Raw genomic sequence first — 144,179 nt, forward strand, 5'->3', positions numbered from 1 at the left:
TTCAGATAATCAGATTTTACGTATGTGTTACATGCTCAGAAACTCCAGGTGGAGCAGACAGAGGCAGAGGAACAGTGACAGACAGCAGTGGTTATTATTACTCGTTATATCTCAATTATTATTGCTGCATCACAGCTCTCACACACTGTTATCTTTGCTCTTTATTATTGTGCTCTTTATTATTGTGTGATTGCTGAAAGCTGAAGCAGAAATTTGCAGCTACAGTAGCAATAACATCAGTGGCAGCAGCCGGCAGTAGCAGTGGCTGCGTCTGGCAGTTTGCAGCTCTCACATGCAATTTCTGAAAAGTTAAATAGAATTATTTCTGGACTTTTATGTGTAAATGAATCAGTAAGTCCTGAACTGAACCTGATGATTTTCTTCTACATTTTCCAAAATTTTCAAAATAATTTTTCAACCCAGTGTGCAGCATGGAATGTTACCTACATGAAATATATTTTAACTTTTTAACTAATCTATTTTAGCTGACACATGAACTGACTTATTACGGTGATAAATGTTCAACAATAGCATTACTGTGACAGGAATTAAATGATCATTTCTGACAAATTAAATTATTTTAAATTCTTATCTGTCACACAGCCAGCTGGCAACCAGAAAAGGCTGGATTTTCTAAAGAAAATGAGAGTATGCTCACTAGTGTAAACATGTTAGTATGTCCTAAAATGTTCATTCTTTGCTGAAACATAACTGCTTCGGCCGCTTAAACTAACATTTCATCTGCTTTCAACTGTTACTTTCCAACTGACAGATCGAATACTAGCCTACTAGTTTATCAGCTATCAGCTGAAACTTAACATGCAATTATCACTTACAAATTTCAGCTGTTTTCAGTGCTTACATTTCAACTGACAGTATCAAGGCTTTTAGTAGTTTCAAATCAACTGACACTTCAATTCACTTTAACTCTTCAACTTACATTTCAACTGCTTTCAAAGTTTCCACCATCAGCTGAAATTTTACATGCTTTCATCACTTACAATTTTACTAAACGCATTCATCTATTACATGCCAACTGACATGTGACAGCTGAAAAACTGACAACTTCAACCACTGTATGTTCTTCAAAATGACTTTTAGCCATTTCACAACGGAGTGTTTTTGTATTTTTGCATGTTTCTGTAGTTGTTTGTGTTTTCTCTTGTCACATTGACAAAGTTGTTTTTTTCATTTGCTTGTGTTTTGTCATTTTGAATGTGTTTTCTTAAAGGACAGGTTCACAGATTCTCCAGTGTGTCTTCAAACAACAGTTAGGTGTCCATATGAACAGTGAAAGATGTTTTCCTCACTGTAATCATTCCTCCTGTTCATACTGGCTATTAAAAGATCCCTTTCAAATGTGCTTTCAATGTAAGTGATGGAGGCCAAAATCCACAGTGTGTCCACACAGTCATTTAAAAGTTGATGTGAAGCTTATATGAGGCTTCAGCAGTCTGAGTTAGTCAAATCAAGTGGATATCTGCCACATCTACAGTCTTTTTAGCATCAAATTCCCTCTTTGTGTTTCCTCAGACAGTTTTTCCTTATTGAGCTACAGTGGAAGTATAGTAACAAAAAGAGGGACTTTGGCACTAAAAAGACTGTAAAGTTGAAAGATATCTACTTGATGACTGAAGCTTCATTTTAGCTTCAGATAGACTTTTAAATACATTTTTGCACAGAGGGAGGACAGTGGATTTTGTCCCCCATCACGTACATTGTAAGTGCATTATGAAGGGATCTTCTAATGGTCAGTATGAAGAGAAGGAATGATTCCAGCAAGAAAAACATGCTTCACTGTTCATGTGGGCTCCTGACTGTTGTTTTCAGACACTTGAAAAATTGTGAACCCATCCAGTTGTAGTGTGTTAAGCTTGTTGTTTGCCAACTAAAAAAAGGGTGAAGAAGAGATTTAGGTTTAATGTTGTTCATGTGTTTCACTGTGCACAGACGTCTTGACTGAAACCATCAAGAAACACTAGTGTGGACGCAAATTGTTTTCACATGAAAACAAAATTAGCCTATGTAGTGAAGATGTAGTTTGAGTTTTATTGTTCAACTAAGAGTTCAACTAATTTCAGCTCACTTTCCCATCAGCTGACATTTCAACTGCTGGCAATGCACATACTGTCTCCAGTGCTTCCACTTCAATGAACTGAAAGTAGTTGGACTTTCAGTTGGAAAGAGAAAGGAAGAGTAGGAGGGGGCACAGACAGACTTCTGGTTAAAGAACATCTGATGACTCAGCAGAACCTGAGCCAAGCTGAGGGAGTAATGATACATGCAGCAGTTAGTGAACGGGCAAACCTCAATGGCAATGAATGAGTTCTGTCCAAAATCCAAATGAAAAGCTGAGTGGATTGTTTTGTCTTTTTTGGAATACACTTGAGTCAGAAGTTATTCCTGAACTGAACCTGATGTCTGCTGTGCAGCAGTCAAGATCCAAGATTCGTTTATTGTCATTTTCTTGTGTATTTGCATACACAAAAAAACGAAACGCTGTTCCTCCCAGCCCACAGCAGTGCAACAACAACAGAAAGGATAAAGATATACTGTACATCTAAAAATTCTCTAACAAAACAAAAAAAGAACAAACCCACAGTGCATTTCAGTGCATTTAGAGAGAAAAGTACATGTCTCAGTTGGATGTAGACAGCTCTTGCATGTCAATGAGTGACCAGCACTGAAGGGGGAGTTATATAATCCATTTTGCTGTCCAGAGAACGAACATTAGGCAGCATGATTGTTGGAACTGGTTTGTATGGGTTAACAGTTAGCCTAGCTTGCACTCCTCTGCACTTGCCCTGCTTCCATGTCCTGTTGCACTGCTTTTGATGTTTCCTCTCCGGTGCAGCTCCAGGCAAGGCCGTTGTCTCCTTTGGGTCCAGTAGGCATAGCAGACCAAGCACGCTCAGTTGATTTAACTCCCAGCCAGTATTTCTTGTAGCAAAAGTCTTTGTTACAAATGTCCAAAAGAGACTGACGATCATATTTCCCTTGTGCTCTATCACACAGTCGTAGACATAGACATGGACAAAGACACTGCATAGTTGGAACTAGGAGAGGCTGCTGCAAACATCGGTCACACGATGTTCGATCTCATCTCTCCTCTCTTGTGTTTTCATATCCAGTGCAACAGATAGTATACCTAAATTTCCCACATATACTGTATGCCTTCTCATCATCAGAGTAATCATTATACAGGTAGATAATATTGATATTTCATATATTTGAATTTGTGAATTTATTGTTTCTTGTCAGGATAGATAATCCACACCATTAGAATCACTGAGCACTCAAAGTCAATCAATCAATCAATCAATCAATTTTTATTTATATAGCGCCATATCACAACAGAAGTCATCTCAAGGCACTTTTCACATAGAGCAGGTCAAGACCGTACTCTTTAATTTACAAAGACCCAACAATTCCCCCATGAGCAAGCACTTGGCGACAGCGGTAAGGAAAAACTCCCCTTTAACGGGTAGAAACCTCAAGCAGACCCCGGCTCTTGGTGGGCGGCCATCTGCTTTGACCGGTTGGGTTGAGAGAGAGAAAGACAGAGGGAAAGGGGGAGGGGGGACAGAAGAAAAACAATCACAACAACAACAACAAGCACAAGCACAAGCAGCAATAGCCAGGGAAGGATGCCATCAGGACTGTGAAGGACCGCGAAGGTTCGGCCCGGGACTCAGGTTTTCCTGTGAGATGAGAAAGCACAAAAAACTCTGAGGAAGAAGCAAAGTTAGTGACATGCATTGATGTTACATGAATGCATACAGATGGAGAGGAGGAGGAGGAGAGAGGAGCTCAGTGCATCATGGGAAGTCCCCCAGCAGTCTAGGCCTATAGCAGCATAACTAAGGGCTGATCCAAGGCGAGCCTGGTCAGCCCTAACTATAAGCTTTATCAAAAAGGAAACTTTTAAGCCTACTCTTAAACATAGAGAGGGTGTCTGCACCCCGGACTGAATCCAGTAGATGGTTCCATAGAAGAGGAGCCTGATAGCTGAAGGCTCTGCCTCCCATTCTACTTTTAAAGACTGTAGGGACCACCAGTAAGCCTGCATACTGGGAGCGCAGTGTTCTAGTGGGATAATACGGTATTATGAGCTCTTCAAGATATGATGGTGCATGACCATTAAGGGCTTTGTAAGTTAGGAGAAGGATTTTAAATTCTATTCTAGATTTTACAGGAAGCCAATGTATTGAAGCTAAAATGGGAGAAATGTGGTCTCTTTTTCTAGTTTGAGTCAGAACACGTGCAGCTGCATTCTGGACCAGCTGGAGAGTCTTTAGAGACTTGTTAGGGCAGCCTGATAATAAGGAATTGCAATAATCCAGCCTAGAAGTAACAAATGCGTGAACTAGTTTTTCTGCATCTTTTAGGGACAGGATGTGCCTGATTTTTGTGATATTACGTAAGTGAAAAAAGGCAGTCCTTGAAATTTGATTTATGTGGGAGTTAAAGGACATATCCTGATCAAAGATAACTCCCAGATTCCTTACGGTGGTGCTGGAGGCCAGCATAATGCCATCCAGAGTAGCTATATCATTAGATAATGTGTTTCTAAGGTGTTTAGGGTCAAGCACAATAACTTCAGTTTTATCTGAATTTAGTAGTAGAAAATTGCAGGTCATCCAGGTCTTTATGTCCTTAAGGCATGTTTGGAGTTTGTTTAACTGATTGGGTTCATCTGGCTTCACTGATAAATATAATTGGGTGTCATCTGCGTAACAATGAAAATTTATGGAGTGTTTCCTAATAATATTACCTAACGGAAGCATATATAAGGTGAATAGAATTGGTCCAAGTACAGAACCTTGTGGAACTCCGTGTCTAACTTTTGCCTTCACGGAGGATTCATCATTAACATGTACAAACTGAAATCGGTCTGATAAATAGGACTTAAACCAGCTTAATGCAGTTCCTTTAATGCCAATTAAATTAAAGTCCAGGATGTAATCCTGAAAGATAGTAAGAGTATAAAGAAGTGCCTCGCAAATTGAAATTTTCAAAACCCTATTACTTTGTTGTCACAGCAGCATGATATTAACTTGTGTGCCTTTTCAAAACCCTGCCTGTACCCTACCAAAGTCTGTGCAGTAACCACAATGTAAAATCAACGTCATGTAAAGTTCAGGTGCAGTTTGAAGTTGCCTTCTTAGCAGTGGTATTCAGACTTTGCCAATGTGCTGACAGCAACATGTTCCTCCTGCCTGTTAAGAAGCCAGCAGGCAAGGCTTTTATAAGATCTTCACCTTGTCAGTGAAAGATCAGGCACTTACAAAATGCAAAGACATAATATTCCCAAGAAGAAGAAAAAGAGGATCCAGTGTCAGAAGTCTGAGACACACCCTGACTGGGTCCTCTAGACTGGCCTAGGCTTATTGCGACAAGTTTACAGCAATAAATATTGCATTCATATTTGAGAAACTGGTTAGTTGTAAAACAGATCACACAACTTTTGGTCAGTCTGAACAGTCTTTTATGACTGTAATCTGTGAACACATCACACTGAAATATGTTGTTAAACTGTGTTTTCTCCTTTTTGTGTAGTTTAGTTAAGTTTTTGATTAATTTCTGTGTGTGACCTTTCCTCTGGCATCACCACAAAGGTCAAATTTCCTCATACACATAAAACATCTACTGCTAAGAGACAGACTGTCAGAGTGGAAAGACTTGTGAACCAAAATGTGGACCACAGGACATTTAAAGTCTCCACTGGCACAAATCATAGCAACTCAACGAATGCCATAAATCTGTAGGCGTGTTTATATTAATGTATTAAATCTTTACTCAAGTTTTGTGTTCAGAATGTTGCAGTGAACAACAACAAATAAATGTGCAATCAGGGTTACTGTGTGACTATAACGGATCAGAAGGGGGAGGATGGAGGACAGAGTGGGGGAGGCTGTGTGGTTGGTTGGGTTATGAAATTAACAACACCCCCTCAGAGCAGGACAATGCCTCTGTTGTTCTGGTTCAATGTCTCAAGGAGATTTGGCTCACTCAGAAGAAAAGCCTCTGCACAATACTGATCACTGCCACATCTCAGTGTGTGTGTGTGTGTGTGTGTGTGTGTGTGTGTGTGTGTGCATGTGTGGTTTGCTTTTCATCACAATGATGAAACTCATGTCATTAGTCATTTCTCAGCAATTACAAAGTCTGAGAGAGAATAGAATAGTCTGTCTCAATCTAAAAAAAAACAATCCTTATTTTCTTGAAAAAACTGACAAAATCTGCCAGCACAGTAAAAATCAACTTTCATTTTTTTGTTTTTGTTAGTGCCTTACTCTGTATAATACTCTGTGTTTGGGAACTGGTTGAAACATTTCCAGCGCCCTGTCAGATGTTATACAAAAACTGGGGTTTCAGAACTCTATTATGAACAGAACTGACTTGAGACCTATTAGATGGTGTCTAGTTTACACGGATGTGTTTTGTTAAACAGTGTAAGTATTGTAGCCTAGTGTGAAACCAGTGTGTGCTGATCCATCCCAGTGTTGTGTAAGTCATTTGAGCCACTTGCTGCTCAGGTAGACCCGCTTTGCATGATCTGCTCCTAACGTTTCCAGGCAGATTCATGATGTATATGATGAAACATCAGTCATCATCAAAGACTGTATAAGATGAACATAGTGAGGTGTGATGTCACATCTTTGTTTGCATTGGAGCTAGCTTGAAGCCCATAGTTGCAGGTTATGACCAGCACCATATTTTCTATTTGGAGCCTGGACCTTCAAATAAGGAGTGCAGAGTGTTGCCTTTTACACTCTGGAAACATTAGCTATTTTAGCTAAATTGCGCTAACAAGGCAGGTATCATAATCAAGTAACATTAAACTTAGTGAAATATTGTGAAAATAGTCTGACTCAGTGTGAATCCAGGAGATGGGGAGAGCAGCAGGTGAGCCAACTGTCAATCACAGCTGTCAATCAACACCTACACAGCAGACATCAGAGCTATTATAAGTCTTCAAATTTTATTAACGGAGCAATAATTTCCAAAATGACCACCAGCTCACTTATTAGAGGGCCTGAATGTAGAAATTGAGACCATAATGATTCATTGGAAAAAAAGCTTAGTACTTCTAACTTAGTATTTCTAGAGAGAAGTTGGGGTTTTTGAATGGGAGTCTATTTGCGACACTTTTTGGAGCCAGAATCCAGCAACTGACAGTGGCATTACACTTTAAGGTAGCTACTTCCACATTGGCTTCAGTCTCAAGCTGTGGTAGCTAGCGCTTGGTCATCATAGATGTTTAATATGCACATTTTCAGCACATGCTCCTGTTCTGCTCTCTTGCTTCTGTGTGGTGAGAAAAGTATTAGATGCTTTACTTAACAGTTATCATCACTTTGCAAAAATATTCAATTTCTTGTAAAAGTCCTGCATTCATAATTTTATTTAATGCGGAATTCCACCAATTTTACACATGATCATTTTACTCCTCAGTGTTAGTACTACTCAATCTGTTGTAAAACAGTTCTTTATATGTTGTTTCTGGCTCTAGAGGAGCTTTGTCAAGTCTGAGAAAATAATCATGAAGACGAAAATAACAAATTTCCCTAAAAATGTATAAAGTAGAAAAGAATGAAAATACTCAAGTTAAGTACAAGTACCTCAAAATTGTACTTGAGTACAATACTTGAGTACTTGTTGCTTGTATGTGGTGTCATCCTCCAGATGCTGTCAGAATGAGTCCTGCCCCTCCTGCTGAGATCAGGCTGTTCCTCTGACTGCTTTGTGCCAGGCCCATGTGGCTTCCAAAAGAGAGAAGCAGGTTAGAGCCAGCACCATGGGGCTGAAACCAGGATTGGGCAATATTAATTTGCAGCATAGGTGATCAGGTCTACATTCCTGTACCCAGGGGAGGATGTGGTGGGCATGTTTCAACAGATTGGCTCAAGATTAAGGAAAACCTCCTCAGTCATCAATACACTCAAACGCACCCAGATCCTGGCAGGAAGCGCAAAATTGTTTTCAGCTCAGTTTGTCCACAGGGAAAGGCCGCATTACACCTAATGAAAACGTTGTGTGGCTGGACAGCCCAGCACAGGAACACTGGACTGCTCCATCTCCTCATTGCTCCAGTCATAGTCCAGTACCAGATTAATATACATTAGATTTTTATTTTATTTAACTAAAGATTATATTGGGCTGTGTAACAGAAGTGGCCTTTAGGCAGAGTGTGTGACAGATGTGGAGTGTTTGGCTGATTATGAATTCATTTCACACAGGGAAAATATCAGATGCAGATCAGCTTTCAGCCAGTGATGGCCAAAGTCTTTTTAGAGACTTTCTTTCTTTTATTTCTTGAGAATTAGTTCAGGCAGAGTACTGCTGCTTGGCTACCAGCTGACCAGTAAAAATCCAATCATATTCATGCGAGAGTGCAGCACTGCCATTGTAACCTGAAACTATATAATAATTTGCTAAAAATTGTCAATTTGTTAAAGTTAATGTCTCTGAATGAAAGATAATTTCAGTTTCTTATGTCATTAACTTCAAATAGGCTGATTGGCATGTTTTATCCATTTTTAAGCACCAGTATACTCCATCAGAACTGCTTGCGGTCAACCAGCTTTGGAAACCCCCTGCCCGCACACCTTCTTGTGTCAGACAATTTCTGTGACTTTCTGAAAAACCAACAATCTGACATTCACACCTACTTCACACCATGATTGGCCTGCTGAGTGGCTCACTGGTTCTTTTTTCCATAATTTCACAACTATTTCTGTCACTTTTCATGTGAATAGCTGAGTGTAACACTATGAATGTCTTCCAGGGGAGACTGCCTGAAAATATGCGCCATTATCCCCATGAACAATATCATGTCACCCCCCTCTCTATGGCCGCCACCTTCAAGTGCAGCTGTTCGGCACAACTATGAACACATTAGACAACACGTTCTTTTCACTTATAACCCACCCTGTACAGTCAGGAGTCAGCTAACAACCAATCTACACCCCATCATGGACTGCAAACCCAACTTTGATATCCATAATCTCCCCGTTTGTTATTATAACTCACTCACTGGGAACCAGTCACCCACAGAGACTGGCTTATGCCAACAGTGAACTCTATTTTTTGAGACTCAAATAACAAACAAAAGAAATGAAGTAGGTCACCAGGAAAACCAGCATAAAAGCAGCACATAGCTTGCAAATTAGTACCAACAATCTATGTTAGTATGCGTGTCACAAAAGTTGCCTCAATTTTGCCCATTCTGTCTCTGTCCTTACTTTCAGCCACACTATCACTTCCTCAGGTCCCTGCATTTCCATGGAACTTTCCTTTCCTTTCCCTGCCATTCATCACCTGACCACCAGATGCCCTTAGACTTTCCTACCTTTCCCAGTCACCTGATTTCCACATCCAACTGCTCAACTGTGACTCATTCTCTATCTGCCAGCACACCTACCCCTCATTTCCCCAATCACTCAGTTGTGTACCTGCCCACCTATCATTGTCCTCTGCCAGATCATCAATGTTGCTGTGTGCCTTTGCGTTCCAGCCACCCTATTATCTGCTCCTGCCTGTTTCCCAAAATCAGATCCAGTTTTTTCGGTGGAGGTGGAGGAACAAAATGAAGTGTCTTCAAATCTATGCCTAAATGCCTCAGTATAGAGCAGAAGTACAAAGATCTGTCACTCTCCTTATTCTGGCAGAGATTGTGGCCACTTCAGCAGCATATCCTGTCTCTTCTGAGCATGTAATTGCAGCGTCCCCTGCATCTTCCAATTCTTGCTCACTGATTTTCAGTGCTTCCTAGCACCTCCCTGGACCCTGCCACCAAGCCTGTTTCTCCTGTGGCTAGCCTCCAGCTTGGATGTCTCAGGCCTGTTAGTCTTCAGCCTTCTTCCCAGTTGGCTAGCCTCAGGCCTGTGAGTCTCCGTCCTGCACTTGTGCTAGCCAGCTTCCTGCCTGTTTCCTGCTCATAGTTAGGTATCTCTTGAACTCATTGAGTCTTCAGTGGACCAATTGAGGAGCCACCCTGACGTCTGGCAGTCCCCAGTCCTCAGAAGAAAGCATGTTCTCTATGGCTCCCAAGGCCATCAGTTTTCTTTGCTGCCCAGCTCATCAGAGCCTCTGCACTGTAGTGCCACAGAGCCTTTGTTGCCCAATGCTGCAACTTACCGCTGGCCAGATCCCCCTGTCATTGAGTCATCAGCTGTCCCTGCCAATGCTCAGCCAGATCATCAGTCCTCAGCAGTCCCTGGCAACACCTCTGCTGTTCAGTCGTCTGCCTACCCTGTGCCACAGCCATTGACCACCACCAAAGACGCTTCAGGTCTCTAGCCAGATGCAATTGAAGACACCCCTGCACTCCAGCCATTGACCATCTTCACCTGCCCAGCCTCCACTCACCCAAGCAGCCTCTTCTTCCTCTCTGGTTCAGAGGCTGTCCCCCAAAAATAATCTATTTAAATAACAAAAAGAATCATAACTCATCTGTTTGACATCTCATGTTGGCCAGCAAGAAGGGCAATTCCCTATTCTCATACATGACGCTTAGGAAAAGTTCAATCAGGAAGACTATCTTCATACTACTCCATTTTCCTCTCTCTCTTTGCTCCCACTTTCAACTTAATCAGCTGACTGAGTTAAACCAATCCACTTTAATTGAGTCTCTCCTGATTGACATAGTCTTATCGAAGGTATTTAGTTGGACAAATAATTCCATATTATGTGTACTGCCCTTGCAGCACGTACTCTTGTGCCAAGCTAGACAGCCAGTTAACATACAGAATTCCTCCAATAAACACACAAGGCTTGACGTTTCTTGTATTTTACTGAAGTCACAAAGTCAATCAACAAAAAGTTTCTAACATGACGTTCCTTAAAAATGCAAGTGTTAGATAATTATTTACACATATTACAGACAAATAGTCTCCAAGGCAGAAGCGTACTAGAAATACATTCAGCACCAACATGTATCCAACACTGTCTGTCTTGCCTGTCTGTGCTCAACTGAAGAAAAGCCTAAGCTAGTGGAGGAGACAGAGTAGAGCAGCACAGTCGGACAGAGCACTCACTCTGACACTGTTTTTGAGAATCCACAGAGCGCTCCCCTTTTTCAAACTTATTTAACTAACTTATTTAAAGAGGACCTATTATGCTGATTTCAGCTCTAAATTTTTATTTTTGGACTCCTCTAGGGTAGCTCAGCATGATTCACAGTTCAAAAAACTCCTTATTTATCTTATACTGGCCCTTTATGCAGCCCCTCAATATGCACAGATTCTTTTACACTCTGTTTTCGCTCCTGTCTCTTTAAGGCCCCTCTCCCGATGAGCCTACTCTGTTCTGATTGGTCAGCGTTGTGTAACTTTAACGTCAATGCAAACCATACATTTCCTGCTTTACTGCTTCAAATTAAAAGCTTTTCAATGACTACAACTGGAGACTTTTATTGTGAAGAATTTACAGGAAGTAAAAACGTGTTCCTCACTGAATTAGCAGAACTTACTTAGTGGCTCTAAAAACATGTCGAAACAACAACATATGGAGCTATTTGGAGCTATTTGTTCGGCGGACCAGTTGAAAATAACGCAGGGAGGAAGATTACAAGCAGAAACAGCCACAGTGAGATGTTTTATGAAGAGCTGCATACAACCAGCACACCTTCAACAGGTAAACTACTGCTGTGCTGTGTAATGGCATCGTGGCTTGGCGTAACTACTCCCGGAGTGGAGCAGCAAACTCACGCGCTGTGCACGTAGCAGATGTCCATATAAAGAAATCCGTCACGAACTGACATCAGCTCGGGCCGAAAGTACGAAAAAACCAAGTGTTCAGAGCATTCTGAAGCTGCTGCCTTTACTACTACATACGCTTACCTCATTATTTGACACGTCAGCCACTTTTAACATGAACATCCGACATTGTGACATTATATATATGTCTGAAAATAAGGAAAAGCATAATATGTCCCCTTTAACTAATTTATTTAAATGATTAACTTTACTTTAAAGGCAGCACACTCCCCACTTGACATAATAACATTATATCACTACAGATACAACCAAATTTAAAGGGGAATGTCCTCTGGCAATGACATACTTATAGTCTTTTCACTAAGTCTCTGAAAGAAGGACTACAATCTCTGACACTGGCCTTAAAAACACCTTGGCTGTCCTGTCCTTCACAACCTGCACCTCTACCTTGCGGACTCTCATGTCACTGCTTGGCAAAGCCCATTGGCCATTCATTTCTGTGAGCCTGGCTGTCTTTCAATAAGACATCTCCGTCTTTGACATTTGGCTTGTCTTTTGTCCACTTCCTGCAGCTCTGTAACATTGACAGATATTCTCCTTTCCATCTCTTCCAAAAAGTGTCAGCAAGACATTGGACTTGCTTCCACTGCTTTCCATACAACTGAGCCATGACAAAGTTTAGGTGGAGACTAAAATAGCGCTCATCTTCTGAGTAAGGAGCATCACTGAGGTTAGTACTGCAGGCATATCTGGGTCAGATACAGACACAAGGGGTCTTGAATTCATGATCACCACCCCCTCCGACATGAAGGTATTTCCTGACTGTTGGTCATCTGTGTTTATGTCCAACTGCTTACAAGCTCCCACAAAGTTAGTCCCTCTGTCGGACCGCAAAAGTTTTGCTGGACCACGAATCGAGAAAAACCTCCATAGAGCATTGATAAAACTGTCTGTTGACATGGTTTCAATCAGTTCAATATGTACTGCTCTGGTCGACATGCATGTAAAAAGCACAACCCAGTGTTTGCTGTCTGCACCTCCTCCTCTTGTCATGATAGACCATGGTCCAAAGACATCAAGGCCAACAGTGGTAAAAGGGAGTTCAGAAGTGAGTCTGTCCACAGGCAAATCTGCCATCTTCTGGTTCTCCATCCTCCCTTGCAGTTTGCAGCAGGTAACACACTTGTGGATGACAGAAGACACAAGACGCTTACTCCCAGTTATCCAGTATCCAGCTGCTTGGATAGCTCCTTCCATAATGTGTCGCCTTTGGTGAGCTACATGTTCATGAAAGTGCCTCACGAGTAGTGTGGCAATGTGATGGGTGTGTGGAAGGATCAGTGGGTGCTTTTCTTCTATTGACAGAGCAGACCATCTTTATCTACAACCGGACTGAGCTTATTGTGAGCCTAACTGGGACTCTGATGCCTTGGTTGCCAGAGTAGTAACCTCAGGACAAATCTCGTCATCAGCTTCAGGCTCATTGAGGGTGAAGAGATTGGATTCAGGTGTCTCTGCTGCTTTGTCACGGTACAGGGAGGCTGGAGCTGAGAACCAGTTTCTGTGTTGGAGTTGGGCTGCTAGTATAGACCTGGTTGCATGGTCTGCAGGGTTCATGTCTGTCGGCACATAGTACCACTGGTCAGGGTGTGTGGATCTTCTAATCCGAGTTACCCAGTTTGAAACATACATATAAAATCTTCTTGTGGGGTTGTGTATATAACCAAACACAATCTTACTGTCAGTAAAGAAGTTCACAGCGTCCAATGTAACGGGACAGAGTGCACAGTAAACTCGGCAGCCACACATTTCTCTGTTCTGTATTTCTCTGTTTTGTGTCTTCCAATTATGCTAACCCATTGTTGCTAACTTTGGAGCTAACCCCCTTTACTTTTCCAGCATTTGGGGAAACAACAGACGTGACTTTTTAGCATTTATTAACTGACACACTGTAGTCTGTACTGTACAGACTACTGAACCTTTTCCTCTGCCCCGCTCATATCCACCGTCACTTCTCTGCCCCTCACTCTTTCCCACTCGCTACGCAAACATACTCCTTCACGGAGCCACGCTACCAATAGTTTCCCAGGCAACGACAGAGGTTGACTCACGTACCGGAACAGCGCTGCACAGACTCCCAAACGCTATCGATTTCCGTCTCCATTAGGTTGGGCGAGTTCAAAGTTGTGAAAAGAACGGGGGCGTTTTGAATACATCCCCGTTTTCACAGGTAATTTGTTAGTCTGTCCCTCCCGCCACAGGACATAATGGATTACTCCTGGAAAGCTGTTGATGTAGCACTTTTCTCCTTATGAAAATAACATGGAGATTATTTGACCAGTGAGAATTTAGTCGGACGAGAGCATATCACCCAACTAATCGGCCAGTCGACCAGCAAACTACAGCCCTACAGATAAGTAAAGCTGTCTGTTTTTAAGTTCCAGGAGAGCCCCAGGTTCCTTCTCAAGGGGGGGGGGGGATCCACTCCAAGGTCCAGATCCTTCAGATCCCTGACACGGTCCTCTGCTGGGAAGGCTTCCATTACCTGGCTACTGTTTGATGCCACTTAGTGCATGTGCAGGTTGGATTCTGCTAACATCTCTCTGGTTCATGTGAGGAGATGTATTGCCTCTTCAGATGTGGCAACTAAGGTGAGACCACTGTCAACATAAAATGCCTCTCAACAAACTGTCTTGCATCAGAACCATGTTCTTTTTCACCTTTTTGAGCTGCTTGTCTCATGTAGTAGATAGCGACAGCAGGTGAAGGGCTGTTTCCAAATACATGGACCTTCATCCTGTACTCAACCACATTCTTGCTGATGTCATTATCCTCATACCAGAGATACCAGGGATAATCTCTGTGGTCTTCTTGGATGACAAAGCAATAAAATATTTGCTGTACATCTTCTGTAAGGGCTCTGGGTTCTTTTTGGAACCACAAAAAGAACTGTTTTTCAAGAATTGTTCAAGTCTGGTCCACTGAAGAGCACATCATTTAGAGATGTTCCATCAAATTCAGTGCTTGAATCAAACACAACCCATGTCTGGTCTGGCTTTTGCAGGTGGTACACACCGAATGTTGGCAGTGTTCCAGTGTTCTTTACCTTTGTCTCAAGGTGGAGCAGGCTCAGCTTGATCATTGTCTAGCATCGTCTGTATGAACTTGATATAGCAATCTTTCATTTCTGGCCCTTTCTCAAGAGTTCTCTGTAGTGAGTAGAGACATTTCAAAGCTTGCTCCCTGTTGCTTGGAACGCATTGCCTAGGAGAGTGGAATGGTAAAGGTGCCACCCAGCTGTTACTTTTATCTTGGCAGACCTCTGCATCCGTGATGGCCAGGAAAGCTTTGTTGTCTATGGATAGTGGTAGTTTGTTGTCATCCATGGACCTGTCAAACACCAAAGACCCTAGGTTTTCTGCACTAACGGTGGAAATTGTGTTCTCCTCATATGCAGGGAAGGTTGGACAGTGATGCTGTGTCATGCCACTGTCGTCTTCCTTCATGTGGATACTGTTTGGACATAGTCTGAGAAAGGATGTGTGACTATTGTGCAGTACATTTGTTTTGTAGACATTGACCTCTGATGGTTTGTGAACTGTTCCCAAGCACACTTCTCCAACAATGACCCAGCCTAGGTCCAGCCGCTGTGCATAAGGTGCATTGTGGGGCTCATTGATTTGTTTGCGTACCTTGTGCACCCTAAGGAAGTCTCTCCCTAAGAGTAGGAGAATTGGAACATCTTGGTCAACAGGTTGAATCTTGTTAGCGACTGGATGTGGGTTGGGGGTGATGGTGTGCAATAGGATTTCTGTCCTATCATCCAGCACCATTTCACACTCTATTAAGGGGAGTAAGGGAAGCTGTAGTTTCCCATCCATGGACTCAATCATGAAATTAGCAGCTCTCCTACCTGAAGTTTCCAATTCCCTGGAACAGGTTTTCAGGGTGTATGGGGTGGAGCTGGCTTTAACTTCGAAGAGGTTAAAGAACTGTCTTAGCAAGGGACTTATTACTTTGTTTGTCTAGCACTGCATGCATCTTAATGGCCCTCTCCTTCTTTCCTGCAGGATATGCCTTCACCAAGCAGACTGTGGAGCATGAGCATGAACTGTCTGCATTTCCACAAATCTCTGTTCTTTTGAAAGTGACTGAGGAAGATGAGTTTTCACTTTGCTCCCCGCTGTTATCTTGGTCAGCCATAGCACTCTGTATGGTTGAGGGAGGAGGACCTGGATGCAGTGCCGCAATGTGTTTGTCACTGTTACAGTCAAAGTACTTGACAGTCGTCTTGCAGTATTTTGCCACGTGTTGCATAGACCCACAACATCTATAGCAGATGCGATTCTCTCTGAGGTATGCTTTGTGCTCTTCTAGGGTTTGTCTCTAAAGAACTTGCAATTTTTCAATGGGTGGGGCTTCTTATGCATTGGACACTGACGATCTGGTTCATCGAATTTCTTTAGAGCAGTACTGTTTTAATATCTGGCAGCTCTGCAGGGATGTCTGTTTTGTGTACAGTCACAGCGGCTTTATTACTGTATTTCACAGGCTTCACAGATCATTTTTTATCTTTGCCTGTTGTTGAACAAACTTAGAGAAGACAGAGAGGGGAGGAAAAGCCACTCTGTAATCCTCCTTGTACTTGCTTCCAAGGCTTGTCCATTTTTCTTGGAGGCTATAGGGGAGCTTTTCCACTATGTGTTTTACCCCACGGGCCATATCCAAATACGCAAGCCCTGGTAGAGCACTGTCTTCCTTAGCACACTCCAGTTTAAGGAGAATGTCACTTAACTCTCTCAGCTTTACATTATCCCTATTGGTCAGCTTCGGAGAGTGTTCAATCTTTATGAGCAGTGTGTCTTCGATGACCTCTGGTGTCCCATAACACACTTCGAGACATTGCCAAACCATGCTGACACCTGCTGCGCGAGTGAGGACGTGCACTGCACGAATTCTCTTTGCCTGTTCTGACAATTCAGCTCCAAGCTACTTTGTCATCAGGTCCAGTTCTTCCCTGGCTTAGAGATCTAAGTCCTTGGTAGCACTTAAAAAAGAGGCTTTCCATGACCAATAATTTTGAGGTTTGTCATCAAATTGCAGATGGCCAGCACTCACCATTTCTCTCCAGATGAGATATCTTGCCTTGTGCACTTTTAGGCTCAGGTAAGTATTCTTTTTCAGGATTGGCTGTGTGCTTTAGTGTGCTGTGAGGGTAAGTATTACTCGGACACGTATTCATTGTTGGCTCCTTTTTCATTGCAGCCAGTTCATTTGGAAACTGGCTGTGCGTTGATTTGGATACCACTGATAAGTTGCTGGTTTAGCGTCAGGTATTTTCAATTCATTTATTTTTCTCTCATGTGACTCCACTGCTATGTGTTGCGAAGGCAGTTCTGGAAAGAACAACTCAGACTGCCATTGAGCATACTCACTCGTGCATTGGACTGTACTCACCTTCAGCTGCAGCAGCAACTCTTTGGCACTGGAGAAGATGGAGACTAGCATCGTACTTAGCCATTGGCTTTAGCATGCGTGCTTCCAGGTCTGCTCTCTGCTTCATCATGTCAGCTTCTCTTTTGGCATAAGTTAATTGAGCTTAGGCAGCTTTTGCCTTAGCATAGACTGTTGTGGCTGAAGAGGCTGTTGATGATGATTGCTGAGAGGGTCTAGTAGATGCTCTAGATGACTCTAGATGATTTAGCATCAAATGCTCGATGAAGCTCCTGCCTCTTGGTTGCTTGATCTACAACTTCTGCTTGTTGTTCTCCACTAGCTTCATTTTGCTGCAGAGTAGTGTCTTCCTTTATGTAGTTTCTTCCTGAGTGTAGACTCATGTTTCCTGAGTATTGTTTTCTAGTGCTTGAGCCCACTGTGCTCTTGTCTTTTTACTGTATTGCCCTTGCAGTGCATACTCTTAGCCAGAGCACTCACTCTGACGCTAGAAAGCAGCAAACATTGAAAAGCAGGCTTAGTCATGGTACACCACCTCAAGCATATATGTAGTTGCAATTTTCAAGGAAGTTGTGTTTTAGTGTCTTTAAAGGAACAATAACAATCCTCTAAATCCTCTTACTTATATGAAAAGATCAGTATTGATTTAATACTTAAGACTGAAAGCAGGAAAACACTGCAGATTTCCTCAAACATCAGTGTGTTCCTTTAAATTGATCTAAATGGAAAGATGCCCTAGCTATCCATGGATAATGGAAATAACTGTACAGTAGCTCTCTCTGCTCATCACTGATACTGGTTGGCAGTGATGTGGTAGCAAAGCAGGAAGCTTTGATGGAGGTCCTCTGTGATCTCATCTGGCTCCTGTCAGTTTGATCAGAGATGCAGATAAGGTAGAGTTTCTGCTTTCACTTCCAGATCCTGCTGTGTTCTCTTCATGCTCTGTTCTGCCTGCTTAAGAGTGTCACTGATAAAAGACAAACATCTCCTGTTTGGAACCTCTGTTCTTCAGTGATGAAACAAATATCTCTATACTGAAAGGCTTCACACTCCGGGATAGATGCATATTTTTACTCCTCAAAGTACAAAAGGCTTGGAAATGGGTACTTCTTTGATTTTGTCATAATTTCCTGCAGCCCTCAGCAGATCACTGTAGTTGATCAGTAACAGTCAGGTGTCAGTGATGTGTTTCATTGATTCCATAGTTATTCTAGAAGATGCAGAATAGAATTGATGAGTTAAGCACCACTTGAAAAGCAGGTACTATTTACCATTTGATTAAAGATATAAAGACTAAAATGTGCAGTATATATCTCTGAACAACTTGTTTCAGCATCATCAGGGCAGTACTCAAGTTTGAAGCATATATAGTAGCTACATGACTGGCTTGATCTTTCCAGGGGTGGCAAGTGCCACCACCACCCCCACTCCCACCACAATCACTTGCACACTACAGGTGGAACTGTCACTGCCAACACACTTGATATCTATGGTGTGTACCCCTGACATGCAGAGCAGAGAGGGGACTAAACCAGGGATCATTAGCTTGTATCATTATTGGAGGGATGTCAGGTTGTATTAGATACGCCTATAGAACCAATTTGCATCATGAATTGGTCACAGAAATTAGCAGCTAGTTGATAACTAACTGAATAGATTGAAAAAAACATCACAAATATAAATAACTTAATACAGCTAATTTTATAGATGGTCAAAGAGACAATGAATGAGACTCTGTCATGATGTCAACTTTGTTCACTCTGAATCACATTAGATTACGACATGAAAGATTGAGCATGAAAGTTCATTTCAGCTTTTTGGGAATGGTATGCGTGACAATATTGATGAAAATACAACACATGGTCCATTTAGTGGCTTTTGGAACTTTCAACTGAATTTCAGTCTATGGGAACTGCAACTTGTTCATTTGCTAATGAGGACCATGAGAAAGATCCAAAAAGCAAGTGGACCTTTGAGTTGAGATTATTTTTGTCACACAAATACTGGCGCCCAGTAGTGAAAGTCTCATGCTGGCTTCACACACAGCATGTATCACAAAGGAGGTGAAATGTAACAAGAGCCCGCTGTCTCCACGTGTGTATCTTTAAAAACTACGCCAAGGTATGTTCATAAAACAACCCTATTGTGTGCGTGTGTGTGTGTGTGTGTGAGCCAGACAGATGACAGACAACATCTCCCTGAAGTGACTGTATTCAGCAGAATGAGAACATTGTTATTGGTGATCTAAATTCAGAATCACACAGTGTGCTGGTTGTGACTGCATGTTTTTTTTTTACAGAGCTTATCATTACATCACTGGTTGTTGTGTGCAGATAGTCTCTGCTTTTTCACTGTACTGTCCTTGCTGAAGTGTTGTAACTTCAACAAGACAGTACAGTGAAAAAGCAGAGACTATTTAGACTACTAAGGTGACAGCGCTTCAGTGTCCAGCATGGGGAGTAACCGCACAACATCCTCATCCGCCAGTGCGGCAGCAAGAACCTGTGCCAAGGCTGAAGCAGCTAAAGCACTGCTGCATTTGCAGAGAAGGAGGCAAAAAATGGAACAGGCTAAAAAGGAAGCAGAGTTACACTCAAGAAAAGCTAAGTTGGAGGCAGAACTGGGAACACTAGCCTTTCAATGAGAGGCAGCTGCACAAGCTGTAGCAAGTTGAGGCTCTAGAGGCAGCTGAAGAAGCGGAGAAAGTGACAACATTGGACAATATCAGGAAGCCAGTGTTGGAAAGGGATGTTGCAGAGTGCACAAGTGAAAACGTGGAAGAACCGAGTAAACTCCACTCATCACATACTGGCTCACCTTTTCCTTCTACCTCCCCACTTCTACATGCTCCCGGTGAAAGCCTCATCACATGGGGAAGTCCTGTGGAATATTATCCACACCCATGACATAGCAGGAACAGTAGACCACCTGTTGCTCATGATTCATCTGTTAACACCTTTGTATCACTCCCCAGGAGGATTGCTACCCTTCCAAGGGAGAGTGAGCGCCAGAGGGATTCCAGGTCAGCTCACCCCTCCATAATCCTTACAGCCCAGTCCTGTGTTCCCCAGCATGCTGCATCTTCCACTGGCCCTGCACCTGTAACAGAAGACTTTGCATGTTACCTAGCTCTTTGTGACTTGGTGAGCACAAGTCTCTTCCGTTTTGATGATAGGCCTGAAAGCTACAGTGCATGGCAGTCATCATTCAACAATGCAATAAGAGGTCTCGGTCTCAGCTAGTGAGGAATTAGATCTGCTGTCAAAGTGGCTTGGCAAGGAATCATCTGAGCATGTCAAAAGTATGCGCTCTGTGCATATCAGGGACCCTGAGGCAGTGCTAAGGAAGGCGTGGGGACGGCTTCAGGACTGCTATGCTTCACCGGAAATTAAAGAGAAATTATAGAGAATGCTCTATTCAAAAAAAAAGACAATTTCCCTAGAATTTACATCAAGATTACATCAAGTTAAGGGAGCTGGGAGACCTTCTTATGGAGCTTCAGCATGTCAAGGAGGAAGGCTACCTGCTGGGTTTGATGTACCTGGATACAGCCCGTGGCATCAGCCTCATCGTTGAGAAACTTCCTTATGGCCTCCAAGAGAAGTGGATCTCCCATGGCTCACAGTATAAAGAAGAGAATGGGGGCTGTTTCCCTCCATTTGGCTTCTTTGCTAAGTTCATTTGTGATGAGGCATGTGTGAGAAATGACCCCAGTTTCTTTCTTCCAAGTAGAAGCAGCGGTACCCTTGGGAAACCAGACAGACCCCCACTAAAGAACTCATGCACAAGGCACCCAATATCTGTCCACAAGACAGATATCTCAAAGGTTGAGGACCCTGACAGAGACACCCACTGAGAAAATGTAGAGGCTTCAGAGCAAAGACTCTTGATGAAAGGAAGGCCTTCCTCAAGAAAAACGGGATATGGCAAGGAGGAAGGAGAACACTCTTCTAACATACCAGCAGTAAATTCCCAGTGCACTGAAGTTTGCGGTGTAGGCCAAGCAGCTAGGTCCTGCTCAAAGATTTGTCTAGTCAGAGTGTATCCTCAGGGTCAGTACGACAAGGCCATCAATATGTATGTCATACTGGACATCCAAAGTAATCGTTCATTGGCTAGGTCAAACTTCTTTGAGCTGTTCAACATTCAGAGCCACCCATCCTCATACTACTTAAGAACCTGTGCTGGTACTGCCGACATGTCTGGAAGAAGAGCAGAGGGTTTTCAAATTGAATCGCTTGACGGAAAGGTCAGTCTTGCTCTCCCGGCACTTATTGAGTGTAATGAAATACTCAATAATCACTCTGAAATACCAACACCGGATGCGGCTCTCCACCATCCACATTTGAGAAGTGTGGCAGCCAACATTCCAGAGCTTGACTCTGTTGCTGAGATTCTCCTGCTGTTTGGAAGAGACATTGTCAGAATGCATAAAGTCAGGCAGCAGATCAATGGGCCACACAACGAACCTTTCGCTCAAAAACTGGATCTGGGCTGGGTGCTGGTGGGCGATGTGTGTTTGGAGAATGCGCATAAGCCAACTGTGAGCACACTTAAAACTAATGTGTTGGAGAATGGCCGCCCTACTATCCTAACTCCCTGCAAAAGCTTCCTGCAGCTTAAGGAGAAAGTCTGTGATGACGTGGAGTCACAAGATAATCCCTTCAAGCTAAGGAAAGTCACAGAGCAAACACTGTTCAACAGGACAAAATTGGACAATAAGCTTGCCCCGTCCATTGAAGACATAAACTTCCTAAACATTACAGACAAAGAAGTTTATAGAGACGAGACACACCGTTGGGTTGCTCCCCTCCCATTTAGAGTGCCAAAGCAGCACTTACCCAACAATTGTCAGCAAGCACTCAATCGACTCGCCTCACTGCAACGCACACTGGGTAGGAAACCCGAAATGAGAGAGTAGTTCATCACTTTCATGGGAAAGATTTTTGAGAACAGCCATGCTGAGCTCCACCGCTGAGGGACAATGAAAAATGCTGGTACCTGCCAACTTTCGGCGTCTATCATCCGCAAAAGCCAGGTCAAATCAGAGTGGTGTTTGACTCTAGTGCCAAGTGTTCTGGTGTCTTTCTGAATGATGTGCTCCTCACTGGCCTGGACCTTAACAACTCTCTTCTGGGAGTTTCTTCAGAAAGGAACAGGATGCAATCCTTGTGTACATCCAACAAATGCTCCATTGTTTTCTCGTCAAGACCATAGGAATTACCTAAAATTCTTTTGGTACAGAGACAATGACATGGCCAAGGATATCATCGACTATAGGATGAGGGTCCATGTTTTTGGCAACAGCCCTTCTCCAGCTGTTGCCGTCTATGGGCTAAGAAAGGCTGTCCGGGAGGGTGAATGAGAATATGGAGCAGACACTGTGCAGTTTGTGGAGTGCCATTTCTATGTGGATGATGGGCTTCTGTCCCTACCTACTGAAGCTGAGGCCATCGACCTCCTACAGAGGACTCAGGCATCCCTCAGTGACTCAAACCTGCGGCTACACAAGTTTATTTCAAACCATCAAGCTGTAATGGGTGCATTCCCACCTCAAGACTGCGTGGCAGGTATTGAGAACCTGGACCTCGGTGGAGAAATCACAACCATGCAGCGCAGTTTGGGACTCTGTTGGGAGTTAGTATCAGACACTTTCACCTTTGCAGTGTCAACTAGTGACAAGCTATTTACTCGGCATGGAGTCTTGTCCACAGTAAACAGTCTTTTCGACCCCCTTGGTCTTGTGGCTCCAGTCACTATCCAGGGAAGAGCTCTGCTGAGGGACCTCATGGCAGACATGAGTGATTGGGATATGCCACTCCCAGAGGAGAAACTCCATAAGTGGGAAACGTGGAGAAACTCATTACAAGATTTGAAACAGCTGTCTGTCCCACACACATACACATCAATCTCTCCTTGTAAGGCAACATATACAGAACTGTGTGTGTTTTCGTATTCTTCCATGAGGGCAATTGGTGCAGTGGCATATCTAAGGGCCAAATATGAAGATGGACGGATGAATGTGGGCTTTGTTTTGGGAAAGGCAAGGCTCACCCCTCTTTCTGAGCCTACTATTCCCAGGCTTGAGTTGTGTGTCACAGTGTTAGCCGTTGAGATGGCAGAGCTTATTCAAGAGGAGTTGGATCTCAAACTGGATGCTACCAGGTTCTACTGTGACAGTAAAGTAGTGCTTGGGTACATCTACAATGAGACCAGGTTCTCGTATGTGTATGTGCACAATAGGGTCCAGCGCATCCACCAGTCTACAAAGCCTGAACAGTGGTCCTATATTTACACAGAGGAAAATCCTGCTGACTATGTGTCCAGATCAGTCCTGGCATCATGTTTGGCGCATACAACATGGTTTACCGGACCCACTTTTCTGCACAGACTCCCTAAAGATGATCCAGCAACGGAAGAGACCTTTGAGCTAGTTAGCCCAGAGAAAGACAGAGATTCGGCCTTAAGTGAGCAGTTCAATTACAAAGATTCAGGAGAGAAATCTTACTCTCAAACGTTTCCAGTGTTTCTCCAACTGGAAGTCACCATCAGAGCCACAGCATTCCTCATCCACATCACCAGATCTCACAAACACTCCAAACAGCCTAACAGATGTAAGGGGTGGCATTGTTGTAACCTTCCTCGTACTCCAGATGAGTTGTCTCAAGCCAAAGATGTCATCATTAGGGCAGCTCAGAGAGAAGCCTCCCCCAAAGACTTCATGTTGGGAACTGTAGCCAAAGACAGCACTCTTTTAAAGCTCAGCCCTAGTCTTGAGAACAATCTCATCTCTGTTGGAGGCCGGCTGAAACATGCATACTTGGACACAGGAGAAAAGAATCCACTTATCCTCTCTAAACACAGTCACATTTCTGTGCAGCTGATACCGCACTACCATGACCAGGTGAAACATCTGTCGTCACCTGACAGAAGGAGCCATCAGAGCAGCAGGGTTGTGGACCATAGGGGGTAAGAGGCTCATCAGCTCCATCCTACACAAATGTGTGACATGATGAAGACTCGGTGGCAAATTTGAGGAGCAACATATGACAGATCTACCCCCTGAGCGTCTTCACACATGTCCACCTTTCACATATGTAGGGTTGGATGTGTTTGGACCCTAGTCAGTCATGGCCAGATACACAAGAGGAGGCCAAGCACAAAGCAAGCGATGGGCACTGTTGTTCAGCTGCATGAGTTCAGGAGCAGTCCATATTGAAGTACTGGAATCCATGGACACTTCAAGCTGCATAAATACACTCAGGCGTTTTTTCACCATCTGTGGGCCTGCAAAACAGCTCAGATCTGACTGCGGCTTTTGTGGGCGCCTGTAAGGAACTTGGACTACAAGATGGACAGCAGAGGGCTGCAGAACTACCTGAGCCAACAAGGCTGCACATGGGAGTTTAATCCCCCTCATGCTTCTCATGTGGGAGGATCATGGGAGCACATGATTTGGGTTACTTGAAAAATCCTTGACTCAATGTTGCTTCAGGAGAACACGCACCTTTCTCATGAAGTCTTGTGCACTCTTATGGCGGAAGTTACAGCAATAAAGAATGCAAGACTGCTAGTCCCAGTCTCCATAGACCCCGACTCACCATTCATCCTTACACCTGCAATGATACTCATGCAGAAGGTCAGGGTCCCACCTACTCTTGGGGACTTCATAGACAAGGATCTTCTCCGCAATCAGTGGAGACAAGTTCAAGCTCTTGCCAACAAGTTTTGGACTCACTGGTGCCATGAGTGTCTTCCAACTCTGCAAAGTCGACAAAAGTGGACCGAAGCTTGCAGAAACCTACGTCTAGGTGATATTGGGCTGTTGAGAGACAATCAAACTGCCCGTAATGAGTGGCCTATGGTTATGGTCTGGTCTGTTTTCCCTGAAAGAGATGGAAGAGTCCGCAAAGTGGAAGTCAAAACCACAAATCAGGGCTCTGTAAGGACTTACCTGAGACCAGTGTCAGAGGTCGCTTTGCTTCTCCCCAAAGACGACTCTTGTTAATGATGTTATGTAATTTCTTGGTAGTGACCTTACAAAGGTCAGGTGGGGAGTGTTTTGCCTTTCAGGCAATTTGTTTTCTAAATATTTTTTGTGTGTTTCATGTAGTTTAGTGCTTTCTACTGTTCAGTCAGACTGCATCACTTCCTGTGTCGACCGGAAATAGGAAGTTGGTGAACAACGGTCTAGTTGAAGGAGAAGAAATAATTTGTAGCTGGGGTTCAGTTGTCAATCTGGTGTCATCTGGTTGTTCCTCCCAGCAGAAGCATTACCCCCCCCCCCGTGATAATACATTGAGTGACCGCTTGTAATTTAATATATTACGGCAGTCCTGTAATATATTAATGTAATATTGTCTTTGTAAAACCTCTTATCAATTTATTATTTATTTAATTTTTGTTGACACTTTGTCAGATAGGTTTTTTTAATATTTCTGCTCCTCCACACACTTGTAATCTTATGTGCTTTTGTGTGTGATGTTATCACAACTGTGAGTATATGCAGTCATCTGCACTTAATGAAAGAACTCAATCAAACATTACCTTTAAAGTCTGGGTCAGTAGAAACACAGGACTTAGACAGTGCTGACCTACCTCCTCCTCCCTCACTACCCCCTGCCCTGCCTGTCTTTACAGCCCTGCAGCAGACACAAACGCATGGTACTGACTTATCCCAGCATTTGCTTTGGAGGCCCTGTTTTATTGTCCCTGCAGGGGCTTCCTGACTGTCTAAACTCCAGTGGTCCAACTACAAGATCTGGCCTCCCTCCGCACACTCTCCCTAAGCACTGCTAACGGAGGCAGAAGTGTGTTTTGTGTCAGGAGTGCTTCACTCTGCTACCTTTTGTCTTTTAAGGACAGGGGGTTACACACAGTACGACCAACGAGCTTCAACTCAGCTGCATCACACTTTACTTTAGGATTGATGAGATTCATTGTTGTTATAAATAATTGCATAATTATTAATATTTGTACGATTAGAATCATAACCAGTAAAACTTTACTTTCAATTGCAAGGTGATGGTAATTTGTCTTTGAAGTGGCTCAATTATGGGGATGTCTGTTGTGAAATGATTCTTTTCTGGACTGGTTATGACAGCTGGCACAGGAATGTTCCCAAGGCTGGATTACTAACAAGGCAAAGTGAAGAACTGCCCCACACCCTCAGGGGTCCTGAAGATCCTTGGTTAGTTGTATTTGTGGATCAACTGCGTTATGTCTGGCAATATGCAGCACTAAAGCACAATTAAAGGCTGAAATGATAAGGACCCTAATAATGTGACTCAGAAAAACAACACAAAAGATTTGGATACTTTTCCCCCATTTTATTTATTTTCAAATAGAAAACATTTCCCACTGGACAGAATTGAAAGAACAAAAATTACAAAAAGTCCAAGAAAATGAAAAAACAAAACAAAAAACACTATGACAGATGACAGCAGTCATTCATCATGTCACATCAGTCTTAAAAATCAGCTGTTCATGTTGTAATGCTGAAAAAGGAACATTAACCTAATGGAGTGCTACAACATACAGTACCTGCCTATAGGCAACACAGGCAGGAGCAGGAAAGTGATTCAGGGTGACCATGAGGAAATCTTCTGCCCTCAAACCTGTAATGCAGGACTAGACCAGGCCAGATCAGAATGTGGGTTTTCAATCACAGTTCAATGAAATCAGCATTGAAGCCACACCTATTTAGACTGGGACCAGCCACAACACTTTATTTCAGCATGAAAGAAAGTAATTTATAAAAAGAGACAGTGATGTGTGAATTGAGCTGGTCGACCAGAGCGCTGCTCCCATTTCAGCCCACTAGAATAAAAGCCAGACTGGTTCCCACTTCACCCATCAGAAAGGCCTGGGATATGTAGAGCTTTGGTGTTTACTCTCCATTATACTGCCAGTTTCATGTTTGTGCCTGCAAACCACCCACCCACACACACACACACACACACACACACACACACACACACACACACACACACACACACACACACACACACACACACACACACACACACACACACACACAAACAGAGGCAACATGATACCTAGAGCAGACTGTGCAAAACTCTTTGGTGATAATGAGTTTAAGAAAAAGTACATGAAAACAAAAAACACTGTCCCACAACTGACATGGTTATACAATCTTTCCAATATACATATTTCAACAGTCAGAGAGTAGAAAATGGAGTCTGCAAATTCAATAAATTAGACAGCAAAAGATGATTTGCAGATATCAAATCCAGCAGTTGGGTTCACAGAAATTAATAATAGAAAAATACAAAAACATCCTGGAGAGACAGTAACAGTGTTATGTCGTATTACCAAAACCATAACAGCAAACAGAAAAGAAAAACATTGTAAATTAAAGAAATCAAATTAAATGGCCCTTAGTAATCATTAAGATAGCTGTGATTTGAGTTTTCATTGATGAAATGTTGTTTAGAATCAGTCTTTTGTAAACATTCGCAATCGGGAGTTTATTTCGAGCACTGCTGGTCAGAGAGTACATGGACACCAGTCTGTTTTCTGCACACAAGACAAATGGAATATTAAAGGACCATGATCGTGTACTTCACTGAGGTACACATCGATTACCCCTGCCTCCCCTCCTCCCACTGTCCTTACAGATAACATTTAACAGTCTAGAGGAACCTCGAGCCCCAACTGTAATCAGGCTCACTGAAGAATATTGCTCAATATTCTTTCTATCATTAATTGAAACATGTACTTCCATATTAGAGCCAACACTGTCTCTATGAATTGTTCATTATGGGGTTTCTGTATATTTTCTTAAAAAAAAAAAAGAAGACATATTTTCAAAATATATCCATGTTGCTGTGTCTTTCATTCAGTAAAAAATAAATTAGGTAGTGAAAACACCACTAAGAGGAGGAGTGAGGCCAGACCAGGTTCAGGTTTATGATAGTCTGCGGCCTGGCCTTTCTCATGCTGTCCTAACTGAGCCATTATTGCTGGCCAGTCTCCTGAAGCCGTGGTCGTTCTTCTCCAGCCAGAGCTCGGCCAGCTGCTGGGTGGAGCCGTGCGACGAGGCTTTGGAGCCCAGGCACATCTTATATTGCTTTGCCTCCAGGTTCGGGTCACAAATGACCGGGTGGTGGACATGCACTATCCCTGTGTCTGTGCTTCTGAACAACTTAATCCCTGACTGGACAAATTTATTAAAGAGGTCCACATCCTCCAATCCCCACCCCTGTATGGAGGTGTCAAAGCCTCCAGCTCGGATCAAGTCCCCTTTGTAGACGCAGACGATCCCAAAGCCGTAGTTCCTCCACAGGCCTGTCTTGGAGGTGAAGACGTAGTGGTTGTTGCTGGGGACCTTCCCTGCGTATACCACCTTGGGGTCATACTGGCTGAAGATGATGGGGAAGTAGGTCTGCACCCCCAGGGCAGTATTGGCCCGGCAACGCTTGAGGAAATCGCTGGTGAAAAGCAGGTCCACATCACAGTAGAAGAGCAGTGAATCGTTAGTGAAGTGCGACGAGCCCACTTCTAAAGCCAGAGCCCTGGAGAAGGAGCCGGCGACCGGCTTTATCTCCATCTCAGCCCGGGGATATTTCATGTGATACTCCCTCATCAGCTCCACCTGCTTAACCCGCTCAGTGTTGTTGTCTGTGCTGAAGAGCAGGATCAGCAATTTGACATTTTGGTTGGGCATCAGACAAACTCTTTCAAAGTTGGCCATGAAGCGCACAAAGATGTCATAGCGTCCTGACAGAGGTACCAAGATGTTGACTTTCTTCTCTTTTGGTTCCCTCTGTTCCTGGCCTGATGTAGCAAGTTTGAACGGCACCAGCATCTTTAGGGAGTTGGACAAGAATGAAAGGGAGTCTGACTCCTTGTTGATATGGCTGGCCAGGGCTCTTGCATCCATCTCCTCCTCCTCTCTGAACTGGATCTGGCTGAAAGTCTGCTGCAGGTAGGCATGCCTCCTCACAGGAACTGTCATGGTCTTTCCTTTGTGCTTCTTGTAGAGCAACAACAGATCTAGCACGTACTCGGCCCCATATAAAGGATTGACCCTCCGGTAGCCGTACTGGATTTCTTTGAAATCGATGACCCGCCCCCGTGTCTTGGCATTGGCGTTGATCATCTCCATTACCTGCATGATGATGTCATCCAGGGCTTGCCTCTGGGAGGAATCCATCCCCCGGCGGGGTGGTTGCCCGTCAGACGATGAGAACAGGTACTTGCCCGTAAGGAACTCCCACTCCAGGACCTCCTCTCTCTGCCGTGGGTGGAAGCGCATAAATGAGGGTGGCATGCCAAGCTGGAGGTCCTCTCGGCTGGGCTCAGCTGCTCCATAGCGCCCCATCTGGACGATCTCCCGGTGAAGCTGAATGGTGCGATGGCGCAGGTCTGCAATCTTGCGGCTGAGCATGTAGCTGTGTAGGCGATACTGGTAGGGAGGGTTCTTGTTGGGGTGGAGGGTGATGGCTCGATGGATCTTGCTGTTGTGGAGATCTCGTATGTAGCCTTTCTTATTTGGTTCATAGTTCTCGTAGAAGAGCTGCTGCATCTGTGGGGACAATAGACAGACCTGTGTTAGTGGCACTGAGGCCATGTTAAGTTGGAACACTAGATGTTCATTACTTCATATGCATATTCCAATGCAAAATATAACTTTTGCCATGTCTGCCACAAGTACACAGTTAATAGTGACATGATAAATGAAGGTACAGGGATGACCTGCAATTTTTGTTCCCAGCTGCTCCAGACCAAGACCATGATAAGCACTTTGCTTTAAGTACCAGTCTGCTGAGCTCCTGGTCTTCCATAAAGCAGTGTTTCTCATGTACATGATTAAGGCGGCCCACCCAAACAGTTTTAACTTAAAAGTATTTCTTTAGACTTTGGCTTTTCTTAGTCATCATTTCAACATTTTAAATGTCTGCTTGGAAAAACAGAGGAGGAGACAGAGGAGGACGGCCTCCTGCTGTCCTCCTTAGGGCAGGATCTCTTACATCAATTATCATCTATGATTGGCCAAGACACGTAAAATGACGCTCCAGGGGAGGACATCCTCCCTAACCAATCAACAACCAGGATGAAATATTGACATCGCATTGGTCCAATGACAGTTTCCACATTTCATCTTCAATTCTCTACCACTGTAACATACGTGAGTGTGATGAAATGGTAAGAGAAGAAGAGCAGTAAGATATAGATTGATTGTTAGAGTAGCATATTAGAAAATAAATTATGACATGTAAATTGTGAACTATATTTTTAAACACATCAGTAAAAGATGACATCTTATTTAGACCCTTTCAACAACCAAATTTCCATTTTTCAGGTTTAGATGTTATGTTTCACTTCTTTTATGGAGCAGTAAATAGCTGCTTCTGTTAGCCAATGCAACAGTTGGCTTGTTGCAGCAACCCTGAAGGACTGTCAAAGACTGTTGTTAAGCTAACTAGAGAACGGATTTGGACTGGGCAGTGCAGCAGCGGCAGGATGTGCTGGGGAGCGGCTGGAGAGAGAACCAACTGGAGAAACAACCAGGAGAGTTAGCTTGTTTGTCATTGTTGCTAATGATATCAGACTGGTTAACTAGCAGCCACAAAGTTCTGTTAACTAACAAACTAGATGACCAACAGCCACAAATGGATGTTATGACATGAATACTTCATCTACATGAAAGAAAGAAGAAGACATCAGATAACGTCAGATACAGCTTCTTTCTTTCTGTCTCTTTGGTCGCTAGTTTCATCTCTGATGGTTAAATGTCTCTGTGTGGTTGTTGTGTGAATTTATCTCCTTAACAAGAATGCAGCAGAGATCATATAATGTGTTGTAGGTAGTTTGATTTCTGATGTGAACCTACAGAAAGAAAATACACAGGAAACACATGTAAATCATGTGATATGTTGTCTGTTTTTGATGAGAACATAAATCTGTTGTCACAATATAACATTACTATAAATTTGAATTTCACTTTGTTGGTAAAATGACACATTTTATCCACTCCATGGCTAAAATGAGCACTTCTTTGTTTAGAAACAATACGTATATGCTAAATGTCTTTAAATAACCAGCCTATTCACCACTCAGGGGTTTTTGTTTTTGAAATAAAAATTGTTTTATTGGCATATAAAATTGCCAATGGGACAATGATATAGTTTGATGCGCTTTGTTGTAAGATTCCATGTTGGTTTTCCTCTTGCCCTCCCCAATTTTTTGAGTCACCAGCCGCCACTGCTGTAAACCAATGGAAATACTCTTTCCCCTCTATTCTGCCGATGTAAACTCAAAATTAAGGGCCCAAAAGAGTGTGCTGTAAAGCACCCACTGTACAGCACACTGCTGACAACTAGTAGGTGAGTGAGTGTTTACTGGAGACCCGCTGAAGCTTTACAAATCTACTGTTGCTCAAATTGCAGAAAGCTAAAAATGTAAACATTGGGACAGCTGCTTCAGAGCCGCTGGCAGGAACTCAACCGTGGTCAAGAAGGCAGGGTTTGTGTCATTGCCTCCCAATGAAGGGAGCATCAGAACGGCCGCACCCCAAAGAAAGTCTGATTTGAGAGAACAACTCTGGAATGTAGCCACAAGCCTGCTCCCCATAGAAAAGCCATACAGGGGATAAGACAGGACAGCCCTGAGAGCTATGGAAAGTGATACCTGAAGCTGAATACGATCACAGGAACTGACTGAGTAAGTCTTTGCTTTTCTATGGTTTTAACCTGCATTCCACTGCACCTAAGAGAAGGCAGCCTGCCAATCAAAACACACTGTAACCTTGTCATTAATGGAAGGTTTGAGCCAAGCTGCGCATGCAGATGTGAAGGATCAGCCTTCACATTTGAAACCAGGCCACTGCATTTGCAAAGGCTAACAGAAATTCATGTGTAGTATTCTTTCAAACAGAAAACATTTATTGCAGTTTTTTCTGTCAACAAGTAGGCATCATTCTTACACTTCTGCAAATAAATAGCTTCCACTTACTTCCACATCTCTTTGCCTGTATTTGTTTTATCTATATGACAAAGGTTGAAGTCATACAACGAACCGAGTAGTTTCCCTCCCTTCCCCACAGTAATCGTCCTGGCTAGTCCAGTTGCTAGTGATGCTGGGGGAGAGCTCTGTGCCAGCTCAGACTGTTTCCAGCAGGGTAACACCAGTGGTCATCAGCTGACTGCTCAGGATGTTTATGTCTCTCTCCTGTGGTTTCATCATCATTATAACCCTTCGTAATTATATGACCTCCACTTTTGTGGGCACCGTTGTAACTTATGACTCATTAGTGCAATTTCTTCACAGTCATTAACCTCATAACACCCCTGCCTGCTAATCAACTGGAATGGTTCTCTAACACAAGCAAGACAAAGATAAGTCACATGTTATTACTGTGATCTAACACCGTGTTATGGAGACAGTTCTGGGACCTGATGATAAGCAGAATGGAGGATATAAGATCTCAAATCTTTTTAAAAAAAAAGCACTGTTAACACTATATAAGATACAGCCATGGACATAGTCAAGAAAGACTTGTTCTTGCTTTACACTGAATCCTCAGACACTGAAGAGCCATGTCTTCTGTTTGGTAACAACATACTCTACTGCCATACGTCTCCATTAATCAATCAGTATCAATACAAACACAATAATCGATGTAAAGCAAGAGAAACAACATTATCAAACCAACAAAACAGTCAATGACAAAGGATAAAGTTATCTGAAGTGAAGGGAGACGCCAAAGCAATGAGCACAGCCTGAGTCCATGAGAAGGGACTGTGCTGTGATTTCATTAGTGAAATGATAACATTATCCTGCAAAGGTTCAGAGCCTAAATAAGCACACTGCTAGAGTCAACCAGATTGCAAATGCCCCTGAAACTGATTCTGTACAGAGAATCCCTCTCCAGCCTGGCAACCCTCAAGACTCACTCAGAACATCCTACTGGAGGAACTTAAACCAACTACTGTACACGACTAAAAAGAAACACCAGATACCAACTCAGTTTACTATTTAAGATCTATTAACACACAAGAAAGATGATCTGTGACTGGTATTGGTTCCCTAAAAGTATGTTCCTCCACTGTAAATTGCAATTTCAATGTTTTCTTTTAATGATCTCCAAAATGCTCCTCAAGATAGGACCACAGGAGCCATATCATAGGTTTATGTTCTGACCATCAAGTTGAATTATTTCATTATGAGTGCTTCCTTGTTGCATCTGGGAATAAAACATGTTGTCATAGTCGCTGAATTCATCCCAAACTGACCCCACTCTTAATTTGCCTGATGTTTTAGCGCGACACATTGGCCGTGTTGCAGCATGTCATGTCCTTTGCTGTCTGTAGCACCAAATGTGTTATATGTGGGATTTGATGATCTGTGTAGCAAATCTGATTGCTGTTTTTTTGAGGTTGACATAAATCGCTGGTGGGACAGTATCCTGATCAGCTGATGAATGTCAAGCCTCATTGACATGCAGCAAAACATCGCTGGTGTGTGGGCTTTCATAGAAAACAATGGGTGTGGGTTATGTGACTCTTTTTTTTTTTTTTTTTTTTTTCTAAATCAGGTGTCTACAAAGTCAGCTTGCCTTTAGCCACAGACATAACAGAATTTTGAGTTTGCTGAGTGTTATGAGGATGTTTCTTACTGAAGTTAGTTGAAGTTAAATTCTCTCCTTTAGTTTTATGTCTACAAGCTTTTTTGCTGGACTTTTTAATCAAAGAACCAGATATTTTGCCAAATCCATCTCAATGGTAAATGGTGAATGGACTGCACTTTTATAGCGCCTTTCTAGTCTTCCAACCACTCAAAGCGCTTTTGCACTACAAGCCACATTCACCCATTCACACACATTCATACGCTGATGGCAGGGGCTGCCATGCAAGGTGCCAACCTGCTCATCAGTAGGAACTAACCATTTACACACATTCACACACTGATGGCACAGCCATCAGGAGCAATTTGGGGTTCAGTATCTTGTCCAAGGACACATCGACATGTGGACTGGAGGAGCTGGGAATTGTACTGCCGATCTTCCCATCTTCCCTGCCACAACCTTGAAGTGCTACAACTATCAGTCGCCAAACATTGTCTATGATAAAATAAAAAACATTTTTACTTCTGGGACCCTGAAGGTTTGAGAACTTACTCCTCAAACTTCACAAAACAATTCAGCTGCCATTCAGATGCCTCCAGTGCTCATACATTTGTCATTATGTGACAGAATCACATCCCAGATTTTAAGACTTTCACTTTGAACAGACAGATGTCCACGTGCCATATCAACTCTGACGGACATTAACCCTATTGTTAATGTTTATATACTTGAATGACATTATGGACTTTCCAAATATGTCTGCAAAAAGAAACCTAATGTCAAGAGCAAGAGTGTTTAGCTAGCTCTTTAAAGAGGTGTAATGTTAAATGATGCTCCAGTAACACAGATACATGCTAGCAGTCAACTATCAGCACTAAAACCCTGTTTACACTTAGCACTAAATGTGATCTGTAACTGGATACATTATCTGGATAAAGGAAAACACATTTTTAATGCAGGTGTAAATGCAAAACTGAAAGCGATCAGATTGACCAGACTCCATTTGGAGGTGGTCAGGCTCGCATTGTGATCTGATCTCAGCAGGTGTAAATGCAATCTCTACACTGTGACCATATTCATAGGAAAAAAAAAAAACAGTCCAGTAAGTTGAAAGGTCACCCTGCTCCACCTCCTCCTGTCAGCTAAAGCAAGCCCTGCAAAAACGACAAGTAGTAACAACAGCTAAAAGTCTTCAGTTGCAAAAAAGTTAGTGAGTTAGAAATTAACTAAGTCCATTTGTTTCTTTGATCTGGAACGTGCCATGTTTGTTAACAAGTCCACCAGCCCCACCTAGCTAATGCGCACACTGAGGTCCAATCTCAATGCAGGCACAGCTAAGAAAATGAGAGGGCATTATGATACCAGGTGTAAATGCAAAGACCCATTGATCTGATATCATTATCCAGATAAAGATCACATTTTAATACCAGGTGTAAATGAGGCCTGCGTGAGTGTTGCATGTATAAAGGCTTGTGTGTGTGATGCTAGGCTTTGGTGCAGCAGAGGAAGTGAAGCCTGTGACTCAGTCAGAGCAGTAGGTGAGGGATGGCAGAGCAGCATGGCTGCAGCTCTGGCTGGGTTTAATCTGCAGGACAATGGGCAGCGCCTGCCTCCAAGCAGGCCATGCAAATCTAATTGGAGACGGCATTATTCTGCTGTAATTGGCTCTTTTGTAAACAAGGGTGGTCTGTCCAAACTAATTTCTCCACTCAGGGAAAAGCTTGTGACACTGAACACAGCTCCACAAAACGTCTGGTATTCATGTGTGTGATGGGAGGCAGTCATAACATTAGGCAGTATCAACTGCATCATGACACCAGATGACTTCATTAATATTAGCTTTCTAGCTTGTTGACTGCCGGTGAGGGAGACCATGCAGTCCACAGATCAGACAGCTCAAGCAGAGAACTACACTGAGCTGACCACATTCCATTAGATCAGAGGTAAGCTGATTTACACCTGACTGCCCCCCATCAACGGCTAAAATCCTCCAGATTCTTTGCTGGAACTTTGGTAAGCGTTCATTATAAGCAGAACTCCAGTAAGATAGATCTTCTGAAAAATTACTGAAAAAATTCTGAGCAACCATTTTTTTTTTTTCATAGTGATAGTTAGGGAGCACTGCTTTAGCCTCTGTTCACATATACAGATTGGAGAAGTGACAGGATGCCAGTCATTGCACGTTGATTGTTGAAACCTATTTTAAGAGTGAAAAGGCACCCAGCGGTGCGATGTGGGGAAGCTGAAAAAACGTTCAACTTTATGGAAATGTCCTCTGACATGCAGAAGCTTGTCATGCTTGTTTTGATTCCCTTGTGAAATGGAGGCACAGAGTTGTTTTCTACTTCACTCATGTACATGAAAGAACTTCAAACAAAATGGAGCTAAAGATGAATCTAAGTGTAGGACAGTCAATCGTGTGAATTGACTTAAAAAGTGAATTTTTAAGTGAAATCTTTATACTGAAGGCATATTTGAGATTTCCACTGTAGTGCAATATCTGCAATAAATGACTAAGAATGAAAAGTCATGACTTATATTTTCCTGTTTTTTCTCTGCAATGCCTCATCTAAAAACTGTGTGACTCCAGCACAAACCAATTACAGACTTTATTTATTCTAGAACTTCTCTAGCTCTTATTTCATGCCTTGTTTGTGTTTAAACTATAAAATGTATTTATAATTCAATCTGAATCATGTCCAGTAACATTCTGTGACACCAGTAATACTATACTGGTAACAGTATTGTAGGTCTAGGCTTAAACCAGTTACTGTGAATTGTGTAGAAATTCCTTCAGTTATCCTAAAAAAAAAAAAACAACTGACAGCACGGCCGATGTACAGTACATAAAGTTTGGACGCGCTTTCTCATTCATGAGAATGGGAAAGCGCGTCCAAACTTTTGACTCATACCGTAGTTCAACTCACTATGAAACGAGAAGGGTCAGAAAAAATATAACACCCATGAAATCATAAAACTGTGGCAAGAGGGTGATTCAGAAGAAACAACTGATTGAGTCAGCAGAGAAACTGGAGAATAAGTGAAAGTTGTGGCCTCAAATCATTTGATGAAGCAGCAAACAAAGACAAGGTGCAGTTTGAACAGGGCCAGGTCAGGATATTACAAAGGCAGCAGGCAGGATATGAAAACAGAACTACAGACTCAGTCCTGCCAAACAGAGAAAGGAAAGCAGAATCACTTTGTTCTAGGCTCATACTTATACTTAAGTACCTCATAGTAGGAAATTCATCCTAACTGGCCCAAAACTGACAAATATGTCTTATACATTTAGGCAGAGGACAATTTTTTTTTTTTAACTTATGAAAGTCTGCTCCAGGATAGAAGAGCTGCAGAAATGTTCTGGCCTGTGAGGAGTTCCCAGCAGGTAGAAAATGGAAATACAGAATGTAAACCTTAAATTTAAAATAACTAAAAAATGTAGTCAGCTTTTTCTTATTACTGATGAAAATGATTCGGGTCCCAGACAGCTGTGATTGTGTCTGCAGTATCAGACATAGGCTTCGTTCACACACTGTAAGCTTTAGTGCTCCATTCAGATTTATTGCTCTGATCTGATTTTTTTTAGTTTTTGTTTGGCTGTTCATATTATTTTGAAAATGTGGCCAATATCAGATTCCAGCATGAACTGATCACGATTCTGAATTGACCTGCATGCACAAAAGAACAATCACAAAGATGTCACACACAGTATGCTGTAATACGGAAAAGAAACATGGAGGCCGCTGAAGTCAGTGTTTCGGTTTCATTTAAAAGTTGATGTGCAGTGGAAGCCTGCAAATTTGTGAGCAGAAGTGTCACTCCAAATACTTATGAGGTCTAATCGTCGGCTGTGATTGGCCACCGCAGTTTTCAGCTGCAGTGACGTCAGGTTGCCAGTTGACTCTGGCTCAATTTTCCAGTCGCAGTCTGGTGCGGTGCCGCAGCGGCCAAAACACCCTCAGCCGAAATGCACTACCTCCATTCAAATGAATGGGAGGACTGGCGTTTTCTCTGCACTGCCTGATTTGGTCTGAATACGGCCTAACACCTCACTGTCTCTCCACTGACTACCTCCACTGCAGCTGTCTTCCATGTCTGTATCCACTCAGTGACTCTTGCCAGAGCTAAATTGTGACGAATGTCAATCTAGAATGACCTAAAAGTCGCATGAATTCAGATATGACTGTGCATTGCAAAACCAAATCAGAACTGTATCTGATTTAGCACCACATATGAAAGTGGTCCAAATCAGGATTAAAAAGATCAGATTCCATGTGATTTGTGCCGTTAACACTGTTACAAAAAAACAGATCTGAGTCACGTATGAGCAAAAACCAAAGATTTGGTTCACTTTTTCCTGCAGTCTGAATGTAACCATACAGAATCATTTCCTCATCAACAAACACTACTGAAATGTTTCAAAGCAAATTGATGGTTTCCTTGCAATTGTGAATGCCATAAGCATCTCCAAACATAAACACTTTAAAGTTACTACAAGCAACATTCATTTTGTGTTGATTTCAGCAGCCCCTGTGGACAAAAGCAGAAGTGTTTTCCTGGAATGAAGACTGCATTTCCCATGAGCACCACTGCCTTGTGTCATAAAGTTCTTGGATAGTGTGTCTATTTGTTTTGGAAGCAAGTGAAAGAAAGACACTACTTATTTTTAATACATTTTTTTTTCTTTTTTATACACAGCTGTTTGCAGGATGCATGGTGATGAGGTACTGTACCTGTGGCTATGTACGATTAATAATTGTGATATGACAATGGTGAAACAAAGTCAACTTTGTTTAGTATCCTTCATACAGATAGGTTACATGTAAGGCTGCATTCACACGAATGGAACCACTATGAAACAATCAGAAAATGTTTTATATCTCAGATTCCTTTGCCACACCACTGATCGCTCTCTTCATTCAGTCTCTCGCTCGCTTGACCTCTGCTGCTCTCTCTCTCTCTCTCTCGTGCTCTCAGCTCACTTGTTCTCTATCTCTCTTTTTCTCTCGTCTTTTTAAAAATGACTCGGGAAGCTGACAAGTCTAACTTTACTTTTAATGTCATCAAACAAGAGAAGAGAATATACTCCCCTTGTCCAAGTAACGTCTTTGTCCTCACTTATGCTACAATGCTACATGTAATGTAAACACAGGCTCTTTCCGTCTGCGTGCCGTAAATTGTTTCGTCTGATTTTGCAGGGAATCTGATGGTCTCATTTGCTTATGTAGGTCATATAGAGGCATCATGAGACTAATTCATAACCAGTTAAAAACTCCTTGTATTAACTTTAAATAACATACTATCAACATACATAATCTTCCTACATGTTACATTATTTTCTAGATGAATACAATGGACACTGGTTGAAAATTCAATCTTTTCCTTTCTTGTGGTTCTTAGAATAACATCACCAAAGCTACTGGGCTACAAACTGCTCAAACAGAGACATTCCAGTTGCAACATTACAACTCGGATGGAAACTGATCAAATTAAAAAAACAAACATGCTGACAAATGTTTATCTTTTCCAAACCGTTTTTCCAGAACATAGCAGCAGTCTGTGTGAGTAAGCAGGCTGTGTTGTTTTTCTAGAAAAATGACCGCAGGGATACGACTCAAACGCTGACATGTTCCTGCAGCACAGCCAGAAGTATCTGACTTATTCAAATCACAATCACTTTATCTAACATTATGCAAGCTTGGTGCACTACACTGTATTGAATTTACTATTGAATTCTTCTACTACAGTCATGTTTCCACTTAGGTCACTGCTAGTCTTGATGATTCAACATATTGGCAGTGCTTCCCAGTCCACATACCAACTGGAGAAATCTAGACAAGGAAACTGACAGAGCAGCACTATCCCCTCCTCCAGCAACTAAACTCCACTGTTTCCATGACAAAAAACCTCTGGGCCTGTATTTTTCTTTTTTATACTTTATTACAGGAGTTACTAAAAATCTAAATTTACTTACATATGATGTTGTTCATATTTACATCATTCCTCCAATATTTATGTATTTTATAGTGAAAAAATAATATTAGTAGTAAAAGTATAAAAAAACTGATTAATAATAATAATAATAATAATAATAATAATAATAGCAATAAAGAAAAAGGAAAAGGAAAAAGAATGAGAAAAAATGGAATTAAGTAGGCTTGTATAATATACAGTATATATATATATTTAAAGTATTTTTAGTTCCACTTAAATCTGAGGTTTCCTATAGAATCATCTGTCAGTCGTGTACCTATACATAGAGACTAACTTTCATTAATTTTATCTTCTGAATGATTACTATATCATTTTATTGTTTTCATTAGTTCTGGAAATGAGAGTTTGGGAGAGGTAAGACATAGAATGACATTGTCTGCATAAGTGCTAATTTATGGCGTTCCTGGCCTATAGTTAGTTCCTTTATTTTATCTTGCTGTCTGATCTCTTCAGCAAGTGGTTCCATACACAGGGTGAAGATCAGTGCAGACATTGAATCCCCTTGTCTGGTCTTCTTTTGTATATAAAAGCGTCTTGATAGAGTACCATTGAGTCTCACTTGAGTGACCAGGTTTTTATACATTAATTGTAACCATGAAACAAATGTAGGGTGAAAACCAAATGCTTTTACTGTTGTAAAACTAAATGACTCTATCAAAAGCTTTTTCTGTGTCAAGTGTCAACAAAAGTAGATCTTTCCCATTTTTTTTTGTGAAGAGTCAATTATATTTAGACTGTATCTTATATAAAAATCTATGATAAAAATCTATTGGAAATAAAACCAGGGCCTGTATTTATCAAACTGCTAAAAGTGACATTTTGGACTTCAAATGAAGGGGCATGCATTTGACCTTAAGCTTCCACTTCCACACTCAAAACCTCAATAAGTCATGTCAATTACACTGTAGTCTTAAGAGGCCAGCATTAAGACATTTAGATCATAACATAGTGCATACTGTATCACTTAATGTGATTCAGAGGGCTCTATTTCCATGGAGGTGCAACAGCCAGCACAAGCAGCGCTTGTTTGGTATTTTTCCTGACCATGAAACTAATTTTGCCTGTCTGTGTGGTATTTTGGTGACCAGCGCAGAGCCACACACACACACACACATCAGGCTGGTTAGTTATAACTTGCCTGTTTATGTGGGAATCATCTGGTTACCAGGGCTCATAATAGCCTCTTTTCCAACTTTCTTTTTAGCAAAAGTAGCGTCTCATGTATCACTCTTGAAATGTGTTGTGGTATGTGAAATAGCTTAAATTTGATGTGATCATATAAATGGCTTCATCAAATTTAGTTATTTATTTCTATCGTCATTGTACAAATCAACATTTAAAAAAACCCACTCTGCCATTGGCTGCAGATTTGTGGTGCTGTGTGTTCACGTCCCGATGCTCTACATTTCCAGACAACAATAATATAACTTCCTGAGGAAGCATATTTCCATTTGATGAACTATTACTGTCATGCTTCACTGTGATTTGCTCAGTGGTTTCAGAGTTATGAGAACAGTGAAGTGACTGGCAGAGAGTATATCTATTAATCACCACACCCTCTGATCTTTATTCACCTTCATCCAGACCTTTCACATTTCGTGCTGCTGCACATACATGAACCAAAAAAGCAGATGCTCACACAGTTGATGCGTCCAAGACCTACCACTTAGCATGTGTCGTTGTGCTTGCGCGGTTAAAATAGGACCCAAAATGTTAAAGTATAATGCTGGTGATATTCTATATTTTACTGAAAAAACCAACAATGAATTGATCTACTAACAAGTATTGTGTATCAAAGCCTGATTTATCTTATTCCTCTGTGCCATAGACCTCCATTGTTGTCCAAAAACTATTCATAACACGTCAATGAGCCACATCGTTGCACGGGGTGACATGTTCCTTCATCAAGTTTATTTTGACTCAATCTCACACACACCGTCCTGCTGCCAGAAATACTCACTGGAACACCAAATGTGGATTAATGCGCCACTGGAAGTAGTGCCCAACAAATGCGCTACTTCCTCCTGTTCGAGATACGTTTGCTAAAAATTTCAGTGGCCAGCTGTTTTAGGAAATTACTTTTGAAAATGAATGTATAATTTGTGAGGTGTTCTTAAAGATTTACATCTTGAGTAAGAAGCAGTGGGTTTTGGGCTTAGTCATAGAAATGGATAGAAATGGAACACGTTGGTTTGGGTTTTTTCATGCAATTTGTTGACAATAAGAAACACATAGCACATATAATACCAGTCTTATCCTTTAAACTGTCAGTACATTATTGGAGAAAGGTGAATGTCTGAAAGGGGTTTACCTTTATTTTCTGTGACGTTTAATCAGGTCATTTCAGTCAATCATAAATCAGTGTGATCAATCTTCTGATCAAGCTTCATGTATTGTACATCGCAATAAGGAGACAATCACAACCCGATAAGTGTCATTATCTCTTAGTGCTGCCACTGGATATGAGCTCTTATTACCCCGGCATGCTGAGAGCACTAATAAAGGAGGAATGTGAACAGGCACTTTGGTTTGTGTGTCCACTGAGGATTGGACAGGACTGGGTGACAGGGAACAGAAAAGGCCCTTTGTTCCCTCCAGCCAGTTCCTCTATCCAGATGTCTTCTGTAACTCAGGCTCCCAGGGAGAGATGGGAGATATGCACTGTTACATGGATTAAATTACGGAAGAGAATTAAGGCCATGTGAAAAAAATGTTTTCTCAGATTTCTTGCAGTTCTCAGAAAAAAACAAAACAAAACAACAAATTCTGAGAATAAAGTCTGAAGCGATATCAAAACTGAGAGATGAAGTCACAGTTTTGATGTCCTGGTTACCACCTTCATAACCCATTCAGACCAACCCAGTGACACAAGTTAGACCCACTGCGGGGGTCTATCTGTATGGTGGGTCAGAGGCTACCTGGCTTTGATGACCTTGTTTTGCTACCAAGAATGGAAATAAATTCAATGATACCAGTGTTTAAATGTCATTTGACTGACTCACCGAAAAAATTGAGAGAAATAGAAAGCATGTACATTGTAAAACAGTTCCTGATGACATCTGTTGACAGCGAGGGTTTCCGTTTACATAAAGACCTTTTATCTGATTTTTAAAAAATGTTATATGAACCAACAGGCACAGATCAAAAAGTTGAAACACCTGTGGCATACAAAAACACTGTAACGTAATAGATAGTGTATATATTCATCCCAACTCTTCATTTTCCCATCCTGTCCTGATTATCGTGACACAGCATAATCCAAACATCCTCCCAACCAGAGGACTCACAGACATACCATCAGATGTCAGCCTCTGGTGGAGGACATGGCTTCAGCCTGAGGTCTCTGCCAAACAGTCCTTAACATAGCAGCCTCTGCAACCATGTCGCTGGACAGATGTGAGTGGAGGCCTGAGGGACAGCTGATATTATACCCAAACACATTGGGAGTGGTTCAAATAAGCATACAGTGTTTGAGTAAAGCTCATTGAAAACTTATCAGTTAATGATGGAGTAACAGCTCTCCTTGTGATAAGTAACATCATCTGTGCAAGTAAACTGTAGAATACCAATCTAGTGTATGTTTTCATGGTATAGTCTGAAAATGCTGCATAAAAAGAGCTTTTGTCCCAATGTCAGTATCTCTAAAGTATCTCCCCTATTTGTTCTCACTATAGGAGTGCTGAAAATGAGCCCTCTAAAAGCTCAGAGGTGAATTTCTACCTTTGGCAAAGAATCCACAGACAAAGCTCAGTCAAGTGTAACACAACAGAACAGAAGAGCCTTAAACTAAAAGGACATTTATACTCAATTCAGACTGACCCAGTGACGTACATTAAACCCATGTTGGACATCTGTCTGTATGAGTCAACCCTCGACTAGGGTTGGATGCCCTCAAAGCTACCCAGCTTTGGTGACCTTGAGCTTCTGCCAGGAATGGAAATAATTCAGTGATACTGTCACTTAAAGCTATAATATGCAACCATTCCGCATTAAAATGTCTAAAAACGACTAGACCTATGTTATATATTTTGTTGACTTGCGTACTTACATCATCCCAAATGTTTCCAACAATTTTCAAACCCAGAGAAATCTGTAATTTTAATCAAGGTAACTGTCCGTTTCATTTGGTCACCTGTCAATGGTGTCACACCCCCTCTACCAAAGAGTATACAAACACAAGATGTATGCGTCAGCGTTGTAGTAGTCCGCCACAATAGCGTCTACCAAAGAGTATATGCCTACAAGATAATATGTCAGTGGTATGGCTGTCATAAGTTTGGATCTCAAGTTATCAGAGAAACAGGCTGAGCAAACATTAGCAGCAGCTCAGCTAACAGCCCCTCTCGGATGTCCTGTGCCTGCCAAATAGCGTTGGAGAAACACTGATTTTTTTATGTGAAAAAGCTGGATTTTTTTTGCTAATTTCCATAAACTGAAAAACAGTAAAATAAATAGAACTTGTTACATTTTGACTCTACCAACACCAATTTTGGTATACAGCCTTGCAGGACTGAAATACAAATTTCTATCATAAATGAGCAAGATCAGTTGAAAAACATGGCTGGCATCAACCAAAATATCTTAGTAAAGGGAGGAGCTTGGAGATTATTGGCCATAACTCATTAACTGTTTGTCGAATCTTTATAAATCATACACTTCAGTCCATCACTGGGTACAGGTCTACCAAAGGATTTTGAGCGCGACCCGTAAGGGGCTCCACAAATGCCACAAACGTGTATCTGAAAACCCGGTGGACAGAATTTCACCAAAATTAGTGTGCATGCTCTGCGGTTGAGTATTAACCAAAATCTAAAGCGCCATGTTGATTGGTACAAATTGGCATAGCCTATCGCATGTGATGAACCAAGTGTGTTATTAGTGCCACTCCTTCTATGAACAGTATTAAAGTAGCCGAAATGAGTTTGCTAAACTTAGTCAAGGGTGAGACCCACTCTTTGCTACTCACAGCTTTAATGGCCGATTGACTGGCTTCCTGCTGTTGAACACAAAAAGTTGTGAACCTGTGTAGTGCTGTTTGCGGCTATATTTATTGGATGTAATTCTATGGTTTCTCAGTGAAGTGTATGAACTACACAGTAGACTGCAGTCTCTGCTAACAGAAACAGGGTGACAATAACATACACAGATGGAATTCCATCTCTTTCCTTGGTCTCAGTCATATAATTGACTTCGTAAAGATGAACATCCTTCCAAGATTTATTTCAAGCACTCTCCATAGAAATTTCCCAATACCAAATTCCCTTTCAATTTGCCGGGTGGAAAGATATTGAACTCTCTACTATGAATTATCCCCCAATTCCCATGGTATTGGCTGACAAAAATTTGGAAAGATGTAGAGATAAATTGCAAAATACATGGATCAATGCCCAATTACAAATCTGGAATATGATAATAGAAGAATATAAACTGGACCATAAATTACAAATAATTCAATGGTGTGCCTATGATCTTGAGTTCAAGCCTAATAAAATAGATCATAGATTTCAGTCCTGGATCTTAAAAGAAATAACTACATTCTTTTCTCTTACTGAAAAGGAATACTTAAAGGACTTTGAAAATTTGAGGAAAGAATAGCTACTATCTTGAAAAATTTGATATTTGTAGATACCTACAGATATGTAATCATTTTGAACATGACATTCAAAATAAAACAGACTTTAATGATCCCATATTGAGGATTTTTATTGGTGCCTACAAGAAAGATTCAAATAAGGCTATTATCTCTAAATTTTATAAAGGCCTTATGACAAAAAACCCCACTCTACAGAATACATGAAAGAAAATGGGAATAAGAAAGTTATTTTTCAATATTAATATTGGCTTGATGTATGTAAATTTCAGTGGAAATGCACAAACTTTTAAATGTAGCGGGAGTTCAGGTGGAAGTGTCTTTCTCAATTTTTTTTATTACACCAAAACAGAAAATATCAAATGTTGGAGACAGTGTGGACTTCAAAAAGCCAATCACTTGCATATATTCTGAGAGTACCCAGTGATAAGACCCTTCTGTGCAGAGTTTCACAAAGCATTGAAAAGCATACTGATTTGCCCTTGCAGTTTTCCACGCTATTCTTAGGAAATGCTGAATTGCAGGCAAGACGGCCTGGTGAATATTTATTTGGTATTTTGACATCCACTGGTAAAAAAGTGCTCACGTTGGTTACTTCTTGAAGCCCCCACAATACATGAGTGGATAGATATAGTAAATGACATTTATGTTATGGAACAGATTATATTTTTTCCTCATCTTCAGAAAAATGTGTTCATTAAATTCTGGACCAAGTGGGTCAAATATGTAAGGCCCTATGGCCAGATTTTGTGGAGGTGTTGAATAATGTTGTTCTACTTTTTTGAATGACTCTGAAAGAATGGCACTGTAATGTTGTTTGATTTTTTTTATAACTTTATTTTCTCTGAAGTCCCTCCCTGATATACTTTTCATTGCTCTTACGTACATACTTTATACACAGTCAGAGAGCTCACACACCCTCTCTTTCTACCCTCACACACCTTTTCCCTACCACGCATAGGGAACCTTCACACTCTCTACCTTTGCCACACACTGAGAGACCCCTCACACTCACTCTATCATAGACCGAGAACCCTCACATCACCTCTTCCCCGCATAGACTCTTATGTACATGTTACCTCTCCCAAATTGTATAAAGTTTGCTTATTTTTGTATTGCTTATTATTTATTTACTCTTCCTTATAAGTGTAAAAAATCTGGATGGCAGAGGAAAAATGAAACTTCAGTGTAAGCTTTGTAATATATACTGCTGTGCTAAAATAAGGAGAGAGAAACAGAGTGACAGCTGTCTCATGAATGGGTCTAACACAGGTCCAACACATGTTGATGAGATATGCATCATATGGGTATCTGCTGTTGAAAGTGGTGAACTGTGCCTCATCACTTAAGTCAACAGACGAGGGGAAGCATACAGCCAAACATGTGGCAGAAGCTCCATGATGGTGTCTCACACCAGAAGCACCCATTAATACAACCCTTCCTTCTTGTAGGCCGGTACCAACAACCTGACTGCCAAGTCATCAGACTGATCTCTGAAAATATCTCTTAGAACTAAAATGTCCTGTTTTCCACAGTGAGAACAGGACTTTGTTTTATCTATAGTATGGCAGCTTGCTAGAAGTGCTGAGTCACCAACACAGACATGTGCTAATTGTGTACATGCTGTACACATGATGCACATTATCAGCTCTATGTACAGAATATGTGCAGAACAGTATATGTTAAGTTGCTTGGTAAAAACTAATTTACACCCAACCCTACATATAGGGAAACAGAGAGAAATGACACACAACCACAATGACCTTACACAAGGCAAAAGCAGAACTAGAGACTTGCTTCACTTCCATCTAGATAAGGCTGCACTAACAGATATGCTAAGTGTTCAGTCAGCTAACAGAGGAGCCAGAATTAACTGAATATTCACCAGCAATAACACCTGTCTGCAGGGAAACCTAGTGCACACTGCACACATTGCATTGCAACTCAACAGAAAATTCAAGACTGTAACAGTTACTGCTACTTCTGATACTGTTGACACTACTACTAAATACTGCTAAATTTCAACAATAACTAAATAAGAACTTTGATATCTGTCAGAAAATTATATAGCTTTACAGTGTACTATTAACCCAATCCCACCTTACTGTTTCTAACCAGTCATATGGCAGTCCTTAAGGTACGGATGGCCTGCTTCCCAAAATAGCAAGGTTAGTTGAGTTGGCTAAATATATGCTACTGGTGTGGTATCACAAGTCTGATAGTTAGATGGGAGAGCAAAGTTCAGGAAACAAGATAGAAAAATAAAGGATCACAGTGCTGAAACAGTATGATGTCATCTGCATAAAGAGAAATGTGATGTTCATGACCATGGTAGTTATACCTGAAATGACCTCATGTGCTCTTATAGCCAAAGCTGAAGGTTCAATAGCTAAAATGTGATAAAGGACATGTTTGTCTTATCAAATGTTGGAGATTAAATGGTTTAGAGACATTATTATTGGTAAATAACTCAGCAGTTGGATTTGTGTATAAAGTTGAATCCGCTTAAAAAAAACCTATACCAATCACAAATCATGGAAGCACATTGAAAAGCTACACCCATTCTATTCTATCAAAGACTTATCAAACACAGCTGTATCCTTAAACCATGTTTTTCATACAATATATTAAGCATTTAATACTCTAATATTATGAAATCCATGCTTATTTTGGACAAAGCCGCTTTGTGGGAGTCGGAGATATGACTCTAGTCTTCTGGCCATGGCCTTACAAAGTGTTTGAGTATCACATCCCATCAAACTAATTGGTTTGAAAGAACACTCAGTTGAAAGTTTGCCTGCCAGTTATCATTGCACGTCTCAAGGATGATGGAAGTGTCTGTGTCCTCACCCCCCACCCTCTTCTCTCTCTCTCTCAATCCAACCGGTCAAAGCAGATGGCCACCCACCTAGAGCTGGGTTCTGCTTGAGGTTTCTTCCCGTTAAAGGGGAGTTTTTCCTTACCGCTGTCGCTGAGTGCTTGCTCATGGGGGAATTGTTGGGTCTCTCTCTCTGTAAATTAAAGAGTATGGTCTAGACCTGCTCTGTGTGAAAAGTGCCCTGAGATGACTTTTTGTTGTGATTTGGCGCTATATAAATTGAATTGAATTGAATTGAATTGAACTGAATTGTTCCCTTCGCATAGGATTCCTCATACAGAGCTACAGGTGGAGCCAGAGGATTTTCCCTGAACTTCTTATAAAAATCAATAGGAAAGCCATCTGGTCCTGGTGCTTTTCCATCTGTATGCTGAATGGCTTCTAATAATTAATCTGTTGTTAAACTACGGTCCAATTCTTGCTTTCCACTTTCTGACAAGGTCTGCAATTGCAACTGATTTTAGAACAAATTTAGACTTTTTAAGTTGCTTGGGCATTCTGATGTGTGCAGGGACACAAAAAAATTCCTGAAAGATTTATCATCTCTGATGGGACCAGCGTCCTGTCACCTGTAGATATCATTATGTTGTTGATTGACCTGTAAGACAATTTTTTTGTCGGTCATGGTTAGACTGTTTAAACCTGCAGTACAGAACTTTTTCGTATAAATAAATGCCCGTTACATCCAAGCCCTAAACAAGTTCACGCAATGCTGATTAAGCCTATCACTGCCAGATAAATCTCTCTATATTTCACAGTATACAGAGTTTTTACATCTCATGTTGGGTGCTGGCTGTTTGGCTGTTAATTGTGTGGCTCTTCTAGACTTTCCAAATGTTACAGGACCAAATGGATCAAATTCCGATTCATTTTGTGGGGGTCAGGTGATGCTCAAAACAATTTATCCACCATTTTACAGCTGCAACAATAGGTTACGGCCAGTGTTGTATGGGCATACTGGGTCAAACTTCGGTGGGTCAGTGGACCGTCAAAACATCTGTTTTTACCAGCGCTCTATGTGTCTGTCATTTGGGGTGCGCATGAGAGTGTGCTGCAGCCAAGCACCCCCCTTTACTCTCAATGCCAGAATGGGGAGACAAAAGTCCCACACTCCTGCTTTAAGCCACATAAAACTTTTAGCAACTTTATTTGGCTCTCATAATTTGTAAGTCCTTTATTTTGGACACATTATAATCTTTATACAAGTCTCGCTCCAGCAGCTTTATTTGATTTTCTTAAGTTTCCATATGATGTTGTTTAACCTTGAAATTTGTATAACTGATAATTTCCCTTCTCATGTATACCTTGAATGCCTCCCATCTTAAACAAACATAGTTAGTTAGTCACTAATCGCATATCATAAAAACATTCTTTAATATTGGTCAATAATAGTCAGCGGTGTAGTAGTATTGGTGAAAATTTCACACTCTTTCTCCGCATTACATGTTGACATAGTTAACACTTACTGGGAAACTTTGATGATTTTGAACTGCAATATTTGGAATTAAATAAACTTAGCACAAAAAGTAAGGAAATTTGTGTTTAGTAGATTATTTCTTTGTTGTAACAATGCTTCTTGGCAATAAATGTTTTACTGTTGGAAAGCCTGTTTAATTCCCTTTTAAATGGGTGCCACATTTGTTAGCATTTGTTGCAAGTCAGCCAACTTGGTTGTGTTGGTCAAACTGGCACCAACAGCATGCCCAAGCTGATCCCACAAGTGTTCAATTGGGTTGAGGTCAGGACTGCTGGCAGGCCATTCCATCCTCTCCACTCCAAAATTCTGGAGGTAGTCTCTGATAAACCCTGCTCTGTGGGAGCAGCCTTGTCATCTTGGAGGATAGAGTTCCATCCCAGACTGTGGAGATATGGGTTTGCCACTGGTTGCAGAATCTCATCTAGATATCTCTCTGCATTGAGATTGCAGATGACAAGCCTAGTTTTTCTAGTGAGGGAGATGCCGCCCCACACCATCACAATGCGTCCACCAAAAGATGTTACTCTATCAGTGCAGCAATCAGCATAGCATTCTCCACGTTTTCTCCACACTTTGACCCTACGATCCTATTGCCATAGGCAGAATCTGGACTCATCGCTAAACTTAACGTTCCTCCACATGTTCAGGTTCCAGTGCATGTGTTGCCGACACCAGCGCAAACGGGCCTGATGGTAAAGGGCAGTCATAGCAGGCCTCCTGGCAGCCCTATGAGACCGGAGATTGGCGGCGTGCAGCCTGTTCTGGATTCTGGGAAGAGAGCCGTCGGCCATATCGTCCTGCAAACCTTGACTGCAAATCTGTAGAAGACAGCCTATGGTACATAAGTGCTGACAGGGTGAGGAAACTGTCTTCTTGGGGTGTCGTCTTCTTGGGATGCCCACCTCCTGGCCTGTCTCTGACGTCCCCCGTTATATGGAACTTGGCCTTCACTTTGGAGATGGTACTAGGGCTCACTCCAAATAATGTTGCAACTTGGTTTTGCGGAACATCAGCTTGAAGTTGCCTATCGCACAGGCCCTATCCAGATCATGGCATGTCAGTTCTTGGAGCAGACACCTACTGACCACTGTAGCAGGGCCCATGCTCACAGGTGCTGCCAGAAGCTCAAAACAAGAGTCAATAGCAACAGCAAAATAAGCTGTTTGACATTGGCAGAGAAGATTTGGCAAATTTTTCATGGGCGCAACCCACATACTCAGCTCTGCTGCTCATTCCACAAATGCATGTTCATTACAAATGTGGCACCATTTAAAGGGAAATAAACAGGCTTTCAAAGATTTATTGCCAAGAGGCATTGTTATAACAAAGACATAATCTACCAAACACAAATTTCCTTACTTTCTGTGCTAAGTTTAGTTCTTGTGCACAGCTAATTACAGTCTCTCAGTGATGTTGCCATCTCGGTCTGGGTCACATGATCATTTGCCACTGTTGCTCTTTAAATAAGGTGAAAACACAAGAGAGAACCTCATATCAAGCCTCATAAGGCTGTTAAAAGTTGAGGTTGAGAGAATCCCTAGGTTATGGGTTGTTAAGTTCCTGTAGTGACAGGGCTAACAGGTCCACATTATGCTAGCCAGACATGAAGGCCTCCCCAAGTGATCTAATGTAAATATGACATCAGTGTAGGTGATAGATCAGGTGTGATCTGGACAAGACCCTTCTGTCACCTCAGGCCTACAGCATGTCACTTGACATTCTACGAAGAAGACAACAGCTGCCAGCTGCTTCATTACTGTCTGACTGCCTCCAGAGCCACCCATGGGCGGATCCACGGCATGAACTGCTCTCTGACATCAAGGCAAAAGCCTAAATTAAGACCTTCCATAAAAATGAAGGGAAAAACTACCCAATAGTGGTCAAAATTTTCTTTTTTTTATTGTTGAAGGTAATTATAGCTGTGTGGTGGGCAGCAGCATACTTGTGGAGTCCTGGTGGTCCATGGAGCTAGCATTTAGTGAGCACCGCCCAAGGAAGCTGGAGGAAGAACAGGAACTGGGATGTGGGTGTAGGAAAGCTCGGAGACAAGTGTTTCTACACACACATCGCCGACTGAAAGTGAATATGTTTATGCAAGCCTATAATCTGCACCTCAGTCCCTGCCCTAAACAATCCCTCCATTCCAAAAGCAAATCTCCCTTTGAAGTCCAATTTCTCACTCTGCCATGTTTAATGCTCTTATCACAGAGTGTGTAAACGAGGTGAAGAAGTGCATGAAACAGCACTTAGTAAATAAGCAGTGGCCTCTGTGTGGCAGGCACAACCTCTCCAGAATCATCCTGTCTGAAGCTCAGATTTGATTTGGTCTTGGTGACTAGACTACTTCACTGTGAACAGTTCCCCCACTGCCCTGCATGTTGCACTGTGAGACAACAAGGCCATAGCATGAAATGAATCAAAATGCCATAAGAAGGCTGGAAGTTTTACATACAGCCCATACAATTAGTATTTGGACATTTACATGTTTTGTTCTTCAAGTTTTGTTCTTTAGCATATTAATATGAACTGAAGTAATGGATAATACATTAGAGTGCCACGTCTCAGCTTTAATTTGAGTAGGTTTACATCAATATAGAAAGAGCACTGTGGGAGATATAGCCCTTTCAACACATAGTGCACAAATTACAAGGGTTTAAAAGAAATTGGGCGCTACTTAATGTTTGTTGGGCAGCTGTGTGTGTTTCAAGATTAGTTCAGCACAAAAGAGCTCACAAATGGCTCAGAGTTGAGAGTTGCCATTTAGATTGATGTGGAGTTGTCTGTCAGTATGAGGAGTAAAGAGGCGACCATGCAAGTGAAGAAGATAATAATGAGGCTGGGAAAAAAACAAAAAATCTATCAGAAAGATATTAAAGGTAGTTGGTTTGCCAAACTCAACAGTTGGGTTCATTCTAAAAAAGCAGGTGTACACAGGAAACGAGCTGGTAGACCAAGGAGCACAAATCTTGTGGATGAACAGAAAATCATTTGCATGGTGAAGAAAAAGCCTTTTACGACTGTACAGCAAGTCAAGAATGCTCTCCAGGATGTAGGCAGGTTGCAGTTTTTCAACAACATAGATAACAAAGTTCTGTTGACTGATGAATCAAAAATCAACCTCTATCAAAATGATGGAAATGTCCAAAACTCCATCACACACAATGAAAGTAGTGAGTTTGACATTTCCACTGTGTTTGGAGTAAACAGAGGAAAACTAGTTTGTTTGTGCGTGAGTATGATAGACATACTGAATAGACAGAAAACAGTGCTGTCAAAGGAAAAAGATGCCACACTACTAATAACACTGTGGTGCAAAAACACCACAAAATCTGTTTCAACATCTAACAAATTAATCACAGATTAATTAAAGCAAAGAATCTTGCAGATTAAATCTGTAAATCAACCTGACTTTTAACCAACTGTTTATAATACTTCCTTCTGTAAATGACGGTTCCAAAGATATGAATTTCACTCAGATTTGATGTAAAATATTTATCCTACTGCTCCTTATGATGTTCCATCAATACTATGGCTACTTACACATGTAACCCACTCACAACTGAGGTTGAGTGACATGCGTTTCTTCGCCCAAAGGTATAACTGCCTCAAGGTCCAAACAGCATGTCCATGTTTCTCCTGAGTCCACCCTATGGATGTGTACGAAGCAGTAGGAGTGTTTGGGGAATTCAGCTGTGGAGCTGAAACATGCATACAGTGATCAATCCCTCCCCAGAACCCTGTGGCTTGCCCAGGAGGGGATGGTGGGAGTGGGGTACTAATTACAACCCTGTCACTGTTTGATCCCACCGACAGCATGGCCGTCCGACCCCTAGGTAAAGGGCCAACAGCTGTATACTGATGGTTATGGTTCATGGTCCAGATGTCACCACTGACACATGCAGCATGCCTGGGAAACTATCTAGGATCACCTCAGATTCTCCCCAGCATCCATCTTACAACCAATGCCTGCTGTCAGTGAGGGAAACCTTTTTCCCTTTCGCCTCTTTCACAACCCCTGGCAGTGTGTTAGTTGTTACCTTTGAACTAAACCAAGGCAGTCAGATAAACCAAGAACACAGAGTTAAAACAATCTGTATGGTGAAAGAGCTGTTGCTTTGGGGACTTTTTGATCTAAATATCTTGATTCAAATCAGGGGAGGAGTATTTTCTTTGGGCATTTTAAAGCTTGTAATTGTCCTTTGTTCTAAATTAGGAGACATATAGTCTTTTTGTTGCAACACACAGTTTCAGTTTCATGTCACATGTAAAATTGATTGCATCACCTGGCAGCAAGGATCACTGTCAGTTGATCATATTATATTGTACATTGATAAACTGTATCAACATTTATTGAGAGGCAACACACTTACATCCTCATCATGCTCAAAAATCCTGGGGAAAACCCAGAGGTTTCTACAGTGTCATGTACTTTACAGTATGTCTTAGAAGTTCTTGACCCCGAAGCTGACAAAACACAGATCTGCTAAGAATTTACAACATTATTTTCCCTAGATGTGATATGAGAAACTCAAAGCCGATCAGGCCAGAACCACTTTGGTTCCTGCAGAAAAGTAAAGTCTTGGCCTGTGAACTAAAAAGACAAGAAGCTCTCTCTGTAATAAATACTGATGTTAAAGCCTCACAAGCTGGCACCCGCTCCCAAACACGTGCATTCAGGACATGAGTGTGACCACTTCTCAAAGAAGCTGGCCTGTGGTAGGTATCACTGCAATTCTAGTAAGTGAATGATCCTCCTGCCAAAACAGAGATGTTCTGACAGTAATGGTGCAGAGAGACACAGAGCCAGCCCAGGCAAACACTGTTACTTCAGAGCCCAGCTGAAGGGCAGGAGGTTGCCTGGCAGCACTGATGGGTGGCTGTGGGGGGAAGGTGCTGCCACTAACTGGATTTAAGGAGCTTTGTACTATCTTGATAGTGCCATCTAGGAAAAGAGCCTTTCCCATTCAAACATACACACACAAACACACACACACACACACACACACACACACACACACACACACACGGCAGGTGTAATGGTGCAGGACATTTGGTTTGGTTCATGATTGCTTATGGTCTGGTATGTCCAAATGAGTTGGTTTGTCAGTTTGTTAACCTTATTAGATCAATGTTTTGTGCCAGACATAAAGTCAAAAGTGGCAGTTCCATTCAGAAAGCCTCAGCAGAGTGTTGTCTGTTAGCTAAACCCAGCTAGTCAGATGAACTCATCTCATATATTTAATATATCATATGCTCTGCTTATCTATAGACATATTCTATATGGAGAACATGAATGAAGAGCATCTCATTTAGGAGCATAATGGCTCTCCAGTAAATTCCTGTCACATCTTTATGTCAAACACAAAGCTAAACTATTTGCACCAGAATCATCCAGGTGTGTCTCTTAGAGCTGCAATGCAATGTCATGTCATCCAGGAACACACTGCACTGGCCAGTCGAATATGTGCAATACACAATCATAAAGTTGCAATCATGCAATTATCATGTAATTATTGTGCTATCAGCTGCACAATACTAATACATCTTCTGAGTATCACAAACACTATTATCAGTTAGGGCTGTGCGATATGATGATATACAGTGGAAACCACTTATGGTGATCACGGTTACAGTAATCAACTGCTTATATGGATCAAAAAGCTCAGGACAGAATCATTCCTAAACAAATGCTGTGTAAATAATTTGCTTATAGAAATCAAGTAGTCCACTTACAGTGTTCATTTTGGGTATTTTCATACATGAAAACATATGGAAAAATTCTGTTTTACTCCCATGACACATGGATGATATGCAATTAGAGGCTATGGCACTGTTATCAGGCGTTGCAGCGCACCTCCGCAGGGTTGTGTGGAGGTGTGGGGTGTGGTTGTAGGCACGTTTATTTGTAACCGCCGTGAAACAATCAGAAATAATGTTTTATTTTATTCTTTTTTAAAATGAGTTGGGAAGACAACAGCAAAGCTTAACTTTACTTTGAATGTTATCAAATGAAGAGGAATGTTCCCCCTAGTAATGTTTTGTCCTCCCTCATGACAGGGTTACAGCTGTAATCAGTCTAATTGCCGGCTGTGATTGGCCACTGCAGCGTTACAGGTTGAGTTTCTCCAAAAGTTGATTCTGGTTCAACTTTCTTGCTGCGGGCCGCTGCAGCCCTCACCCCCGCAGCCTAAATGTGCAACCTGTCTGCTTCCAGCTGGTTATCTGAGGCTGGTGCTGCGTGCACATTGAAATCATGATGGGAAAAAGACAGTCTCTCAATGAAAAATGTAGTCTCCTTGAAACTTATGACATGTTATAAATGTCATGTAATAAATATAAAAATGTCAATTTGACGGTAATCTGCAAATAAAGAAATAAAGAAAAAGAAAAAAATTGGTTATAATAATCATCTGCTTATATTGATCAGTTTGACCCAGACAGATGTGATCACTATAAGCAGTTTCCACTGTATATCGTGTGACGATAGAAAAACATCTATTGTTTTACATTATACTCTACCATTTATTTAGTTGTGTCGCAAATCACGCTCTTTACGGCAATATTTTTTATCATTTGGAGTCTGGCCATCTTTTGCATGGATTACTTAAATAAATTACTCTTCTTGGCTTTTGACAGACCAGAAACTATTTATTCATTGAATTTACAGAAAATATGCTATACTGCACAGCCCTACAATCAGTTACGTCAAAGTAAGAATGAGCCACAATTAAATGTTTCAAAATAAATCACAGCACATTTTTTCCTTTTTTTGTTCTGTGCTGAAAATGTACTTGGTGTCAATACCAAGGTACAAACTAGACCAGGATCATTTCTGTCACAAAATCCATAAAGGCCACCAAGGCCACCTATCAAACAATGGGGATGTGATTGTTGAAGCCATGAGCACAGAATGCAAAAAAGCAATTAACTGAGTTAGTATAATGGTCCTGACATAGCTGCCCCCCCACGCCTGGACTCCCCATCACAGGAGGCTAATTGTCGATTTAATTCAACCTAATGTTGGCTTGTACTGTGAGGTTATTAAGGAAACAGAGAAGGAAAAGACAACATAATCACAGCTTGGCAGCATATCTACAAGTGTGTGTGTGTGTGTGTGTGTGTGTGCCAGTGAAGACAGTGAAGAGTATCTGTGTCAACAACAGCAAAGCTACTTTTCTCTATTGTCTTCTGTTTGGCCTGATTCCCTAAGTATGTTTCTGGTCACTTATTTTTATGCACATAGTCAACTGTACATAGTGGTAGACTAGATAATAAACAAGTCAATCTCACATTGTATGTTTGGACACAGATAGAGATACCATTTTAGGCGGGAAGCACCAATGAAATGCCACAATTTAATTAGTTTCAGAATACCGTTTAAGTGTGAGAGAGCAACATACAATCATTAGCAGCTCGTAAGTTCTACCTTTTAGCCAATAAAATCCTTATTTTGATTCCGATCTCATCTTACAAAATAAACATACAACCAAAGCTTGGGGCAGACCCAACGACCTGCTGAAAACCTACAAAGACTGGACAAACCATTAAGCCATAAACCATAAACATAAAGATTTTGCACAGATTCTTTAAGTCTTTGACAGTCAGGTTAACAGTAAGTTGTCAGTCTGGCAGTAAATGTACAGTACAGACTCCAGTGTGTCAGTTAATAAATGCTACAGCTTGTCAAGACCAAGAAGAGTCACCTCTGTTATTTCCCCAACTGCCAGAAAAGCAAAGGGGGTTAGCTCCAAAGTTAGCAACAATGGGTTAGCCTAACCTGATGTCGCTTGACAAAGAAATAGAGAACGGAGAAATGTGTGGCTGCTGAGTCTCCCTACTTTTGCTGAGTTGCAGACATTCAGACACATTCATTGGTAGAAACAGCTGCATTTTAAAATCCAGTGTGAGGAAATCACTCAAGATACATTTGTAAGACATTTAGATGCCAGGAGTGAAATGCAGTCTGTCTCAACTAGATCACTAAACAAACCGGATATATCTGGAGCCTAAACAGTTCCTATGAAACCATGTGCGGTGATCACTGGTACTTCTGCCTAATTAGCTTCATCCACATCCTCATTCAACCTGGCCAAAGAATGTTAAGAGTGACAGCCACCAAAGAGCAAAACAAACAGTCAGTTCACAGACTGTAATCAGATCTCCAACTAATGAAATATTGTTGTTGGAAGAAGCTTGTGCTGTGCCAGAGAGTGCATTAGCTGGGGCTCAAGAGGAAGAAACCTTTTATTGTTCTCAGAGGAAACATCCAGCAGCCACAGTTAATACATGACAGCATCTACTGTACGTGGTTTTATTAGTACCAGCTGACTAGTATGTCTAACACTAAGGAGCAGTAGTGGTAGACATACAGAGCCAAATACCACAGGATAACAAAATGAAATGATGAAAAGTGAGAAGTCACTCAGTGGTGTGACATGCAGTGTGTTTACATGCTCTTAATATGTGTGTATGATGCAGTTCATACATTTCACTGATAAGTCTGTATGTCCATATGCATATCCCTCTCTTGATTGCCCACGTGCACACTTGCTATTTCTTTCTCTCTTTCTCTTGTTTTAGGAGAGTCAGTTAAACAATGTTAAAATCTTGGCATCATTCATTGTGTTTACATGTATTCAAGTAACCAAGTTACAGGCTTTCTTAAAGCTGATTTCTTAAAGGTTCAACATGTAAGTATTATGAAGGGATTTACATGTATTAATATTTTATTGCTGATGAGTGAACAGGTTGTAACGTAACTTAAAAACTGAGAGATCTTTGTTCTGTTAATGTGATGTTTTTATCTTGTGGACATGTTTGTGTTTTTATTTTCCTGAGTGAGACCAAGAACAATGTTCCTGCCTCAGTTGGACAATTAAGTTTATTCTAATCTATTCTATTATAAAATCCTGAACAGGCATGCTTGATTTTACCTGTCTGATATCCTTAAACCTTATACTCCATCTGGAGCTATCCCCTGTCAGAATGTAGGGCTCCTGTGTGTCCCAAGAGTTAAAAAGAAGACAGCAGGGCCTTTTCCTATCAGGCCCTGTTCTTATGGAATAACCTCCCTGCTGATGTCAGACAATCCCAGTCTGTTGAATCCTTTAAATCTAAACATAAACCTCCTCTTTTTGCCTTAACCTACAATTAGTTGCCTTTAATTGGGTCCTTCATGACCTTGTACTGCACGGTGGGTTTGTTTCTGTCTCAATGAATTTACTAAGTGCTGTCCTGCTGATGAGATTATTGATTATTGCAAATGTTCTGCTAACCATTGCATCTCTCTAAGCTTCTGTTTGTTTGTTCCATGAGCAGGTGAGCGTTCGAGCTGTGAGCCCCTCGCTCTTCTCTCCCTCTCTCTCCCTATCTTCTCCTCCTGTCCTCTCTTGTCTCTCGGGCAGCTCTTGCTGGACCAGTACCCATCCTGGAACCGCTCTACTTCCCTGGCTGTCGCTGCCACTTCCCGAGGTTTTGGATCTGGTTCCTCATCATCTTGCAGGAGTTCAGCCTCATCTCATGTCTGTCTTTCTCTGAATGATATATTTATCCTTCTCTCTCTCCTCAGTGAATAATGTCTTTTCTTGTCTCTTGTCCCGTGTATGTGAATGGTGTGATGTGAGTCTCCCGTGTGTGCATGTGTAGTCTGTCCTCCTGCCAGGTCTCCAAGGTGGTGGAGGTTGTGTGGCGTCAGGTCCTCTTCTGTTCTGGTGGCACCTGCTCTTCATCACATTCTTCATATATATATATATATTACAAATCCATTATAAAAAACAAATCCATTGTTCTATGCTGTATTCCTGTTCTATTCAGTACACACAACATCTATTGCATGTCTGTCCGTCCTGGAAGAAGGATCCCTCCTCTGTTGCTCTTCCTGAGGTTTCTTCCTTTTTTTCACCGTTAGTTTTTTTTTTTTTTTTTTTTACAGTTAATGTGTGTTGACTGTATGTAAACTAGCTTGTATACAGAAAATTAGGGCTGTAGCGAACCAAAGAAAATCTTGGTCGACTAAAATCGTACATAATCTTCAACTAATTGATTAGTCGCGCGGGGGTTGGTTGTGTGTGTGGTTGTGTGTGTGTGTCTGTTCTATATTTCTCTGTTTTGTGTCTTCAGGTTAGGCTAACCCATTGTTGCTAACTTTGGAGCTAACCCCCTTCACTTCTCCAGCATTTGGGGAAACAACAGACGTGACTTTTTAGCATTTATTAACTGACACACTATAGTCTGTACTGTACATTTACTGTCAGACTGACAACTTACTACTAACCTTTTCCTCTGCTCCGCCCGCATCCACCGTCACTTCTCTGCTCCTCGCTCTTTCCCACTCGCTACGCAAACACACTCCTTAACAGAGCCACGCTACCAGTGGTTTCCCAGGCAACGACAGAGGTTGATTCGCGTACCAGAACAACGCTGCACAGAGACTCCCAAACGCTGTCGAATATTAACAAATATCATTTTTTTTGGCCTGGCGGGGGTTCTCGTTGTGTCATTATGGAGAAACACAGATTCAGTAAACGTTCAGTACGTTCAGTAAACGTTGAGTAAACGTTGAGTACAGTCAGACCCTGCGTCTCCATCAGGTTGGGCGAGTTCAAAGTTGTGAAAACAAGGGGGGTGTTTTGAATACACCCCCGTTGTTTTCACAGGTAATTTGTTAGTCTGTCCCTCCCGCCGCAGGACATAATGGATTAATCCTGGAAAGCTGTTGATGTCGCACTTTTCTCCTTATGAAAATAACACAGAGATTATTCAACCAATGAGAATTTAGTCGGACGAGAGCATATCGACCAACTAATCGACCAGTCGACCAGCAGACTACAGCCCTACAGAAAATAAATACATTACAAAGCACAGATGAAGCAAAAGATGACAAAATATTTTACACGCTTAGAATTTATCAAGCTAAGTACATTACGGAAATACACTTTAAATGTTTGCAGATTACTGTATTTTATATGATACATATTGGTGGGAGGAAAGTGGTCATACTTTATAAATCTGCTCCGCTCATGAGTGACAGTATACATTTCTATCTGGTTGATTTCATTTGATTTCTTTAGAAAAGCCCTTTTCAGAAATACCGTGTCAGTCAAAAAAGAGTTCTTAAGATGACTTTTACTATGATCTAAGCTTTAAGATGCTTTTTAGGAAATGGGACCCACATGAACCCCTGTGATTATCCTCCCACTGGATAAATGATGTCTGCTGTTAGAACTCAAGCATAATTATTAGATGGAAGTGTTTTCTCATGGACTTCCTTCCATATTTGGTATGCTGCACACAACTGGTTTGTTAGGGGTTTATAGAACAGTGCTAACTCTGTGCTAAGCCTGCATCACATGACTTTCTGCTCGGTTTTAACAACTAGCATGATTAATGGTGGCAATGCATCAGTATGAAAGGGCTCTCAGGAGGAGACACGCAAGATGAGTGAAGGTGTGGCATGCGAGGCTAGATATCAGCAGCTGCGTGTGTGTGTGTGTGTGTGTGTGTGTGTGTGTGTGTGTGTGTGTGTTGGCGTAGTTAAAGTGTTCAAAGAATTACAGCAATTAGTCTCAAAAGACAAATAATTTGACATTAGGCATGCATTCCATCAAGCTTCTGCTACACACACACACACACACACACACACACACAAGGCAGAGAGAAGGAAAAGGAGATGTCATGATTCTTGTCTGTTTTGCACTTGTGATTTCAGAGACAAATAATGCAATAAAGAAAACGGTCTCACTGCAGGAGGAATGAGGGAACTGGTGATTCAGCCATGGTACCTCATTCTAACACATCCTTCCAAATGGAATAATAGTTGTGTAGGGGTCTCATTCTGAGACACCAGCACTTCTCCCTGCTCTGAGAAAAAAAAAAGACTTTAAAATGGCTGCGATGAGTTAAAGGTTTCCATTCAGTCAGTTGATTTTGTTGCTACTATCTAAAAAAAAAGAGGCCACTTCTCCCATGGCGATAATATTCATCTCCCAGTCTAATTAAAAGTGTCTCTGTATGCTGCACACTAGTGGGAGAATATCTTGCCTTGCCTGAGGACAGACCGACTTTCATGTCGCTTCTCAAAACCCCGCACAAAAAAAAGTGATGCTTCATAATCAAAAACACTGAATTCGCATTCAATCCCTGCTCTAATTAGAACATTCTCATCTACCGGCCACAATAACTGGCACTGCAACATTTACCACAGAGGAGGGGGACCAGATTCTGTCAGAATGGTGTTGGATACAAATTCCACGGAACGCTAAAGCGCAGCAGAGCACATACCATCTTTCATCACTTGAATCACTGCTGGATGAGGGTTAGGGTTAGGGTTAGGGTCATTTGCTTACCCTAACCCCTAACCCCTAACCCTAACCCCTAACCCTAACCCTAACCCTAACCCTCTAACCCCCTAACCCTAACCCCCTAACCCTAACCCTAACCCCTAACGCTGACCCTAACCCCCTAACCCTAACCCTAACCCCCTAACCCTAACCCCTAACCCTAATCCTAACCCTAACCCTAACCCCCTAACCCTAACCCCTAACCCTAACCCCAGGTGTATGACTTGCGTAAGAGTTCCTCAACAGACAAGACTTGTGACTTGACTTGGACGTGCCCCAAGGGCTTTAGACTAAGGACAAAAATCAGACTTGTCTTGATTGACTTGAGTCTCGACTTGGACTTGTCTCGACCAACCTGAGACGTAACTCAGATTTGTCTCAACTGATTTGATACCTGACTTGGACTTCTCTTTTTGGACATGAGACTTGACTCAGGCATGTCTCGACGCATAATTATCACACATAATTATGTAGGCTATAAACTACACGCTAAATGATAAAGGGTTACTACACACTTAGTTTTTGAGCAGCCTAAATAGCACGGCTTAAATGTAACAGAAACACACCATAATCCTCATGTTCACTACATATGGAATGAAGAACAGCTGTCTAAAAATAAATGTCACTGCCTCTCTCTCTCTCTCTGGCTGTGGTGATCATGATATTAAACAAAGAACATCATAGTTTATTTTTGTCCTCATTTCAAGGCAATTCTCCAATAATAAACCACAGTCTAATAATTACTTAGTAGTGAAATGAATAAATTTAAAGTTGGGTGTCAGGCCACTAACACTTGTACTCTGAAACCGCTGCTACTGTTACATCAGATACAACACTACAATTGTTCAGTAAGTGCTTCAGTAGTAATAATATGGCTGTATTTCAGGGCTCAGTGTAACAGCAGTGACATCCAAAGAATTCTTCATAGTATAGATACTAACAGAAACACAAAAGGCAAGAAATGGAAAGCCAGGATGCCTTGGATTTTGAAACAAGCTCAAGTATTGGGTTTGAGGATTTGCCTCGTCATCACCTGAGGATTTGGTGAGACGACTATTTCCACTGAGGAAAGTAGAGCAGAGAGAGAGAGAGTGAGAAGATGGAAAAAATGAGTGCACTTCTACATAGTCTGCACAGGTTGGAGAGAAAAAGAGAGGAGGGAGCTGAGTGAGGAAGTGGTGGATGGCTTCATTTGGGGGAGTGAGAAAACATGTCATGATAGATGTGTTGAGGCAAAAAAACAAAAAAAACCATATTGCTGCTCCAGGCAAGATGTTTAGCCGGGGTGCCTCCTTTCCTCACTCTCTCTCTCTCTCTCTCTCTCTCTCTCTGTAGAGCATATGCAGGCAGTCTGCCAGAGGGAGCTGCAGTCCTTGTGGCTGGAGTTACAAGCTAATAAGTGCTGTGATAAAAACAATTGCATTATTAAATAGCAGCAATACTGAGATATCAGTAATTGATGTGGATATGCACCAGCTGTTGAAGGAGCAGCTTAATGTCACACTACCACAAAAGACTGTAAGGACATACAGCTGCACCCTGTTAAAGATCCATAGCGTCAGAGAAATGACTACGCTCCAAGCAGGACCGCAAATCCCTGCAAGGAGTCATCAAAGCTGCTCACAGTGAATCACCAGGTCTGAACTGCCACCCATGCAGGACCTCTACATCCAGAGGAGCATGAGGGAAGCTGGAAAAATCATCAAGGACCCCAACTACCCCAGCTACAGACTCCAGCAGGCTCAGAGACAGCTTTTCTCCATCAGGCTGTTGAACTTTGGGACTTCTTCGTGAACACACATGCACACACACACACACACACACATCTCTTCTAGGCAATATTTCTATTTATCAATACAGCACATGTTTACCCAGTGTGCAATATATTGTATATCTGTATTTTTTATTTTGTCTCTTTCTTATCTTTCTCTTCTTTCTCTCTCCTTTTTTTTATAATTATAAATATTTAGTTTGTACTCTATTTGGAAGAGCTTGAAACAGACACATTTTACTGCCTTCAATGTTTCCACCTGCTGTGTTGCTGTGCATGTGACAATAGAAGCTCTCGAATGTTGACCACTGCAAATGGCCATGTGCTGGCATTACACTCTCCCACATAAGAATCCTAGAAGCAACAGCGTGGTATCCTCTGCCTGCTATAGCCAGGCATAGCCTGCATCCCAGTCAGCACAGATGGCTGCGTAATGATGGATCACCTATTCAGGCCCAGCCAGACTGAAATGACAACATGAGGGACAGAATCCAGTCAGCACATAGTCAGTCAGTCCCACACACACACATCCATCACTGTTTGGCACAGTACAGCAACCTAACAGGACACTCAAAGGCTGCACCTCATCATTCACTCAGCTGAGAGGATCATCAGCTGCAAACTCCCCCGCATTGATCAGCCGCACTCCACCAGGGCCAGGCCCGACCCCCCCCCTAGCTCCACCAGCAGACACAGGAACAGAAGCTGTTGCCCTACTAAACAGCTGAACTGTGCTGTTATCACACTGGACTTTACATCTCACATCCCTCTTTTAATTCCTACACCTGCACCTAACATTGTACATTCCATTCAACCTCCACCGTTACATAATTGAATTATTTATTACACGTCACAGGTAAGTCTTGCACTTGTCACTATTTCTTGGTCTGTCGCACAGTCCATATTTCCTTTCTATAGTCAATATTTCATTTAAACTTTTATATCCCATATTCAAAACTATTATTATTCCATTCTGTAAATACATTTAAAATGTATTTCTATACTACTTTGTTTATTTCATAATTATTATTACCTTACTCTTGTTATATTTTTATTCATCTATGTTGTGTTTGTGTATATTTATATAGATATATAAATTGTATAATTATATCCCATTTTGTATTGTAAGGAAATCTCTGTGCTGTAGAACAATCCAAACTCCAGGTTTCCTGACAAGAGGCAGCTACATATTTTGATCATGGTTTCATCTAAGTAATTACATACAGTATGACATCTAAAGATGAATGCGATACTGATTGATTGATGTGCAAATACTGCACATAGCCCTCTGACACATGCCTGAAGACAATCGTCTCTTCTGTCTCCGGGCCCTGATCCCTTCCTCTCTCTGTGGCATCCTCACCTCTCCCGTCCAGTCATTCCTACAGCAGTTACCTGAGCCCTGCTCAGCTCCGACCTGCCGCAGCTCACAGACAAAGGCAGCTTTCTAATCCCACAGTCGCACATAGCGCTCTGCACAAGGAGCAAGAAATTCCTTTTCCTTTAAGTGCATGCATAAACACACACACACACCGACACTCTCAACTCCTATATCTAACTTCTTTCCAGTCCTGTATGCTAAGGGCTGCATTTAGAACAAAATCAGCCCTGCATTACAACAATGCAAGGGGCTGCGTTGTTTAAGGTACTGGTGAGAATGAAATACAATCCAGGAAGTTGAGTTGGACAGATTAATGCATTTAAAAGGTTTATAAAATGCAAAACACTGCATCGTAGTTTGCAACACTCACAGACAGGATTTTACAATTCTATAAAGTTATTAGGGTGGCAACCGTTTTATCGTTATCTGGACTTAAACAGCAGAAACACGGTGTTCATGTTACAAAGGAATCCACCAGAAATGTGTACTTGCATGTATGTGAGTGGACAACAAAGCGCCACAGTGGATGATGATGTATTGCAACCACAGTTGAGCCCAGTTCAACTTTTTTGCTGGACGACCCTGTAGAGCTAATGTCGGTCTGAACACCGCCGTAGACCTTTATCCCAAAATCTTATTACGGTCCTCCCCCCCGCCCGCTTAGCCCCCTGTGAGAAGGGACTAAGCTCGCTCTTTCTAACCTACACACACACATACACGTTGACCTTGGTCACCTTTGGAGACATTACAAAGACTGACATTCATTTTCTGGAGACTTACCTAACCATAACCACTACTTGCCTAAACCTAACTCTTACCTTAACCTTAACCATTGACCCAAAAATCAGCTTTTTCCCAATTGGGGACATGGATTTTGTCCCCAGTTGAACAAGCTGTCCCCAATTAACTGATCTTTAGATCTTAGTAGCCTATGACAGACACACACACACACACACACACACACACACACGAGGTTATCTCCCACCAGCCTGGCCAGTATATAAGCTGTAAGCTAGCTAGCAATGGACAGACCAACCATGTCTGTGTGTTTGTGTTCAGTTTCTAACTGAACTCAGAACTCACCAGACTCCAGTTCTTTCTGTTATTTCCCTCCAGCTTCCAAATGTGTCTACTCACATCTTTGCATTGACTTTGTATGTAATCGCTCTGCAGCTAAAATTTGCTCCATGTTCTATCTGAACACACGGTAAGACAAAACTCTTCTAGAAGAACATGGGAAGAAGTGATAGGAGCTGCACACATCCCTCACTTCTCCAGATGATCCCTGGAAAAACAACCAAGAAAGGCCGCTGCAGAACCCCTCTAGGTATTTAAGAAGAAGCTGTTGTTTTTCCTTACAGCAGCATGCGAACTTTAAACCCATTATGTTCTCTAGAAGACAATAATATAGTTTGGTTTTTTGGGGGGGAGCTGAGGCAAACCAGTTCCTGTTTTGGGGGTTTTCTGCTCAGTCCAGGTTACAAACTCTCTCCAGGCGAGCCCAAAAAACCTTGAAATGGCATTGGTATGGTTTGCCTGGGAAGCTGCAGGAATTCAAAGAATGTCCGCATTTCATTTCTTCACCATGAATTCACACAAATGGCACATTTTTACATTACAGGGAGTAGTATTTCAGTGACAGCTCAAACAGTTTTATCTCCTCAAACACTGGAAATATTCATCAAGGATGACATTTCTTTTAATGTGCTCTCCATACCTCAGGCAGCACTTGACTATGATGTTAAGTACAAGGATGCCTGATCTTCAACAGGATATACCAGAAACTGAAGCATGGGCTAATTCATTTAACGTTGTTCAAACAAATCATTCAGGAGAATTTATAAGTACCCTGCTGCTGACATGCATGGATACGGTGCCTTTGCTATGGAAGGCTGTATTACAGCTTGGCTAATCCTTGCTTTGACATCAAAATCTAGCCCTGTCATCAATTATTTGCATACTAGACATGTTGATGTTCCCGGGAGTTTCCCACCTGAGTTGGGATAGACTACCCTGTCAAGGGGAGCTGACACTATGTGCCCACACACACCGAGAGGAGTGAATAATAATGGTGCAACCAAGTTTAAAAAACTGTCAAGAACTGATAGTTGACACAACATGTCTGGTGAGATTCTTTGTCTTTTTTTTACTTATTCTTTGAATAGGTAATGGGGGACCATAAGTTCATAAGTAGTATGAGCACCATTTTAGCAGTGGTGCTCATAATTCTGCAGTGGCGCAGATATTATGATTATGGGGGAAACACTGGTACAGTCAAGATGGTGGCAAAGATAACAGAAATGGAGATTTATTCATGTCGTATCGTGCCTAACTAGTGGATCATAACACATCAGGTGTGGAATTAATCAGCAGATGCTCCAGTTCAAGATGAGACCAAACTTTTCCATGGATGTCAGTTTTTGAGCCATAACAAAGGCCAAAATGTTGCCTGCAACAGACTAGGTAGGCCTTGTTTTTAGCCTAGCTAATTGCCGAAAATGCCTTTCGCTATGTCATAATGCATATCGTAAAATTCCGAGGACTGCTGACGGAAGACGAAAGTCTTTACTATAGGCTCATAAGGAATAGCATTATAAAATAGATGTCTGTGAAGATTCTCAGTCATCCAGGTCATGGTTATCCAAGGAGGGTTGAATCGAGGGCAGCTAGACTCGGTTGAAGATACTTGAAGATATTTGGCCTCTCATCCAAGAGGCTTCTTCAGTTCTAACTGATTGGTGGTGAGCCCAGGTGTAAGATAGGGTTTTCAAAAAACTGTCAATCACCGCAACCATGACAGGTCCTTGAGCATACAGTAATAAATGCACATGAAAAAAGCAAAACGACGGTGGGAGAAGTGGGCAAGTAATGTAATCAGTATATGACCGAACACCATGCATCAATGGCAACACCTTTACACACGGCAAAGGTACCTCCAGGCTCCAGGTTCTGTCACTGAGTGCAACACCATGAATGTCTTCAGGAAGAGACTCAGACCAGATATTATTAATTAGTAACAATATATATACTGTATATAATGATATTATAATGATAAACAATGAAAGTGATGCAAAAATGTGTCACTGTGAGGAGAGGTGGTCTCTTAAGCTCACTAGTGTCATTAATTCAAATTTCAACAGTAATATAAGTTTTAGAATCCATCAGTGATGTTGCACACCAGGTGCATGCACATTAGTAGCTCTGTAGATACTTCTGTCTGAATGACAAAAAGCCATCACTTTAAGAGACAGATGAAGACAACAATATTACTTATTCAATGTTTGAGAAGCATGTGAACCTTTACCTCTATGTCCCATCATGACTGTATTACAGCTTTTGTAAGTGGGGTATGTGGCTGACTGCGCTCTAAAGTCTCTAAGCATCTCTCAGGTGTCATTTCTGTAAAGTCAACGATGACTCAGACATCAGTGTGCAGACAGTGGGTGGTAACTGCAGACTTTACACAGACATCCAAATGTCTGCACTGCTCCTGCTGTACACTGTACATCCCTAAGAGATGTGATCTCTGCTTTAGTTTTAGCAAAGTCAGGTAACATTCCATCAGTGAGAGTGGAGCAGTTTTTCCTGACCATTACTTTGTATCAGAGATGTAAAAATGCATTAAGAGCTTTGGCCAATCACATACGTACATGCCGGCACACATTACTGGTGGCGGTGGACCTTGTGATCATTGCAATGAAAGACAAAATTGCCACTGTGATAACTTTGCAGAGCTGTAAAATCCTGTCTGTGCGTATTATAAACTGCTGTGCTGTGTTTTGATGTGTGATAAACCTTTAAATTCATGGATCTGTAACTCACACTGGATTTCCTGGATAGTATTTTATGTCTCGCAGGTACCTGAAGCAACACATCCCCACCTGCGCTGTTTAACACAGGGCTGATTTTGATCAAAATGCAGAGACAATAACTGATCTGTATTTGTATGACAAAACCTTTCATGAAAGATGCATACACACATTATTCACAGTAACACAAACACGGGGACACATGTATGTTTTATTACACAGAATAAATACATCTAGCTAATGCATACAGTGTGTGTACACACACACACACACACACAGTTGTCTTAGCTCTCCTGTATTTTCTACAGCACAGTTATCATCATTTTTCCTTTGTGCATGTTCAAGACCAGTCTTAAAATAAGTGTCATACATGTTATGCACACAATGGAGGTTGTTTGTAACAAAGCTAATTCACCAATATGTGAAGCTCATAGCAACAACTCTGCACACGCACATTTAGTTAACACACTTACACTCAGTCTCTTATTCTCTTCCCTTCACCATAACTGTATGATCAGTCATATCATTCAGATTTGAGTTATGCTACTAAAGAAGATAACAAGAAACAAAACGTATTCATTAGAGTTAGTTATTCATAATAGTTAGCGCCTCACACTGACTTCCTGTGACAGCCTAAATTACATGAGTCTCATGTTTTACCTGTAAGACTTGTGAAAACGATTTCCACACGGAGAAATAAAAAGGTGTGCATCCTGCTATTAGTACAGTTATAAAATCCTGCCAGCTGCTGACAGAGAAGGTTTTTACCAGCGTATGGTCCAAAATTAGCTTAGCCAGCTTCGCCGCATTCAACACCAGAGCTAAGAGCTCGGAGCAGGAAACAAGTTGATTTGCATCTCGCTGACCTCCGTTTCCATCATCCCTCTCTGTTTCCCTCACAGTTATGTATTTATGTCATTTAGCGACATGACTTAAAAGTTAAAGTGTACAACCTGTCATGCTGCCACCCTGTGTTACTCTGCCTTTTTTTTTTTAGCTGCATCATTGTAATCAGTGATTCGAAAAATTGTGAGTCGATTTCTTCTCGGCTGATGCATCGGTTCATCAACATTTAGGGAGCAGCCCTACAAACATACACATCAAATCCACAATATACAACAACACACAGTATGCAGGTAAAAGGCCATGCTGATGTGAACATGAAGTGGAATCAGTGCCAGCTCCTCTGTGATCCATCTATGAGGGGGAAACACATGGCGAGGACCTGTATGGTCATTGTAAGACTCTTAGAAACTAATCTCCTCTAATTGGATGCTGGAGGCTTAACAATACCGCTGTGATTGACTGTGATGGGTGTCATGATAGATCGAGCACGGTGAATGGACCAGCCTCAGGGCTCCTGCTACAGCTCTGCCAGGCCCCAGCTGCCTGCCTGCCTGCCTGCCTGCCTGCCGACCATAACCTTGTCTGATCACTGGGGATGCAGCAAGTCATTATTTTCATTATTGTTTCATTTATTGATCCAAAAAATCTGCTGAAACAGCGGAATCAGCTATACCTGATTCGGTATACAACATAAACATTTTGAACCTAATCTAAAACAGGCCCGAGGAGAATCCTTCCTGAAAAAAAAACAAAAACAAAACAAAACAAAAAGAAAAAAAACATCTGATCTTAAAGGAACTTGAGGACATTCAGACCTGCTCCAAAATAGACCTGAGGATAATTAGACCCGATTCAAAATGCAGTGAACCCGAACAGAGCAACAGCAACACTGGCAGCAGCATGATGTTCCACCAATTAACAGGAAGCAGTGGTCAGAAAGACCAATAATACGTTATCTTCCCCGAACAGTTCAAACTCTCCTTCTGCCTCAAAAAACACACTTTCTTCTGTGACGATGATGATGATGATGATGATGATGATGCACCATGTGAGTTCACTTGGATCCATCTGGGTATTAGACACTGACACACAGAGCAGTCAGTAGTGGCGATATGCAGCCCAATATGGACCTGTGAAGGAGACCTTTGCAGTGTGTACAAAGTCAACGTAACAATATGACCGGATGATGACATCTAACTCTGCTTTTCATCAACTGCTCTTTATCGTCAGTGTGATATAGGAAATAGTGATTTGGTTTCAGATAAGCACTTTTAGATCCGCCTGCTCATTTATGTTTAAGTTCAAGTCAAATAGACAGAATACCCATGTGGCAGGGCCTTGTCTCCACCATGCCATGACATTTCACTGGTTTATACATGAAAACTGAGTGTTGCTGAGAGTTTTATCCTAATTATCTTAGTTCAACATGTAGCCACAATGAGACAAAGTGAAGTTTCAGTTTCTGTGTGTTGGGGGTGATAAAGACATTATGAAAAAAGATCTCACCTGAACCATTTTAGACATGATTTTTGAATGAACCTACAAACAGACCCTTGTAATGGAGTGTGTGTATGGGTGGGCTGCGATGAGGGCAATTAACATACAGCGAATGGACAATGGCTTCTGACAAACTATCATTAAACGAGCGAGGGGCTGTAGCAGAGGGGGATGAGTTATCAGGGCAGGAATGAGGAGGAGTGAGGGGGGAGGTGAGCCGAGACATCCTACACATCCAGATTCAATTCTACAAACTCAAGTTTTCAGTCTGCTAATATATATATATATATATATATATATATATATATATATATATATATATATATATATATAGCCAGAACAATAAGTGAATGTTTGGATGATGACAGGCAGGCAGACAGACAAATACGTCCAGGCATGATGGATAAAGATTATGGCTTACTGATTAGTGTTCTGCCCCCAATGTAGGCCAACGTCAACAGCAGAGCTTAAATCTGCTTTATCTGCCTGGCAGACAAGTAGCTGCTGCTGAGCAGAGAGCTGCTCTGAAGACGAGGAAGAGGAGGAGCCTCTGACCATTTCACAACAACCAGTACTCAAACCAATTTTGTTAAGTTCTTGCTGTTTACGTCAATGGACTAATCCATTGATTTAGTACTGTACTTCCATAAAGTTGGGGGACTCAAAAGAGACAAATTCAACAACAAAAAAGGATCAACATCTGTGCAGCAGAGGCTGAGACATCCTGACTTTTAGTCTCCAATATGGATCAAGCTCTAAAAACACTGCATCCTACAACTCAATAGACTCATCCCGCCAGGTACATGACCACGTCATTCAAACTTAACAGCCGCAGTATGTAAGAAAGTGTTCTGTGTAATCTCAGAGTTCAAGCTGAGATACTCAGAGATGTCACTTGACAAAGCTCCTCCAGAGCCACACAAAACATTACAGAACTGAGTAGTAGGCTACTCATTAAAGGTTTTTGTAAAAAAAATAAAATTCTAATTTTCAGTAAAGTAAGATATCAGAAAAAGTATGGTTACACATATGTGTTAAAATTCAAGTGTTATATTGGTGCTCACTCAAAGTGAATGTACTGTTTACAAGGGTAACACTTTATTTTATAGGTCCATAATAATTTTTCCTAAGAAAAGTTCTAGAAATACATTTGCAGTATGTTCATAAATACAGATGACATTGAGATTGTTCAATTGGTAAAATTCCATATTTGTACCAATTTACATAGATGTATCCTAAAAATATTACACTTACACTAAACAGAAGTATGATGTTGACTGATGCTTGCATCCTGATTCTTAATAACAAATCAAAACCAATCAGGGGACAGGAGACAGGAGCGCAACATGACGGACAACGTTTGGTCCAAGAACACAATGTTAGATGTTGATCCAGGAACATGTCCTACTTGGCTAAATCACGTCATGCCCACTGCCACAGAGCAGTGATGGACAGACAGAGGGCTGAGGCAGAGGGGATCATGGAGAAATCAAAACCTCTGCTCCGTACACTGAGGCACATGATAACTACCTGAGACTTTTGCATTAGAACAACTGACATACTTTGAATTCCAGGCATAATGCATGCACTTGGAAATGCTCCAAACAAACTGACAATGCACTTGAAGGATAGTACCACACCAAACATAGTCCACATGCCACAAAATGATGTAAGTGTAGGAAATATCCAGAAAAAATAGAAAATAAGACAAGACAAGCTGCCATCAAGACTCTAGTGTTCTAGTACTAAAACTACACTTTAAAAATAATATTGGAGGCTAACTTTATACCTAAAAAAGTAGCAAGACCATCAGCCTTTATGAACTAACTTCAGTCAAAATATACTGTCAGCAAAGCGCAAAACAGTAAGATCAAATCTCTCAGCAATACTGGCTGGCATAAACAGAGAAGTGGCTGCTTTTTCATGTCTAACACAGCTTCTCATCTCCACACAACCAGAGCAACTGAGCACATATTGCTTTGCTCTTTAGTTTGTTCCTCTGCTTGTCGAGAGGAGCAGGAGTGTTGTACTTCACTTCCTTGAGCCAGAATTCAACTTTCCAGCGATCCTGCTGCTGCCGCCGCAGGCCCCAGAACTGCTGGTACTGCTACTGCTACATCCGATATATAAAACTGCCTCTCAGACCTCTCCCAAAACAACTTTTCTGTATCATATGGAAGCTGTTGAATTCAGGCAGCCCAACTCGTGTTACTGTTCACTCACGTGGAATACCCACCCTCACTGTAACATACAGTACATCTAACGCATATCATGGCAGTGCACTGGAGCTGTCAGTGCTCTGCTCACACTTTGCTGACACACCGCTCACACAAGCTATGCTGTTGCTTGCATTCATATAGTTTTTCAAAAACCAGCATCCATCTGTAGCCTCTAAGTCTACCTCCCTCTAGGGGGCTGTGGACAACCCACACTGTCTCCAGTGATATGAAGACTTTTAGTAGAATATTATCCTAGTAGTAGTCAATATAGTGCCAAACTTGAAGAAATATGTAAAAATTGTTATTACTCAAATCATGATGCATCCTCATGGACCCCTGACGGGAGAAAGTACAGTATGCTGTTAAGCCTTGAGTCACCCACCCCTTAAACCTTACGTCTAATATTTTAGGTATAAATTCTGGGTCATATGCACACCATCCCAAAACTCTGATAGCATCTTTCAAATGATTTTGGGCTATTACATTGTTCCACAGCTTAAGCGGCAAACAAATGAATGACCAAGCATATTTATTTGAGCTGGACTACATAGAGAGGAGCTAAAACAACTGAAAGAGGAAAAACAAATGGAGGCAGAACTAAACAGTCATGAAAGTCAACGTACAATAACGGTTACCTGAGAGAACCTGCTGTACAATTATTAGTGTTACAAATTGTTTGTGTCACAAATTGTTGTGCGCCATTGTGTTTTGCTGTTAAAGAGAGTTAGTTGTACACAGCTTGACCCGACTGTAGTGCTCTTTGTGGTGATTATATAGTTTGCTGCCTATAGAAGAGTTATTTCAGCTACGCAGTGGTATGGCAGTGTATGAAAAATTCATATTGTACAGGAAATTAAAACTGGTATACCGGATGAATTGGTATACTGCCCAGCACTAGTTTAAGCAAAGAGGACTATGGTCTGACAACTACATAATGCCTAGGTCACAGTCACCAACCCTATGTAAGTCTTTGCCAAAGGTAAAAAAAAAGAATCTATCCTAGAGTATACCAAGTCTGGGTCGGAGAAATATGTGTAGTCCCTCTATTAACCCAATATCATTCATTGCAGAGTTCATTTTCTCGTTTATCGGTTTAGGCTGAGTAATGTGTGCATTTCACAAATCAGGACCCCAAGTTTCTGCTATTATCAATTCAAATAGTTGCCTAAAAAAATTCCATTCAGACTTAGGAGGATATGTTTAGTGAAGTTATCAACTATCCACCCATATTTCATCTTAGCAAATCATATCTCCCTTCTGTATCTTTCTTTTCAAATATGAGTTCAAAACTAACAGATTAGTGTCACCACTCCCCTCCTGTGGCTGACCAAATATGTAGATGATGAGACTGGTACTTAAAGCCATTCTTTTTAATTTAGCACTCTCTATTTATGTGTACAGACATAGAGCAGGCTAAACGAAGGCCCTCAGCCTCCGACTGGTGGGAGAAGGCCTTCATTTGCCGACAGGCCTTTGTCCAAGCTGACATCCATTTAGGTGTTCGGTTAAAGAACAACCCCTGACCATTACAGGTATATTCTTAGTTATAGCCAACACGATGCTATTTTAATATGCCGTAACTCAACCTCTGTTCCCCTGGCTTGCCAGTAAGCGGCAAATTCCCAGTCATTTCCAGATTACTTACAGTCACACCGGGTCCTGGAGCCTAAAAGTCTGAAGCTTGTAGTCCAGAGTCATGCCAGTGCCTCCCTGGTTTCGCACTTACCTGCTCGAGCGCCATGATAAGCACTGAACCTGTTCCAAAAGAGACTGCGGGTGTTTAATGACAGCTCCTGGGAGCCCCCTCTTTGCCATGTCTTTGGGCGCTACCGCTGCCAATCCTTACAGCACTTTTCCCTCCTGGTAGAAAACTCTTAGCCTAGCCAGGAACAGAGTTTGAAATCAGATTTTCTTCTCCTTTAAGACCAATTTTGCTTTGGTGTATTCCCTTCGCTTCTACAAAACATCAGGTAAATAGTCATGATCTTCTTCCAAGATGTTGAAATCCCTGCTTCTGCCAAGTCAGTCTCAATATTTCTTCTTTCATTCTGTATCTGGAGGACTTGAGGTCTGATTGCATGTCATATTCTCCATAGTCCTGCTAGCCAGGGAAGCATGGTCAACTCCGTCTCCTTCGAGTAACTCATACTGCATTGACTTCTTATTCTTTCCTCTGTAGGCATTTTGCATTTAATCACAAAATCACAATCTTGCATTTAATTGTAGCAAAAAATTTTGAAGATTTGGGTTGTAGTGGGCTACTTTTAACTCAAAGTGTCAGAGGCCAATTTTTCTATGCCTCCATCTCCTGGCTTGCTAACCTGGAAGTCCTTGTGTTAGCTGGGTTTTCATTTGTCAGCAATCACTTATATTCATTTGCCAATTTGACCATGTTTTGTTGAAATACTGCAGAGATTAGAAAAAACTGTAATCTCTCAAAATGAAACAGTGGTTAATTGACTTTGCATCAGTTCTTGTGATTGCAAAATAACACATTCCTGGAGGGCCTGAAGTACACACCAACATGAGAAGAGGAGGAATAAGGAGAAAAAGTGGAGAACAGAGAACAATGGCTCATAGATATGCTGTCTGCTGTCCAAACCTGCCCAGGACACCCTGCCTGGTCACTGATTGAATAGTGTTGACACACAGACACACACACCCTCAGGGCTAAACACAGCACCGAGATAGAGGAAGGGTTGCTGACAGATATCTCTACTAGATCAGTCACTGGCCTTCTCCATAACTTTACTAGATCCAGGCCAGAGGGGCTTTGGAACCCCACCACATCTACCCATCCTCATGGATAAACTCACTCCTGCTTCTGTTGATGACACATCCTCTCAATACTATAGTCACCATATATGTAATTACACGCACGCATGCATGCACGCACGCACAAGCAGAGCAGCCATCTGGATGAGACTATCTAGGACTAACCCTCTCATTGGTCATGGAACACATTAAGGTTATCTATATAGGATTATTGATCTTACTGGGGTTTGGTACAATTTACAAAATCACTGATTTATCTCCATCCCAACCAGACGTGTGCTTTCCAGTTTTTGGTTTGGTTTTCTTCTAAGCCCAAATTTGAAATCTGAAACCACTGATACTCATCTTTCTTCAACAGATGTAGTCCCATGTACACAGCAGAGAGGCTGACCTTCTCTGGGTCAAAGTATTCTTGTGAGTTTTCTATGATTTCATGTGTTTTAAAGGATATCAATACATAGACATTTATGTATAACTTTTCAGTTTTAGTGAGGTATAAACTAACAATGTTACATTATGACACATTGTGTCCTGAACCAGCTGTGAGGCTTTAAATAGCATGAAAATACAAATATAGGTAGTAAGATTGTAACTGTATGAAAAATAACAGACTACTGTTTGTGTTTGTGCTCTTTTGTCTTATGTTGTTTTGTTGCTACACAAAGAACAAAGAAGTGATTTTACATGAACCTTTTTTTTTGCAACTTGTTTTATTGGGTGCAACATTTTACTGTACATTCCAGATATTACAGTGTTTCATATTGTAATACCTCTATTAGTGCTTTTATAGCCAGTTGCCAGCTGTCTTAGCAGTTCTACATAGGAACGCTCTAAAATACATGTCACATTAACCCAAAACTTTTTAGCAGTTGTGTCATTTTTCCAGAGCAATACTTCAGTGCTATTTGTGTACTTAACAGCCAGACAAGGTCAGCTTATCCTTGGTAAATAATGGTGTGCTTGGGGGTGTAACAGAAAAAAAAAAGGAACAGGGTAGATAGGATTGACTTTGATGAGTTAAATGTAAAATGTTACTAAAATGGGTCATACAGATAAATAAATGCTATGCTATACTTTTAGTTATCTAGGATCTCTTTTTAAGTTATTACATAAAGCATGTTTGAGCATCTTAAAAAATGTTCTGTGTATAAAATATATTATTATTATTATTATTATTTATTAGTTGTGAAAACCAAGCAGCTGAAGGAAGAAATTCAGATCTGCACCGCTCCCTATTGTTTGAGTTGTTTTAGGGCCCTAGACATCACAAGACTGACTAGAGACTGGGGCCCGACCGATACTGATGCCAATACTGATAATAGGGAGTAAAAAAATTCCGATATTGATATATATATATATATGTCGGCCAATAATCTTGTATATACGGGATCTATACATGAAACAGATATTTTTTGGGACGAGCCCCCAAATGTGGTTATCAAACACTTGTGACAAAGATATATAATGGTATAATGGAGGCATGATATTATACAGTTTAACAATAAACTTTATTGTATAAAATGACATCAGTGCACTGAAACAGTAAACTTGACAGTGAATTTAACAAATATAAATAACTATAAATTAAAAAAAAACACATAAAACATGTACATACAAAACACATTTGTAATAACACACACGCCAATACCGATATATCTGTGACAGGCCGATAATATGGGTTGACCAATATATCGGTCGGGCTCTACTAGAGACACAGAAACACATAATGAGGAGTAATGGCAACCAGGCTGAACCAGCAGCAAGCTGACAGCTGCTCAGCCCAATTAACCAAACTGAATGGGCTAATCCTCCCCTTAACACCAAACACAGGGAGATGATTGCCTGCTTGGCCAGCGTGCACGCATTTCTACAAGAAGATTATGGATTGGCATTAAAATGACAAGAGAACAGCGACTTGTCAAACCAGAAGTAAGAAACGTATCAGTCAGATCGAACGCTCGCTGAATAAAAATAAAAAAAAGGGCTAGAGAGCAAAAAAAAAGGTTACATGCAGTTTTGAAAGATGACTAAGCGGAGCCAGATGAGACACAGGAAACATGTTTAGAACTCAAGGCAAGCAGAAATATAGAGGCTGAGTTCAATATGGCTCCATGCTAAAAATACTAAGCATATCAAACATCAGGCTATGCCCTCACACACCAGCAGCCCATCTAATTATTATTATTATTCTTGTGTGAGGTCGAGTGGGGTCGAGTATGCTAGCCAGCTAATGCTTCAAAGGGCTAACCCTTAGTAGAGATAGATGGTAGAGGGAAAGATGCTCATGTGTACGACTAGAGAAGGGTGAGTTGCAGTGTGTCACTTGTCTATGGCTGCTGTCTTTGACATAGTGTTCACTGTCTGCTTCACTGTCAGCTTCCTCCAGCTTCACCAGGAACTGATGGATGGAAGGAAGAAGGAGAAATACTAAAGCAAGGTGAGAGAAAGCACCTTAAATCTAGACTGTGGTCAGTAGGAATTAAACAGGAAAGACATAAGACATTAAAATGTTTTATCAGTAAAACTATTGCTTCATTTTGAAAATATGAGTAAGAAATTCCTCTCTGTGACTGTAGGAGTATGACAACAAGGAGCTGACACACTTGGTTCTAGACTGAGACTGAACCTGGATCTGGGGAGAGGCTGACTCCTGTGCAGTCAGCAGATGGCGGAGAGAGGCTGGCCTTCCCAATTGGGCTGCTGGCCAGGGTTTCAACAAACCCATTTACCAGGGCAGCTTGATCCTGGTCCTGAACTAAAGTTTGTGACATTCGATGAGCTAACCCCACACCACAGCAGGCCTTACATGTCCCTGAAGTGTGTTTACTGTCAGTCGGGACTGATGTGAGGATTGAAAAGTCTTTACCATTACTGTTATCTTAGAATGAAGCTATGATGTGCAGCATTTAGTGCCTTTACATTTAATTGATTTTTATGTCTTTACATAACCAGAATTCTCCTACATTTCCCAGCAAAACCCTATAGTTTCAATCTTGTCAGGGCTTTGTCAGAGTTGACAGAGGGAGAAAGAAAAAATGTTAGGAGGGAGGAGGAGGAGGAGGCCATGAGCGTGACGCAGGCCTACAGTGGCAGAGCTTTAGAGAGCTCTAGAGTGCCAGTAAATGCCAGCAGCTTTGGCTAAGCAGACAGGAAAGAGAAGAGGGCTGCTGGGTATAAGAGAGACAAAGGAGGAGGAGGAGGAGGAGGAGAAAGCAGACAGGATCAAACCGGAAGAGAACACGTCTGAGATAAAAAAGAAGGATGAGTTGATTTAATAGTGCTGCAAAAGGTTGAATTCAACACTAAAATTCACAGAGGGCTACTAATTCACTAAATGTGTTCTGAAATTCCTCCTGAGAGTTTTCCTCTCTAGAGGAGGACGGCGTGTCTGCTGACTGCGCTCATGAAAAAAAAAAGCCAACGACTGTAGACAGAAGCAGACACACACACTGTTGCTTGACAGTGCACAGCTACAAAGGCACCATTCACGTTTATCGTTCCATGTGTATCATATCAGATATGATTTAATACACATTCTTTCACAGTTAGACACATATCCAGTGTCTCCATGAGCTTGATAAGAAATCTCAATGCCCTAACCCGCCAAAACATGCAAGAAGAAGCAGCAGCAGCAGCCACCTAACATTTCTGGATAACTTCTGCTTAAAGCAGTCTAGCTAGCTACCTAACAACTGAGCAGCTAACACGAGAAGAACTTGAATGCATGGACTACACTTTGATTCTCCACAAAAAGAAAATCCTGTGTATAGTTGAATAATGTAAGAGCTATTTACTATCACATGTTATTATCATCTGGTTAGAATGTGTCTCAAAACACCTCCCGGGGTTCTGGGGAAACAACTGGACCATTTTCTGTCTTCATTGTTGTATTTACACTTGGCTTTTTGATATTGGATAGCCATCTGTTGTAGTTGTAACACACACACACACAGTAAAAAAAAAAAAAAAAGAGTACAAATGCCAGTCATGTGGTTCAACAGTCCTGGCAGAGTTAGTAAGGAGACAATTACAGAGAAAGAGAAAGGAGGAGGTGGTGTAAAAAAAGGAAGCATGAGTCAGCAATGGGTGGACACACAGAGGGGAGCCTGTCTCTCTCTCTGTCTCTCTCTCTCTCTCTCTCTCTCTCTAGTGGGTGTTAAGTGTCAGTTTTCAGTCAAGAGGCAGGACACAAAAGATTATGATTTCAATATTTGTTTGATTTATGACACAGCCCCCTATACAGACTGCACACTGTTGCAAAAAGCAGTACATCAGACTACTCAGTCTGTATCGGTCTGTAAAACACAGAGGATTCCAGAGGAACAGGAAGGAAAGTGTTCTGCCTCATTATCTCAATTAAAGATGTGGTGTGGAAAAGAGAAGGATGATAGATACCTACTGCAATGCCATTATAACTCTGAAACTCTGTGTTCACTGTCTGACAACTATAAAGAAATTGAAAATGATAACCATATTTGTATTTTAGTCTACTCCTAGCTCAGATCTGTTCGTTCTATGTTTAATTTTCCATCCTACACTCATACTTACTGATTGGAGGTTACAGGATACGTACAGTTTTTAGTCTCAGGGCCTTACTGAGTTTCCACCTATATGCTTCTTGTTCTGTCTTTATCCCCACCTCCTGTTATCCATGTACTCAGATGCAAAGCTTGGAAATTACATACAGAAATGATACTGAAGTTTAATGATACAATAACAGGTCATTTCTGCAGTCCTTTTTTGCCAATACTAATACTAATCACTTCACTGCACTGCAGTAAATATTAGTTTTTACCAGTACAAACTAATACTTAGTTACTTACTTATCCAGAGTGTATACCATCACTGAGGAAGCCACTCTAATATAGAAACCATGAGACATTTCTTTAGACACAATACTTTCAAAGTCATTGGCTACTTGGGCAGGTGGATCTTTAAGATCAGATTGTCACACTGCTGTCACAAGAAAAAACAACTTTTTGTTCAGTTAGAGACACGTATGTCAAGTAAGTACCATTTATAGTAGAGCCGCAATGATTGATTGACAGAAATTAATAAAGTACATTTTTTAAGGAAAAATAGCAAATATTTGCTGGTTCCAGCTTCTCAAATGTGAGACTTTTATGGTTTTCTTTGTCATCTGTGATAGTAAACTGAATGTCTCTGGGTCTTGGACTGTTGGTCATACAAAACAAGACATTTAAAGATGTCAACTTGTTCTGTGGGACATTATACCAGCCTTTTTTCACTATATTCTGACATTTTATAGAAAAAACAACTTATCCTTAATCAAGTAAATATTTGGCAGATTATCAACAGATGATCAACAGAAAAAATAATTGTTAGTTGCAGCCCTGATTTATAGTGAATGGCTATACAGTTAGATTAGTCAGGAAAGGCTTTGCTCTTTGAGCAGGCTCTCAAAGAATCCAAGCAATAACAATGGCTCTGCAGGGAGAACTAACCCCTTAATAAAACACACACGAACAATTACATCTTCATCAAATCAACAATACCAAAAAACCTGGCATGTAAGGAGGAGGATAGGGTGGTGGAGGGAGTGGCGGTAGCAAACAGCGTTGGCATGAAACATCAGCAGAGTATTAGTGAGAAGTGTCAGGTAATAACATTGCCACTGTATACCTGCATTAATATGATTGGACATGACTAGTCAGCAGATGGCCAATTAGCTGGAGAATGAGCCACTGATGGTGAAGCATGAATGACGCAAATGATGCCAATTACCTCATGTTAATGCCACTTCACGCAATGCTTCATTAAATATCAGAAAAGGCAAATCTGGAAAGAGAAACTGACTAACAACAGAAATAGCCATTAGATGGTCATGTGATACACTTAGTGTGAGAGGGTCATAACCGATTAATTTGTTATTTCTGCAGTATTTTATGACATTTTTCGTAGACCAAATTGTGACTCTTAGTGATAATCATGTTGGGTACTGAAGTAAATGACAACTCATGTGAAACCTTGGGGGGAACCCGCTTAGGAATGAAAAGGCTATATGAATCAGGTGAATCTGGTTGCCTCCTTGCACATGTTGCTGAGGGGAAAGTCGAATTGAATGCGAGTCCCTCACTCTTAGACATTGAAGGGACTAGATATTTCAAATGCACAGACAAAAATAATGTTAAGAGAACATTTTATCAAAACCTGTATAGTTCTGAATGTATTTCCTCTGATGACCCCGGGAGAAAATTCCTTGACAACATCAAATCTTCATCTCTTTTGGAGATGCAAAAGCAAGATCTTTGTAAGCCTATCACAAAGGCAACGGTCTTAGAGTCTACACACATTCTTAAAGGATGGAAGGGCCCGGGCCCAGTCAGTTTCAGCCCAGAATTTTTCAAAAGGCTGAGTAGGATTATTGTGGGTACCCTCATGGATATGTACTAGACGGATATGGTTTTGCCAACATTTCTCTCATCTTAAAGAAAGGTAAACCATCTGAAATGTGTGGATCTTTTAGAACCAATAAGCCTTATTACAGTTGAAAGCTCAGTTACTCAGTTACAAATGTAAGGAGGCTCTTGAACATTATTCAGTATATCCCTAGATGCTGAGAAGGCATTCGACATGGTTGAATAGGGTAAACTGTTCGACATCATGGAGAGATTTGGGTTGGGGAAAGACTTCCTTATATGGATACGTGCCATATATCATTCACCTACAGCTACTGGTATAACCAATGTGTGGTAATCTACTCCTTTTCCTGTCGCGGGCGGGGGGTCCGTCAGGGATGTCCACTTGGCCACTTGGCCCACTGATATTCTTTTATTTCTATCCTCCCCAAATGTCTTGGTTCCCGCCATTTTAACAGTCATCAATGGCTACAGTAACATATCTGGCTATAAGATTAACATCCGCATGTTGAAGGCTATGCCACTTTAAGTGAGGTTGATTGCCAAATGGATTTTCCCTTTAAAAGGTCTCATTCTGGTTTCACCTTTTTGGCAGTTAAGGTTTCACCAGATTTAAAAAACTTATAGAAGCTAAATTTCATCCCAGTATATACATCAGTAAAAAAAGATCTAAAGAGATGGCATGATCTTCCATTGTCTTTATATGGCTGAATTAGTTAAAAATGAAAGTTCAGCCCTGATTCTTGTATCCTTTACAGATGCTCCCATTATGGTTACCAAAAAAATAAGTCAGTGTACAGAAAAGTTCAAAGTTCATCTGGCATGGCAAGAAACTCAGGCTGAAAAAGAAAATCCTGCAATTACCAACTAAAAGCAGTGGTCTTGCCATGCCAAACCTAGCCTTATATAATTGGGCTTGTCATGCGCGATTTGTGCATGAATGGTTGCATATGTATCTTAAGGATAGCCCATGCGTAGACTCCTGGGCTTGCTCTCCATATTCTTTGTGGAGCTTGGTGTAATTTAAATAAGATGGATACAGTATAAATGTAATCCAATTGTTTTGTGACAGCATCGAGCCTGGCATAACATAGTTAAATATCTTGGCAGAAAGAATCTAAAATCCACTTTAACTCCTATATCTAAAAACTTCCCTGCAGGAATTAGTTCTCCCATATTCTCCTCCTGGCACACAAAGAGGATTCACTTAATTGGTTATCTATTCAAGGACAATGTATTACTCTCCTTCCAGCAACTATAGGATCATTATGACCTTCCCAAAGAACATTTTTTTTTAGACAATCCTCCATTTAATACTGCTGAGAATTTAATTCTTGAACAAAAAATGTGAAGCACTTAATCTCCTCCTTCTAGTCGCTATTAATTTCATCTGATATGTCCAATACAAGTACTTTCTCTTGCAAATGGGAAAGAATTCTGGGTGTAGAATATTTTGAAGATGACTGAGACAAGGTCATAGACGTGATTAAATCATCCTTTTCCTGTAACAGATTGAGGGAGATACAATATAAGATTGTCCATAGGTTACATATCACCCCTGTGATTCTGAACAAAGCAAATTATACCATCTCACCTTTGTGTGCCAAGTGTCACACCGATCTGGGCACTCATTTTCATTGCTTTTGGGAGTGCAGACTGATTTCAAGGTTCTGTACCTTTATTTCCTGTGCACTTAGTGGAATCTTTGAGGTTAAAATCAAGAAAGACACTGGGCTCTTTCTCCTAGGTTTGCCCTCGAGTTAAAATTTATTTTATCATTTCACAAACTTCTTGACAAACTGCTACTAATTGCGAAGAAGTGTATCTCAATTAATTAGATCAAAACCACCCCACCTTCTGTGACCCCCTGGTATTAAGAGATTTTCAACACACTCCCACATGAAATAATACATGCTGTGCTAATGGGCAACAACAATTGCCCATTAGCACAAAGTGTGGTCACCACTCCTAGATTACCTACCTATTGACATTTTATGCATATGCAAAAGGGGTCACCACTCTTTGGAATGCAAAGTCCTTAGTACAAATCCAGATGTCAGACACTGTAGACTAAAAGTTACAGAGTCTGGCACTTGATGAATGGCAAGGCAAGTTTAAAGTCAGGATGGAGAACTCAGGATATCTTCTCCCTTTTTTCATATTTCATCTCTTTCTTCTGTAACTACATTTATTATTGTATTTTTAATTACTTATTTTATTATATTCTTCTCTCTTTCTGTATGGTTATGTGTTGGTTGGTTGTTCAGGTGGGGGTAAATGTTCCTTTTGTTATATTCCTGCACCTTCTATTGTCAATTCATATTCAATAAAATTTACTAAAAAAAAAAAAAAAAAAAAAAAAGAAATAGCCATTAATGGCTACAATAAATTAAACACACACAATAAACAAAATAAATCCTAACCATGTTATATTGGGCATACTTATGAATCTCAATAACAATAATATATTCTTCAGCAGTTATTGCCTGAACCTGATGAGCTGAATGAAATACTGTGTAGTCCTATTCAGCATTAGAGAACAGTGTACGCTTAAGTAAAGTGGAGCAATCAAGCGATCCCTCAACTACATGGCAGCATTGTTAATCATCTTGCTGGCATAAGCTTGAAGTAAGAAATGGAAAAAACCCCAACCCTGTTGTGTCAAACAGTGAAAGGATATTTGTGCAATTCTCAACAGGTGCAGAGACTACTGGGCAGAAATGAAAAATGCAACTCACGATGACTGAGTTGAGGGGTTATAAGAGGACATTGAGATGCTCACAGTGAATGAAGGAACAGAATCATTTTTGCTGGTATGACATCAGCATCTCATCTGCTGCCAGGTAGACATGCTGGCAAGCAGATAAGGAAGCAGTAAGGATCAGGTGACAGACGTTCATGTTAGAGCAGGCCTGTGATGGACACATCACATTTTAATAATGATCTGAGATTGGTCTGAGGTTTCTATTTAAACTGCACTGCATTTAATCTATGAGTAGTTTGGGGAATTAGAACAAGTTCGTCAAGTCCCAGTTCAAATCCTTGAACTTTTGCTGAAACCTTTTTAGAATCTTAGGGTGTTTTCAAACCTACAGTTCGTTTGCTCTGGTCTGAATAAGTGGATGAGTTGGCGTTTTCCCCTTGGTTCTGTTTCTTTTCACATAGGGAAAAATCCAAGCAAACCAAAAGGCATCACTACAAGTCACCTGAGAATGTTCACTCTGCTCATTGGTCAGCTGTGAGGCGAGAGCAAGAACATAAACACAGGAAGAAGGTCCTGAAGAAGGGCTACTGGCCAAATACAACAAACTACGTTCACCTCGAGTCATTCTCCAGCTAGTTGTTAGCAATTGTTCATTTCGCTCATCCCAGTATATAAAGCACACCTGGCTACAGGAGCTGTTTTGCTAAAACTCCCAGAGTACGTCTAGTAGTTGGGTTGGATCAAGGTCGAATCACGTTCCCACCACAAATTAACCAAAGTTTGTTTGGGTCTCTGTATTGTTGTTTTGGTTCAGACCTGCCCAAACAAATTGCACCAAGAATCCCTAATGCCCTAAGAATCTAGAAAAAAATAGAAACTTGAGATTTCAAAATTGTATCGGAAGAACTTGATTTATATTGTGGTTTCTAAGCCACACTTCCTGTTCATCAAACAGAGCCTGCTCCCAAGGTCATACTTTTGAGAAAACCCAAAACTACTGGGATTGACTTAGAAGCAGTGAATGCTGACTAGTCAAATCCATTTATTTATTTATTTTTTAATCAACAGCCAATATGGACTCCATATTTCAGCAAACTAATACTGGATCTTATACGTGCTTGGCATGGTGTATCTCAGGCCAGTGCAAGCCTGATGGCTTGGAGAGGGACTTGGGATTTACCTGTTGGAGCTTTACATCAACTATGGACTGGACTTGAGTTTGCTATGACTGCTGCATTCCAGCTAGAGAACGTGTTCACCTGGTGTGCTTCATCATGCTGTGATCCTCTTATGCAAGCTCCTGCCGCGGCACCAGAACACATGTTGGAAATAGAAACTGTTTGGGCCGACAACCAAAATGCTAAATGAACCTTTCTTTATTGGGCAAGCTTCAACTCCAGCTGCAGGTACAGTATCACCCCTGGACAGCCAGTCTGAATGGGAGGTGGCACTGCTGATTTCATCCAACTCTCACTTCGTGTCAATAACCTGTGATTCAGCCTGAACATATTTAGTCAATCAAGGAAACCAAGCATAAAATACATCACTGGAAATGATATATTAGCTGATATTAACTTAATGCAGGCCAGTAAATAACAAGAAATTAGAGTACAGCAATGCCAAACCAGGTTTGAAGTCATTAAAAGCAGAGTTTCTACACTGTATCATAGTTTGTCCATCAGAGAGCACTGACAAGTTTATTTTTACACTGTAAAATGTCCTATTCAGTATGTATCTTGGTATGTACACATACGTATGTATGTGTACATACCGAAACAAACATTACTACTCTGATTTCTTTCCATTTACAACAGCAAATGCAAATTTAAATCATACAAAGTTTAAAATATATTTTTGTCTATCATAAATCTGCAGCTCTTCTGCTTGCTTGAACGCACATGTACCCCTGCTTCCTCCACTCTAAAATCTAAGAGGAAGCCACCCTGCCACCACATTTATCAGATTAAGTATGAAGCCATGTGCAGCTGGCTCTGAATGAGAGGGTGATTAAAATGTACAAATTGAATTCAGATAGGAGGGGAGAAATGGGAAGGCAGTTTAAAAAAAAAAAAAGAGGCGGTAAGGAGAGAGTATAATGGTGCTGTTGTTGGCAGGGGAAAAAGCACATGCAGCAGTATACATTGAAAGAGCTGGCCACAGGTTTGGTAGCCCTGCAGGCCATTCAGGAGAAATTAGGATTAGGAGGTGGACTCATAGCTCTCAGCAATGCAGGCTTGTGATTCCTATTAGCTTTGTTGGAGCTTGTTTGTGAGCTGGCATGCAGGGTGGGGACAGGACGGTGTCGATGCTGCTGAGGAAAGTCAGCTATTGCCGTCTTGCCGAAGCGAGCCACAGGGTTATTTCTCTGTGTGATAACTGGAACATGCTATTCTGTCAGCATGTAAGTTCATGCTCATAGGTGTCATTTGAATACATCTGGAGGGCTATTTGATATTTTGGGTATTTTACAAGCGTGTGGGTCGGCTTCTCTGAGCATCTGTGATCTATGGTTACTCATAACACCATTCTTTGTGTAGGTCAGCGGAGATGTTTGTGTGTTTTCGCTTAACGAAGAAGGTTAATGATCACAAAACAAAAATGGATCACTAAAAAAAGTCAGACAGGAGTCTTGCCTCTGAATCAGAACTGTCCGAGTTGAGTGTGTGTGCGCTTGACCATCTTTCCATCACACTTTTTTCCTTATTTCTGTTTAAAGCGAAGTCATTTTGACACTAGCTTTGTAAAACTCTGCACCCTGCCATTCTGTCATCCTTTGTTCTGGTTACAAGAACACAGTAATAATAATAAAAGCCTGGCGCTTTGACTACAACATGAGATTGATCAGAACTGGTTCTTGCGATGTGTTGTCAGACCGCGTCGGAAAATTAAAAGTATTTATAGCAAGCGGCGACGACCACAGCTTGAGGCTGAAGCCAATGAGGAAGCACCTTAAAGTTCCACTGACGGCTGCTTAGCTGCTCCAACTGACGCCAATCCAAAAAAACTTCTCTAACAAATACTAAGTCAATCATTGTTTTCAAAGAGTGATTATGGTCTCTAAATTCAGGCCCTCTAATAAGTGTGCTGGTGGTCATTTTGGAAATTATCGCTCCATTAATAAGATCTGAAGACTTCTAGTAGCTTCGATGTCTGCCGTGTGGGCGTCGATTGACACATGTGAACACCACTTTTCACAGATGAATCTTTCACAATGTTGGTTTCAGCCATCTATGGCTTTGTGTCTGTTATGTAAATATTCATTACGGTTTTATTCAGACATGACAGGATGTTTACAGATAGAGCTGCAATACTTGATGATTTGATATTTGGTACCTGGTGTGTTTGTACAAACTGGTCAGACCAGTGCTCCACACTGTGCAAAACATCATCAGCCACAAGCATGCAGATGAAAACAAAACAAAACAAAAATAATCAAAAAACATAAGTGGTGACATTGTAACAGAGCGGAAGACGCCCTGCACTGAGGAAGTGAATTCTTGTGCAGAATGAGATGACTAAACACAGAGTTGAATGTGTAAAAGCCCACCCACAGTGATGGAGACTTTTATAGGTTTCAGCGGTTGCTACTAGACCTATAAAATCTCTATCTCGTTAACTTATCCCCCCCTCGGAAAGTGTCACCATCCTCCTGCATACCAGTTCAGTGCTGCTGCTGCAGCCACACACAGTCTGCACTTCATGCTGCAGAGCTGTAATTCATGGAAATTCAGCGCTCCGGCCTTCCGTTTCTGCTTATTTCTGAATCGTGACTGTAAACATTTATTTGCTAATTGGGCCATGCTCACGGGGGCCTACTTTTAGCACGATGCAAAAGGAGCTGCTGACAGAGAGACAGAGGAGAAGCACAAAGCAGTGGCCACAGGATGTCTGAAAATACACGAGGCTCACCGCATACTGAGCTGTCTGAACACACACACACACACACACACACACACACACACACACACACACACACAGATGCAGACAGAACAGTTCATCATCCATCATAGGAAATAGGTCAGAGATATGTGCTGAATCACTTGATGTCTTCAATATTAAAAAGGAAAGAATATCTCCTGCAGGCTGTATGATCTGATGTGACTGACAGACACTTTATTAATCCCCATAGAAATCCACTCATTCACAAAAGTTCACTGGTGTATAGGTAGAATAAAACCATGCAACATATTCTCTGAGTTTCAGTGCTGACACGAAAACAACACATTTTTCAACAATATAGTCACAAGCGGCAATGATTGTAGTCCAAGCAGATTGCGAAAAAAAATCGCAAAATTTGACATTTTTTAGAGCAAAAGACCAGATGCACATGACTTGAGAGATTAAAATGATGAAAGAATTTTGACTATAGGCCAAACCCTATAGTCAAAATAGGGCCAAGTCTGTGTCAATTTTGGTAGCATATGAATGAAGACTTGTGGAGATATAGATGTTCATCGTTTTTGAATACTTTGAAACATACAGAGCGATGGACTTCTAAAATCGACCATAAGCTGCTTCTGTCAGAAAAAGATTTCAGCTCTGTAGAACGTACAGATGATTTATTTTTGATTGTGGATCAGTTTGTGATCAATTTAGTAACTATGGCAACATGTTTTGTTCCAACACTGCAACACTGAAGCATTCTGAATTGTTCTCTGACTGGTTTCTCCTTCACAGGCTGACTCATGACTGTTAGATCCATTCACCAAACTGTCAAACATGATTTTTCAGAGAGGAAGATTAAAAAAAAAAAAACGGTCAGAACGTAAGCCTGTAGTATGGATATTGTATCCGAAGGACTCCTGTGTTGCTGGGTTTGGGAACACTGAGAAAAGAAATATTGCATGAGGAATTTCAACAATCTTTGGCTTCTCACACTTCAGAACTCTACTGACTCAGTCCAGTTAGAAACTACCGAGGGTTAATATCTGGCCCGTCCATGTTTATATGACACATCAGCCACTTGGCATCCAACAGCGTCAGGCCATAAACAGACATAAATGTGTAACACACACTGATAGGGAGGGAGAGTGTGTGACAGGGCCAGGGGAGGGTGCTTGGTTGAGAAACAGCCAGAGAGATAAACACATGTTGAGGCATCGCTCAGAGGAGTGTGGGCGGCCGACTTCCTGTCTATTGCTCTAGCATGAGCAAGCCTGACTGATCTAGAAATAAAAAAAGGCCCTCTGAGAGCAGAAGCACTGAAACTAGAGAAAACAACAACAAAATATAGCCACGGGCGGCGATTCGCATGTTCAACCCTTTTCGCGTTCGATAAGAAGGAATCAGGTCGATCAGCCAAAAAAAAAAAAAGAAAGATGCGAGTGGCAATGAGTTGGTTTCAGGCTTCACAAAGGGTGAGCAAAGTCACTTCAGCTAGTTTACGTCTGTTTAAGGAAGGAGTGAGAGCAACCACACTTGTTTCATCATCAAAAAGCCTGCAGCATTTCAATAATTGTGCACTCAAAAGTTCCGCCATTTGTCCCCCCCCCCCCCCCTTCATTGGCTTTAAACGAAACTCAGGATTTTGGTTAACACTCGACCCCAGAACATTCTGCCCACGGGTTCTGGCATATGTGGCACCCCCTATAGGTTGGGTTCAAAATGCTTTGGCAGACCTATTCCTAATCATGTACTGAAGTTATGTACCAACATTTATGATGATTGCACAAACAGTTGATGAGTTATGAGCAATATTCTCTAAAACCCCGCCCTTTGTTAAGATGAGACACTATTGAAAGGTCATTGTCCTAAAGTTCAATACACAGTGTGACTCCTACTGTAGCATACAGTTGAAGAGAACTCATGGATGATGATAAATTACAGAACTGTTTATTTTCTTATTAAACATATATTATCCTTAAACACACAAGATGTCATTTCAGCCGCTAGGGGGTCTCTCAATCAAAACAATAACAAAAGACTAAGTGTGATGACAGTGTGAAATAGCATGGGATCATGGGAGTTGTTGTTGTCATTGCCATTGAGTTGGAATTACTCCAGTGTTGGTGGTTTATCTAGAGAGGTCTCCTCCTCCTCCAGAACAAACAGACCTGGGATTAAAACACTGAATAAAACAGTTTCATGTAAAAACAAAAATCAGCTGTTGGCTGAGCTGCTGCTAATGTTTGCTCAGTTTGTTTCTCTGGTAACTTAAGAAATAGACATCTGATGATTAATTAACTCATGTGTCACTACTTTCAATTCATTTAAAAATTCTAAATGATCCAAGAGTGAAAAATGCAGAGTTGATGAGTTAGATTGGAGTGGAGAGAAGACTTGGAAGGAGTCTGTTTTAGGTCTTGTGAGGAGAGTTGTCCCAGCAGGCAGACTATGACACTGAGCAGATGATTCAGCAGCTTATTTATTGCTTATCCTCTCAAACACTGTGACTTTTATAACTATATGTGTCATTCTATAATACACCAGCACCCTGTCCAAGGTTGCCTCTGGTCCAGTGCATGCTGGGAGTCCCTGCCGTGGAAGTCACTTACCACACTATGGTGACAGAACCAAAAGAACCATTCAGTGGTTCTATATATAGAACTCTTTTTGTCAAGCTGCTGCTCTTGTATTTGAGAGGAGACCGTTTCTTCCACAACTCTCAATCATTACAGCAGGACATGGCTACCATGGCAACAAACTTATATAACACATGCTGGGAGAAGATGAGGCCTTTACAGTCACACTGTGGTAGGGCAGCCATCCTCTCAGAGCCTTGCTGCTGAGCTCTTACTCCCTCATATTCACTATGGTCAACAATAAAAGAGGCAAGGAGAACTTTTTAATGACCATGTTTCTGTCTTCAATCGACCTAAACCACATCTCATTCACTTCAATACTTAGTCGGACGACGGACGCTACAATTATAAACTGACAGTGTCTGCTCCGGGAGTGTCTGCAGCAGCAACAGCAGCAGCAGCAGAGTTGCAGCAAAGAGTAGCAGATGTCTGTCCTCCGTCCCGCTGCTGTAAACAAACGTAACACTAGCTGTTAGAGAACAGCTGTTCTCACGTCTCCCTGGATCTTGATGCTTGTTTTCGGCAGCAACTCTCCTGCTCTCTGCCTGCTCAGCCTGCTCTCGGTGTGTCTCTCTCTCTCTCTCTCTCTCTGTCTGGATGGCAGGCCAGTTGCTCTGGTTCTGGTTCTAAGCAGCGGTTGTCCTCTGGTTTGTCCCCGTCTGTATACGGAGGACAACACGCCGGCAGCAGCCTGAATCCTGCTGTCGCTAACTCTTGAATAAGAGGAAAATCTACACTAAAAATCTCCTGACGAGCTGATCGGCCAAACGCTCTTCACCTTCAGGCTGACTGACAACACGTATTTACTGAAACAAAACAGTCTTCATGTCAGCTCCAGAGGAAGAAATCTATGGTGTTTGTATTTATTGACTTATCGATTTTATTTCTCCGCCCACCGAAGCAAGCGAGGGGAATGTGCCTGTAGTGAATCCAGCGAGCTCACAAGCCACACCGGGAGCCTTGATCAATCAATATAGATACGCTTAATAAGTTCAGAACATCTATACAGCGGGGGCTTTATGTGCTTTAAAACAGCTGTCTGTGGAGACTAAACGCGCCAGAGGAGAAAAAAAAAAGAAGACTCGTCTCAAGGTGACGATACATTTGATAAAACCGAAGCATATCTGTTCCCGTGAGACGCACGAGTGACAAGATGTCAAAAAAAACACTTTCTATGTAGATTGGTGGTGAGAGTGACATGGACTGTCGTAATAACTTCTGTAGACTGCTTCATATAACCGATGTCATATGGAGGTAACAGGCTGGGGAATGTGTTGTAAACTTGTAAAGCGTTTACAAGTTTATAAAGGAGCGTTTTGTTTGCTCAATAAAAACTGAGCTTATCAAAGTGTCGATCATTTAACCACAATATCTGAGAGATCATCTTGACGTCTGCATTAAAAGGTGTAGTGTGTAGAATGTAGTGGCATCTAGTGGGACCGACTTGACAGAAATAGAATGTAAAACTCATTAAATATGTTTTAATTAGTGTATAATCACCTAAAAATAAGAATTCTTGTCTTTTTGTTACCTTAAATGAGCCCTTTATATCTACAGAGGGAGCAGGTCTTCTTCCACAGGCCTGCCACCGTAGGTTCTCCTACATGCTTGGAAGGGGGAGGGCTAACACTGGTCCTTTAAAGAAGGACAAAAGCTAGATAGTGCCTCACTACTCCGTTTCCTCCCTACGACTTGGTGAGACAGAGCGGACGCAAAACCGAGCACATGACGAAGACAGATCACATCTCCCGTCGTCTCGTACAATCACTTCATTAAAGCTCCACATCACTGTGTGTAATTTGCATCCGTTTCAAAAGGGGCTCTGATTCATGTGAACACCAGTCATATGAGCGACGAGTCTATGGCACAGTCGTGTCTAAACATGTCAGAGAGAACATGCTGGTTGGAGTGAATCCACTCTCTCTCCTCCTGATGACTCCGCCGCATTTCTGTCGTTACTCTGTCTCAAAAGTGTCGTGTTAATAACTTTCTCTCGTGTCCGGCACCGACAACGCTCACGCAAGTCTCAACAACGACTGAATGCCGTACGGTCCAGCCAGCGCAGTGCAACCGGTTCAGCCGCCTACTTAAAAGACTGAACTGAAGTGCGGTTAAACTTCACAGTGAGGAGCGTGAAAGCAGGGACCACCTTTTTTCACACCGACATGCACAGCACAATTATTTTTACCCTGAAGTGAACACGTGCCACTTTAGGCTTTTTCCACTCTTGACTGATTCTAGATGCAGATTGATGTGAATGGAATATTTATGTGTCTGAGCAGTGAGTATTGTGTGCTTTAAGTGATTTATGTGTAAGCAATCAAATACGCTTGGCAGAAAAAAAAGAAAACATACCTGTGTGTGCCATTATCTAAACAAACAAAACCTTGTTAAGTACACATCACACAACAGTGCAGGCAGGACGCAGTGTGCTGGTTCATGGAATGCTGTCCACATATCCAGGATCCAAAATTAACACTCGGCATTCGCCAAATGCAGGTAAATTTAGTCTTTGGTGAGTAAATTATGGAGACCACTCGCCACCCTGACCAGGTTGGAAAAAATGAATTTCCTATGCAGTGGAGAAAGCTGCTGGTTGGCTGTGTTTGATTATGGGGGGTGGTTCACACTCCGATATAGTAGTTGGTGGTAATGCACCTTAATGCTGGTTGCCATAAAATGGGAAAAAAAAAAAAAAAAAAAGAGGAAGATGGTGCTGCACGGCCAGCGGCAGGCCAAGGAGACACGGCAGGAGCAGGAGAGATGCCTGGAGGAAGAAGAGGACTTGCCCAGGCTTGTCAGGTTGCAAGATAACGTTATCTTCTGCCTTCTGCTTAGAAGAGGTGAATTTACAACTTAGAGCAACTTAATACCATATAGTCTCTGACACTTCAATAACACCTTGCTTGTTGCCACACAAAGAATACACAAGTAGTGACTAATCGAAAGTGTTTTTGTTAATCGTGATCCTTCTGGTAAATTTGGCATTGAGTTGAGACTAAATAGTTCTTCATTAAATCGTCACTGAAACTCATGCTTGTACTGCTGTAGTCTTTACATGAATATGATGGCATTTAATTCTCAACTTGAGCACATATACATGCTCATACATGTCTGCACATTACTTTAATACTGACTGAGAATCACATATGAGACCAAGATGACATGCTAAATAGTAATAATAGCAAATTGCAATAGTAAAAGGCAATTTATTATTTTTGGCTGGTCAATTTTTTTCATCTACCGGCTACCTTGATAGGTAAGCCAAGAAGTTAATTTTGGACCCTGCAACATCTGGTGATAATTCAGTTACACAGAGATTAAAACAAACCAATCTATGCTCTCTAATTCCACTCAGAAAGACACATCTGTCCAGCAGGGAAACAAGAGTTTAAAGCAACGTATACTACAGTTGAATCCTCATACTCATACATAGTGTCTACATGCTAACCCTAATCATTATACAGCATTACTAGTTTATTACCATCTATACACCAGTACTGTCTAGTCCTGAAGCTTCTAATGTGCAGGTTTGTTGACACTGTGTTGGATGCTGATTCAACTGTATTGTCATTTTCTAGTGTGGACAGTGTGGTGGTGTTGAATTATATGGCGGACAGAATTCCCTGTATAATGACAAGTGATGCAGCCAAAGCAACGTGATTTGGATCAAGTCGGGAGAACATGAGTATGTTGTTTTACAGGCAGGTTATAGAGCTGCATGGTCTGTATTAGCTACGAGCGTCTTGAATGAGGCTGTGAACAGGACGGTACTACTTGACTTTGATGGAAGACACTCTCAGGGTGGTCTCTCATCCTCCTCGTGTTTACTGAAGCACACCTGGTCTCAGCAGCATACAAGGCTGCATTTACAACCCACGTCCCATGGCCAATGATCATCAAGCAAAGTTATACTAATGTTATAAATATGCACCACTAACATATGAGACCCAACTTGTGATCATTTGATATCTCTGATTTGGCATCTCTGGCATTAACTATGCATGAGAATGACCTTGTAGGTTACTCTCCATCCTGTACAGTGTGGACAGTTTACAACTTTCTATATTTGGCTCTTTAAGTCTTATGAGTGGTTGAGTTCTTGGTGTAAAAACAATGTGAAACCATCTTACCTCATAGGACCAGACACACTGGACCCCCGCAAACCTCCTGACACACCGGCCCACCTCCACGTCCTCGTGGGTGGTGTACATCTCCTGTAGACACTCTCGGATGTGAGGCACCATTCTCTTGAGGACCTCACGGCTCATGATGACCCCTGGCCCCCCCATGCAGAAGTTCTCCCCAGGCTCCAAGGCCAGCTTCCCCAGCTCGTCCCGGGCCCCCATGCCTGTTTGGCCCAGGAAGATGGCCTCACTGCTGTTAAGGCTGCGCAGGAAGCTCTCCAGCTTCCCACTCTTGATGTAGACGTCGTCATCGGCCCTCATGAACCACTCGTACTTGTCCAGGTAGTGGTCGTGCATGTATTTGAGCATCATGAAGGACTTCTTCTGGGGTGGGTACGAGTCATCCACATTCCTCAGAGCCACTATGGGAATGGGTATGGAGGTGTCAGAGCCTTCGCTGGAGAAGAACTCCACATGACCTGGAATTGTCTGTGCCCATGTCCTGTACACACACACACACACACACACACACACACACACACACAAATGAGTAGATATCAAACACATGGGATTATCTGTAACATGTACTAAAATGTAATAGCAGGAAACACATGCTAAATAGTAAAAGCCCCAAAACAAAGATGACAGCGGACATGGTTCTGTACAAACTACACTCCACTGGTTCTTCCCAGCACTGTGTGCATATTAAACCTTCATCTCTTCATAGGCCAATGATTGAGAGCTTGTGTACACACGTAAAGAAAGCAGCACGTCAGCAGCGGTTGCATTCCTCCATCAGTGTCACACTGGATACATTCAGTCACTGTGCTGCTGTCGGATTCTAACGCACTCACAGACCAATACACAGTTACTGTAGGTACGCACAGGAGTCAGAAGATTGACTTGAAGCTAAAGCTGGGCAAGATGAATTTGATTCATTTGAAGTTTGGTTTTTTTGCACGATGTGTAAAACGTCTACATGGTGAAAATCAGGTTGCACAACATAACATCATACACAAGAAGGTGATTTCCAGTCTATTGATTCCCTCTGGCCAGTTGATTCTTGCTATATCACGTCATGATACTTTGTACACTCATCTGCTGATGAGATATTATCTTGAGTAATAAGAGGTGAGTGCAGACCTTTCTGCTCTCAATGTGCTGAAACTGATTCAAGTCCACAGCTCTATGGAACAACCTGTATTTTTTTTTTAAAGTGCATAATGATGACAGTCTTGTAGGTGGTGCAGGTTTATTATTCTTGCTCAACTGTCTTCCACACAAAGAGCTAAAAAAAATATGATGCTTCAATTGTGTTTTAGTCTTAAAATCGCACCCAAGCATTAAAAAAAATAAATAAGTAGAGATTTTATTTTTCAGCCATATCTCCCAGCCCTGCCTGAAGCATAGAACCATGCTGTATCGATTAAAGGCAGTTTAAACTATGTTCAGATCCTGCATGCATATTTGTCAGTTCATAAAGTCTGGAGGTCCACAAGGACCCTTGCAGAAGCTACAAGTATAATTTTGGCTTAAAATGTAAACGCATGGGTTTCGTCAGACTCACTTGAGATGGACAACAGAAAAACTACAAAAATGCAGCTGAAACACACATGCACAGGCAAGGGTAAGGGCGTGTTAATGCAAAGCAAAATCTTCCATTTGTAGAATATTATTTTTCTTTTCCCTTAGTCATCCATAGTCCTCAATACACCACAGGAAATGATGGACAACAGCCACACACAACTTCTCTCCATGCATTGCGCAACGCAACATACATCTATGGCTCCTCAAAATCCATGAAATCCAAGTTTGTGTAACGGCCTATGGGTCTGACTCACCGGGCTGAACTTGGAGCCACTGAAAACCCTTGATCAAACTCGTTTTACCACAGAGGAGGCTCACAGTGTAGTCAGACATGTCGAAATGTTTGCGAGATAAAAAGAAGTCTCTGATGTGGGCTTTCTATCAGATCTTACTGACTTTCTTCACTACATCTGCATCAGGACAAAAAAAATGTTGTGCATGAGTCAGCAAAAGCTGACAGGAGAACATCTGCTGACACATGTGTCATATGTGTCATACGTGACTGCACTGTCAGATATGGTGATTTTTGAGGTCCTATATGATAAGTGGTCCCAATTGGACCGTTAAACTACAATAAGAAGCTGCAGCAGGGTGGGAAAATTCTGATTACTTTGAATGAGTCAGGCTTTTCTAAGTAGGGTTGTAAATTAGAGTTTAGAGTCTGGGTTCAAAAATGGTGAAGTTGTGCTTGAACACGTTCACACGACTGAAATTGATTTGTGACGGTTCTTCTACTGAACTACCATCAAAAGCAAAAGAATCTTTAATGTAAGAAAAACTGAGAGGATTGGTCACCTGAGAAGTAAACCTGAGATTTATCTTAGTACTTCTTTATATTTTTCCACTATAACTGAATGCACATTGGTCATTGAACATTCCAGAAAATGCCTTTCATTCATTGCATTCACAGTTACTAGAAGTATGTCTTTCCTCTGTGAGGCATGCAGAGACAGTGCTGTTTGTCTATAAAATGTCCTTTTAGCCTACATGCTAATTTCATTAAAACCAAAAAATACATATATATATTTGGGACTAGGGATGGGAATTATTAACACCAGTGCCCTTATTGATTCTGCTTATCAGTCCCATTCTTTATCGATTGCTGATCAATTTTATGTGTGGGAAAAAAAGGAGGCCTACACAGGGTTTCCGTGTCAACGCAACAGCCTCTCTGCTGCACTGCTAGCTCCAGGGAAAGCCATCGCTGTCCAAGGCGCTGAATGGACGCAGGGTTTTTGGGGATTATTTTCTTCTTATTTTCTGTTCTCTTTTCTTTTTTCTCACCTCAGAGTTAGTTTAGGCTGTTTAATGCTGCAGTGTGTGTTGGCCAGTGGTCTCATTTGTTACTGCTGATCTCTGCTCTGCTCTGCTAACATTAGTCTCTGAGTGACGGCATAGAAACTTCACGTTCATCTTGCAAAGGTAATTATTTACTCATTAAATCAAAAAATTGTTTGCAACCGCTGCCTTTTTTGAAGATGAATTACAAGATAGCCAAAGATAACTCTAGCATGTGTGCTGTAGACAGACTGGAGGCTGAGCTGCTGAGTTCCGCCTTTTTCATTCCGTCAACATCACATGGCTGGGCATCAATAATAGGAACTGATAAACTCGGAGGTATACGATTCTGATGGATTGGACAATATGGAGCTGGTTCTCAATCATCTCATCCCTTTTTGGCACTTAGTGAAGACACTCTAGTTGTGCCAGAGTAGTACATCATACTGAAATTCCCAAAACTAAAGTAGCCAGAATTCATCCTGAGGTGGCTCCGACTTGTGGCTAATGTAGATGTGCCCCGGTCTCAATTTATGTGTTCTGAAAAACCCTTCTATCAAGGAATTTTAGAAATCAGTCTTCCAAACACTGTCTGAAATTTTACAATATCCCATTGAGCCAAACCTACTGACTGCAATCAACTGACGTCTCTGAGTAATCAATCTTACTGACGGTTATCATCATTTTTGTCTTATTAGTTCATTATTATCTCCTTTTTATTTTGTATTTTGGGTATTTATGTATTCATTTACTTATATATGTTTCCTCAGTTTAAATATTATTTTCTGGTGTAATACTGCACTTTATCACTATTATCTAATTTTCATGAAACCCTCTTGGTCTTCTTGGTTGGTCACAAGGTGTGGGTATGAGTAAAGCCTGTATTTGTTTTGTTAGTCATTGATATTCAATAATAAGAACTTTTTTAAGAAAGCCACAGAGAAATACACATTCATTAAAAAAAAGTGATGGGCATTTGAATTTCGTGGAATTAAAAATGAGTATTTCACTTTCATAAAGTGTACACACTGCAGCCTGATCCTCATTGAAACTCACACTGAATTCACATTGAACTTTGAAACTCATTGAAACAATCTGCTGCACCAATATCAATGGAAAAGTTGGCATCAGAGCCTTGGAGGAAGGTTTAGGCCTACATCCAATTCTGTAGAGCCCTTAAAGGATTCCTCTGATGTGAGAATTAGTCTCATTTTCTGACACCGGCATCTGTGTGTAATTAAATTTAAGTTCTTTTTCTTCTGCTTTGGCATGCTGTCTTGGTAGAGCTAGCAGACCCATTATAACACTTTATGTTCACTGGAACAGATCTGACACAAGTTGCCCTGCTTAAGTCTTAAACCCCACTGAGCTGCCAGTGGGTCAGTCAGTACCTACTCATACTGTGCAGCCAAACAAACACCGTTCAAACCCATAGAGCTGTATTTGAAATTCCAGTGGAGATCCCAAAGTAGAACTGAAACAATCAGTCAATTAATAAAGTCATTCAAGAGAAAATTAAACTATAATATATATATATAGATATAAATATAGATATATTTGGGTTCTGGACAGTTGGTCAAACGATACAAAACATTTGAAGGTGTCAACTTTGCATGTCTCTATTTTCTGCCATTTTTATAGCTAAAATCTTAATCAATGAAATGGAAAAATGATCAACAGACTGTGCAAATGAAAGTGTAAACGGCTGTTAGTTGAAACCCTATCCTAAAGTTTCCAAAGATGCTAAATATGTCAGACGTGTCTAAATTAATGCAGGAGATAAGTGAATATTTCACTCAGTGCAAACACACAAGTGATGTATAATATTTCTGATACAGAACATAAATCACTGGGCTGTTCTAGTAAATTCAGCACATACAGTGCGACATATCAAACAGCACCTAATTCGGAACATGTGTGTAATGTAGGTTGGGTGGTAACAGTCACTGTGGACCAATGGTAAAGGACGAAAATGGGTAGAAATAACTGCGACTAGCTAGCAACCTATTAAATGATACTACACAAAAGCCTTTATCGGTCCATGTCCTTCCAGGTAAGCTTCTCAACAGGGCCACACTGCAGTGTTACAGTTTTAAATTGAGATTGAAGAACCGCTATCTTCCATATAAGAGAGAAGCTGAATGGATGCTTTATGGAAACAGCAGAATTCTTCTCTAACACATCACATACCTGTGCGCCGCCACAGCTCGGCTGTTCAGGTACTTCTGGGCAGTCATGACACCAACAAACAGGAAATGATTGGACCTGGAGCCAGGTTTCTCGGTCGCCGGTAAACCGTTATCTTGCGGTGGCCATAATACTCCGCCGTATTCCTTTCTGAGAGCCCCGTTCAATCCACAACCGGCAGGGTTTGCTTTTCGTTTTTGTCCAGCCTTCTTCAACTCCGTCGCTTTGGGTAAAATGAGTCTGGAAGCCAGAGTGAACCCGACTACCAGTCCAAGCAGAACACTAAACCATGCTCTTCGGCTTCGACCTGCCATTCCCCAAAACTTCACCAGCTCGCCGTGTATCCTCACTGTATCCTAAGCAGCGTCTCTTTGAAAAAGCTAAAAACAGATACACTAAAAACAGGCGGTTAAACAAAAAATAAAATTATAATAAAAACAAAAACCAGGCCGGTAGAGCTCGTGTGTCTCCAGAAAACCGGGCTCACACACACTCTCTCATGGTAGAAAAACCCTTTTCTTCCAGTTGCCTACGTAGCATCACAGCAGTCTCCTTGAAGCCGCCACCTGAACCGTCTCTGCCGCTACCGCCTCGGATCATCAAGCTGTCCGTCGCTTTCGACCGACCATTGGCAAACATCAACGCCGACCAACAAATACAGCAGCTTTTTTCTTTGCCTTGAATAGCGGCTCCATTCTCGCCATTATCTCGCCATTGGAGGAATGTCGGACTGTCGAGATCGTCGATTGCGAAGGGTTTAACAGTGGTTTGACCCAACGGACTTTCCGTACAAGTGCTCTGACTGGATGAATCCCTTCGAGTCATTCGACCTATCGATGCTGCATTCCATTCACATGGGAAAATCCCCCTGCACAGGACCACTGTGCCAGTTTTCTTAAAATTTGGTTTGCTCTGTGGGTTTTTTAAATAACAATAATACTAAAGTAACGATAATTATTTCCACTAATATTTATTAGTATGTGTATAGTAATATACACATACTAATGTGTACTATTAATATGACACATTTATTATGGTTTTCCACTGCTTTACCAAGTAATAGCCCTACACTAACCTAGACGGCAGAAATTAAAATAAAATTCAGACCTGTGGAAAAACTGCAAAAACAACATTAGAAACAAGCCCTGTGAAACAGCTAAGAAATGCAATGTAAAAATGTAGAAATAAAATAAAATGGAAACACGTGGAATATATGTTCTTTTTCATATGAGGAATACAAGCAATTGTTGATGTAGTTATTTCAACGTTTGTGCTACATGACGGAAAACCTCAGAAGCAGTAGACTATTTAAAAATCTATTCTGTTATAGTAAAATAATACACATAAGATTATGAACTTCTATTTTAAAAAATAGTAAACCTTCCAAAAATAGGCAATGGGTCTGTAACTGTAACTACATCTATGCAACTTCAGAACAAACACTACACTTAAAACTAAGCCGGCTAAACTGAGAGTGAAGTAAAAGTTTTATAAAAGAAAGAATACAAATTATTTTAAAGAGGTGTCACGCCATGCCCTCAAACGCAGCATGTCTCTCAACCAGCTCTCTGGTCTCGAGCTCCCCCGCGTGCTTGTAGTCCTCTACAGCAACCCGTCGCTGAATGTTATAGACATACAAATCTTTCAAATCCATCGAATTACCTCACTAAAAAATTGTCACCAGACTGTGTTTCTGAATTGCTGAAATGTACAGTGTAGGGAAGACCGGAGTTGGTACACGCCTATTTTCTGGTCCTTTGAAGGTCACAGAAACAAAAATGTAACATCGTAATGCTTGATTTCTTCGCCTACACTCATCTACTATGTTAAAACATCTGAAAGTCGCTCACTTTTTTGGTGAAGGAAACATTTCAGTGTTATAGTATTGAAAGTAAAAAAGTGGTCTGTGGACTAAATGTATCCCATAACTGTGTTAAACAGAGATATTAGATATTGTGTTACTTCTAGTTAATAGATAATAGTTAATAGTGTGTGTGTGTGTGTGTGTGTGTGTGTGTGTGTGTTGGGGGGTGGGGAGTGAGTAAGAATCAAAATTTTCATGGTATTTTTATCATTACATGTTGCTATTTCTGTAACGTTCCCACCCAGTTAGGCCAGAATGAAATGAAAATGGAATCACATTTCATAACCTTAAATTATATTTGTTAATAAAGGCTAATCAAATTTCATATTTGCTAGCTTGATCACAATCGCTACCAGTTGCACACACAGCATTAATAGTGTGTGTGTTTGTTTTATATACAGTATGCACACACACACTACTAAAGTTAGTAACTTAGCAACTGGTCATAAACTAGTTTAGCTAGCTAGTGATTTTGATCACATTTTCCTTTATTCAAATTTTTTGAGATTTTGAAATTTGAAAATGTAGTTGTTCTAAATATGATTTTTGTATTTAGAAACATTTTTAAACTTTACAAATGTTCTTGTTGGTGTGACAATAGTGCAAACATTTGTAAGGATGTCTGAAAGGGGAAGACCACAGCTATTGCTTGCAGCAATGTGGCAAGTGAAACTACAGAATAAAAGTATACGCGGTACTGCTATATATAGATTTTGATATTCCCTTTCAGACAAATTGACCCCTGACCAAATTGAGAGTAACAAGCACCTCTCTGCTGGTTACAAAATAAACAGACGACTGTTCTCAATGGAGATGGAAAGGGAGTTGGTCAAATACTTAAAAAGTCAGGGAATATTTATTATGGCCTGTCTCCGGCAGAAGTCAGAAAGCTGACTTACCAGCTTGCCATCGCCCACAGTCACCACAGTCCACAGACCAAATAGACTTGTTGCCAAGTGGGGCTCGAAATAAATCAGGCCCCTCACATCTGTGGAGCAAGGGACAGTCATGATCCTTGCATGTGCAGTTTCTGCGACAGGGAACAGCATTCCACCATATTTCCCATTCCCTAGGGTGCACTTCAGGGACCATTTCATAATAAACCCTGTTGGCTGTAAGGGGAGGGGCGAACCCATCAGGCTGGATGAAGGAGGAACGCTTCCTTGAATTTCTGAAACCCTCTGTGGCATCCACAAAGTGTTCAATGAAGACCTCCTTCTCCATGAGTCGCATCTGTCAGTCAGTGGCCTTAATTATGCCAAGAAGAATCGCTTCGTGGTGCTGTCCATCCCCCCACACTGCTCCCATCAGCTGCAGCCACTTGACTGCACCGTGTATGGGCCTCTGAAGAGGCACATAAATACAGCATGCAATGGATTGATACTGACAAAGTCGGGCAAAACCATGTCCATCTATGATGTGCCTGGGATTGTTGCCACAGCATGTCCAGCAGCTGCAACCCAGGAAAACATTGAGGCACGGTTCAGAGCAAAGGGGGTGTTCCCTTTTAACAGGACATCTTTTCTGACAAGGATTTCACCCCATCCTACGTTACAGACCAGGCAAACCCAACCCTTGTGCTGCAGGCTCACATGGACAATTGTGTGACACCGCTCCACCCAAACCTGGACAATGCTGTGCCTGGACCCAGCAGCACTGGGAGGGTTTCCCCTAAGGAACTGTGGCCTTTCTCCAAAGCTGGGCCTAGGAAAGTGGGAGGTGCTGTCAGGAGAAAAAGGAAAATGGACACTCCGACAGACACACCCATGTAGAAAGATTTGGAGGAGGAGAAAGAAAATGCAAAAAAGAGCCAAAAAAATACAAAACAAAACAAAAAACCATCCAAAAACAGCAAGAAACAACCCAAAACTCCAAAGGTCAAAGCTCCCGCTGCTAATAAGACAAGATGTGAGTCATCATCAGTCAGAGGAGTAATACTGTATTGTGTGTATTGAGCCCTTCTCCAACAGCCGGCCAGGGGAATTCTGGATTCAGTTAGTTATGTGTAAAAAGTGGGCATATTGTTCACTCCCCATCTCCAAAAAAACACTCCCAGTACCACTGTAAAAAACCCAAATCCCAGTACCACTATGACTCCTGTGACTCAGAGTCAGACTGAGATCAGTCACACACACACACGAGGAGAGAGAGAGTTAGACAAGGAGAAATAACTATAGGCCTATTGTAGGTTCATGGCTGTGAATTTTAAAACTAAGGGTACATCATCACATTTCAGGGAAAATGTATGTTGTACAAACTATGGTGTAATGGGCTTTTATTGGCTTCACTAGTGTTATGTTTATGTGATATTTACATTTTTTTGAAAGATAATTGTTTATAATGACAAATGTTTTAACAATAGCTTTCTCGTTCATGAACTTGTAACTGTTAATGTATATTTTGTTGGGGTATTTTGAAAGATTAAAAACAATGTTTATATTGTCAGTTAATTATTATTATTTTGAATGGTCAGTGGAAAAAGTAATTAGACATTCTTACTGATGAATTGCTTAAAATGTTTGGTTTTCAAAATGAGCAGATATTCTATTAAAGGTTCATGTTTTTTGGTTCTTGTTTGAATTAAATATTCAAGTTGTTTTAATTGGTTGCTTCATTTTTAGTAACCATAGCATTTTAACATTGTGCCAACCAACCCTGTGATGGGGCTAGTTGGCACTAATGCACAACATGATTTTAATTACAAATCATAGGTGTAATGTGTTCTGTGTATTGGCACATCTCAGAGGTGGGTCTAACTTGTCTGCTTACCTGTAGGCTCATACACTTAAAGTATAATGTAGTGGTGATTTTCTATATTTTCTTATTGTAAACAAATCTCATTTGCAGATCCAAACCAACAATGAACTGATCTACTAATAAGTATTGTGTGTATCCAAAGCCTGATACATCTTATTCCTCTGTGCCATAGAGCTCCATTGTTGTCCAAAAAATATTAAAAACACATCAATGAGGCACACTGCTGCACTGGATGACATGTTCCTTCATTAGCGTGGGCACACACAGTAGCCTACCAGTCAAAAGTTTGGACACACCTACTCATTCAAGGGTTTTTCTTATTTTTTAGTATGTTCTACGTCATAAAATAACACATACTGAATCATGTAGTAAACAAAAGTGTTTGACAAACCAAAATATCATTCATATTTTTGATTTGTCAAAGTAGCCATCTTTTGCTTTGATAGCAGCTTTGCGCACTCTTGGCATTATGTCAACCAGCTTCATGAGGTTGTCACTTGGACGTCTTTTCAATCAGTCTTGAAGGAGTTCACACATCTGCTGAGCACTTATTGGCTGCTTTTCCTTCACTCTGCGGTCCAACTCAACCCAAACCATCTCAATTGGGTTTAGGTCAGGCGATTGTCGACGCCCAGGTCATGTGACGAGGCACTCCATCACTGTCGTACTTGGTCAAATACCCCTCCCTTACATAGCATGGAGATGTGTTTTGGGTCATTGTCCTATTGGAAAACAACTAGTGGTCCCACTAAGCACAAACCAGATGTGATGGCATGTCACTGCAGTATGTTATGGTAGCCATGCTGGTTAAGTGTGTCTTGAATTCTGAATTCCCCCCCACCCACCATCCCCACTCATCCTCCATGCTTTACGGTGGGAACCACACACACAGATACCATCTGTTCACCTTCTCTGAGTCTCACAAAGACACAACGGTTGGAATCAAACATCTCAAATTTGGACTCATCAGACCAAAGTACAGTTTTCCATTGTTCTAATGTCCATTCCTTGTGTTTCTTGGCTCAAGCAATTCTCTTCTTATTGTTCTCCCTCAGGAGTGGTTCCTGTGCAGCAATTTGATGAAGGCCTGTTTCACGCAGTGTCCTCTTAACAGCTGATGTTGAGATGTGTCTGCTACTTGAAGTTTGAGAAGCATTTATGTGGGCTGTAATCTGAAGTGCTGTTAATTGGAGATTTGTGAGGCTAGTAACTAATTTATTAATTAACTTCTCCTCTGCAGCAGAGGGAACTTTTGGTCTTCCATTGCTGGGCCGGTTCTCATGAGAGCCAGTTTCATTGTAGTGTTTGATGGTTTTTGCAGCTGCACTTGAAACTTTCAAAGTTCTTGAAATTTTCCAGACTGACTGACCTTCATGTCTTAAAGTAATGATGGGCTGTCTTTCTCTTTACTTGGTTGAGTGATTATTGCCATAATATGGATTACTACAGTAGTGGAATAGGCCTATTTGCTATATATCAACACCGCGTTGGTATGCCACAACTGATAGCCTCAAACACAACCTTTGACAAGGCTCACCTTGATTGAAAAGCATTTGAGGTGACTACCTCATGAAGCTGAGAGAATGAGTGAGCAAAGCTGTCATCAAGGCAAACAGTGGCTACTAGAATTCTAAAATATAAAAGATATTTTGATTTGTTTACTACATGGTTCCATATGTGTTATTTTATAGTTTTGATGTCTTCAGTATTCTTCTTCAATGTAGAAAATAGTAAAAAAAAAAAAACAGACCCATGAGACAAACTAACACCATGGCTAACATACTTGGGCTGCGGTCGAATAGTCTTTTTTGCTTAGAAAGGTTCACTGAATGAAATGACCTGGAAGTATCTAAGATGCAGCCATGATAAGAGCTGGTCGCATTCTCTAAATATTAAGGACAGGTGCTTCAATGCTTCCTCTGTAATATCCTTTAGCATAGGATACACCTGGACATCCTTTACCAAGGAAAGGAGATAATTACGTCCCACAATTCCTTGCGGAAGCAAGCGATGCACCATTCACAAACTCAAATGATTACTCACATTACACATCCACAGCTGCCCGTGTATCCAAAGCTGTGTTCAGCTTGTTTGATAACAGGATAAAAAAATATATGGATTATACGTTTTTCATATGAATTAAAAAAAAAAAACAGAAATTCAAGTGCTTTCCCCGTTTTCTTCTTCAAATCGCCATTGGAATATAAATTAAACCAAAACCAGAAAACAACTTTTTCACTTCTACTATTATATCTATATTATCTGCCCCTACTGCATCAATATAAAAACACTGTCATTGACTATAAATGCTATAAGATAGATAGATAATAAATGAAGTTACGTTGTTGTGCCTCATGCGTAAATGTTTACTGTATGTCTATACTCTATGTATATGTGACATCATAGCAGTGTATAAATAACAAATTCACAAAAAGCATAATGTCTCCTTTAAAAACAATGAAAAAAAAACAAAAACAGAAGAGACCCCTAAAACTTCACATTGTATTCTTGTACCAGAACAGAACCTGTTTCTGCTTTAATAACAGAAAAATCATGATACTCACATTCCATTACACTTCTCACCACTACTCTTAAACCACTGGATTCCATTCATCACTGTGCCGTTCCACTCATTACTAAAGACAGCTACAAAAGCATTGGATTCCCAACTGGACAATTTCAAACTCCCTGTGACCATATCTTTATCTTTATTGCATAAAAATGTGTGCAACAGTACAATATCCTCCTTACATTTTGACAGATGAAAATGTCTGTAACTATATAATGAGAACATATTAGTTGTTGTAATTAACCATCTGTCCTCCAGCTACAATCGCTGTAGTTACATCAACTCTAAAACTATGGAGGTACACACTGATAAACATATGAAAATATTAGAAAAAATGCACTGACTGTGAAATTTATCAGCCAAACCTGCTGGTTAGGTACCATTTACAGGAAAGGCTTCATTACAAGCTTTCAACTCCACAATACATTTAGCCCTGGACAGCGTGATTCAATATAATCACACAATAAATGTGATGCTTTACAAGGCTGCAGCGCAGAGATTAGACAGTAAATAAAATCAAACAGGACAGCAGGTATATGCTATTAATGATGCAAACTGATCAATGGAGCAAGTTAAAAAAAAAAAAAAAAATCTTAATGTGTGGGCTTGGTGAGATTGTCAGCTTGGTTCAGTCAGTCAGTGTGCACTTGAGGATGTCAGAGGTCAAAGGTCACGCAGACCAATGTCTCTGACCTTCTTTAACCTCATCCACCAGATGACGGCCCTCTCCTGCCCGGTCTCCAGGAGCAGGAGCCTCCTCCCTCTCCAGTCAGAGGATTGTAGTCTGGAACACACACACACACACACACACACACACACACACACAAGCTTGAAACTTTCAACCAGAGAGGGCGGTGAAATACTAGGGTTATGTTACCTTTTAACACTGATCAAGGTGGCAAAGTAGAGGCCACAGGAAATTAATGTCAATAATTGATGAATGAGATCAGTTTGTCTATTAAAGGGAAAGCACAGTATACATGGGTGGAGACCATAGAATTATAATTCCAGGTACATTATAAAAGAGAATGGCCGATATTTTTAAAAATTAAAACCACCATATTAAAAAAAAACCAAAAGCAGGAACTAGCGACACACAATTAAAGGGCAGGTTCACAATAAAAAAAAATTGTGAACCTGCCCTTTAACCCATAATTAAATTCCTTCCCACTGAATATTTAAAAGGAGTGTGTGGTTCAGCTCCAATCCTGTGAAATACATACCAGCACTGCGAAGTGGCTTTTTGTTGTTCTTTGGTTTCAGCACAGCTGTTGATGAACTGGCCTCTTCAGTGGTCTGCAGTGAAATATATTCATCAGATTCAGCAGTAAGAAACTCAGATCATATCCACACCAATGTGGGCACATTTGAAAACACACACTGTTCTGTGGTGCTGTTAACCTTGGTTAAGAGTATTCACAAAACTATTATGATCACTATTCCATACTTCTATACCGGAGTAGTCGTCTAATAACGGAGACATACGTCACAGAGACACACCGAAGTGATGCGAGTCAGAGGAGACCAAAGAGAGTAATGTTATCCAGACAGAAAAATCATTCAACTGGCAAAAAAAAAAACTGTGTGCTTCTGTTGTGACAGCAGATCAGTATTTAATATGTCAGAGAATAACGTGCTTACTGCACAGAAGAGAAAACACAGAAGACGCGTTGTGTGTCCTTTGAATCACTCACGGAGGAAGAATTCCTGTCTGAATAAAAGACGCTGCTCAGCATGATCGTTTCATGTGATAGCAACCCCAACTGCAATTTTCAGGTGACGCGTGCAACAACGCGTGAAATCCATCTATAGTTTAGTTTGAAGTGTGTGTTTCAGACCTTAGATGAAGAGACTCCTAACCAACTTCACTGTGTACTGCATGACATCAGACCAATGTTGTGATTATTATTATTATTCTTTATTAAAACAATATGTTTGCCTGCTTGAGCTGTTAACAGATACATCAGCTGCTCTTCTGGCAGAGTACTATCTGAGTGTTTGCTGTAGTATTAAACCACACTGTAACCAAAGCTGTCGTCAAATCAACCAGGACAGAAATCTGACAGATTACAACTTTAAGAATTCAATTTACTCTAAAAACTACAAATGGAGAAACTGAAAACACTTTTTTTTTTTTTTTGCACATTTCATCTCTGTGGAGAGGCATAGCAATGTTAAAAGACAAAGTTCCAGGTGATGAAACTCACCTGAGAGACTTTTGTGGCTCCTTTGTAACTCTTTCCCTGTTGCATACTCTCCCATATCTCGATTTTCTGCCTCCTCTTCTCTTGTTCTTGCTGCTCAGCAAACACAGTACACATTCAGTTTAGGTATCGTGGACAGACTCATCATCTTGCTGATGAGGACAAACATCGTGCTTCAGTACCGCACCTGTGTCTGCTTCTCTCTGAAGAGGGCTGCCTTGGCGTCCAGCTCCTCTTGCATCTTTCTCCGAGCTGCTTCCATGGCTTCTTGTCTTCTTGCCACTAACACGGCATCTTTAGAAAAACATTTAAAAAATCATGATGATCAAAACACATGTACACACAGAGGGTGAAACTGAGTTTTACATAGGTGCCGCAGTTTCTGGACGTGAATCAGACAGACATCATACGGGGACACATACAGCCCACTCACACAGGAGGGAAGAGGGATGTTCTTCATGGCAGAGACATGTAGGCCAGGATTCTGCAAAAACACTTTTGTGTATACTGTAAAGGCAAATATCTGATGTAAGTGTGTGAGCAGACAGACAGGAGTATGTGGATGGCATTTACATCATCCCTTATTTACATGCATTTGTTGTGTTTAAGATGTTTGTTTTTACTGTACTTTCATATTTCTCTGTTCTCTTTAGGCCTGTTGGCTGCAGAGGATGTTTGACTTTTTCTTTTGGGTGGATGTATGGAAGTCTCAATGAAATATAAGAGAACTTCTGTCATATTGACATAGTTACTCAGACATTTGACACTCTTGATTTAAGCGACGATAAAAAGGGGACGTATCATTTTGGTGGAAGTGATGAAGTGTAGAATAGAATAGAAATCCTTTATTTTCATTGCAAAGAAGGAATATACACAGATGAGTGTTTTAAGAACTGCAACAGTCTTCCAAAAAAACATGCTTAAGCAATTGAGGAAAAACTGTAATTGGACAAAAACAATCAACAGATTATTAAGTGTGAAAAGAATCATTAGTTAGTGTTTCCTTACTGAGCCACAGCAGAGAGATACAGCATGTCCTGGTATACATGGACACATATATCAGTATTGGAATATATGTTGTCCGATATGCGCTGATATATTATCTATTTTTTTAAAGTTATATAGGCAACATTTTATGTATATTTGATCCTTTTTCTTAATTCAAGTTTAAAACATACATACATGTTGTTTGTTCTGTGTTCTATATTTATTTATAGTTATTTATAATGATTCAATTCCCAGTGAAGTTTACAGTTTCACTGCACTGATGTCATTGTTAAACTATAAAATATCATGTCTCCATTACATATCTTATCACAAGTGTTTGATAAGCACATTTGATATAATGTGCTAAGAGATAAGATTATCAGCTTATATATCTAGATTGGAATTTTTTTTTACTCCTGATATTGGTATGAGCCCCAAAACTCCAGTATCGGCCGGGCCCTATTTATTTTCATCTCCTTTTTTTTAAAAATCATTTCTATCTTACGTCTTGTCCTGTGAAGCACATTATGACGTCTGATCTAGAAGGGTATATAGACTAAATATACTTCTACATCTTCACAGAAACAGTGTCCCATATATCATAATCACTACACAGGAACTACTTCTTTCTAACTGGTGCCACAGAACCTAACAGCTACATACTCTATATCCAATGAAGCTATTTGGCTTTCTTAAAAGGATTACAAAAAAAAAGTAGACTGCAAAAACCAAAAACATTGTAGTGTGATTTTTTTCCAATACTGCTCAGCCCTACACTGTGTTTAAAATGGACCTCTAAAATATGAAATTCTGATCTGATCTGACCTTTGTACAATATAAGGTGTTGGTACATGCTGGTGCTGACCTTGTGGTGTTTGTGGGAGTGGGCTGCGGGGGTTCTGGCTGGATCTTCTCTTGCTCAGGTGCTGGATGATCAGGTAGACCAGCACAGTCACAGCCAGCAGGTACCATCCATACTCAGACAGAAGATTTCCTGCTGGGAGGGAAATGAGCAAACACTTCTGACTACCGTATTTGTTTATTAAAAACAGATTGCATTAAAATGATGATTGATGTTACGGCTGTATGTGTACAGCTGTACCTTTAACATACAGCCTTGGTAAGTAGCACTCATCTCATTTCAAGTGAAATGCAATGCAATGAATAAATAGTATGATGGTAATTTGTCCTGGTGAACTCTGATGTGCTGTACTAGTGCCGCGTTGAGTTTGAAATGTTTTTGTACTTGTGTGTGATTGTGTGGCAAACTATTTATTCATTGTTTTAAGGGTGGGTGTGTTACGGCTGAATGTGTTCCTGGTGCTGTTTGTCCTTTTTCCTCTCCTGACTCTTGCTCCGCCGAGGTCTTCCACACCTATCAGTCCTCAGTGAGGTGCACCTGGTCCAGGACAGGCAGTGGTTAAATGCTCTAGGTTCCTGTTGCAGGGAGAGGCTTCTTATTTGTGGACTGCTGGTCATGCTGCTTCTCCGCCTAAGATTTTATTTAGTGTTGCTGTTATCTTTTGACTGTCGTTTGTAGGATCTATTTAGTGCCTTGGTTGTTTTGTATGTCTCTATGTTGATAAATCTCATGGTATTTTCAAAAGTGTTATTAAAGATTTACTTTGGGTCAATAGTGGACTGTTGTTCGCCTCATAGGGCCGACTGAGGGTAATAATGGAGAAGTAATTAACTATCATCTTACGTGTGATATTTTAGATTTACATTTTTGGTTTGTTGAGCCTCAAGTGGCACAAAGTACTGACGTTAACATCCTGAGAGGACAAGATACACGGGAATCACAGTCATGGATGTAAAATAAGATCTTCTAATACATCCATGATAACAGTGCAGCAGCTGGCTAAACTCAACCAGCTGATGAGTGTAATTCATAATATACAGTGCTAACCACTAGCATACTACTTATTACTCCATTTCCCATCGCCAGCCAAGTGGCCATCACGCCTCAAAACATAAAACTCCCAATCGATAGCACAAGATACTCTTTTCCCGTTAACGTTACTATAAACCACAGTATTCCAACATAAAAATAAATGAGTCGTGTTATCATGCCAACTTACCAGACAGGCTGAGGAAAGTCAGATCCTGGTTTTTGACGGGCGCCTTCTCCACCTGAGGCAAGTCACCGTCATCTACATCTGTAATTTCCACATCTTCCATTTCAGAGCAACACTAACGCTGTCTGTGAAGACCACGAAATACGTGTCCCCCGTGTCGATTAGCAACCCGGCTCTAAAATGACTGAACGTGGTGGGTTCTCCTTCCTGTGTTGCTAGCTAACAGACTAGCTAAACTTAAAACGCTGAGCAACATTTAGGATGACGTGTTTGCCTCGTGCTGCATTTCAGTACTGTGGGAAACCCGAGCATTCAGATCATAGATTGTACATTTTATACGCGCGCGCGCGCGCACGCACACACACACACATATATGTGTGTGTTCTTATTATTACTCTTCTTCTTTACCATCACTATATGGTGGTCGATTTTAGGAGGACGGGGACCGTGGCCAAGCCCATTAAAATCATGGGAGAGGAGGTTGGAAAAGTGGAGCCCTACAAGTACCTGGGTGTCCATTTGAATAACAGACTGGACTGGAGGACCGACGCTGACGCTGCGTACAAGAGGGGGATGAGCAGACTATTTTCTGAGGAAACTCAGATTTTTCAATGTATGCAACAAGATGCTGGAGATCTTCTACCAGTCTAAGGTTGCGAGCGCGATCTACTGTGCTGTGGTCTGCTGGGGGAGCAGCATCAGCGCCAGAGGTGCCAGCAGGATCAACAAACTCATTCCCAAGGCCGGATCTATCATTGGTCAAAACCTGGAGACGTTTGAGTCAGTGAGGAACAGGAAGTCACTGGACAAACTGCTGTCCATCGTGAACAATCCATCCCGCTCCAGAGACAGAGGGGCTCATTTTCCAACAGACTCATTTAGCTCCGCTGTCATAAAGAATGATACAGGATAACCCCGGGATTCCACCAGGCGCGTGTGCGCCGTGCTCCGGCTCCGACGCGGTTTTGCTCCGTCCTCTGCACAGCGCCTTATTCCACCGGGGGCGTGTCAGAAGCGGAGCGTCTTCACCGCGGGGCAGCCACCCGTCGTTTAAAGTCAGTTGTACTCCTACTACAGCAATTACAGCAGCTTAGTCAAAGCTTATAGAGTGCCTTAAGGCTACCGTAATTACTGAAGTAGCAGGGCAACTAAACTGCCCAATTTTGTTAACTTGCTCAGCTTTCGTTGATTTGGTCACTTTCCTTGATCTTTATGCTTCTGCTATGGTTAAGTGGGCTACGTAGTTAAATGCTTTCTTTATTCGTCTGTTTTAATTGCGTTTATTGTTGATATACGACCGGTCTGCACGGGGTATTTTATTTTGAAAATTGACCGGATGCTCAATGCTGTTTCTGCGTCTGACTTCCTGCCCAGCTCGATCTGCTCTGTGCTGCTTGACGCGGCCTCCGTAAAAAACAGACGAGGCGCCTATCTTAACCCCTGGGACACTGCACAACAGCTCACCTCTGTGCGACAGGTGAACACATCATTGCACATCTGTAAATATTGTTTTTCATCAGACTTATATTGAATACAGTGTATGTATTATTCATTGCCACTTTGTCGTGTGCACATTATTAATTTTTCCCTATTACTGTTTTTGATGTATATATTTTACATCCTGTAACTATTGAATGTTTGGTGTCTTGCTATGCACACCTGCAATTCTGCCTTTTAACTTATTGCCATTTGTTGTCATGTTATTGTCAGTTCTTCTTGACTATAGTTGACTATGCTCGTGTAACGCAATAATTTCCCTTGTGGGATTAATAAAGTCTATCTATCTATCTATCTATACACAGAGACAGGTGACACATTAAAGGAAAAACTGGTACAGGTTTGAATGCTTGACCAATACACTGAGGGGATCTGGTGGCTCTGTTATGCTGTGAAGGCATTTTGCTGGCATGGTTTGGGTCCACTTGTCCCCTTAGAGGGAAGAGTCACTAATCAATACAGAGTTGTTCTGAGTGATCATCTTTATCCTATGATGAAACATTTCTATCCTGAAGGGAGTGGTCTCTTCAAGGATGACAATGCCCCAATTCACAGGGCACGAGGGGTCACTGAATGCTTTGATGAGAAAGAAAATGATGTGAATCATATGCTATGACCTTCAGTCACCAGATCTCAACCCCATTGATTCAGGTGGGTACTTAAAAGGCAGCAACCCCTCCACATTAGACAGTGGAATTTCTGTGAACCCTTGGAGATATCTATTTCTTATTATGGCACACTCCTTATAATTTTGTTAATTGCAATTTGGATTGTTTATCCATGATCATAAACTGGCTTTTCAAAACCAAAATGATTTTTCATTAGAAGAGAGACCTTGTTAAACTCTGTTAATTTAACAGGAAAGATCTAAGCTTGGTTGTTCAAAAACACATACTACCATGCTGATCAAAACGATCACCTCGCATATAAATTCCTGAGAAGATTTTTTTCTTGTTGTTGCTGAAATACATTGTTTATTCCAGATTAATTCTTTATGGAAGTGAAAAAAAAGTAAAATATGATCTCCATGCCAGAAGACTTGGTGATAGTTTGATAGGCAACTCATATGAAAACAGCATCATACAATAATACATTATTTTCCACGCAGTTTATCTTAAAAGTATTGTTTCCAAAAAATCTAACAAACAAATCGACATATCAAAACCATCTTTTGTAATATGCTTTTTTCCCAGTAATAACATCCCTTTTCAAGTGCTGGTGCTTATTCTTCCAAAAGAAACTGACAAATGTTTTTTTATTCTAACACTGCAAATGAATTATTGGGATATACAAAACCTCCAGCTCTGTAGGAGCTCTGTCAGTCAGAAAATAACCCCAATGATGTCATAGTGAGGTCAACAGGGTTATTTCTGCTCAAGCTTGGAGACTCAACATTTAGAACGGGGAGTCTATGTTAGAAATTGGGGCATGAAGTTTGAAAGATGTGTATTTACCAGGCAAGCATCAGAAGAAATGATGCTATAGGTTGCATTATGGGAAATGCAGGATTCCGTGTTCTATGGAGCATGACCCACACTAGGGACGATAAGTCAGGATATCTTGGCCTCTATTGGCTTGATTTTGACCCCCGCCCCCTCTTTTTTTTTTTTTTTTTTTTTTTTTTTTTTAAAGGTCAATCTCTTGTGTGTCCTCCAACTCTAAAGTGACACACTAACAAGCTGTGACACCCCTTCAAAACATAGGACCATTTAGAGAACATATACCCGGATGGACTGCATTCAGCTGGGAATGTCAGCTAGCTGCTTAAAGAAACTGGTCCCACACAGGAGTATAAGAAATCAGTTTAATGTATGTCATTGTACTAAATAAAACAGCCCTGATAAATGTCCAACACAAAGAAATCTACAACATAGAAAAAACAAAAATGCTTTCAGGGTACTCAGGAGCCATTAACATGTGGCTCTTCATCCATATCTTCTACATCACCCTCTTCATCTCCCTCATCCATCTCCTCTACAGCACCTCCACTCATATGTGCCACCATCTGTGCAGGGTCACCATCTTCCTCCTCTTCCTCCTCCTCTTCTTCTTCCTCCTCCTCCTCCTCCTCCTCCATCCCAGCTGGACCTGTACAGCACAAAGAGCACCAGATACTGAAAACTGAGCAGTTTAACTTCAAATTAAATGCGTTTCAGCAGCCAAACCGGCCTGTCTGAGTTTTGAAGACAGACAGTAATAAAGAGATCACCTCACACCAACTGTGTTTAGCACTTAAGTAAAAAACAATTTAAACATATATAACAACATTTTTTTTTATTGTCAAAAATTCTCACGTGCCGAGCCAAACCAAAAGTGAACTCATCCTATTAAGTATTGGATTTGTATCCAAAGCCTGATATATTTTATTCCTCTGTGCTGTAGTGCTCTGTTGTCCAAAAACAATTAAAAACGTGTCTGGGTGCACTGGGTGTACGGCAGAAACCACTGTGCATGCATGGAAATGCAGTTCCATTTATAGAGCTTCACTTGCTTGTTGTGTACTTTTTTTTGTTGATACTACATTATAAATTTCTCAAAGAACTTCAGTACAAAGTCAAGAGTTTGTGCTATGTAGCACAAGCTAGTGAAGCTGTAAAAAGAACCACATTCCCACAGTGCAGCAGTGTGGCTCATTGTTTCTGGACAACAACGGAGGTCTATGGCAAAGAGGAATAAGACATATCAGATACACACACACAATACTTGTTAGTAGATCAATTTATTGTTGGTTTGTTCTTTTCATTATGAAACATTGTAAAAAAAAACAAAAAAAAAAAAAACAAAAAACGACTACTACCGACAATTACTAATCTGAAACTAATACTCTGATAGGCTATATTTCTGCCTCAGTGCACATTTTTGAGTGTAACAGAGTAACCAGATTAAAGGAAATTTACACTGGTCTCAAAAATTCACCAGCTTTGACAGTGTTAGGCTGTATTCAGACCAAATCAGGTTGTCTGGCGAAAACGTCAGTCCTTCCATTCATTTGAATGGGGGTAGTGTGTTTAGGCTGTGGACGTTTTGGCCACACGGGCCTGCGGATGGAAAGTCGAGCCAGAGTCAACTTTTAGAGAAATGCAACACAACATTAGTGCGGCTGAAGGCTGCGGTGGCCAATCACAGCCAGAGATCAGCCTGATCAGAGCTGTAAACTCTACCATGGAGGGAGAATAAAGACGTTATTAAGAGGAGGGGAGGACATTTATCTCCATCTGATAATGTTAAAAGTAAAGTTAGACTTTGCTGTGTGTGTGAGAGAAAGATTCATGGATTTTATTTTATTTAATGAATTGTGTTATCCTTGACGCTTTGGCAATATTGTTCATCTGACATTCATGCCAATAAAGCGAGCAAGAGAGAGAGAGAACGAGAGCAAGAAGCTGTGGTTGAGTGAGCTAGAGTGTGAATGACGTGAGGGAGCACTGGTAGTGAGACAGCCGGTGAATCAGATCAATAAAACATTATTTTGTGATTGTTTCACAGCGATTACATTCTAGAGCACAAATAAACACACCCACACCCACACCTCTGCGCTGCACCGCCTGATTTGGTGTGAATACAGCCTTAGTAGAGTTCTGGAATAGTATGTGGTCAGCACTGACCTTGTCTGAGATCTCGGCCAGGGATCTGACCAGCCTGCAGCATCCCTTTCAGCCTCTCCACCTCTGCCAATGATGAGGCGTTAGCAATCGCATTCTGAAATACAAACACACGCATGTAAATCTCATGTGATATGGTCTGATAAATTCTATTCTCATGGATCATTTTACATTCAGCAAGTCCACTGCATGAGATATCAATCTTAATCCAGGTTATTTTAGTTTATCAATGGTGCTTTATCTCCAGTGAGGTTGTCTGACAGTTATTTAATGCATTACATTATCTACATCAAACCATGTCATTTCAAACATGCTTCAAAGTTACACTGTGACTAACAGATTAAGAGTGAAATATGACAAAAAGGTTAAATATAAGCATAAATGTTCATTGTTGAACTTCACTCAAGGTTCAGTCCCTGGCTTTTTCTGAAGCTTTCAACCACATCTCACCATCTTCATCAGTGGATGGAGTTTGCTTAGTAGTCATGGAGGTTGAATTGTTATGTGACTGTAACCCCTGTCTCTGTTCAAAGATGCTCTTTGGCTGTATGTGAACACCAGACCAAAACTGCTCACAGCATCTACTGTGTAGAGGTCAAAGGTCAGCCTGACCAGGAGTCAGTGGAGGCCTGAATTCACGTCCAACACCAGAGACCAACTAAATACAACTAAATACACTGAAATACCACAAAATAGAACAGCTGTGCAGTTTATCATAATGTAGCTGATAGGGATCCTCCGAAACAAGTCCATACATAATTGTTATCTACCCATACAGAGTCCCATCTAATACTTTCTACCAAATACTGAAGGTGTTTCAAAAATATTAAGGTGATCAGCTTAAGTTACTGATTTAATATGAATGACTTGAAATAAACGTGAAGCTAGAAGGTACACTTCTCACTCTGTTGGAGTTCTGCAAGCTATAAAAACACTCACTCCACTTGCGACTATACAGTGTTGTTACAGTGTGGAGCATCTTCCCTCACAAATGATCTTTGGAGGAGTACAGACACTGGCAGCTGGGAGCGCACAAACCCGACTTCATATCCAAACAACAGAGACAAGGGTTACCCCCCCCCCCCCCCACTCGGATATTAAAAACACCCCAAAAACCCAGAAATACAGTGCTGTTAGAAAATGAACCTTGATGGCTTCCACATCTGCTTGAGACGGCCCCGTCCTCTTCTTCTCAAGCTGCGCTGCCACTCCAGGAGTGAATCTGAAAGGAACACACCCTAGTTAGACAACACATGGACACACATGGGCTTCTCTGGACTCTCAACCAGTGTAGTATCTTTTCTTGTGTCAAATAAACTGATACATTGTCCAAAGACAGCAGTCCTGAGCAACACTGAGGTGAATGTTTCTGGCTTCAGATTTAAACGGTAGAGTTAAGGCCAAATTATAGATGTATCACTTCCACCTAGGAAGGTATGTTTGTGCTGCATTTGCTGGGCCAAGAAAACAACAATTTTTTTAAAAAAAAAAAAAAAAAAAAAAAAAGGATTTCCATGAATTGTGAAATACTCCTAAATCATTTAAAATATGTTTGGAATTTTGTCATAAATGAATACAAATCATTTTAAAAAAAATATGGCAGATCTCACAATTCACATATGACTGTCTGTCATTATGTGTGTGTTCTGATTTGCGCAGACATAGTGTTTACAATAGGTGGTGTCTTGTTGTTTATTGCATAATTTCACCATTTCATCGGCCAGGATGCAGTGGTTCTGAGGAGCTGCTGTCTAACAAAGACTTTCATCTTACGTTTTTGTTCGCTTGGCAATATCCTTTGCAAGTTGAGCACCTCGTTTGCCCTTGAACATTTTCTCCGCCTCCTGGCGTTCCTATGACATAATCACACAGTTAAAGTGAAAACCCTCATCCAATACACACTGAGCTTTCATCCAAGGCCAGGCAGGAAAATGCACAATTCACCAGAACTCCTCTGGATGTTAAGGGCATCAACTCCTGGGCAGAAGACTTAAACATTTATTAATAAACTACAATGCTTCAAGGTAGAGATGCATAGAGATGTGACTGTATGTTCAGACTACCGGCGACATAGCAACAGGCTGTAAGTCATTTTCAATGGAAGCAAATGACACTTGTCACTGCATGACGTGCTACAAATCAGAGTTGAACTGGCCTTAACTTTTTTCAGTGCTCCAATGACACAGTGAAGCGTCAACCAATCATGTTTTTGTTTCACCATTTTTTACTCCCCACAATTCATGTTCCATTCCATCTATTAAAAAAAAATTAAAAAAGGAAGAAAAGGTGATACTTGTCATTAGCCAGTTCCCTGTACCATTTAATCCTTTTCATTTAAGGTGACACTTAACAAAAAAAAAAAAAAAAAAAAAAAAGCAGCTTGGCAGAAGGTGGCAGCTATTGTGGGAGTACCAGGTATGTACATTGTAAACACACAATGGCTAGCTGTGGTAGTGTTATTTAATCATACTAAATCGTGTTTACTAGCTATTAAAAGATAATCATAAATTACTATGGTACACAACTCCATGACGACATAACCACATCAAGGAGTGCTTCAGCAACACTTCAACAACACCCCGTGAGTGTGTGTGTAGCTCAGTCTCCCCTCGTGCAAACAAGGACTGACAGAGAGCAGAGGAGAGAAGCATGTTTCAAGTGGTATCCCTAGTCTGCAGCCAAGACTCCATGTTATCTAGGGTTGCCCCCTCATAGTCGACCAAATCGTTAGTTGATGAGAAATCATGGTCGACAATGTTTTCAGTCGCTTAGGCCGTATTATGACCAAATCAGGCGGTGCAGCGAAAAACACCAGTCCTCCCATTCATCTGAATGGGGGTAGTGCGTTTCGGCTGCGGCTGTTTTGGCCGCTGCAGTGCCACACCAGACCATGGCCGGAAAGTTGAGCCAGAGTCAACTTTTAGAGAAACGCAACCTGACGTCACTGCGGCTGAAGGCTGCGGTGGCCAATCACAGCCGGAGATCAGACTGATCAGAGCTGTAAACTCTACCATGAGGGAGGACAAAGACGTTACAAGGATGAGGGGAGGACATTTATCTTCATATGATAATGTTAAACATAAAGTTAGACTTTGCTGTTGGCTTCTCGACTCATTTTAAAAAAGACGAGAGAAAAAGAGAGTAAGAGAGCCAGGCTGTGGTCGAGCGAGCTAGAGCGAGAATGAAGAGAGGGAGCGCTGGTAACAAGAAAGCCGGTGAATCGGATCAATACAATGTTATTTTGTTATTGTTTCACAGCGGTTACATTCTAGAGCACAAATAAACACACCCACAACCCCCCACCACACCTCCGCTCGACCCTGCGGCTGAACGCTGCACTGCCTGATTTGGTCTGAATATGGCCTTAGTCGCAGGAAAAAAAAACAAAAACAAACAAACCTTCAAACTGCATTCAGTACTGCACCTCGTCATTAACAAGACTAGGTCAGAACCTCGTATATAGCTGACTGTGTATGAAACACTAGAGGGCTTTAATTTGAAACGACAGATACAGGAAGCGGTGACATCAGGCCGAGACATGTGATGTTACTTCACTCAGCTGACCAATGGCATGACCTCATCACTAGGTCAGTCAGTCAGAGGACAGCAATTCGCCTTTATAGGGCTGGTTCCTGCAGTCCAGCCAAAAAGTTATTAAACTATGTTGGGTAGGAAATCATCCCAAGTGGTGGGATCATTTTGAGCATGTAAAGGACGACCCCCAAGAAGGTGACAAAGATTTGTTACTACTGTTTTTGCTTCCATCTACAATACATATAACTGATGAGATGATCTGTGACATCTCATGCCACATGTTGAAATACTGTGGAGGGTCAGTAAAGACTGGTCAACAGCTCTGCATATCACATTACTTCACATTTATAAACTTATTTCCCATTTACAAGCAATCAAAGATGTGCACGCAGCAGGGGGATATAACCACATTAGCCACATTGTACAAATAAAGCAACTTACTGGAAACCATTAAAATTTATTTTCTTTATTTTATTTTATTTTTTTTAAATCTACACACCACCTTTAGAAGACGTCTGTCAGCTCTGAATGTGTCCCAAACCATAAACCGGCAGTACAGGTAAAAACACAGAAGCCCCCCCCCCTCATAAAAGCAACATTAGCATGAAAACAATAAAGTAAAGTTTGCATATAATTCCTGCTGTTTGACTGCACAGAACAGATGTATTCATTCTGGTTATGTTCATTAGCACTAAGAAAAACTGCTGCTGCTGCTGCTGTTTCCCCCTCTTATACTAGACAATAGATTGCAGTGTATTACTGATCAACCACACAGGATCATGACAAGACTTTCTGAAAGATTAGAAACATAACAATGCATTTTCCACCCAAAGCTGCCAGTTTACACTGACACACATTGAAACTATATGTCAAACTGATCACCACAAATATCACAAACATTCACACCCTTCATTAAACAGCCTTAAACACGCAGTAACAGTACAGTAAAACCATCTCTGAAGCCAACGCTGAATTCTGAACTGTGAGCTAACCAGAAGTTTTCCTTCTTGAGATAATGAAAATTTTCTATCCGTTACTTCTGCGATTCGTGCAGTTTAAACTTCATGTCGACTTCTCATAAGCTCTCTATCACTCTAGTTAGCTTTCTGCCCCCCACCTGTGTGTGCATCACACTGATGACTTTACTCAGAAACCTGTCTATTGGGACTTTCAAAAACTGGTACGACTGACCTCCTCACTTGCACTTACCTTGAGCTTGACCTTCTGGAAGTCAAGCACACGGATCTGTGGGATTTTGTTGATGACATAGAGCCTGTAATGCTTCTTGTTTGTCACTGGATTCCTTAACAGACTGGAAAATCAGGGATTATCACAAAACATGTAGAATCAGAATTCAGTGTTGAACAAGTCAATCATAACTTTATCTTTTGAGTATTGATCAGTAATACCTGAGAAGGGTCAATGTCTTCACTGTAGCCAGTGGGTCTAAGTCACCCTAGAGATGAAAAGATAATGATTCAGAAAAACACACCATGGTAAATGAAGCTACCAACTAAAAACAGTGAAACAGAACATCTGTGAAGTTTAACTCAATACAACATCCCTAAAATAAATTCTACCATTATGTGGCTGACTGTATTCAGTTGTTTGTTGACATTGTCAGAAAGATGATAATGCTACTTCATGTTTATTAATGAGGTCATAGTGGGTGGTGGTGGTCGTGTACTGGAGTGCATTATACTAAATGGTGTTCTAATATTTTGTCCACTCCATTAACATACATGGGGGGGGGAGTATTAGGAACACTTTTCAATATAACATATAATAATAATAAACAAAATGCGCAAACTTTTGCATACAACTGTACACCAGTTATACAGGTTAAGGCCATCATACATTATACAGCTGGAGTTTCTAGCAGCCCTTCTTTTGTTGAAGATGTAATATCATCAGTACCATACATTGAATATAACTATTGTGTCATTAATTCGATTTGAATCGATTCTGTAGGGGATATTCCTCTAAATCATTGATAAGTGATGCAAAATAAACGTCCTAAAAACTCAGATTTAATACCATTACCAAAAACATTTGATATTTTTGTACATATTCTGGGACTTAACCAGTTTGCACCAGAGTACATCCCTCTGAACTGTACAAAATGCCTTATTGTAATCAATAAAAAGAAACAATACAAATGAATAATATGTTTCAAAAGAAAGATGTGATGGAGTAGCTCTGTTTAAACCTCTGGTATTTCAGTGTAATTATGATCTAAATGTAAAAACCCATAACATTCCTATGGTTCTGTTGTACTGCCTACTGCTAAAATGTACTCACCAGCTCCTGAATATTGTTGTTTGTGAGAACCAGTTCTGTCAGACTAGGCAGAGACTGCTCCAGATTTTCACCTATGCGGCTGGAGAAACATTTGATAGGGTTACAAACATGCAGCCAAACAAAACAAGCCAGCAGCTGACAGCTATGGAGTCACAAAGGTGGCTTTGTAGAAAGGCTGTTAATGCCAACCTTGTGCTTGTCTAAAAAAGGTACTCACTGTGTGCAAAATAATAAGTAAGCCAGTTAATGTGCCACGTATTTTGTTCATTTTGTTATCCCCTCAATCTATTTCTCCCAGAGTTTGGTTCAGTGTTCAGACCTAAACAGCACTGTGTTAAAAACAGGCTGTGTTGGTGTGGGTGTGTTAGTGAAGGTACTGGTACTGGTGTGAGGTCTTGTCGGACACTAAGACGCAGCACAGACCAACATCAGCTCTGCATGAGAAAAGGTAGCTTTCTCATTCATTTTGAATGGGGCAATGTGTTGATGAAGTGGGGGTGCCAAAACAGAAAGGCTGGCAAAAAAAATGTAGCAGTTTCCTGGTAAAAAAAAAAAAAGATGAACCAGGCTGAACTTTTGCCCCAACGCAACAGCCCAGAGCTCCACAGTAGAAGACTGCATTGGGATTGGGATCCTGCAGGACCCAAGGCAAATTTTGCAGGAGCGGGCGGTTTTAAGTTTGCTGCGGGTGGGAGTGGGCAGTCAAAAAATAAACAGCGGGTCCCGAGATTTAGCCAGCACTCCAGACTGACTCTCACAGAGCTGGCCTGAGCGCTCAGTAAGCGCTCCTCCTGGTGCCCTCTGACATCACTATGATACAAATCACACTCTTTACGGCAATATGTTTTGTCATTTGGAGTCTGTCCATCTTTTGTTCAGATTACATTGATAAATTACTCTTATTGGTTTCTACTCGCAGAGGTTTTATTGCACTTACAGTAACATAAAGGAGTTTAGCTGTTGTCAACTCTCCAAGTCTACACCGCTGTCTGTATCTGTGCTGCACACATGGAGGGCTCAGCCCTGCCCACACTGAGAAAATGCAGAGAAGAGGAGAGAAGCATCGAGATAGCAAGCTGTTTCCAAGGCAGTGTGTGCACAGTTTTGAAGCAGCAGGGGTTCTGACTTTTGCCAATGACAAGTTCCTTATTTTCCCCGGCATCAGAACGGGTGAAGATAGCAGTGAAATTTACTTAAATTTCTTTCTACGCTTTTATTGTCATGAGCTTCGAGGAGACTATGTTTGTCATTGAGAGAAAATGACTTTCTGTCTCCGTCATGATTTCAGTGTGGTGTGTTTTTCCATAGGTTATGTATGAAGAGACCCAAAATGAACGCTGTATGTGGACTATTTGATTTCTATAGGCAAATCATTTTAAGATCATAAATTTTCTACTATAGGAGTGATTCTGTCTCAAGCTTTTTGATCCATATAAGCAGCTGATCACTGTAACTGTGATCACTATGAGCGGTTTCCACTGTATACATTTAAGCACAGCAGGAGGTCATGGTTTGGACTTTATTCAATTTTCTTTTTGTCTTCACGGCTTGAACAAAGTGAATGAATGAATGAATAAAATAAATAACTTCAAAACAACGTTGGCACACTTTTATTTCTTAAATTATAAATGCTGAGCTTTTAAATAAAAGGCTTCACTCCAACACAGAAGTGACCGTGAATAAAATAGGGATCAACCTGAAACAGGTATTTTTGTAAAAGTCCCTCACAGTTCTTCTATTTTATGTTTCCAAACATGGGAAAGTGATGCAAGTGCGAAAAGACACTTGATGGAACCGTCTTTCTAGATTTTGTTGCTGTCCGTCAGACACACAGCTAAATTAAGCCTGACAGTTAGCCTGCCCCAGAGCAGGCTAGTTCTGCTGAATATGTTACCATAGTTACTGAGCTGGGAATCATATAAGCCGCAGTGATGGAACAGAGCTCTCACTTAAATTAGCGAGGCTTATCGAAATAAGCCAGGCTTTTCCTTTAGCCAGCTGGATGGAACAGCCCTCAGGTGAAGTACTGGAGTTGATGACAACTAAATCCATTATGTTTCTGTAAGTGCAATAAGAGTAATTTAATTTAATCCATGCAAAGGATGGACAGACAAGTGGGGGGGGGGATTACAAGCCTGTTACTCATCAAATCAGATATGATTTGATCAAGACTACTGTCTGGTAAGAACGCATCCATTCGCTAACATAACAGTCCACTTACACATAAAACGGGCTTCCAATTAGGAATGTGTTTGTTACAAGATTAGATAGGAAATTTTCTAAACTATTCTGTCATTTCGCCCTAGAGACGGTACCACAGAACTGACAAACTTCAATATCAGCTAATTATTTTAAGACAAAGTATTCAAACATGGTGTCACAAGCAATATTAAAATCACATCCCTAAAATAAACCATACAGTGCTGAAATGCTCCTTGGTTCATCTGAATATGCAACGTCTACGTGATTCTTCTTTTTTTATTGGAACATCATTTATTTTTCCATTCATGACATTTGGGGAATATTGCATCTATAACTTACCAAATCCTGTTGTTGTTCATTAGTAATGTTTTGAGTCTTTTGAGAAGAGGGAAACCGTCCAGTTTTCTGACTTCATTATCAGAGAAGTCAATGGTGTCAAACTGGTCCAGAGTAGCTCCAAGGTTTTCAAGCACTGGGATTTTATAACCTGTGAGATGAAAAAACATCAATGCTGAGGAGAAAGTGACAAAAGGCATTAACAGATTGTTTGTTTAAACTGTTTGTTATTGCTGTTATAGTTTGGTTTGTTAGGGCTGCATTCACACCAAATAAGGCGGTGCGGCGAAAACGTCAGTCGTCCCATTCAGCGGCTCGGCAGCGGCCGACGGACAGTTGAGCCAGAGTCAACTTTTAGAGAAACGCAACCCGACGTCACTGTGGCTGAAGGCTGCGGTGGCCAATCACAGCCGGAGATCAGACTGACAAGAGTTGTAAACTCTGCCATGAGGGAGGACAAAGACGTTACTAGGATGAGGGGAGGACATTTCTCTTCGCTTGATAACGTTAGTAAAGTTAGACTTTGCTGTCGGCTTCCCGAGTCATTTTTCAAAAGACGAGAGAACAAGAGAGAGAGAGCGCAGCTGTGGTCGAGCGAGCTAGAGAGTGAATGAAGAGAGGGAGCGCCGATAGCGAGAAAGTCGGAGAATCAGATCGATAAAACGTTGTTTTCTGATTATTTCGCAGCGGATATATTCTAGAGCACAAATAAACACGCCCCTAAACCCACACACCTCCGCTCGACCGCCTGATTAGGTGTGAATGCAGCTTAAGGAATAGGGCAGAGCATAAGCGAGTGAGTGGTTAAGCAAGAGAGCGAGCGTCAGAAAAATGACGGTGAATGTGAGCAGAGCAGAGAAAAAGGTTGTCAGTCTGGCAGTAAATGCACAGTGTGTCAGTTAATTTATGCTGCAGCTTGTCAAGACCATGAAAAATCACGTCTATTGTTTCTGCTGAGAAAAGTGAAGGGTTTGGCTCCGAAGTTAGCAACAATGGTTAGCCCAGTTTAATAGAGAACGGAGAAATGTGTAGTTGTCTGCTAAGCCACCCCCGCCAGGCCAAACCACTCAACCCAGGGGAAACACTGTATATACACACACATACAGTATAGACCTAACGTTACTTTTTTGCTGTTCATTTCAAAGTGCAAAGCAAGCACTTATTTGTCATGTTTTTAATGGAATCGGGGTGAGGCCTGCGTAACGTTAAAGCCTTGACAAGCTCAACTATGTTGATGAAGAAAGTTTGACTAACCTCGTAAATCCAACTCTCTGTCTCTCACAGGGTTAGTATATTGAGCAGCCTGCTCAATTAGCTCCGCAGATAATTTCACCATATCGAAGCGTATAACAGACGTTACAGAGATTCTTTCTTTTGCAGCAGTTGTTCGGCGCGTAATGCTGCAAACACGCTTCTTCTTCTCTTTCTTCCTTCTTCCGCTTCTTTTTCTTCTTCTTTGAGTTTTAATGGCGGTTGGCAAATTAGCCTATAGGCGCGTTACCGCCACCTACTGGACTGGAGTGTGGAACAGTAGATTGGCAGAAAAAAATCTCTGTTATTCCTGTTACTGTCAAGTCATTAATTAGAAGATTGCGCAGTTTCCATTATGTCTTTCCTAGCAGATTCCCTAATGTAATATTGTGTTTTTCAGCACTTAGTGCTGATATTAATTCCCCTCTTTCTTCATCATACCTGTTGCAATCTATCAGTACATGTTTGACAGTTTCTGTTTCATTACAGTGTGTACATAATCCAGTATGGTGGTTACCTATTCTGTGGAGTGTTTGATTTAAACCTGTATACCCTATTTGCAAATGGGTAATAACTATCTCTTCCCTCGGGCTCCTGCCCTGTATTCCACCGTCAACATGTTTTTGAATACTGTAAAGATGTCTTCCTTTGTGAATTAGGTGGTGTAGTATTCCTGCAAAGCTTTGCACATATAATCCTTCATGATAGTTTTAACCTCTACTTCATGTAACGATATTTCTATGTAAATTAACTGTAGTTTTAATGTTTAGCCAATATGTCTTCTGTCTCATTTCCTTCCATCCCTACATAAGCAGGAACCAAAAGGAAGGAGACATCCAATCCCCTATTATTAAAGAATTCAGTCAGTCAAAGAATTGACTTTAAGATATTGCTGTTGGTTTATAAAGCACTAAATGGTTTAGGGCCAAAGTACATCTCTGATCTGCTGCTACATTATGAACCATCTAGACCTCTCAGGTTGTCTGGGACAGGTCTGCTTTGTGTCCCCAGAGGAAAAACTAAACATGGAGAAGCAGCGTTCATGCTCCACATATCTGGAACAAACTCCTAGAAAACTGCAGGTCTGCTGCAACTCTCAGTTCTTTTAAATCGCAGCTGAGGACTTTCCTGTCTGCCGCTGCCTTTCATTACACCACATTGAGGGTTAATATTTTACATTGCACTGTTACTTTTATTCTCTTGTTTTATCTGTCTTATTCCCTTTTAAGCTTCTTTTTATTTCCAAATGTAACACTTTTTTAAATTGTTTTTATATGTCTTTTTACTTGTGTTGCTTTTATATTCTGTTTTAATACCTTTTATGCTCTATGCAAAGCACTTTGAATTGCCTTGTTGTTGTTGAAATGTGCTATACAAATAAACTTGCCTTGTTCCTAACTGAATGAAATGACCCGGAAGTATCTAAGTGGCAGTCATGATGATTGCTGGTCGAATTCTCTAAATGCTAAGGAAAGGTGCGTCAATGCTTCCTTTCTAATCTCCTTTAGTATAGAGTACACTTGACTATCCTTTACGAAAGGAAAGGGGATAATTTCGTCAATTCCTTGCGGCAGCAAGCAATGCACCATTCACAAACTCAAATGATTAAACCCACATTATGCATTCATAGCGGTCCATGTATCCTCCGTCCGAAGCTGTGTTCAGCTTGTTTGATAAGAGGATAAACAAATATACAATGCGTCACACATTTTTCGTATAGATTAAAAAAACAGAAATTCACATGCTTTTCCCATTTTTGTTTCGTTTTTGGGGGTATTTAAGAATCTTCCCACTATAGCTCAACCAGGAAACACTGTCAATAAACATTATTTAATGCTAGATCCTAACCAGTCCTGTCTGCATGTCTGGAGTTTTGAATAATCAATGAAGTTACGCTGTTTTACACTTTTTCTTTCCCTGTACAGTGTTTCCCTGTTGAGCTGCAGTGGAAAGATCATAACAAAATGAGGGAATTTGGCACTAAAACAACTGTAATGTTGCTTGAGTTTATTAAATACTTGCAGGGATCATCCACATTAAGAGTCAGTGTGCACATTTACGCACCAGGCACAGCAGCGTAACTTCGTTATTTAAATCACCAGACATGCCATTTCTTCACACAAAAAACGGCAACAAAATAATACATTGTATATTTGTTTATCCTGTTATCAAATGAGTTGAACAGAGCTTTGGATGGAGGGGACACACGGACCCACAGCCTGTATCAACAATAAAAACTTTAAAGCACAATCAAGTCAACATTTCAAGGTGTTTGGGTTTGTATGTGGTGGTTCTTAAACTATTGTATGCACAGGCTAATAACAGATCATAATAGGCATATTAACCACAACACAGAAATCTGTTCAAGAGAAAGGGATATGAGACATTTTTAGTCAGATTTAATTCATCATGTTTGAAACTTAAGAATGACGATATGTACCGTAGTAACATGTTCTGCCTATCTTTCATACATTTAACTTTTATTTTCATAAAATAATTGGGATTCAGGAGGATGAGCCTGAGCAATAATTCTCAATTTGATCATTTCATTTCAGTTTTGTGACTGGTAGCCTGTATTCCTTTTTTCAGTATAATTCTGACCTTGGTTATGAAGTGATATTTTTCACCATGTTGTGCACGTTTATATAGCCTGCATGAAACAACATGGTAAGAATGACCGAGGCAAAGTATCTAAGATGCACTTTTTGTAGTCCATCTTCAAAACATTGTAGTTTCACCATGGCAAACCCACAAACATCCACCATCACATAATTACGTCGCCCAGTGTAAGTGGAATCGGATTCTCTTAGCACCTCACTTGTCTTTTCCTAAGTCCTAATAAATTCTCCTTCTTATCTTTCCTTGACCTTGTGACATTTCCCATGGAGGTCAAGGGAAAGTGGTTAGGAAAAGATGATGGGAGGGACTTTTCGACTGCAGCCAAGTTGTAGCCGTAGTGTCACTATTTCAGTGTGTTTTCAGTTCATGAAAGTTAATTGTAACATTTTGGTGGCCTAAAAAAGTCTTGTTCAGTGTTTGGTTGTACTAAAATAACCTCTAAAGAGTAGGATGTTCAATTTTTTCTGGTAGGTTAATTTTGTTTTAATGGTTTTAAGCCTGTTTTTTGCTAGTGAAAATTAGTATTAGCATTATCACAATTAACCATAGACTATGGGTACATCTCAAGTCTCTTATTTGATATTTCCTCACTCTTTGATCCTCACTTGAACCGTCTACGAGATAAATGAGAGCAGCCTTCACGGAAGTCTTTTACCAGCCGAGACACTCCCTTATTGACAACCAGTTATTCCCCTCTTCTCATTTCTCAGTTTGTACATCCTTGATTCCTTCCCTCGCCTCCTCTCCTCACGTCTTAGTCCCTCCCACCTGAGATGCAGGTGGAGGAGGTGAGGAAGAGACACAAGGGGAGAGGAATTGAGGTAACAGGCATTTAACAAAATGAGACATCCTTGCTTCGGAGCAAGCAGCAACCTCTGGGCTGAAAAATGAAGCCAACGTGGAAGTGCCAAAAACCTGCATTCAATCTAATGGCCATCGGGGGTGATTCCACTGGCTGCAAAAAGAAGTCCAATTGTATAGAAGTCTGAGAAGATGACCTGACTTCTGTCTTGATTTATTACCTCAGTAAACTGTTTCCTAATGAGTTTATGGTCTCATTTGCTAGTTTCAAGTCTTCTTCAATACAGCATGATGTTCATTTTGTAAATTATGGTCCCATTTAGAGTAAAATAGATGATAAAGCAGCATATGCCTTAGGATGTGGCTACTCTGTGATTGACAAGTCACTACTATGGCGATAACGTTGCTTACATAACGTAACCATGATGTATAGGCGTAGCTGCTGCTATTTCACAGTGTGTTTTCAGTTCACTAAAGTTAATTGTAACAATTTACACACACACACACACACATATATATATATATCTTTTATATATTTTATTGTGTGAAGCACTACAAATGGTTTGTATATTCCAGCTGTGTGTCATGCCTCTTATATGTCACGGGATACACCTGTGCATCCTCGCTCATAGCTCCTCCGGCAAGCCTCCTCTATCCTCTCTCCCCCAGATGCTTTTTAGGAATTGAGACATCCTTAAACATGACGCACTGAGATGGATTTCTTGGTCACAGGCAGGAAGACGGAGGAGAGAGGAGACGAGAAGGCATAAAACAGTGAAATGAGAAGAGCCCTTGGGATGTACCCTATGCCAAGGATGCTTCTTCTTCTTCTTTGGATTAGACGGACTAGATGCTACCATGGCGTATTGCTTCCCTCTACTGTTACTGATGTCCCTTTTGACAGTTATTTATATTTTGTTATATAGTCCAATACTGTACAGATATTCCAGCAGTTTCTACATTTAAGTCCAGTTATCCAAGTTGAGTAAAGTGTGCAGAGTAAAAACTGTTTCTACAGCTGCTCCCAGGTCCCTGAAGAGCTTCCTCTTTTGAAGTGAGTAATTATTGCACTGGATGAGGATGTGTCTCACTGTCTCTGAGTCTCCAGACTCATATTTAAGTTTCCCAATCAGGGCAAGCCCACTCCTGAGCCCACAATGCTGAAGCCTCAATCTGGATATGACAACTGAATCTTTTCCTTGACAGGCAATTGCTTTTTGCTTTTTCCACTGTTTTCTGTATTGCAAAGTGAGACCTCCCCTTCTTTTCTTTTCCCATGTATTCTGCCACATTTCTTTGACAGACTTGTTTATGATTGAAGTATATTCTGACAGTCCATATTGTAGGGAAATTTCTACTCTGTCCTCACGAGCAACGTTCTTTGTCAAGTTATCTGCTTCCTCGTTTCCCTCCACACCCATGTTTGCTGGTACGCAAATAAAACCTCCCTCACACCCTGCCTTGTGAATTCTGGTATTGTTTGATAAATCAATAATAATAATAAGTCAATATATCCGGTCTGGACTTGGATTTGATTTCTCAAATAGTTAAAGCTGCTGCTGAATCACTGCATATGACTGAGTTGTCTGGTTTACTGTCCTCTACCCACCAAAGTTCCCATAATATTGCCAGCATCTCTGCTGTGACTACTGACATCTGGTCTGATATTCTATGTTCCTTAATTCTTAATTCAGGAATGGTTATTCCAAATCCCACTCTCCCACTCCCTGGATCCTTTGATCCACCTGTATAAATCTGTAAATACAATCTCTATTCATGTTGCAGATGGGTCTTAACTTCCTTGACTAAATCTCTTGATTTCTTTCTCTTGTGATTTGGCAATTTCTTTTTATATCCAAATATCATGTATTTTGTTTTGTCTATGGATATTTTGAAGCCCCCCTCATTGGCCCACTCAATCACCTTATCCAAAGCTCTTTGAATTTGGGTGAAAACATAAGAGAGATTCCTTTCCTGCTTCCAGATGGCCCCATCATCTGCAAATAATGAAAGACCACATTCTTTTCCCACTCTGCTAAAGATTCCATTGACTAAAATGTTCAAAAGGATAGGGCTAGTAACACTTCCATGAGGGGTTTCAATCTCTACCTCAAGTTACCCAGATGAATCACTTCAAACCCTCACCTGTACTGACCTGTTGCATTTCCTCTAGCACCAGCCCTACCATGTGTTTAAATAGATTATATCCCAATCCATCTCTACCTGGAGTGGTGTCTTTGCCATGATTTATAGCTCTTTTCAATTCCTCTAGTGTGAAAAACACATTGATAGCACAAAAAATATTCCCAATTAAAGAAATGCTACCATCACTCAATAATGATAAAAATGGCTTTATTTTTTCCCAGTGCTCTCCAGTGGATGGAAGATAGGAAAAACTTGACATTAACGTTTTTTTTTTGCAGGACAGGCAGGCAAGCAAACAATTTAGAGGTAGACCTACATGTAGTTTACCTGAGTATTTCTGTTTTATGCTACTTTATATTTCTACTTCACTACACTTAAGAAGAAAATATTGTAGCTTAATTTTCCTCCACTATCCCAAGAAGAGACCACATCTCCCCTGCAGGCTATTTGCCACTGGTTACCAGTGAAATACAGAATTTATTTTAAGATTCTTTTATTTGTTATTAAAGCACTGCATGGACTGGCACTAGCTTATCTTTCTGAACTCCTCATCCCCTATTCTACTGCCAGAGCCCTCAGATCTGCGGACCAATCACTGCCCTTAATCCCACACTCTCAGTTAAAATCCAGAGGCGAGGTGAGTGTAAAAAAACATGTACATATATATTAAAATCGAATTAGGTGATCAAATATACATAAAATGCTGCCTATAAAAAATAACTTTATACTTTAAAAAATAAAATATATTGGATGCATATCGGACAACATATACACCGATATATCTGTGATAAGCCAATATTGGCTGATAATATCGGCTGACCAATATATCAGTCGGGCACTAATTATATATGTAGATATCAATCCACCCTTTTTCCACCACTTTTAAACTTGTGCTGCCATGTTGTAAAAATCTCACATTGTCACACTGTCACAGAAAATATTGCCTAGTTTAGGGATAAAATGCCAGTGCATTGCAGAGTCAACTGAAGAGGCCATATCAAGTAAAGTCAATTTATAGCCCAACATCACAAATCACAATTTTTCATCGGGGGGCTTTACACTCTTTACATCTTCTATCCTTAGACCCTTGATTCAGATGGATAGGACCTGAGCCATGTGCCCTCCTCTCACCATGGAGACCTGCAAAGGGAAGAAGACTATATACACACAGGAAAAATTATGTCACACTATTCACACACATAGAAGGAAGAGAGACAAGGAAGCCATACACACAAGGGAGAGAGAGACAGGACATCTGTCCCACAACAACCAGCAGTAGAGTGCTTTACACTGTCTTTTGTGATAACCTGCTGATCTCTGGGATAAAGTGAGCTATGAACTGAAATGTGGGAAACTATGAATCTGTGATACATGTGTGAAACAAAATAAAGCACCACTGCTTCACACACACAAGAGGGCAAAGTTCAGTCATCGCTCCTATTGGCATCAACACTGAATGCAGCTTTAAATTGACCTTGGTAAGGTCAAATGATCTAATCTGTGTCGAATGCCAATGCCTAATTTCTGTCATGAGTAATTAAGTAATGAGTGTGTTCAACAAGCTTTTTTCTAAATTTCAAAACACAAGCTTTAGTGTAAATGCATGAGGAATATAGAGGAAAATATAAATGTAGTGTGGGAAAATCTAAAAAAAGATCAATTATTAATTCTGCTTAGAATGAGATATGAAAAGTGAGGAAAAAAAAAAAAAAAAAGAGCCAGTAAAAGAGACATGAGATGAGAGAGTGAAATGAAATTGTTTGTTAAATCAGTTGATTAGTAGTAAAGCTTTTTATTTTGCATGATCATTTTAATGTACATATTTATTAATTTCTTTTTACTTTAATTTTATCAGATAACTAAATGATTTTGTCACTTCTCAGTCGTGGTTTTCTTGATTATCTACCACACAGTAGTTGCAGGTCATGTAGCACTTAACAGGACGGGACAGTGAGGAACAAAATAAAATATGACACCAAGCACAACAAACAATGTTCACACCCAACACACACCCACACTCACAGCTACTCACACAGTGCAAACAGTCAAAGCTGAAAGCCAATTTCAGTTTTCATATCACAGTTACTCATTTGTTTTTGATTCCCCTTTTATTTATTTTTTTGTATAAGTTAATGTACATGAAGCTTTCTTGTTCTTGTTCTGTTCTTGTTCTTTTAAAATTTCCTTTCCTCTGGGCCATTCTACCATTAGTGGACAGCTAACCGAGCGGCATATCCCCTCCTGACACCATGGACCTAACTGATCCACAGGTGATGCCACTGCCTTCGCATACTGCCCTCTCCCACCTGGGCAAGAGGAACACCTATGTTAATGCTTCTCATTAGCCACAGCTTGACATTCAATACAGTCATCAAAACTTATCACAAAGCTCATGGATGTGGGCCTTGACACCTCCTCAGCAGGATCTTTGTCATCATCTCATCAAATTTGCTGATGACACAACCATTGTAACGATGATGAGTCAGCTTATGGGCAATTAATTAATGTAATTAATAACATGAATCATGGCTGCATTCCTAATACATGAGCAGGTTTCAGGGCCCTCTCATATCGAGCACACTGGCTGCTCACTGGCTTGGCTAACTAGGACACCTAAATGGAACAGAGTCATCATTAGTGTTGCATGTAAATGCACAGCAGAAACATCCATTATGAACAATATTCCTGACATGCCTGGTGCTGTTACTCTTCCATGTATACTTCTTTAAGATTTTCTCTCTGGTTTCTTTTTCCTTGAGTTTTGCTCCCTGTTCAGCACCACTCCTGCTAGACAAACAGTGGCACCCAGCATCGCCCAGAGCTATCAAGCTAACCTGATACATACTGATAACAGCTGATACACCTTAACATCAGGCTTATCTTTCTCGCATGCCAAGTTAAACCATACCTGTGGCTTCTGTGTACCAGGAGACAGATAATCATCTATGGGTTTGAAGCAGTTTCCCAGTTGATGGGGTGGAAACAAACATTTTTTTTTTTAATGTTTATGAGCAATTTTATATCAATTTGCTGTTGCTGTGGAATGATGTTTCCTGAATCCAAACTGCATAGGATGCAGTGGGAAATGACCGTGATTTAGATGGGCTATGAACTGGTCACAAATTACCCTTTCATTTATTTTAGAAATAACTGGGAGAATACTGTTAGGTCTGTAATTAGTTACATTGGTTGGATTGCCAGCCTTAAAAATAAAGGTTGTTACTGCTGATTTCTAGGCATTGGGAAAATAGCATTGTTTTATCAAAAGTTTACAAGATGAGTGATAGGAGTACAGAGGATACTTTTGTACTTTACAAATGCAGGATCACTGTCAAAAACATCTTTGGCCTCGGAGCTTTTAAACTGGCTCAAGATTTTGGTTATGGAGGACTCTGACACTTCAGAGATGTTAAAAACAGGGAGATTATAATTTGGTGGTATAATGACCTTACTTCTTAAGCCAAAATCTTGTGCCAGATCTTGAACTGAATCTATAAAATAATTAAACACAGAAGAAATTGTCTTTGTCTTGCATTAAAATTCCCTGAACTTGGAATTCAAATGCTTTACCTGCTTTGTTGCTATCTTTCTTTAGAACTCTGTTGATGTTTTCCCAAATTTGCCTGCTATTCCCATTAGCCTCATTTATAATATTAATAAAGAAATTTACTTTTGCCTTTCTCAATTAATTTACAGCTTTCTTACATAGATGCTGAAAAGTCCTCCTTGATTACATGGCTGAGGTCAAACTGACTTGTCATGTCCTTCAGGTTTTTAGTATTTGACTTCTCAGCCCGATTAATATTTAGATCCTCAACCAGAATTAAGTCTTTATTTCTGTCAAGTTCTTTCAGGGTGTTTCTTAGATGTTCATAAAACTATTCTATGAGAGAGATCTGTATATACTAACAACAGTGAAGGGGGGACAAAATAATTATTACAGCAATGCATTCCATATCCATAGAGCTGCTGAATTCAGTTCCTTTGCAGTTTATGCAGTTTTTCACATACATAAGCAGTCCACCACCCCTGCCCAGTTTCTGGTCTTTTCTAAAGACATTACATCCCAGTACTAGGTATGCAGTGTTGGGTGATGAGTCCGTTAGCCATGTTTAAGACAAACAAAGGAAATCAAGGCTCAAGTCCATAAGTAATTTTTTGAGTTGTTCGGATTTTGAAGTGACGCTTCTGATGTTTAAATGCCCCCCAAGTAAAACTTTGGGTTTTGCATGTGGATCACACGAAACTTTCGCATGTTTTGTTGTTTGAAACAGCTGAAAGTTGCGTTGTTTGTAAGCAGGCACATTGTGAGCGCTAGTTTTGGGGATAACTGGAAGCACTTGAGTCACATTTACTGGTATAAGTTTGTTGGATTTGGCAGGAGTGTGTTTGGTTATTAGTAATAATTCATAATTATCAGAGATAATTATGAATTATAAAATCAAGAAATTATTGATATTAATTAATAATATGTGGCACCAACTGTTAGAGAGCCTCACACAGGAACACCAACTGTTAGATCTGTGAGGAGCATGGCTGGTTATTAGCAATAATAAGTAATTCAGAGATAATTATTAATGATAAAATTAATCAAATTATTAACATGAATTAATAATTACAGGGCACCACCCAGAAACTGGGATCAATAACAAAACAATAAAGTAGTTTCATAAAGGAGTTCACCTAGAATGCTAATATCTGAGGGATATCAGCATTCACAGGTGAATGAAGAACGTTTGAATTTGAGCTCTGACTCTCTCCATCAGCCACTTTTCACAATATAAAAACACAATAAGGACAAAAGAACTTCTCTTTAAAGATATAACAGTGTTTATTAAAAAATAGCAGAGTTAACAAAGTTAGCAGATGCTTTGATCAATAAACCACTGTCCTAAAATCTAATTCTATCTGAGCAAACATATACCTATGTACAGTGAAAACACATGCAAGCGGGAGTGTGTGTGTGTGTGTGTGTGTGTGTGTGAGAGTGTGTGTGTGTGTGTGTGTGTGGGCGACAAGATGGCGACGTGATCTGGTGTGATGACGTCAAGAGTTTAGATGGCGGCCGTGACTATGGGAGGAAGCAACGTCACGCGATAACAGTGACTGCAGTGTCTTGGTTAGACAATAGTGTAATAAATCTGAGTTCAAACAGAAACCATAACTTATGTGGGATAAATGACAGAGACCTCAGAATAACCGACACCAGACCATCAAAGTATCAGGCAAAAATAGAAATCTTTATTAAGTTAAGACCAATAAAAAGAAGGGGCTTCAGAGTTTCACTAGGTAGGATAGTTATGCCACTTGAGGGCTGGCCACACTATAAAAATTCACACCACCATCCAGAGATGCAACACACAACAGGGATAAGAGCACATCACAACAACTTCAGGAAATGCCTGGGAGCACACCACACTGCACACAGTGGAGTCACAGCAGCGAGGTTGAAGAGCAGCGGCACCGGCTTGCGCTCCTAAAGCCCCAGACCTAACTATCTAAAGGAGGCAGCAAACCTCCCCTCCTAACACAGGAACTCACTAACCCCCTATCGTACCTGTCTTCGTCGCCGGCAGCCCTAAACAGCTGCGAACGACACCCTCCCGCTCCCGGAATGAACGCAGCCACACCGCAGAGCAGCTCGCTCTCCAGACCTCCACACACGAATGCCCGCTCTTCCCTTCCCCTTTTCCAGAGTCCCACAGCTGCGCAATCAGCCACACCTGACCGTCATTAGTCCATCACTTGTCAGTCCAATCAAGGTATCTTCGCCAATTCACATCACACTTTCCCCTCTCCTAATGAAAAAGACTCGTCCCCAAGTCACTGCACTATCATCTGGTAATCTTGCGACCAAACAGGTGGCCTCCGGTGACGTAGGGGGCGACCACCGGAACTACCCTGACCGTTGGACTCTGGCCTCTCCTCTTGACTGGAGCAGGCTGCAGGTGCATCCTCAGGGGAAGGGCCCACAGATGCGGGGGAATCAGAGCAGTTTATAAGAGGGATCCTCTGTGTTCCTCCAGCTCCGGAAGGCACGGGGGCTTGAGCCACATGACCCCTTAGTGGCAACCTCTCTCCTTCTGATGTCCCCAGGTCAGCTGGGCAGCGATGATGGGCCCAGCCCGCACCAAACCGGACCTCTGAATGCTGTCGCCTAGGTCTGGTCAGCTGAACGTCGGGTCTGTCGAGTCTGTCAGCCCTGTCATGATGACACCCAGGAACATTGACATGATGTCAATAGGCAGAACAATTTTTTGCCCAAACAAGACTTTATAAGGAGTGAATGCAGTACTGGCATGAACACTACTCCAATATGCCAACATCACATAAGGCAACAGAGCGTCCCAGTTTAACTGGTTGTCCTCTACAAACAATGACAGCATGGACAACAGGGTACGGTTAAAGCGCTCTATGAGGCCATCTGACTGGGCATGATAAGGGGATGTACGAGACTTGTGAATATGCAAAAGCCTACACACCTCCCTGAACAAAGTAGACTCAAAATTTTGGCCTTGATCTGAATGGATACTGTGGGGAACCCCAAAACGACACACCCACTCCTCTGTCAGCACTTTAGCGATAGTGCTAGCTTCCTGATTAGGAAGAGGACCGTGAGGGATTTCCTGTACAGCACACACTTTAGAGATCTCCTTGCTTGTCTCTTTACTGGCTGGCAACTCCTGACCCTGTCCTCCCCCATCACCGAAGGCAGGCAACCTTGAAAGAGCATCAGCATTTGCATGGAGTTTGCCTGGCCAATGTACGATCTTATATTGGAAATTAGCAAGTTGTTCCACCCAGCGAGCTAGCTGCCCCTCCAGCCCCTGGAAATTATGTAACCACCGCAAGGAATTATGATCAGTACGTAACACAACCTCCTTACCTAACAGGTAATGTTTGAAATGTTTTGTAAACATGACCATGCTCAAAAGCTCTTTTTTTGTGGTAGCATATTTACGCTCTTGCTTAGTAAGCGCCCTGCTGGCATATGCAACAACTCGTTCATGCCCCCCCATTCTTGAGATAGCACTGCTCCAATTCCCACATCACTGGCATCAGTGTCTAAGATGAATGTTTTGTTTGGGTCTGGATATGCCAACACAGGCGCAGTAATAAGGCTGGCTTTTAGCTGATCAAATGCTCGTGGACAATTTTCAGTCCATTGAAAACGCTTCCCTTTCTCCGGCAGCTGATGTAAAGGACAATATCAGCAAAACCCTTCACAAAACGCCTAAAGTAGGAGGCTAGCCCTACAAAACTCTGGACCTCCGACTGGTTTCTTGGAACGGGCCACTCCCTCACTGCAGCTACCTTAGCAGGGTCCGCCATCACCCCTTCAGCAGAGATGACATGCCCTAAATAAAGAACCTGAGTAGAGAACAGATTACATTTAGAGGGTTTAATTTTCAAGTTGGCCTGCTGAAGTTTTACAAGAGCCAGATGTTCTTGAAATGTGCGCCCAAACACAATAATGTCAATAGCAAGATGGCGCTGCCTAGAGGTTGGCGTCTTTAAACTCACCCAATCCAGTGTAAAACACACATGTCTGATGGTAGATGACAAAAGGCAGAGCGGTTCTGTGTCTCATGTTATCGGAATGTCAGACGTGTAAGAAGATGTGTGTATGTGTTTATGTGTGTGCGTGCGTGTTTGTGGGTTAGTAACACAAGAGAGAAGAAAGAGGAAGAAAAGCGACCGTGGGGGGAAAGCAAAGTGGTTGCTTTGTCCACAGAGAGCGCATGTACAGACAGCATTCATGTCTGATTTCTGATCAACAAAGCAACTTACTTTTTCACTCACCGTGGCACAAACACAGCAGTCCCGAGTGGGGACAGTTTAGCATGGTGAACACAACTAAACAGGCAGCAAACTTCAAATACTTCTCAGAGTAAAGCAGCACAAAGGGACTCGGCGGTCCGTCAATTCACAACAACAAACAACAGCACTGACGCTGAAGATAACACACAATATAACTTATCTCTGCCCAGACTTAAGCCCCTTACTTGTTCACTTCAGGAAGTGAGCAGGGTGTGTGTTTTACTCCATCTTTGGTCTGGCTCGGTTCCTCGGTGCGGATGCTGATGGGGCCATCCTCACGCTCTGTCGGCGGCTTTGACGGCAAGCTGATCCTCAACGGTGTCGTGGAGAAAACAGCTGAGTTGACTTAGTTGAAGAAGGGCGGGGCAGAGAAGTTGTCTGTGTCTTTGTGAAAAAATCCTTTTCTTCCTTCTGCAGGCAGTGAGAGCGCTGGGTTGCAGCAGAAGTCACTCTTGGATCGGGTGATCGTGTTCGGGTGAACATGGGCAAAGTCTCGCCTCGTCCAGCGGGGGGAAAATCTTCCAGTCAGTGGGGAAAAAGTACACGTGCATGGGGTTATCTCCTTTAGTAAACTGGCTCACTCTTGCTCGGTTACAATGGACAGGCAGAGATTTCTTGGTGCAGCCGGTACTTAAAGGGGCAGTGATGTCACGGCTGTGTCACCATGACTTCCTCTGGTGTTGGAGCGTCTCTGCCAATGAGAGCCGAGAGTTTCCAGATTTAACACCAAGGTGCAAACTGAGTAGAGCACGTTGGGAGATGGAGTCCGTTTTGGACTCCCTTTGTTTTACTGAGCGCCTTTCTTTTTATCAGGCTTTGTGACTGCATGCAGGCCTACCTTTGTCTCATGCACATGGAGTATGAGGCCCAACAAGTTATCACAGAAGACAGTCCCATTGTTGGAGTATCTCAGTCATACCCTTAGAATGGACATTACCTTGTCTGATGAAAGTGTCAGGAGACTGTGGGTCGCTACAGTTGGAATTAGGTCCTAGGTTTTGGTGGATGTCACCTACGAGCAAGAGGGTGATGGCTAGATAGCTGATTATTCTCTGGAACTATTGTTATGGTTTTCCTTTCTCCGTGGACTGCAGCTGCTTTGTCAGAGAAGTCCGAGAAGGAGGTGAACTGGCTGGTGAACTCGAAAACTTGGAAAATTATCTACGGACTTGAACGTTGATTTCCTTTGTTTTTCTGAAATGTGGCTAACGGACTCATCACCCAACACTACATACCTACTAAAGGGACGTATTGTCTTTAGAAAAGACGAAAAACTGGGCAGGCGTGGTGGACTGCTTATGTATGTGAAAGATTGCATAAACTGCAAAGAAATTGAATTCAGCACCTCTATGGATATGGAATGCATTTCTGTAACAATTATTTTTATCCCCATACAGGTCCTTCACTGTTGTTGGTATATACACACACCCCCCTCATCAAATAGTAAGTTTTATGAACATCTAAGAAACACCCTGAAAGAAGCTGACAGAAATAAAGAGTTCATTCTGGTTGGGGATCTAAACATTAATTGGGCTGAGAAGTCAAATAGTAAAAACCTGAAGGACATGACAAGTCAGATTGAGCCAAGTAATCAAAGACCCCAGTAGAATCACCCCATCATCTCAAACCCAGATTGATTTAACATTCAGCAATAGACCAGAAGAGTAACTAAATCATTCAATTTACTGACCTGGCTGAAATTGGTAGCAAGGAAACTAACAAAACATAGGTTCATATAGCGGCAAGAAATTAAACATGTGCCAAACATCATACCACTCATACCACCAAGTTTGAACTAGCCTGAAGTGAGATCTTGTCCAAAGACGATCTAGAGGTTGCTTTTAAGTGCTTAATGACCACAATGAATAGATTAAAAGTGAATTCAGTAAAAATGTCACACATTCCTGAAAGAAGTAGAGCTTTCCCTGGTTATATGCACAACTGTGGAATCTAATGAATGAGGGATCATGCCTTGAAAACCGCACTTAAGTCAGGGTTAGCCCATGACAGGAGGACTTTTCAGCATCTACATAATAGTAAAAGTTGTAAACGAATTGAGAAAGGCAAAAGAAAATTTCTTTATTGATATTATAAATGAGGCTAAAGGGAATAGCAGGCAAATTTGGGAAAACATCAATAGAGTTCTAAAGAAAGATAGCAACAAACAAGGCAAAGACTTTGAATTTCCAGTTCAGGGAATTTTAACGCAAGACAAAGACCAAATATCTTCTGTGTTTAATAATTATTTTATAGATTCAGTTCAAGAACTGGCACAAGATTTTGGCTTAAGAAGTAAGGTCATTATACCACCAAATTATAATCTCCCTGTGTTTAACATATCTGAAGTGTCAGAGTCCTCCACTGGCACTGCCTGTATGTATCGAGCTAGATATCATGATCTTCGTTATATTTTATGTGTTATTGTCATGTATTTTAGATTACATTTATATTGCAGTTTCAATAATGCTATATTGTGTCTGAACA

The 144,179-nt window shown here is 41.1% G+C and overlaps 3 protein-coding genes across 4 annotated transcripts; all 3 read right to left on the reverse strand.

Annotated features, from left to right (window-relative positions):
* Window positions 1–26,491: 26,491 nt before the first annotated feature.
* Window positions 26,492–102,097, reverse strand: chsy1 (chondroitin sulfate synthase 1). The gene is made up of 3 exons (XM_042398794.1): window positions 101,131–102,097; window positions 96,082–96,577; window positions 26,492–29,727 (listed from the first exon to the last, which is right to left on the reverse strand). The coding sequence occupies exons 1-3, from the start codon at window positions 101,439–101,441 to the stop codon at window positions 28,135–28,137; spliced, it is 2,400 nt and encodes a 799-aa protein (XP_042254728.1). The 5' UTR covers window positions 101,442–102,097; the 3' UTR covers window positions 26,492–28,134.
* Window positions 102,098–108,433: 6,336 nt separating this feature from the next.
* selenos (selenoprotein S) lies at window positions 108,434–113,900 on the reverse strand. 2 transcript variants are annotated; one of them, XM_042409163.1, is made up of 6 exons: window positions 113,590–113,900; window positions 112,374–112,502; window positions 110,709–110,815; window positions 110,525–110,614; window positions 109,541–109,613; window positions 108,434–109,101 (listed from the first exon to the last, which is right to left on the reverse strand). In XM_042409163.1, exons 1-6 carry the CDS (start codon window positions 113,687–113,689, stop codon window positions 109,022–109,024), a joined length of 579 nt encoding a protein of 192 aa, XP_042265097.1. In that variant the 5' UTR covers window positions 113,690–113,900; the 3' UTR covers window positions 108,434–109,021. The 2 variants fall into 2 exon arrangements, with proteins under 2 accessions (XP_042265097.1, XP_042265092.1); XM_042409158.1 differs by having other exon boundaries at window positions 112,374–112,505; window positions 113,590–113,898.
* A 2,973-nt stretch (window positions 113,901–116,873) lies between these two features.
* Window positions 116,874–128,504, reverse strand: snrpa1 (small nuclear ribonucleoprotein polypeptide A'). The gene is made up of 9 exons (XM_042409148.1): window positions 128,313–128,504; window positions 127,062–127,209; window positions 124,521–124,599; window positions 123,629–123,675; window positions 123,429–123,531; window positions 120,459–120,538; window positions 119,832–119,907; window positions 118,689–118,782; window positions 116,874–117,171 (listed from the first exon to the last, which is right to left on the reverse strand). The coding sequence occupies exons 1-9, from the start codon at window positions 128,392–128,394 to the stop codon at window positions 116,984–116,986; spliced, it is 897 nt and encodes a 298-aa protein (XP_042265082.1). The 5' UTR covers window positions 128,395–128,504; the 3' UTR covers window positions 116,874–116,983.
* Between the last annotated feature and the right edge of the window lie 15,675 nt (window positions 128,505–144,179).

Source organism: Thunnus maccoyii, chromosome 1, assembly GCF_910596095.1.
Source record: "Thunnus maccoyii chromosome 1, fThuMac1.1, whole genome shotgun sequence".
In the NCBI taxonomy this organism is placed as follows: domain Eukaryota; kingdom Metazoa; phylum Chordata; class Actinopteri; order Scombriformes; family Scombridae; genus Thunnus; species Thunnus maccoyii.

Bases quoted from the DNA above. Each gene is read 5' to 3' on its own strand.
- selenos (XM_042409158.1), bottom strand. From the start codon at position 113,689: ATGGAAGATGTGGAAATTACAGATGTAGATGACGGTGACTTGCCTCAG. The intron at 112,506-113,589 runs GTAAGTTGGCAT...TTTCCCTCCCAG, and splicing joins GACTTTCCTCAGCCTGTCTG to CAGGAAATCTTCTGTCTGAG. The intron at 109,102-109,540 runs GTATGTATTTCA...TGTGTGTTCCAG, and splicing joins AAAGCCACTTCGCAGTGCTG to ACTACAATCCTCTGACTGGA.
- chsy1 (XM_042398794.1), bottom strand. From the start codon at position 101,441: ATGGCAGGTCGAAGCCGAAGAGCATGGTTTAGTGTTCTGCTTGGACTG. The intron at 96,578-101,130 runs GTATGTGATGTG...GTGTGTGTACAG, and splicing joins CGAGCTGTGGCGGCGCACAG to GACATGGGCACAGACAATTC. The intron at 29,728-96,081 runs GTAAGATGGTTT...TTGTCCCCACAG, and splicing joins AGTGTGTCTGGTCCTATGAG to ATGCAGCAGCTCTTCTACGA.
- snrpa1 (XM_042409148.1), bottom strand. From the start codon at position 128,394: ATGGTGAAATTATCTGCGGAGCTAATTGAGCAGGCTGCTCAATATACT. The intron at 124,600-127,061 runs GTAAGTTATAGA...ATGTTTCTCCAG, and splicing joins ATGAACAACAACAGGATTTG to CCGCATAGGTGAAAATCTGG. The intron at 117,172-118,688 runs GTCAGTGCTGAC...TGTGCTGTACAG, and splicing joins TGGCCGAGATCTCAGACAAG to GTCCAGCTGGGATGGAGGAG.